Source organism: Vanellus vanellus (genome assembly GCF_965231255.1).
Source record: "Vanellus vanellus genome assembly, chromosome: 3".
In the NCBI taxonomy this organism is placed as follows: Eukaryota; Metazoa; Chordata; class Aves; order Charadriiformes; family Charadriidae; genus Vanellus; species Vanellus vanellus.
This window is the reverse complement of record NC_138907.1, coordinates 36,813,210-36,929,638: the sequence shown is the minus strand read 5'-3', so window position 1 is coordinate 36,929,638 and position 116,429 is coordinate 36,813,210. Positions and strand designations below refer to the sequence as shown.

Genomic DNA, 116,429 nt, shown 5'->3' with positions numbered 1-116,429 from the left:
TGGAATTGCCCTTAGGCATAAAGAAGAAAAGCTGTGGTCAAATAAGGAGGGGTCTTGTAGCCTCAAGATAGGTAGGAGGACAAAGAAGCAATACCTTGATGGGGTAGAAAGAAGCAATTCTTCACGAACAGACAGCTCAGTCAGTGGTTCTGCTATTAAAGACAGGTCAATCTATGAATTTAGGGGGAAATTATCCTCCTAAAGACTAAAAACTTAATGTGAAAGGAATAGTATGGGCATTTCTGGTTCGGCTTGGTTTGGTTTGGTTTGGTTTTTTTTTTATATTTGCTTCTAGTGGTTGGTAAAGAGTAGCCATAGGCTATTTCAAGTTTTTAAAAAACAAAACCAGATTAAGGCTCCTGGCAATCTGCCATATCACTTCTGGGCTAAACTTGGCTGTAAGAATTCCCTGCCTTGACTCAGTCCATTCACTTTGGATTTACTCACAGCATCTCAAATGTTCTGTCTGGGAGCCTTCCCTGGGTGCGTCATCTAAACTGGAGGTTTGGGGGATTGGATTTTTTCCTCCCAAATTCAACACTGCAGCTGAAGGCTTGTGACACTTTTTTTGATGCAATGGTTGCATTCAGCTTGCTTGCACAGCTGGAAGTGTACAAAGCAGGGCTGTATGTCTATAGTCTGACCCTGCTCTTCAGTTGCTGCTGCTTCTGGGCATAATGTTTAGCCTTTATTTCTGAACTATTTTTTTTCTTTCTTTTTTTCCCCATCTGCCTTTTATTTGTCTCTTTGATTCAGTTGTGGCAATACTGCAGGGTAGGGACAAGACGAAAGGCATCTTCTCCAGTCTGTATTGCTCAGATCCACACCTGCCTTATTTTCCTTTCTGTGCTGTGGGAACCAGCAGTTTCTTGAAAACCATATGGCTCTTGCGGATGGGGAGAAGAGCAGTCGGAAGGGAAGGGAAGCTAACCTGGAGTAGGCAGCTAAATTTTCCCCTGAGGGCAGGGAACACAGCATTGCTTTGTCATTCTGTGTCTTAACAGTGTGATTATTTTTTTTCCTATCTACACAGGGTTTTTCACCACCCAAATTTTGGAGGCATAGGAGGTGTGAATGGCAACTGTGCAATGTCCTGGATCCTCTAGAATAAATTCATTTAAACACTGTGCAGATAATTTGTGTTTCATGTACAACTGCTTCTTGAACAAACTAATCTTGTTTGCTGTCACGCAATGAGATTCATGGCTTTGCAGAATGGTTACTTCTGGGAATAGCAGCCACTCAGGCTGTCAGCTCGCACCAGGGCTTTAACTGGGGTAGCTGATTTCCATGGGCTACCAAAGGCTTTGCAGAAGACTTGTCAAGATGCAGAACTGAGCTCAGCTCTCCTCGTGTTTCTTCTCTCCCTGGTTGGGTTTGTTACAGCTCTTTCCTCCTCACCCTCACTCACAGGGAGCTGTAGCTCTGGGATTCCACGTGGTGCTCAGGCAGCTTCACCGCAGCATCCTGGATGGAGCCATACATGACTACCTATGCTTTGCTAGCACTGGAAAAGCTGTGTGATATCAATTTCCCCTATGTAAAGAACCAAACCAGCTGAGGCTGCTGCTGTCCTCTCCATTGGACCCCTGTAAACCCCTTCTGGCCCCCTTAGTCCTGGAGGAATGTGGATGTGTATGATGGGTCTTGGTCAGGTGCTCTCAGGATGTGCTATAAAGGTTAAGAAAGTTGGCAGCCTTTGCATGCCCTGAGGCGGTGCAGCAGCTAGAAATATTTAACTCGAGAGGTGTGAGGTGCTCCACTGCTCTCATGCCAGTTGTCACTTAACAATTAATTTCCTGTGTATTTGCCTTTTGTGATCGAGTTGTTTTGGTGTCCAGGATGATGTAAGCTCTGACTGAAGATAAAGGACTTCCTCCTGAGTGGATTCTCTCACATCTAATAAAGTGTGAACTGACACGGCAGCCCCTCCTTTAGCTTTGCACCAAAAGGACCTGGCAGCAGCGTGGAGGAGACTTGTTGAACTTGCCTGGAATGGGTCACTGAGTTTGAAGATACAGACCCTGATGATTTAAATCTAGCTTCCATAGAAATGTGGCCAAAGATGACAGCCTTAAGGTGGACATTATTTCATTACAGCCAAATTATTTTCACAGCGTTTATGCCACCCCACCCCATGTCTTGCCTGTTTGCTCTGTGGTTGTCAAAAAATCCTCATGACAGAGGCATTCTGAAATCTGCACTTGTGGAACAGCATGAAACACAGTTGAGTGTTACAAGGTGCAGAGCATGCACGTTAAAGTGCTGCTGATCACTTTTGTATCAAAATCAATTTTTTTACTAATTTCTCTGAGGATGCTGCAGCTTTTCCAGAATGCCCAGATGCAGGAGAATCCAGCCACTGTGTTGCAGACAAGAGCCCGCTGGCTGCCAGACATACAGCTGTATTTACCAGATATCAGCGAACATCAGTTCTGGCTCAGACCACGCTCTGGTTAGCCGAATAGTTTCTTGGTAGTATTAACTAAAATGAGGTACCATGGGAAGATCAAGAGCAGGACAAACACATATGACACTTCCCCTAATGCTCTTTCAGCCTCCAACTACTTTCAGCTCTCCAGACTTTCTTCAGTCCTTAACTGCTGTGCCATCAGGTTCTGCCTGAGAGGATTAGAGATGAGAGGGCACCAGGGCCAGCTACTGGGTGGACTGCCTAAGGCCAGTTACTGAAGAGATCCATAGTTTATGCATGCCTGTTTGTTGGTGCAAGCGGGTCTGAGTATCAGCAACCCTACTGGGGCAGTGGGCCTCGGCGGCTTGTATGACCAAGTGTCTGCAGCTGGAGAGAACAAGGAGCTGGGGCCAGCTGCTGGATAAATTGCGTATGTAAAGCCTTTTACTGGAGGGACCCATGTTGCATGTATGTCATTGTTCCATTAAGGACCTTCATCCCACAGAGGGAAACAGGATGATGCTGTTGGTCCTGTTTCCATTTGCACAAGTGCTGTTTTATGGTTTTATCTGTGTTGCTGGCCAAGTGTATACAAATACACATCCTTGTGTGCCGACCAGGAACACACACTCAGCCTTGCTACTGGCCGGACCTGGGGATACAGAGCTGCAGGCAGCTTCACTTCTATCAGACTACCAGTTTTAGCAACTCCAACCAACACTGCTCTCCTACTACAGGCAGGAGGTAATTTTTGCTAAAGAACAAGGTTAAAATGCAGCCTTCGTGTGGCAGTTAATTTTTTCACTAGCTACACTGTACCATGTTCCTGAATACCTTACCAGCAGAAATACAGGCTTATTTTATTTTCTAGGGTAGCTGGATCTCTGCTACTCTGCCACTGTGCTTACTGAAGAAAGGGATGAAAGTACAGGCAGTCTCTTCTAGACAGGGTGTTTGACCCATCCCTGTATTACATCTCTATTAGCCAAAGAATGTCAGTGCTACAGTAATTAGTTTACCAGTCAGCCTCTGCAGTAGCAAATGAAGGAAGGAGAAAGGGAAAGTTGATCTGTAACACAACAGCTAGCTGAGAGCTGACAATTTAATACTTAAGATTATACAGATGGGTAAGACACAGCAGGCACTGCTGCTAGGAAACACATTATCGTTGTGTGGAGCTTGTGCAAGGAAAATAAATATTTCTGAAGTGCTCTCCTTCCCTGAGCAGCAGCAACAAACTCATTTATGTTTTTTCATCACATATAAAACAGGATGAGCCTATCTACATACAGTAAAGCAAACTCTTACGCATTATTTTATACAATAATCAACACCTATGATAAATCTATGCAAAAAAGCAGGCTGCCTGATGTTTGTCTTTATTCTTTTACATGCTCGGTAGCTGCTGTCAGGACATTTTTGTTGGTGAAACACAGCACCATCTCCCTCAGGTGAAATAACTGCAAAAAGAGTTAGTCAAGGGACTTCCATGAACAGATGACAAAAAAGTTTGCATGAATAATTTAACATGGTAGCTGAGTTTAAAAATAGCTGGAAGATTCCAGATAAGGTATAGAGAACAGAAGTTTTAAAAAGACTTTCTCCCCACTTTCAACAGCTCTTCTGAGAGATACAGAAACTGCGTTACTGTAGGGCCATAAGGCCCTATGAATCAAGCAGCTTCAAAATCTAATGCCCTCTCTTGCCACTATTAATACTTTTAAGTAGCCTGCACTTTTTTAATCCTCTTTAGAGAATAATTTTTAAACAAACAGCACTCAGGATCCAGTGTTATTTCATGAAAGTTTAATGTTCATTTAAAAATAATACTGTTTAATCAAGAGAAAGGAAGCATCCACATATACACAGTCTTCTTGGATGCTGGCAACAGAACTTACATTACAGATCTATCCATGAACAAGCATGTTTAACCATTAAGGATATAGAAAAAGCCTCACTGATTAATCATATTAATAATAATAAAAAGAATGTGCCCTCATACCTCTTCGAGAAGGATACCATTCCAGTCATGCAAATCTACACCCACCTTCTCAGAACAGGATTCCCGAAGTCCAGCAGTTCCAGATAACATTTTCTTAGCTCCTGTGGAAATTAACCAAAAGCCAGCAAAGAGAATGGGCTTTTTACAGCAAACTCAATGCTCATCCTAAAATCTTGCTTGCTGAGCATCTGGTAGGTTTGACTGTTACATTCTCAAATCTGAGGCCCTTTTAATTGTTTTCCCCTCTGCATCAAAAGCTTTCAATACCAAAAACTTTTGATGTAGTCTGGGAGAAATCTGCCGAGCTTAATACAGAATGAAAACAGCCGTAGTTGAACATACTGTGAATGTAGGCAGTGCACTAGGAGAAGAGATTTGTAAGAACTAGGATACCTAAAAGCTATGTATTTGATGCTTTGGTCTAGGACGCTAACCCTATAAAGCAGAGGGTTTCATCCTACAAACCTGAAATAATCTTTCAACCTGTAAGCCTTTCTTGGGTTCTGAAACACAAATTCAACTCTCAGAGGAATAATTACAGGTCATTTAGTACCTTGGATGATCTCTCTTCTGTAGAAATTGTAGCCAGCTTGAAGCAAGCTGTTCACGCCTGTATCTTGTATCAAATGCCAGATAGATCAAATGTGAATTATAAAGTACTGTAGCAAATGCAGATATGGATTTTTTTCCCCCAGCCAGGCTGAATCCTTTGCATGAATTCATTGTACTGAATGCATGAAATACAAGTGTGAATTACTTTTGTAATCCTATCTTGGATGATATGGCTAGAGACACAATCAAGATATACTGGTTTTGAACCTCTCTCATCCACTTGGTAAAGCAATTTAATCTGAAACTAACTGGTAGAGTTTAAACAGTACCTGGAAAGCACCATATTAAATGGGTTTAATTGCATTAAGCCTTCAGTTCTCATGAGAAAAAGCAGTGACTGATACTCCTTTGCTAATGGACCTTGTTCTTCCCCCCCCCAGTAATCAAGCATTTCTAAATACCCATCTTTCAGGTGCATAGCTACATGAGTCCTTCTCTCATCTAATTATTTGGCATTTACCTTTAATTTCTGGTTTTTCATATCTGACAGGAGATGAATACAGCCTAATGTGAGTACTGATGTAAGGATTTCCCTACCATTTCTTTACCAGATAGCTATTACAGGGCTTTTCATATTCTTCACAGCTACCATCTCTCCTGAAGTGTTATTTTGTTTCTACATTCATCTGAAGTTTGTAAACAAATTAAAACAGGGTGGTATCCCAAATAATTGGTACTAATTTCAGTGTTGCTTTGGTTCTGGCTAAAATTCTGACAAAAGCAATTTCTTGAAGAAAAATTATATTCAATTAAGAATTGAAAACATTACCTTGTGTGCGTGCTTTCCTGTCTGTAAACTGAAGATTCTTCAGTCAGCCTACTGGAAAAGGGAACACTGTTTCCCTCGAAGCAGCTCTGATACAGGTTTTATTTCCTGCAGGTATTCGACAGTTCTCCACCACCCACCTGAGCAAATCTAATGGCTCTGCTCTCTGCAGCCCCCGTTGCCGTACAACTTCACGGGAATTATTACAGCAGCTTGATTCGTTTTACCAGAGCCTAGAACTGCTAACACACAGTAATCAGCCTTCTCACTGCAAGCAACAAGACAGCCCGAGAAGTGGGGGTGGGATTGCAAAACAAAACCCAGGAACTGATACTAAATATGGAGCCTTGGTTTTCTGCTCTAAGGCAGAATATAACAGTCTGCAGCTGTGTTATTTTGCTCAAGTTGGTTATAGTCAGGAACACATCCATATTGGCTGAAAATAGCTAACAGAAAGGATGGTCTAGCAATCATAACCTGCCTCTCTCTCCTTTATGCTAGATAGAGGCGGAGGAGTCAAGTAAAAATCAGTTTTATGGCTGCTCTATAGTCCCACAGCAGAGGCACGTAGGCTGTTTGCACTTACTCTGCACAGCAGGCAGAAGAGGACTGAATTCTCTCAGGGAATGATTTTATGCTCTTAACCTTTTTGTAATGCTCTGAGAGGCTAATAAACCCAACAGTATTTCATCAAGTGTCACATAAAAACCTGCCTCATGTGATTCCTATTGCCCTTTGCACTAAAAAACCAGTTTTATTGTGCTTTGGGATACACTAGTTTGGTGGCTGGTTGTGGGTTTGTTTTTTTAGAGACACTTCTGCTATCATCACTTACTTTCACTTGCTATTTCTGAAAACCGTTTGGAGTTTACCAAGCTAAAAAAATTATCTGTCTTTGCCCACTTGCCTACTATCTGTTTCCATAGGCAAAATTTAAGATCTTTGTGCAGCTACCCTTAGCTAAGAATTAGACTATTTCCACCTTTGGCAAGAATTAAGAAATTGCAGACACCTTATATTTTAATCTACTACTTGTACTTTCTACCACTAAGACACAAATGCATTTGGAAAAAATTAGTAACAGAACACTGGTTGATACATTTCTTCCCTGCTCATGTGCCATTTAAAAGTCTAAAACAAAGAAACAATCCCCCCCAAAAGCCCATCTGCTGCTTAATTAAAAGTTAGTCAAAGACAGGATTCCAGCAAGCTAGAAGCAAGATTTACCTGCCCAGAGACGACTCCAGGAAAAAAAATTTACTGTATTTTGTCTAAAACATTACTTTTGCTTTTAAAGTTTTCTGCCAATTGTAAACATTTGAAGGCTGCTTCTCCTTTTCAAATGCAACCACAGATGTTAAAAGAAACTGAAAGAAATATAAAAAAAAACACCTGGACTGACAACAGACTGGCAGAACACCAGCAGCTTTTACATGGCTCTTCTTCCACTGCCTCTTAATAAAGCTTGGTTTTGCAACAAACTTCATCTAGGAGAAAGGCCTTTCTGCCAGCCTCCACCATGGCAAACTAAAGGTTGCAGCAACAAATGAAGATTTAATCCATTGTCCTTTGAATTTACTAGGTATTTGTGCCTGGTTTGAAATAACGTAAAGAAAGAAACATTCAAACTAGGATTATTTCCTCGCTATCAGCAGCTTTCTAAAAATCAGGAGAAAGGTAACTTCTTATGCCTTATGCAGCTTTTAGAGAACTGGGTCTGGAAGGAAAGATAATGCTGTATTGCACCGTTCAAACACACAAGTAAATCCCCTCCATTAACTCACCCCTCCTCCTGAGGATCTGGAGTCAAGAGTCCAAGGCCAGCCTAGAACTTAAGGCTTTCCAGTCAGTGCACTATGCTACAGCTCTGCCAGGACAGGGGACCAGTACAGTGGATAAATCATTTACTGCATGCCTCTGGAAACCACAGCAAAAAAAAAAAAAAAAAAAAAAAAAAAGAAAAACAAAGAATACATAAATAAAAATATATGCCATTTCAGGATATTGCAAGACAGTGTTAAAGCCTCTGTCTGCCAGTCTGCCTAGATGTCATCACCTACACCATCCGTTTTGTTCTTGTCCATTCCAGCGGTTCCAGGAGTACCTTCTACTCCTGCCTCAAAAAAGACCCAATTAATCTTTCTTCCAGTGTGGAAGAGAGAGCCCTACTCCACTATGAGATAGAAGACCAATTATTTGATGAAAGGGCATGAAGAGAAGTACTATTTAATTTGTACCATAGGAAGGTTCAGCTTCCGGAAAGCTGAAGACAAACAGGGGGTAACAATTCTCAGTTTCTCGTTTGCAAAGCTCTTGCTTTCCCTTGGTGCTAGCTGCTTTCCATTTGTGGCCAGCCAGGTTCTGCACTGAACACCACCACTACTTATAGAAGCAGAGAGCAGATAACAAAGGTATTTGATTTATATTGATGTCCTTTCCCCCAAAATAAAGTTAATCAAGAGTATGTCCCACACAGGTAACACAGCATCGAATAAAGTTGTCTGAAGAAGATGATTGCACAAATGATTTTCTGCCATTGCATGCACCAAGATCTTCACGAAAACCAATCTGCAAAAGGAAACTAACCAGAAAGCATGTCTGTATTCCAAAACAGCACCATCGAAAACACAGAACTGTGCAAAAATTCAGCCTTCCCTTTAACATCTCCCTTCCCTGCACTGATATCCCTCAATATAAGGCAGGCAAGAAAACCAGTCCGCTCTTTCTCTGTGCATTTACAAGGGACCAGGCACTTCACTGAAGAAAATGGAGAGAAAACGGGGCGGGGGGGGGGGGGGGGGGGGGGGGGGGAATTTAGCTGTCAAATGTAAACAAACAAACTCATATATATAATCAAAAAACATTTACAAAAGAAAACTCAGAAACAACTACAAAGGACTTTTTTATAAACCAGGATTTAAGCAATCTCTACTCATTACCCAACTCCATTTTAAAAGTATCAAAGCATGTCAAACCTTTCTTTCTTCGGTTTTGACAGCAAATAGCTATTTGAAGAAAGTAGGGCAATGATACTAACAAAGTCTTCTTACATTCAATGCAGTAACTGCTTAACATCATAAAAACAGCTCAAAGAGCCTTTCTCAAAACCCTCTTCCCTTCTTAATTACCTTTTTTTGGGTGACTTGACCATTTATACTAGATTTCAAAATTCAGCTTAGATATTTCTTACATTTCTAATATGAAAACCACCATAATGACTCTGAAAAATGTTTCATACCTTCTTCACACACAGTCATGGAAATGGTAGAAAAATGGTGATTTTTTTTTTCCCCTCTGGAGGTCCATGTGCTGGTAAGGATTACAGAAATATGAACTCTGCTTGGGTTCCGCCCCCGACCCCCCACCTTGAGCTTTACATAGGGCTCAGGACTTCAAACAAACTTCCACTGATGATGTTGACCGTAGTTCTTCCATTGAGTTCAGATGGGAATAAATCAGTTTTTTACTGAGCAGGCTAACTGTTGAACATCATCATCACCTACAGTTTCTCAACTTTATCAGCTACCACAGGAGTTAGAAACTAATTGAAATAAAACACTTTCCTTGAGTTAAAAAAAAAAAGAAAATCAAAAAGAAAGTCTTGTTGACCACCATATGTTTATTTTTTAAACAATTTACAAATAAAAATGTTATATTTATCCAAGCAAACACATTTAATACTTTAGTCTTTAACAAGCTATACAAATGAGAACCATCATACTAGAGCTTTTGATAGCTCAAGGACCATTCAGGGTAGGCATGCATGTGTCTGTATCACATGAAGCGAGTCCAATTCCTGACACCAGGGTTCTGATCTTCTGCTTCTTCAGAGCTGGTCAGCTGCTAAACGATTTAACACAAATAGTTACTGGATCACAATACAATGAAAGAAAGCCCATTTCAAATCATGTAAGTGACCTCAATATGTCTGGTCCAGGTGTCAGGCCACAGAGCCTTACCGGTTAGTCTTCTTCTCCAAAATCCAGTCGGACAGATTTTCTCCCCTTGCTTAGTGATGTGGCATCCATACATGTGCTTATACAATACAATGAAACATCTTAAGTACAGATGTAGTACAACAGTAATTACAAATCACAGAGACAGATAAACAAACAAACAAAAAAATCAATTCTAATCACATTCTTGCATTTCAAACAATGAAAGTAAACAAAACCATGCATTACAGTTTAAAGAAGTTTTCAGTTTTAGCTCTTCTGCAAGTCTCCATTTCCTCAAGTTCTAAACTGCTCTTCTTGAGCTTGTCCCAACGGCTGTGCTATTCCCGGTGCTACTGACACAAACAGGGTGAGCTGGAAATCATCCAAAAATGGTCAAAGAATAAAAGCCCCCAAAATAAACAACAAAGACGCACGCATTATAAACGAGAGATTCCATTTTAATAGCAGAGTGTAGAAAAGAAATTGGCAAAAAAATTCACATGAAAAAACATTTTACACAATTAATTATGTACAGAATAAAGTATGCGTCTGGTTTCCGATGATGTAAGTTTCACTTTAGTCAAGTCCTACCACAGGATGCAAAATACACCCAAAACCTTCAACTGGAACAAAAAACCAAACAAAAAACATATACATAATCCCAGCTCTGGCTCCTCAAATATTGGGACTGGCTGGGTTCACTTCAACCCACTGGGCTTTCTGCTAAGCTTTCAGCAATTCCTGAATTTGTTGTAGTTTCCAAGCTACTGTTAGCGGTTTCTGTTTGCTCAGTCTTCTTGCTCTGGATGGTGCATGCTCCCTTGCCTCCTGAGCTACCCTCTTTTCCACGTGTTTCTTTGAGCCCAGGAAGGAAAGTTTCCACGCACCCAGAAGCTTGACTTTCTGTGCTGCCTCCGTCACAACTCAGTGATGGCATTTCAACAGTGCCACCTTTGCTCTCCTTCACTTGCAGAAGGATGTCAGAAATGGGAGAAATGTCCTGCATTTCTAGAACTGGCATGACCGTTTCTGTAGCATCACTATTTGAGGACTGCAATCCAAGCTGCGGCATAGCTGTTTGAGAAATCTGTGTGCAAAATTTATCTTCCTGACTACCGGAAGTAGCAAAATCAGTAATCTCTGTTTCATCCACTGTTTTTTCAATGCCCAGCTTCCCAAGTTTACTGGATTCCAACCTAATTGATGCAATAGTCTCTAGTTTTGAGACTTCTTCCATATTCTCATTTAAAAGTCCTGCTGTAAGGATGCTGAAGCATTCATGTTTTACCTTAGTATCTCCCAAACTGAAATCAATGCTTTTGAACTCAAGCTCTGCTTTCTGGGAGGGAGACTCATTGTGTTTCACATCTTCTGATGTCAAAGAAACTTTCTTGTTATCCACACAAACATTTGCAGAGAGACTTTCAGTTTGCTCAGCGTTCAATCCTGAGTGAAAGGTATTTGGATGAAAGTCATTGGCTGCTGAGGTTCTTACAACCTCATGCTTTGTTTCTCGGGGGTGGACAGCTTCTTCTGAAAGATGCTCCCTATGGAAATCTGCTGATAAAGCAACTATTGACTCTTGGAAAGTATCAGAGCGAGCCCTAGAAAAGCCTCTAGCCCCTACTTCTTTTGCATCTCTCTTGACAAAAACATTATCTAATGTTGCATCAGATCCACTGTGTCCTAATGATTTTTTTTCAACTTCAACTACTAATTCTACACTGGATCTGAGTTCAACAATGTTTGCAGAGCAGGCGTTGACTAACCATGCAACTTCCTGCCTTTGGGTTTGCTTATCTAATACTGCATGGCCTGAAGGTTCAGGTCGAACTTTTTCTTGAGCTTCTAATATGCTACTTCTAGTTTCTGTCTTGGCAAGACCTGTGTCTGGCCATACCTCTATCAATTCTGAAGTACTAACTTCATTAGAACTAGTTTTTATTTCTACATTTGGAGTATTTGATAGATCCCAACCACTTTCAGGATAGGAACGGGTTGTGATGACCTGTTCTTCTCCATTACTAGTTCTGGAAGTGTCCCACTCACCAGGACTTCTTGTCAATTCTGAAATCTTATTTTGGATTTCTGAAATTCGGGGAGCTTTGCCAAGGACTCCTGGCTGAGATATTTCCGAAGCTACACTTTTCAGTTTTAGATCTTTTAAGGAGGCATCAATAGAATTCTGCTCTGTCATTACTGCTACCAAAGCTTTTTCTTTTGAAGTGTTTCGAGAATCACAGTTTGGATTATCAGTTTCTGAGTGAGTTCTACAGTTATCACTTAACTTATCCTCTACCAAATGGGAATTTCCCAAATTTTGAATTTCATTCTGTGTTTCAGGTAACAAAGTCTTCAGCTGTAAGCTAAACTCAGGATTTACCGTTTTCACTTCCCAGTCTTTCATCTCCGCATCTTTCTCGAAGGTACCAGGAACATATGTGTTAGTAACTGCAGTGTTATTTGGATCTTCCTGTCCAACTTTCTCTTGGACCTCTGTTTTCTGTAGATCGCAGAATTCCTGATTGCCTACCTGCTCTCTGCTTCCTACATCCGCAAGTCCAATTTCTGCAGGCATCTGGATACCAGAAGCAGTTTTTCTTTCTGGCAATTCTGTGACCAACATTTCCGATAGCTGAGGCTGACGTGGTTTCTTGTTCATGTCAGCCTCATTCTCACCAAGAACCCAACTCCCCATTACTTGATTATTACACTGTGACAAATCTCCCTTCAATTTAGTCCGAACATCTGTTGAAAGAGGAGTCTGAAATTTTTGACCTACATCTTTCTGAATACCATTTTCAATGTCAGGACTTATCTCAGTATGAAGTATTAAAGTCTCCCGAACATCAGTTTTCTCCAGTTCTGAGCTTCTCTCAGCTGAGTGGACTTGGCTAACATCAGTAGCCATATTCTGAGAATCCTCTTTCAAGGAGGATGAGCTATTATTTGTTTTAGGGTTTGGAGGTAAGTCTGCAGGTTTTGTTAGGTTAGAGTTTTCTCCGTTTGAAAGTGCAGAGCTTGCAAGCTTGCTGTCAGCCGAACCCTTTCCCCCACTACTGTAGAAAATACCATAGAGATCTTTAGCATTGGCTGTGGCCAAGCAAGAGTTTCGTTTCTCTACTTTTTTTGCCTGTTCACTGAAAGCAGTTGAAGGTGGTGGTGGTGGAGTGGGTCTCACAGGCATTGCCAGCATTGCCTGTTCACTTTCAGACACACCTGGAGCTACTTCATCTGCAGGTATGACAGCTGCCTGCTGAATTGCTGGTGGAGGAGGGCGTGGAGGTGGTATATCAGAAGTCTGAGAAGACTCACTTTTCTCTGCTGCTTTCAAATCCTCCTCTGCCCCTTTTAAAATTACTTCTTCTCCTCCAAAAGCTTTTGAGATTATATCCGGAGGCAGTAGAAGATCTGCATTGGTTTCTTTGACAACAGGCAGCGGTTTGGTTGTAGCTCCAGAGGATTTTATGGATAAAAAGGTGTTCAAAGGTGCTGGTTTGCTAACTGTTGCAGTAGCAGACTTCCGAAAAATCATGGTGGGGACTGGTAGATTGGGTAGAGTTTTTGCTGGTGTTGATGTGGAAACAACTGGTGTCCATGGGCTAGTGTGCGGAATAACAGTTTTCCCAGACAGCTTGATTTCAATGGGCTTGACATGGGGTTTCCCAGGCTGACACTTGTTCTCCTCTTTGTTCCCTTCTGTACTCTCCTCCTTCAGAATAGCTCCTCCAGGGGTTTTATCCTCTCTCTCAGTCTTTTTCCAGCTGAACTTCCCAAAGGAAGTCTGGCTTGGTGATTCCTTTTTAGATTCCTCCTTCTTTTCTTCCTTTTTTTCCTCCTTCTCTTCCTTCTTCAGCTTAAGCTTGATACCCATTTTTCGCCCAGCAGAATCTATTTTGCCTTGAGTTTCACTGGTCCCTTCTCCAAGCTCCGGGATGCTCTTTGCTTCTTCTTTCTTTATTACTTTTGGTTTCTTCTCATCCTTGTCTTCTTTCTGTTTCTCAACTAGTTTTCGTTTCAGCTCACTCTGCCGCCGGCGCTCTGTTTCCAGAACTACAGCCAATCCAGCTTGACGGTCTAGATTTCTCCTCTCTTCATAGAGTGGGTTTTCATCTATGTATTTCTGTGGAAATAAATGGCACCATTTTAGCCACTGTTTGCATGAAAAATAAATAAATTCAACTCTGTAACAGTTCTGACTTGTTCAGCAAGTGCCATTTCAACACTAAGAGAGCAGAGAACTTCCTACCAGGAAACTGAGATGCTACAAACTCCACATTCTGCAATTTAATGTGAATTGAGTGGTGACTTGCAGCAGTTCTGTCACTTTACAGAAGAGTCTGAAAGTCAACAATGGGACTTAAATACCATTTCAACCTCATGCCGATGAAAGATTAGTTTCTATGTAGTGTGAAGTTCTGCTTATTTAGTTCAGAAGAATGTAGTGAAGATAACCAAATACACGTACTCCAAGGAGGCAAATGTCATTCTTCAGGAAAGGAGGACAGAACAAGTGGAAGCTAACACAAGGAATGACTTGTTCCTCGTACACCAGTTACCAACCTTGTATTTTTCATTGTGGGGATGACTTTTCACATGCTGCTCTGCTGAGATTTGATCTCCAAAAAATTCATGACAGAGCTGGCAATAATATCCAGTGATGGGAATCAGAAACTCAGAGCCTGAAAAGGCCGAAGAAAATGATCAGAGAAATAAAATTTAATAAATGCCAAGCTCTTAAAAAAGCCAGATAAACATAAGAAACAACAACAGCAAAACCTCCAGCAATGTTCCTTTAGGAACAGTTAAGGCTGCTCTCCTTACGCTTACAGTAAACAGCACTACCAAGAGCAAACATGTAAAGTGAAGAAGCTTGATTACTATGACTCAAAAAATTATTTTAGTGCTGTCCATCTTATTAAGGCTATCCCCTCTTCAAGTAGGTTAACATTTCCTACAGTCTTAATCTACTTTCCATTTTTGTGGTACAGTCTGCTCAAATACTAACTGCCTGGTTTATAAAAAGAACACAAGTATTTTCACTGAAGTTCAGCAAGACTTCACCCTTGTGCCTACAGAAGCAGCTGCAGTTATCTACCACAGTGCAGACCCTCCTTTAGCAGGCGCTACTGTATATGACAGATTAATAAACTGAGACTGAATACTGGCAGGCCTATTTACACATTCAGATTTTAAATCATATATTATGTACTCATCAGTGATTTTTCAGGGACACATCCACTAAAAGTGTATTGAATGGAAAAGTCTGTTGAAAGACTGTGTGGAGTACTGCACAAAATCTGCCCAAACACAGCAAGCTCTTGTGGTCATGTTCTAAATTCTAATATGTTAGCAAAAATTGCTTTGGAACTACACTGGAAAAAGTCACCTGGTATTCAAAACAAAAAACTAAAGAAGAGAAGGAACCATGCTACATTTTCCTACACTCTTGCTTCATGACTTTTTCCACAAGAACAACCAGGAAATTAAATCATTTGCCTTTTACCTAATAATACAGTATCTATATGAGCTCCTATAACAAGGTAAAGTTTTGAAATTCCTTTCTCTGAGAAACTGGAGCCTGCTGGATGGCAAAGGGACATGATACCCAAGTTAAAAAAAATTAACGTACCTTTGGCAGGAACAGTTATCTTATCGATGCGTTTTATGGAGTCTTGTTTGGTCTCACTCTGGGTCTTCAAAGCCCAAGGTCTGTTGTAAGGATCCAGGGTCTATTTGCACAGTGACAGAGGTATACAGGCTCATATATTACACTAGCAAGGCAAGTACACTTGTCTTTTTCCTTTTTAACATCCTTTCAGACACTGAACAATAAAACCAACGTGCAAATATTTACAGGAACTATATTTTCTCTTTCCCCTCCCATTTTGCAATTTATAATGAGAAAATAACCTGTGAAACGGGTAAAATGTAAATGATAGCAACATGTGAAACACAAATATCAAAAGCTCATTCCAGAGCAAACTGAACACTGGCCCCATTTACACTAGTCGCAACACACTGGTACCTGTACAAATTGCTCAAGTCCAACATTAGAGAAAAAGAATTTGATAAGCAACTTCTTGGGTTCATTATTATTTCAGGTCCTCCTGTAAAATGTAGTTCTGTGATGTATGTTTTAGTGTTAATATTTATAGCAATATGAAACGCACTTTGTGAAGGAAGCCTGCAACATACCTGTCTGTGTTTCTTATTATGCATGTGTGTGAAAAAGTCAAACATGGTCCCGCAGATGGTATTGCAGTCTTTGCACCAGTGGTTCCCTGCATCATAATATTCATAAATATTGGCCAACTGGAAAGGATGTTTGGAGGACTGTGAAGAGGATTCTGCTGGCTTCGGACTTCTACCTCTGGATTTTTCGTTAGTAGTTTTTGATTCCTAAATTGAACAAAAGGAAACACTTCTCTAAGACAAGGGAGGACAGACATAATGCTCTACAACTCAGAACCTGCCTCCAGCAGAAGCCACGCACACACCAAAAAAAAAAAATAAAAATATATCACCTGCTTTTCAGCTCCCAGGCTAATTCCACTGTTTCAGAGCTGGTATTGCCGACTAAGACGCTGCGTGGCCACAGTGAAGAGCTTCCAATAAGGCTCCCAGATGTAATGGCTGGATGGTTGTAGGTAACCAAGGAACCAAATGAACAAATTCCCTATGGCATGCACCCTTCCCGCTTTATGGGTTTCATGTAAAGATCTGAATAGTTCCAATTCACCATACTAACCAAACAGTGCCCAGAAGACTTAATATGGTTACCCTAGAAACATTCAGAAGTTACTGTAAAAGTAGCTTGGATAACAGCAGAATGAAAAAGGAAGTAAGAATTAGTTGACTAAAAGTACTTAACTCAATCAGCTTTATCAGATTATTTGAGACTTCCTGAATTCTCCAGAAGACTTGTTGCTTAGCAATAATAGAAATATGGGTTTTGTTAATTACCTAAGTATGTAAGGCAAAGCATCTTGTGATTCAAGCATGTGATATCTGCACTTACATTGATTTGTACAGAAAGACGCCATACAGTGACAGACAGACATTTCAGGACTCTAGCCAAAATTAATACTACACTAACACCGCAAGAGTTAACAAATGTTAGTTAACACATAATCCCTGAAATCCCATGAATGAGCCCTGCTAATTTAGACTATGATAGCACTAGATGTATTTTGAGTTTTGAGTTACATTTTCAATGCCTGAAAGCCCTTTATGTTATCATTTCTAATCTGCATGGCAGTCTGGAAAGAATAGCACGTTAACTTACCAGAGCCGAGTTGGCTGCATGATTTCCAAGTTATACACTATCGGTGTTGAACAAATTTACTTAAGCACATTCAAAATTGTTATATACCATCTGCCTTGCTTGAAATGCCTTTTGAGAGGCAGGAATAGATTCTGTCCTATTAACAGCACCCCACACAACATACATTGTATATCAAACAATGAAGAGACACCCAGGCCACTATGCACCCCACAGACACCCATATCCCAGTATGATCTAGTTCTTGGCAGCAGAGTAGGAAGTGACCCAGTGAATATTTGCACATATTCTGTCTGCAAGAACATTGCAAAGCTGACATTCTCTTAAACAATGAGAAGATCAACTTATGATCCACAGGAAGCGTATGGAAGGATGTTTGTGATGTTTGAGAAGTGTCATTATTTATATTATTTACAGACATACACCCACCCAATATATCCTTTAAAAATACTATCTCAATCAGAACTTTAAAAAGACAATGCTTCTCACATAGATAGGTGACAGCCAATGTTTAATCACAGTTTGCACTTAACCCCAGCTCAAAGATGCCTTTATAATGTGCTGCTATTTAGAGCCCAGAAGGGATAATCTGTCTTTTTAGTACAACAAGGCTAGCTTCACCTCTGCACTAAGAATGTAACTACAACACACAGACACAGGTTCAGCAGTAAGGGACCACAAGGTAGCTTGCAAATAAGCAGAAAGGCATGTGATTTTGCCCTTAGGTTGGCAGAGTCAACCAATCTCAGTGTCAAAAGGCCTGCACTGTCTTTCTTTGAGTTAAAAAAAGTTAACAATCAGAATTACAAGGTGAATCTTAGAGACTAAGGGCAGTGTCCTATGTGCCTACAGATATCTGAAAAGATTAAATGTTCCTGACCACAACTCAGAATTTTTCACATTAAAATAAGGAACTATGAAAAGAGGATCAAGTCGTTATGAGTTTGGACAACACAAACAATGAAACTTAAAATAATGAAAAATATGTTTACACATGCCATATCTCAAGAAAAGAAAGCAATATAACTTAATGTAATGTAGGATTTAACAGACATTGTTACCTACTTCAGTTTTACAATGTGGTGAATCAAGCAAATGATTTGTAAAAGTAAGTGGATACTCAACTTCAGCAACATTTTGAGAAAACAAAACACAAAAGCAAGTCCCTTAAAATAAGAGCCATCTAACAAGTTCTCTGAACCAGACCAGGATGAAGTATAAGGAAAATTTACAGGATACACAGAGCTGAGTGACCTTGTAGGAAATATCTCTTACTCTACTAACATTTTCCTCGCCGCAAAAAATACACAGTAAGGCCTACACAAGAAGCATCTCATCAGCTGTCTCAGTTACATATTTGCATAAACATCTGAAAAGCAGGATAATGGATCTCCTGAATACTTGCATAACCTTTCAGATGTTACTATCATACACTACTTCCAAAGTAAAAACTATCTTCTGGGATCTGATAAGCCTGTTTTGGTATATGCAGGACTCAGTAGTATAGACCATGTCAGAGAGACCATACCGATGCATGGTGACATTTCTTAAGAAAGAACACGTAGCATGTACATAATAATCGTGTTAAGCTGACAATCATATAGAAGTCTTGTGATTTGTTAATATCATCACCCACTGAGAAGAAACATGCTCCAAACTTGCAGAAAGCATTGCTGCTAGAAACATTCCTCCTTGACAGGCCATGCCAGAAATGTAAAAAAAAAGTCTGTCCTCCTGGTATGGCATTGAGACCCAAACAGCTACAAACACTCATGATACTATTCAATCCAACGAACACCTCAGCAAAACCAAGATTAAAAACAGTAAATGGTACTGAACTGCACAAACCCTGAGGGAAACTATAAACACTGACACATTGACTCTCACCTGCATGCACCATCAAAACCAGCATATGAGATGTGATAACAAATGACATCAAATGATCCTCTAGCAAATGTTCGAGAGCAGCTGTCTCCCTGGAGCCCTCTTCCATTAGTGGAAAAATTATTAGCATACAAGCCAGAAGACTTTACCTTGTTGGAGGAAGATGTTTTCTCCAGCCCTTTTGCATTTTCTGACTTGCTGTTCTTTTCTGAGGAATCTTTGGTTTCCACAGATGGTTTCCGGGGTTTTTCAAATATGTTAATCCCCAGGATTTGTGCTACTTTGTCAAGCTCAGACTGCTTCTTGTCAGCAGCATCAGATTCTTTATGCAGCTCTGAAATCTCCTTCATAATATTCTCTTGTAGTCTGTTCACCTCAACCAACAAGGGGTCTTTGTGTCCATCCTTCTCACGGCGTTTTTTTCTCAACAACTCTCCTGAGCCAATCAAAGAAGTAGAAGAGTTGGAAATGCAACAGGAAAATTGTCTTAAGATCTGTACAACTATTCCAGCAACAATTAAAATACTAATATAAAATATTACTGATATATCTTGACTAGTAAGTTGTAAAGATGGAACTGACTCTCAGGTACAGCATGACTAAATCTGCAGTCCACCTCCATAAAGACTGCCTTAATATACACCCCTAACAGAAGCACCATAATTCATAAGAGAGAGAATCAATTTAGTAATCACTATTTGCCCGTGTGACAAAACAAGAAAAAGTTAATCGTACATTCTAACCTGAAAGTATCATTTTCCAAAGGTGAGGGAAATTTGTACTCATTTGGATCAAACAAAACTTTTAAAAATAAAAAAGTTAGCTCTGTCTAGACAGGACATTTCCTTCTCCAAATAAAATTAATGAAAAATTGAAAGGCATGCTGATATGCCTTCAGTTACTATTTCTGACTTCTAAAGAAGCACTAAAATGCACTAAATGCAATTCATTTAACTTACCAAGCTGCCAAAGAATATGGAAGAGCAACTGTTTGCTTCAGTGTAATGGCCAAATTTTGACATAATTCATTTTAATATGGTAATTAGGTCACTGCTTCCTCAAGAGTTCTGCATTGCCCGGAGTACAAAAATACTAGTTTTAAATTACAAACTATTACTATTTTGGTCTTCACTTCTCCTAGCAGGTATTGGGAGTTGTGATATGTCCCAGTGGGAAAGAAAAAACTGGGGGGGGATGCACTGTACCTTGCTGTTTACGAAGCCTGTCCAATTCAGTCTTGAGATAGTAAAGCTTCTTCTGCCGTGCTTCTCGTTCATTCTTCAGTTTTTCTCTCTCTTCTATGACCTAAACAGATTGGAAGGGGACTGGGTTTTCTTCTCTTCCCAACACAAATTAATCGGTCTTGCAAGAATGACAAGTGTGCCAGTCATAGAACACTGTTCACTATTCTCAAAATGTTCTTGAATATTTTAACACAACAAATGCATCTCTTCCTCTGCATCTGCAGATAACTATATCGTGTGCTTACTCTTCAACCCTACACGAAGGCAATTGTTTTCTTCTGGGCAGTGTATTCCCCAAAACTGCTTGCTTTGTTGCACCATCTCCTAAGGCACTTAGGCTCATTTGACTATATTCTACAGGGGTTAGAAAGATCAATGCTAAATGGCTCTTCAGAACTCATGCAGTACCTCTACAGCTGGCATGTTCCACTAGTGACAAAAGACTTCACAGCCCTTCACCTTGCCTCCTGTTTTGACTCTGGCCAGTTTTAACTATTAATCAGGTTCTGCTACAATCTGATCATAACTGTACCACCAAGTACATTTTGCAGGCATAACTGTCCAAAATTAAACCCTGGATGAAGTTTGTTTCTTGCTCAATAAGGTAAACTCTGGCATGAGGAGCTCACAAATCCGCTTTTCACTGGTTTTCATTGATTCTCACAGAAGGAAACCAGGCTAAAATGAAATCAACTAAACTAACATGAAATCTGAAAAGTTCTTTCAATTTCCTTCCCAGCTTCATTTTTCAAGAGACAAATTCATTTTTTTTTTACCTCCACAATGCTCTTAAAGCTTACTACTGACTTCTCTCTTGAACAAACAACAACTGACCCAAGGCTTTGTCTTCCCTAGAGAATCACTACTACTATCACTACATCCCTAGATCCTGCCCAGAGTAGGCCCTGGAAGGGGTTCTACCAACACAGTCAAGCCATGTTTTAAATGCCACAAGTTTTGTTGGATTTTGGTTTGTTTTTTTTTTTTTTTTCTTAATCACCAAAACACCATTCTCTCATTCTGGGTTTTCTCTCAGCATAAGGGCATCAACTGGGGCATGCAAATTTTTATACTCCAAGCCATCCCAGCAAAAAAACAGTGGACTAATCTCAAGCCAAAGAAGTCTGTATTGCAGGCAAAGCCCTAGAAGTTCTGCCAAGATGCACAGGTGAGCTACCAGGGGTATCTCATGGCAGGAGAAAACTACACACCTTCAGCCAACAGAGCTCTTCCAGAAGCACCAAGTTTCATTAACAACAAAATTTCAACTGTGTCAGCTGAAGAAATTAATATGCCTACAAGCAGCGAACGGTCACTTATCTGCTGATGTAGCCCTTTGTGTAAGTAATCCTCTTTAAGTCGCTTCAACCAAAAATCAGAGAGGTTATCTCAGACCAAAGATTTAAAGTGACTTCTTTTGAGCCTCTCTTAGATTCAGTGGTCTATCTTTCCACAGCCTCATCTGTTCTGAGGAGTGTGATATAACTGAGTAGGCAAAAAGCTTCCAGCTTTTCTGCTCTTCTACTAGTAGATCTAGCAACACAATGCATCATTAGCACAGCTACATCTCTAATGCAGATATGTATACATAGATGAAAAATTAGATACAAGTAAGCAATGTGCGTTTGCAGCTCAGAAAGCTAACTGTATCCTGGGCTGCACAAAAACCATGGCCAGCAGGTGAAAGGAAGTGATGCTCCACTTCTACTCCATTCTTGTGAGACTCCACCTGGAGTACTGCATCCAGCTCTGGGGCCCCCAGTACAAGAAAGATATGGACCTGTTGGGACCATGAAAATTATTAGAGGGCTGGGACACCTCTCCTATGAAGAAAGGCTGAGAGAGTTGGGGTTGCTCAGCCTGGAGAAGAGAAGGCTTCAGGGAGACCTTATTGCTGCCCTTCAATACATAAAGGAGTCTTATAAGTAAGGTGGAGAAAGAATTTTTACCCAGGCCTGTAGTAACAGGACAAGGGGCAATGATTTTAAAATAAACAAGGGTAGATTTAAATTGGACATAAGGAAGAGATTTTTTACAACTAGGGTGGTGAGCCACTGCAACAAGTTGCACAGAGAAACTGTGGATGCCCCATCCCTGGAAGTGTTCAAGGCCAGGCTGGATGGGGCTTTGAGTAACCTGATCTAGTGAAAAATGTCCCTGCCCACAGCAGGGGGGTTCGAACTAGATGATCTTTATAGGTGCCTTCCAACACAAATCATTCTGTGGTTCTATGCCCTTATTTTAACAACCAAGACTGAGGGGACAACAGTTTGAAAACCCAAAGGAATCTTCCAGTCTTTTGACAGTTATATAAGTACAGTTTCCTATTTTAAAATATGTTATTCCCCACTACTCTCTAATTATCATACAAACCAATGTTAATAGAAGAGGAAAACATTAACACCTATAACCTAAACTGGTGTCAGATGCACCGAGTAAAGAACAGTTTCCCTTAACTTCTGATTTTGTGATTCTTATAAGAGATAATTAATACAAATGTAGAAGGAAAACTGTACTCAACTGTGAATGACATCTTTTAGTATGTATTTGAGTGTCTAATATAGGTATAACCATAGTATTATTGTACCATGTCCAGATGGAGCCTCCTGTGTTTCAGTCTGTGCTCATTGCCTCTTGTCCTCCCACTGGACACCACTGAAAAAAGCCCAGCTCCATCCTCTTTATACCACCCCTTCAGGCATTTATATATCTAGATATCTTCAGTTATTTCAATATCTAAAGCTCAGCAAAATAAAGGCATGCTGTGGCCACCATGTGTTTTTTCTGTAAGATTTTGGCTGGCCCCAAGCACTTCAGCTTCATGCTTGATTTCGTCTGTTCAGCCATAACCTAAGGGCATCCAACTTTGGGGTATTTTAAACACATTTTTTAGAATTGTCATAGAGTAATACAGACAGATATATATCTAAAAAATACATTTTTATATATATAAAAAATATAGCAGCCTTCCAGTATCTGAAGGGGGCCTACAAGAATGCAGGAGAGGGACTTTTTACAAGGGCATGTAGTGATAGGAAGAGGGCTTCAAATTGGAAGAGAGTAGATTTAGGATAGATATTAGGAAAAAAAAATTCACTCTGGAGGTGGTGAGGCACTGGAACAGGTTGCCCAGAGAAGCTGTGGATGCTCCATCCCCAGAAATGTTCAAGGCCAGGTTGGATGGGGCTTTGAGCAACTCGGTCTAGTGGAAGGTGTCCTTGCCCATGGCAGGGGGGTTGGAACTAGATGATCATTAAGGTCCCTTCCAACCTAAACCACTCTATGATTCTATGACAAATGCCTAGAAATCTTTAATGAAAGCAAATATAGTCCAACTGCTTTTAAACTGGAGCCGCTCAGGGAAAAAAAAAAAAGGGCACACCTGAAGAGAAAAAGCTGCTACACCAGCAGTCAAGCAGTCCAACATATTCTGATGTATTAGAATAGATAACATACCTTCTGTTTTTGAGCTGCCCGATTTTTTTCATCTGACATCTTTTCTGTGGTGTTTTTGAGAGGGTGTGAAGACAGACGAAGGGGCACTTTGGAATGAGCAGGAGTCGTAGGGACATGAACAAGCACAGAACCATCTCTTTTTAAATCAGGGACATCCTTTCCCATAGAGACAGTCTCAATTACCCGGAGGTTGGGACGCGTGGGGTTCGCTGACATGGCCATAGTAAGAAGACCATGAGCTTCTGGCAGTGTAGGATTAGGCTGCTGGGCAGGGGGGTACATGGTCCAGCCAGAGGCTGCATATGCCATATAGTGCCCATATGCATCGTATCCTGGAGGAGCCATTGTAGGAGGTGGATAGTTTTGGGGCATTTGAGTGGCAGTGAACTGGGAATAGTTGGGAATTTGGTATTGGGAAACAGAAGTAGGTGTAGGTGGCAAACTAGCAGGAGCTGGTGGAATTGAGGGAATGAGAGAGACAGAAGGAAGAGGCTGTTCTGGTGCACATGGAGGTATATCCTGTCCCACTGGCTTGTTCTTAGTATATTCGGATTTCTGAAGAGAGGATGCATCTTTAGACAGCTGGAAAGAGACTGGAGGTGATGCTGAGCGCTGCTGGCCTGACTCGGGAGAACGAGTGTCACTCCGGCTGCGACGCAAGTCCCAAGGGTCCAGTCTGCGAGGATCTGAAGAACGACGATCGGGAGAACGAGATGCCAGCTTTTTGCCATGAAGGCGTTCCTGGGTACGAACAGCCAGTTTTCCAATTTCAGCAACGCCAATGTCAAGTCCAATAGTTTTGAGTAAGTCATGGATCTTTGCATACTCAGCATTAGGCTCTTCTAAAGGATCTAGCTTGACAGCTGGAGCAGGAGAAGGAGGTGGGCTCACTTTCTGGCTTATTATCTCATTGCCACAACTCACTGGGGGCTTCTGAACAGGGAGAGATTCGGTTTTGGTGTCTTCATCCTCATCACCATAAAGAAATTTCTCTTCATCCTCAATGTCAGGAAAACTACGCCTCCTCTTCTCCTGAGCACTGACAGAATCAGCCATCATGCCCAGAATCCGGGAGAAACCACTGCCATCCTGACTGGCCCTCTCATGGGGCAGCAGGAAGTCAGTATGGCGGTCAGCAGGCTCTGACTTGGGTTCTACCTTTTCCTTGTGACTTAAGAAGCTTCCAAACTTCTCTTCAAACCTGAAAGCATCTTTGGAAGCCGCAGAAAGTGAGCTCCACTCATATAAACTGTCGTGCAACTCCTTGTTTGCAGATTCCACAACAGAATCTTTGTTAAACCGTTTGAGAAAGTTCTCCACTTCAGAGGCAAAAGGAGCCGGGTCATTACTCTGGGGCAAAGATGAATGACTAGAAAGAAGAGGAAGATCCTTGCTGGGAGCCAGACTGCTTGAAAATCCCTCAGGCTGAAAGAGAGAGAAGTTACTACAGCACCTTCTGAGGGGACTATGCACCTCACATAACAAACAAAGGAACATGTTAATTTCTCCTTGAGTTCACAGCTGAAGAAAAGAGTTAGAAAATACAATATACAGTTGAAAGAGAACACAGAAGATAACAAAACAAGTTACCTAATGATTCTGGAATGTGATGTCCAGCAATGAACACTTATCTCAGATTATACACAAAATCACAATTATATTTCATTAATTTTTTGTAAGCATTAGAACTGAAACTTTTAAATTGAAATCCCATAACATAAATTTGGCTATGCTTCAAGTTTAATCACAGATAATTAGAATTTCAACACGTTAAGACAGATAGAAACAACTGCATTGGACTTATTAGCAGTCACTTTTTCAGATATGCATAATTAATGCCATCTTAAATAGGAGTTCCAATAATAGGTATAGGATGGGATCCTCAGTATCGGAGCACCTCCTGAGATAAACATGTCACTGTCAAACCAACTCTGATCAGTACACCAGGCAGATCAAAAGTGATGGACTAAAACACGAGAAAAAAAAAGTAAATTTATCACAGGTCACAATTTCTTCTCTTTCCATTGCTCTAATTTTGAGACTCAATCGGTACAGCTTGGGTACAAATTAAGTAGGGTTGTTCCCCAGCCTACAGTCCAAAGGGAAAAAAATAAGGAAACTCAAAGATGTTTTCAGCAAGAGGTACTGAGGATGCATTAGTCAGTTCTCTAAGTCTATAAACAAACAAGAAAGAGGCACTGTGACAGGCAGAGAGCTTCGATCAATGTCCTGGCTGCCTGTGGTACAAAAAGACTCAGCTTTTCTATAAAAGCTGGCCCAGATCTCAGCATCCTGGCCTGAATTTCAACAAGGACATCTTATTCTGCCTCAGATTTTATATATATATATATATATATATATATATATATATAATTCCTGATTAAATATCTTCACCATTTAAAGTTGGTAATGTAATCCTAACTTGTACAGGCCTGCAAAAAGATACTGGTTCTCTCAAAGACAGGAAAGCATAAAGATTTGGCTTTTCTATTTTGGAAGTCAAACTAACATTCAATATCATGAAGCGACTGTTTTGGAAAGTAGAAACATATCGACAGACAGACAGAGATCAAACCTGAATAGAAGACTCTACTTCCACCTCCACTCGTTTCTTCAAAATAGATTTTTTGGGCATGGATGGGATTTCCTCAGGCCTATATGTATACCGAGGCTCTGAAGTCTGCAGTGTGTTAGTCAAGCCGGGAATCACATAGCCACTGCCTGAAACATCATGATTCAAGTTTCTACTACGCTCTTCTTCCTCTCTTTTCCTCCTTGCACGGTCAAGCTCTCGGAATTCTTCATTCAGGTACGATGGGCTTGGGCTTCTACTGCGGCTACGACTTCGTCTGCGATAGTTTCGTGTTCCTGATGAGAAACTCTGATGCTCTCCACTCACTCCATGCATCTTCTCGTCCTTTTCGTACCGTGGACGCTTTATTTCTCGTCCTCTCTCTTCTGGCCTTGATAGGTAGGAGGATTTCCTGAGTTTGTCACCATCTCTGTCAGATCCACGAGGCAGCTCTTCTCGACGACCATAATGTGGACTATAATCTGAACGGTGGAGGAAAACATCTCGGTTGCGGTAGTCTTCATCATGTCTCATGATGAAGGGACTTGAAGATTGATCTTCATGCGATGGGTATCTCTCAAGGCCTCGAGGGCATGAGAGGCCTCTTGTGAATATTGGACCATCAGCCATATCATCCCTGGGCAAGAGAAGCATGAAATAAACATAAGTACTTGAGTCAGAGTAAACTAAGTCTTACTCCTACTCAAGAGTAAGAAATTCCCAAATCAGTTTCAGAGTAACATCTGTATCACTAAACAGAAAAAACATTTTATGTACTTAAAGGGCAGGGCAGAGCCAGAAACTTATTTTTAATGGTACCATACATCCCTCCTAGGAAGTCACCTGCAAACACAGTGACACGAACAATTCAACTCATACTGCAGAAGAAGAGCCTTGAAAAATTGATAGAATGGATTTATTCCTGTGAAGGAGAAAGACTACACGTTTTAAAAAAAAGCATTACTATCCTATTTCAGAGCACAATCCCTTTCCTCAGCTCCCCCAGCAAGACGCCAAGGTCACATTTCATATGAATTATTCAAGGTATAATTCAGTTTCACAATGGCAAATGCAACCAGATCCTCTTTTTATCTTCAGCTGTGGACAAGGACCACAAATTCTAGCAACATTTTCTGTTGTAACAGATCTGTAGACTAATCACATGAACTACTATACATAAAAAGAAGCACAGTTTTTGATATCTATGAACCAGGGGTAGTAAATGTAACCGTATCATTCCTTTGTGCCAGCCTCTGCATTATTACATACAATGGATGTGCAACTGGCACAATACCAGAACAACTAGCTATATCTCTTGGAGTATCTTCTTTTGGACCAAATTCTACACACACCTCCAATTAGGAGTACCGTTTCAACTACGGCCCTTTTCCCCACTCCTACAAACTTTTAAGGGACTGTTCTTTTAGAACCAAACCAGTTGCTGGTTTTACTCACAGGAATTTCAAAAACATAGCAAGATCCTCCAAAAACTGGAAGCAAATGTGCTTCATAAGTGAAATCAATGGGACAGAAACTGACAACAGAGAACTGTCTTGTCTGAGTGATCAAGACATCAACTTGAGACAAACTATGCATGATTGCCTGAATCCTCAAAAATCACCTCCTCCTACTGACAAAAGTCCCTCCGTAGAACTGAAGGGGGAAAAAATCAAGTCCAGATAACATTTTCAAAATAATTTGCAGTTAAATTATAGCCCGTTTTTAAAGTCACCAGACTAAAGAATAACAGACATAAACAGACAAGGTCTTTCTATTGAGTATTTTCATAGTTTACACATGAATATTTAAGAACAAAACCAACACAAAACTTCACTTTATCTCTAACCTGCATCATTGCAAAAGATTTAATGTTATTAGATGCTCTATCAGTACAACACATCTTATAAGGCAAATATGGCATATACTAGTACCTGCAGTATTAGACGGTACCTTTTCCAGTTTCCAGCAAACTACACACTCCACCCCCTTCAAAAGCATCTAAATATCTAAAAAGTAGCTAGAATTAAATTTCATACATAAACGTTGCTTCTCACAGCCTACATAAAGGTATGTCTATCCCCAGTGCCACCTTCTCCAAGAGCCTGCTAAATCTATACAAACTGCATGAACACACCTGGTGGAGTAACAAATGTATTTCACCATAAAACTTCAGCTGATTTTTGTGCAAATAATTTGCATGCATGCTTGCCAGGTGTCACCTACAATTAAAATTCTGTGACTACAGTGACAAAGCAGAAGGAATATTTAATCATACTTTGGAAAGAAAGGAACAGCAAACCTACTATACTGACAACTAGAAAGATGTTCCAAATACACTCTGAACAGCTAAAATGGAGATTTAAAGCCCACAGATTAAATACAGGTGTCAGGAACAGGATTACTTGCCTTACAGAAACTGTGATTATTTGAAATATGTTTTCTGTAAATACAATCCAACAGAGATATGTCCCTCTTAACTGGTTTGGGTTCTTTTAGTCAGCAATGTCCACTACAGGCGACTGCAACCTGAGAGGGGATACAAGTGGTACCGCTGTGACCATCCCAATTCCTTCACCAACACAGAATCCGTGAATTACTGGAATTTGCAGTGTCAGAGAAGGAGGATAGACCATAGACTACATAGACATGATGCCTCAGAGAACTGCACCTAGTGGAAGCTAAGTTTACTTTTTGGCATATTTATTCACATATACAGAAACAGAAATAAGTAATGGTATTCTGCTGTCAGCAACCAACAGGACTCCACCTTAACAGACAGTCTTTGAATAGGAGATCAGCTGCTCATACTCAAACCAACTGTCAGTCTTGATATTATGCCAAAAAATACTATTTCAGAGCACACCTTAACACAGACCAAGTCTCTGCAGTGATATGATATAATCTTTTGGATTAACCTCAGATGAACGAATTGGTGGGATGCTCTGTATAGCTTATGCCAGCTCAGATAATAGTAGAATGTGTTAAAAATATTGACAGAGGGAGAGATGGAAGTCAGGGACAGGGTTAAGATATATTCTTCACTTTGATAGACTGAGATTCTGGAAGACAAAAAATACTAATCTGTTGAAGTAGAATACTGAAGCTTCTTAAGTGACGTTGAAGTCACAGACTAGAAACATTCTGTGTGCTTACTTAGACATGTGCAAGAGGCCAGCTGCCTTAGAAACTCAGGGCAAGCTCTTACAGATGTTTTAGGGTGGACCTGCACATGGATATACAACCCGAGAAATTCTCCTGGGGCATCCTGAAAATCCGCTGCTGCAGGAGAATCCAAAACCATCCCTGATTTCCATCCTTTGGTATTATATTTTATTTCCTTTATAGGCTAATGAACCTCTCTACCATTGCAAGGCCCTGCAGATTACAGAGAATAACTTGTAAAAGTGATTGCTTGAAATTTCCAAGTAGTTAGCAAAAATAACTGAGCATAACTAAATTCAAAATTATTTGCTTCGATTACTTCAAAATTTGAAGAGACATCTCTATTTTTTTGAAGAGACAACTCTATTTTTTTCTTTTTTTCTTTTAATTTAAATGAGAATGAGAACATACCACATGCCAAATAAGAATGTATTAAACCAAATGATGATTCACAGTAAGGGCTACTTTAAAGCCTAGCGACAGATATAAAGTCAGTGTCTTAGTACCAGGGCAGCCTCTTAGAGGGAAAAAAAACACATGACGAAAAAACCACATGATAAACAATGTCCATAACCGAATACAAACTGTCTTTTAAAAACAACCAAAGTGGCTAAACAGTAAGGAAACTTGGAAGTCAGAAGTAGTACCTAGAAGGCTTAAGAAAAGCTAAGGGATGACTAAGTTGTCACACACTTTAAGCTTCCAGACAGTGGGCACCTCTCAGACAAACGCAGCCAGCAAAAACAGATTGGACAAAAAAAAAACAACCGAAAAATTTAAATGTATCCACATGGAGTTCTTGCATACCTACACTACAAATATATGGGAATTCACTTAAAAACAAAGGTCTACACGGTCTCACTTCCTCTTATTCTCATTCTGATTTATCTGTTACTTTTATACCTTCTCAGGAGTCTATTCTGACCATTTTTTTACATCTATGGGTCCTGTAACAGAGATAAAGTGAAAGTTCTTTGTCATTTTCACTCTTATGTTAAAATAAAATCCACTGTACCCAATTGCTGTGGTTTGACAAACCTGTAACAATTTATTGTCATTTAGACAATTATTCTGTCACCTGATGACCCCTCCCCACCCAGGAAGGGGAATTGGGGAAAAAACAAGGAAAGTCATGGGTTGAAATATAAACAGATTTAATACAATAAGACTAAATGATTAACATTAATAATACGAAAGAACCAGTATTGATCCCAATACCAATATAAAATATATGAGGATTATACTCAGCCAATTCTATCAGTAGGAAGCTGTGCACTCCCAGCAGTGGACAGCAAACATCGGACACTGCAAGCGCTACGGCTTCGGGAGGAAGGGAAGGCCTCAGGAGTCTGGCACTGGGACAAGAAGTTCTCAAGATCACTGCCATCATAGAAGAGAAGAACTCCTCAGCAAACTTTCTAGTTTATATTGAATGTGACATTCATGGTATAAAATAATCCTGTTGGCCAGCTTGGGTCAAGTGCCCAAGCTCCTCCTCATCCCTACACCTGGCTAGCTCAAAAACACTGAGACCTTGAAAGCTGCACACCATAGGTGACTATAAAGTAAATATTTTCACAAATTCAGACACCAGGGTCTTCTAAAAATGTGTTTTTCCCTAGCACTAGAAGAGACCTTACTGAAAAGTAAAATTACTGACAGAGAAATTAATCCTGTGTTGCTCAAACCAGGACACTGATGTTACTTCCAACCATGCATCACAACCACAAAACAGATTAAATATAAAACCTCACTGGGAAAAATGAAGCAATGGGACAAACACCCCCCCCCACACACACACACATTCTTAATTTGCCAGAGCAGTGCCAGTTCTCCTACATACCATTTCCTGCTCCTTCCAACCACTGTACTCTCCCTGGGCATATGCACTCTCATTCAGAAGACTGCAGCCAGCACAGGGGATTTACAATCGAACACTCGTCCCAGGAGAACTGGGGTAAAGGCATAAAAGTGACAGTACTGAAAACTAAAGTCTCATTTGGTTTTCCACACCTGCTGAAACTTAACCTTACACTTGAGAAAGACAGGAAATTTACTTATTCTACTTACTTACTTACTTCCCTTTTTTTCTCTCTCTCTCTTTTTTTTTTTTTTTTTTAACAGTTGGGGATATTTGCAGCAATAATGGAAGTTATAGTGCATTTTTTGTGCTGGATGCTCATCCCTGACTTGAAACTGCAACTGTATGCTTTGGGGCATAAACTATGCCATCTTTAGCTTTGCAATTCAAGACAAAGAAAATTATTTTATTTGCATAAAGCCTTCTTATTTTACTTCTTTTGCCAGATTATATCTGTTCTACTGAAGGCAAAGATTTTCAAAAACTACCTACTAATATTTATATTTCACTGTTCACAGCAGTATTTTTAACATAAAAGACGTCTCTTCATTAACTATGTTTCTCTCCATTTCCAATCAAAGGACCCTAAGAATTCTAACACCTATCATGTATGAGACAGATTATGTTCACTTCTCTTGTGCAGGGTTTTTAAAGTCAAAATAATAAATTTTCTTAAAGCTACACTAGAGCTTTCTTCTGTACTATTCTCAAAAATTAGGAAAGTAGATTATTCCTCCCAATAAATGAGGAAGTTGAACCTTTATGCTATCCATAAACAACCTTCTTTTCGGTGAGGACTAGGTAGGTTCATAAGAAACAGAAGAAGGTGGTTGAAGCTGTGAAATGTCAAATGAAACAGCTCGCCCCTGCTCTAGGCACTTTTAGTTTATATGGGTTTTTGAAGCAGTTGACAATGATCAGAGAAGAAATATCAGTTTAGAGTTACTGAACACAGGCAGCGACTTCTGTTCAGGAATCCCCTGTGCCACAGCTTGCTGGAGGCTGGAGGAGTATTCCAGGGAAGCATCACTACATGCTTGCCCTCTTACCCTCGTTTCCTAGGACTAATTATATGTTCGGTCTCACCCCGTACAGCCATTCCCGCGTTCTTACTGTTTCACGCACTTGAATCCCCATCTGTGGAGGACCATACCTGTCACTCAGGTTATCAATTGGTGAGCCCAGTCTATCAGGCAGCCTCCTTCGCTCTGGTGTGCCAATGCAATACCGGTCATTACCAACAGTAATCCGCAAACTCTGTTCCAGTGAAGACTCAGAGCGGAGACTCGGTGAACGTCTCTGTAAATTGAAGAAAGAGTGCAAGCCCATCAATCAGGGAATTTTAATCTCAGCTACAGAAAGGCAAGTGACTCTGCTCTGCTTAACATATGAGACTTGGGGTGGATAGATCAATTAAAAAATCAGACTAGAAAAACAATTGTTCCAAATATTTCAATTGTCTTTAGTTACTAAAGAAAGGGGAGGGTATTGACTACATTTCATTTCTCATCCCAGCTGCCAATAACACGATCTATATTTACATTATCTAGAAGGGAAATTTTCAACTCAAAAAGACATTTCATAAAGCACCACTTTGGAAGGTGGAAAAACAGAGAAATTCAAGAAGTCCCAGATTTGCTGCTGTCCTCCTTTCTTTGTAGAGGAGAAGCAGCTAAACAAACATTGCATAAAAAACAGTGCCAGGAATTTCTTAATAAAAGTGTCTGGTTTTCTGTCTCTTTCCAGCTTTAGCAACAACATGAACCAAAGTATAAACCAGTGTAAACAAAGATTTTCCTAGCAGTCATGTTTTCAACAGTTTTCCTCACCTCATACTGCTTTCAGCAGATAAGCGCAACATAATAAACACTAGTGACTATAGAAACACCTTCTATAATAGAATTCCCATTATCATTATTTAGATAGAGCTAAACCAGAATTAAATAAAGTTGTGTTTGAAAAAACTACAGCAGAGAACGCCTGAACTCTAACTGCCTCTGCACAGACGTTCCTTTAGATGCAAACTCAATACAGAAGATGTCATTACTGGTAAGTTATGCTTAACTAGTTAAGCCTCACATCTTTCTAGAATATGGCACTAGAATACAGGAATGATCAAAGTAAGGGGAGTTCCATAAGAAACACTGAGACTGACTGAAGACAGAGATACTTGATTTACTTTTTTAAACCAATATGGTTTAGATTCTGCTTAACAGGAAGCAACGAACCAGCTTCAGCTCTGCCAAACCAGTCATACACTGCATATTGCTTTCATCACTGAAAACTGCAGTAGCAAGCAGCAGGTGCACTATGTTGTCTGCATCCATCCTGAGAAGATGCAGCAGATTCAGCTCAATCCTCCAAGAGACCAAAAGAACAGTACATAATCTCCAGTAAGAAAGCAAAATAATTCCCTCTCAAATTTGCCTGAACAAGTTACTTACGGTACAAATCTGCACTAGAATCCATTGTGCACATAACCTCATCCTAAGCTAACATATTAGTGATTTCTGGTTTGCTCCATTAAGCTGAATCCCTGCATTTTTCAGAACACATTTTAATTACTTTCCAACTGTGTTGTATAGCACAGTATCATCCTGCAACAGCCTGGCTGAGAGACAACATATACAAGGCGCATCTGTCTCATACAAACACACTCTAAAGGCTCGTATGTGCCCAGTATGACACTGAATTTTGAGAGCTGCCTCAAGAAGTGATTATCTTGAAGGGCATCTTCTTGCCATCGAGACTGTTGGCAAGCTTGGTACATACATGAGAACCATCTCCAGGAACTGGAGACAGAGAAGTGATGATTACATCTCAAAACAAACTTTTGAGCACAGGAAAGAAAGAGTTTACATTTAGAAAGTCTAGGATGTTAGGATTGTCAATAACTGCAACACAGATTGCCCAGACACAGCAGTTACACTGGAACATATTTGAACTTCACAATATTTTTTTTTTTTTCAGTTTGAGAAATTCCAGTTTTAACAGCTTTTTCATTGGGAGCACTGAACACCACTACTAGTCATTCCTACTTATGCACTGCACTGCATTTTCCTCCCTTCCTGTTCTGGTGCCTAAACTGCAGTTATCATTGCCATATTATTGCACAGGTTGCATACCAGCTCTTCATTTCTTCTTTCTCTGTTGACCCAACATGCTCTAGTCCTCTAACTTCAGCCAATTTTCTTACAAGAAAGCAAAGAAGCTGAGAGAAACTATAAAAGGAACAAGCATACAAGTCAGCAGTATGTCAGCCTTGCAAGAACAAATAGAAGTCTGCCAAAATCGCTCACTGTACAGCCCTGACCTTGCTTTCCTCTATTACATTTTTCAATACTCACCCCAAACCTTTGCTGTTACTCCATGCTCTTCCAATTCCCAGTTTTCCCCACCTACTAAGAAACTAACACTATCTGTACTTGCAACGGCCAATATACAGCTCCACCGGTACTTAGCATCCCAGTTACGCACAAGAAAATGGGCAATGATGCCGATAATCTGGGAATGCATGCACTCCACCTCAAAAAAACAAAACCAAAACCAACAACAACAAAAAAACAGCTCCCAGAATCAAAACCACTCCAATTCATGTGAAGAGTAGGGACAATAACTTAGAGCTTGTACTCAAAACCTTTCTGCATTTCAACCCTACGGCCTTACCCCATCAGTGTCTTCATTACACAACCTACATCTTCCAGCCTTATGCATATACGCCCCTCTTCCCAGTCCTCCTTCCTTGTTGCAGTTTAAATTCTTCTTCCTCTTTTCTGTCTGAACTCATCTCCTTTCAGTGACAGCTCTAAAACGCTACTTGCTAACACATATGAGTAACGCTACACATTTCCACACTGTATAATCAGACTTCCGAAGAGGGAGTCTTAAATCATATAAATCTGAAAACTTTATTGAAACTTTACCCAATTATCCTGACCCAACATATCTGCTGTCTGCTTTGTTTTGATCACACTTAGTTCCACTGAACTGTTTGGAAAACATCAGCATAATCCCAGCTTTTATCTTTCTCTAATTAGTGCTAATTTTGTAAACAGTACTAAGAAGTAAAATCAACCTGTATGTGGACTTTATGCTTTATAACATCACTTTTAAAGAAGTAGTGCTGGTCAGACACCTTTTGGTTGACAAAAACTTCCATGGAAAAAATGTGCCAAATATACACTTGCGAAATTACTTACACTAGGCTTTAGCATATGCAAGAGATGGTACAATACAGGTTAAAGAGTTGTATTAAATTGTCTCAAGATCCCTCTTATTGTGAGAGCTGCTTCATAGAGATAGGTTTTCCTTAAATGCAGTAATATTCTTGTAAATAAACAAATATTTGGCTCAGCAGTTCAGCACTAGCTAACTTGCTGAAGCCTAATTTCTAGGATTAATAATTCTTCAATCCTCCTTCTCTGAAATTAGAATAGGCAAGAAAAACCAAGAATCTGCAACAATTTGATGAGATGACTACTGTAACTTGAGCCAGAAGGGTGCAAAATAACACTGGAAGAATAGTGTTTGTCAAGAACAATGTTTGTGTAAAGTGGGGGGGTTGGTGGCTTTTTTTTTCCCTAAAGGGAGTGGGAGGTTTCCAATCAAAAACTCCTACGTCAAATTTCTCCAAGTCTGAATCACCAACACATTCAGCATTAGAAGTTTTCTTACAGCTGGCACAGGTTCAGAGCCTATCATGGATACAGTGAAACGGCAGGCTGAGTGATGGTGAAGTCAGTTTAAGAAAGTTCTGCTCCTCTATCCCAGTTTATCATCCCCCCAGTTGTGACTATGCAACTGTCGGTGGAGCCACAACACAAACTGACATGAATCAGATTAAAAATTACCTCCTTTTAAAAAATTATTTATTTTCAACCTTGGCTTACTAGCAATGCACTTTGCAGCGCTAAACCATAGACAACTTACAGGACTGAGATAACAGCCCAAAAACAAATGGCCAGAGGCAAGCTTCTCAGCCTGGCTTGGCTTAACTGTCAAATACATTATCTTTCTATACCTTCAGGACAGCTCACCTTTAAATAAAAAATAGCACCAATAGCTGAATTTTAATTCCACTACAATCACCTGTGATCTATGCCTACAGCTCCAAAGAAATACAGTAAGAACCTGTACCGTCATCAGAAAGGGCAATCCCCATTCTGTCTTGGGGTCCCGTCATTCAATGAATCATAACAGGCAATATATTTTTGTTGGATTGACTTTCAGCCACATCGTTTCCTCAAATCAGCTCACTCTGCAACTTCACAAGTATCAGTGTGAGCACAAGGGAAGGGGCAGAATATACTGCAGAGCAAGAGGAAAAAGTGAGTGTACAATTCTTTTTAATTGTGCATGTGCTGGACTGAGTGACCATGAAACCATAGCCTCAAATACCCCAGTATGAAAATCTCTTCTTTCAGTGAAATACAAACACACAATGAACCTATTACATACCACAGCTAACAGTTGTCAGACACGACAGTGATTGGACCAAGGAGTGACAAGAGAAAACCAAAGTGAGCGAATGCCAGTGGCTTAAAAAAAAGTATGACTATACAGTTTGGTTTAGTATGAAGGTGTCTGCATCCAAGATGGTATCACTTCAAGGTACCAAACCAGAGTTTCACATACCCAAATCAGCTTTTGCCAAGACTGACTGGGAAGATTGGAACACCTTGTGCACAGCTCCAACTACAAAGCACTGCCTATCAAAGAATACCTTTCAAAGATATAAATCTGTAACAGAGTCTCCTTTGTACACCCATGACAGCAGAAGAACTCAGACAAAATACTCATTCAACGCCCTACTAAAAGTTATCTTCCCATAAATTAACGATATTTATACAATAACACAAACCAGTGTTAAATGGAGGAAAGCGACTAGTTACATCCTTTGCTTAGCAAAAGATAGCATCATCTTTGACCTTTATCTAAAACAGCCCTAGCCGACAAGAGAGAAATAAAAATGTAACGGAAATTAAAGGAAAAACATTAGTTAAAATGGAAATCAATGATTTTTTTTTTCCTTATTTGGCTCTCTGAGGAACGGGGGGTGGGGTGGGAATCACGCTTCTCCCTCCTCCGCACAGGGAGAGCCCGGGCCCGCTGCAATTCTGCAAGGACCCCGCCGCACCAAGCCCGGGGCCCTCGCCCCGCTGCCCCCTGCTCCCGCCCTTCCGCCGGCGGCGACACGGGCTGACCCCAAGCCACAGCCGAGGTGGGGGGGCCGGTGACGGGAGAGACACCCCCCGCCAAGCCGCGGAGGCGGCGGGGACCCCCCGGCGGCCTGACAGCCCCCGACGGATGAGGCAAACCCCGCACCGAGACCCCTCAGCGCAACGGCAGTAGTTACCCGGCTGCTGCTGCCGTCTCCGTGCTCGCTCCCCCGGCGGCCCCGGGTCCCCCCGGGCCCCGGTCCTCCCGGCGGCGATGGCAACCTCCTGCTGCGGTGCGGCGACGGGGATCGGCGGGAGGCGCCGCGGTGGCCCGACGGGGAACGGTGGCGGCGCGGCGGGGGACGAGGCGAAGCGGAGCGCGGTGGCGAAGCGGAGGCGGCGGAGGCGGCGGCAGCGGCGGGCGGCGGCGGGGGAGGCCGGCCGCGGCCTGGTCCCGGCCCCGATGTGCTGGAGCGGGAGGCGCGGGACCCCGACGAGCTGCCCTCTTTCAGCCGGTGGGAGGAAGACGAGGACGAGGGGCCGGAGCGGCCGCTACTGGAGCGGTACATGATGGCGCCGGCGGTCTGGGGGTCCCGGCGGCCTGCGCGGGCGCCCCAGCTCCTCTGACCTGCCCCCCCCCCAGCCCGCGGCTGCCCCCCCCCCCCCCCCGCGCGTGCGCGCCGCCGGCCGCCCTGCGCGCGCTCCCGAGCCAGGCACCCCCGGGCCCGGCGCGGGGGGGAGGGGGGCGGGGCGGGGTGAGCCCGGGCCGGGGAGGGGGCGGGAGGCGTTGCTTGGGGACGCCCGCACAAAATGGCGGCCCCAGTCACGTGCGGTGGGGCGGGTGTTGTCGTTGTGCTCGGCGGCGCGAAACGCCGCTTCCTTCCTTCCTTCCCTCCCGGTTTCTGGTCCCCGGCGGCCGTGAGGGGGACGCGCTCGGCTGCGCCATCCTGTTTGCCTCTCCTCCGGGGCTTCCCGCTGCGCCGCCCCTCAGTCTTCACGGGCCGGGGGCGAAGGTGGCGGTGGGGAGGGAAGGGAAAGGAAAGAGGAAGCTTCGCCGGGGTACCCGTGGGGGGGGGCCTCCCGCTTGCGGAGGCTGATGGGAGATGCTGAGGCCTCGGGGCTGTGGGCCTAGACTGGGCCTTGCCAGAGCTTGGTGTGCCTGTGGTGGCAGCTTTAGTTGAAGTCAAACCCAAAAGGGCTTCGGTTTGTGGGTTTTTTTCTCCCCCCTGCACTGTGCTGTGGAGTTTGTCGGTATGGGTGTTGTCCTTAAGTAGAACTGTGTTCAAGAGCAATCTGTGGCTGCTTGGTGATGCTGAGCCTGAGCCTCCAGCTCAGAAAATTTCTGAACAAATTCCCTTGGTGTGACTGCCAGGAGCTGGGATGAAATGACAGGGGAGGAATTGCTTTCTGCCTCCTCCCTCTCCTCACCTGAGCACCTGCTTCCGACCATGCTTAGTGCAGGCAAGTGAGTATGATGGTTTTAAGTCTCGTTATGTGAAACATGAAACGTGTCTCCTCTTTCATGCTGGGTACTGTCTCCGGTGAGGAGGAGGAAGACCTTTTTCAATTAACTGAAATCAGCTAGCAGTAGAAAGAAATTAATGCGGAGAAAGGAAGGCTTTGAAATTCTGCTTTCCCAAATTCCTGAGCCTTTACATCTTGTTTAGAAACTGGGAGAAGTTGCATTAGATTTGTATTTTATTATTGGCTAGGTGCCATGTGAGGACCTGTATTTGAAGACCCAGTTAGTTTTTGCAGACAGATCAAATTTTGCCTGTGTGGTTTTGGTAATGTATTTGCTAGAACATAACAATTTGAAGCGTACTACTTATAGCAGTGGCAACAAAGAGCAGCAGGCTGACGAGTGGGGGTCTGTCTGATACTATTATAAGGTATTTCTGCTGGGAGTGGTTGGGTACAACTTTGTATTAAAACTAACTGCCCCACCTTGATGTTTTTTGAGCGAGTGCACCACTACACAGGCTCAGGAAATACATTCAGTTATGTCAATCATCAAAATAACCACTAGCTATATAAAGACTATCTTATTTTCCGTTACCACTGTCCACTCCTCCCCCATCTCTCTGAAGCTTGATAATGTTCATCAGTGACCTTAATTCAATTATAAGTATTCTGGGATAAGAATTTCATCTTTGAAGATGCTTGGCAGACTGTGGATCTGCTTCTGGTGGGAGCAAAACGCAATGATGGTAGAGGCAATGGATATTCAACCAGTTCCAACCCAAAGCAGCAGATTTGGTGACACTCAAAGAGGCACAGAGTTGTGCTTTATGGTAACTACAAAACTGATGTGGATGTAGGAATTTCCTCTCTAGTTTTGTGTTGTAGATCACACCCAAGTAGTTTATCACTATAAGGGTTATATTATTATCTCAGATGTGTTCTGTTTCTTCATTAAAAGCAAAAACATGTTTTCATGCATTAGTGTCAGGCGTCTGCATCAAGCGCTCCGTTTCACCAACTGAAATAAGTAAAAACAGCCTAGGAAGAGGGAGAAAATGGACTTGTCTGGTTTCGGACATCTCTTCCATGCTGTTGCTTTCTTTACTTCAGTTTTAAAAAATGGTTTTATGCCACAGTTTGGTTTCAAAAGTCAAGAGTAAAAAGCCCCAAACTCAAGAAACCCAGCAAACTATTTTTCTGTTAGTTTTATGTAGAGTTACGCATATAATATCTAAAATCTATGCAAAATACCAGAACACGAAAATATTTTCTAGCTTCTTTTTGCCTTGTATCCAAAGGAGGTCTGCAGGAGACGTCCTGGTGTTTCTGGTGCTAGATTTCAGTGGCATTTGGGAGGTAAAGGAATCCAGATATCAATAGCTAATCAGAAAGTTCATTAAAACTTCTATCAGCATGCCAGTAAGTACACTGCTGAAGGAAGGAATGGTGAAAAGAAAGTAAACAGCATATGTGTTGTGGTGTTAAAGGAGTTCAGAAGAGAAAAAAAAACATTTATTGGAGAAAGACTGACATGCTCATTAGCATCTTGTAGCACCCTGTCATCTTACTGACATGGCTTTACAATTACAATTTATACACTCATTCTGTACTAGTTGTAGTGTCATCTTTCAATCATATGCCTTGCTGAGTTAAGTTTTTAAAGGGAGTGCACACCCATAGTGGGATCCAGTTAAATTATTCTTAAAATCAGTACTGAAATTTGGGCCTGATGGTGCAGAGCAAATTGAGGGTTTTCACATCTTTGTAAGAGGAACTGCAGTTTGTCTTGGGGATTGAAAATGTCAGGCAAGGTACTTACCTGCTTTGCAGAGGTTTTTGTAATATTTCTGTGACTGGTGCTCCAGACTCTCACTGGACAAAGGAGGTGCCAGTCAGTCTGCTCTGCTACAAGTTCGGCTCCCAAACTCGTCTTTGGAATTCCAGAGCTCATCTTTGAACTTGCAATTAGCTGCTGCTTGGAGAGATTTTAGCTAATTGGATGCTGAGGGCAATGTTAGGGTAATAAGGTGTCTCTAAATTCTCATTAGGACTCAAATAAGAAAGTCATGGGAGCAAACAGCGTTGAGAAAGAAAAGAACAGTATGAGAAAAGTTAGCAGTAGCTCAGTATGAACAAGTAAACAGAAATCTGAATTGAAGCTAATTCAGGTTGGACCGTTAGGTTAAAAAGTAGTACTGTAACAGAGAAAAACATAAGACCTTAATTATTATTTTTTTACTTTCTTAAGTCTGAGTCAAGGCTAGATCCAGGGGCATGAGATGACCATGCAGCATTCCCTCTAATGTTAAATGGATAGACTACTAGTAAGAACACAGAATTTCTGTGTTTTTATGACAAAATGAGTGTTCTCGTGAGAAGGTGTGGTGGAAGATACTCCTCTGTCTTCTGAACTTTGTATTAATTTTTTTCCCCTGGAAAACAGAGAAAAACATGCATGTTGTGTCTTCAGGTCCAGGCAAAGCAGCCTGTTCATGAAAAATTTTGGACTTAGCCAAGTAATCAAGCCGTCCTCAGTCATGACATCATGGAATTTGAGGATGGTTCAGCTGATAGCAGAGCCCTGGCTGGGAGCACAGAAAATGCATCCAGACAATTGCTTTCAGAGATTTTTACGCCTATAATTACAAGGTTGATATTTCTGAATTTAAGGCTTGTCTAGGCTAGCTTCTGTTTCAGCTCAATATTTATTTTTATCTGGGAAGTGGAAAGGGCATGCAGCCTACACTCATTCCCTGACTCCAAGTCCTGGGATGAGTATTAAGTAATCTGCTACAAAATAAACTCATAAGAGAAGGGGTGGGCAGTCTCCCTTTGCCAGATAGTTTTTCCCCACTGTGGGTATATCAGTCTAGAGTATTCAAAAACACTGGATAATAGACAATGAATAAAATCTGGCCTGCGTTGGCCTATGGGGGTGGATTCAATTAAACCCGATTGTTGGTTTTGTTTTGGGTTGTTTTTTTTTTCCATTTTGAATGCTCTGATTTCTTTTGATCAATGTCAGGTGTATGATTATTTATAATGCCCAAGGTACTTTGTAAGCAATATACCCACAAGCCTGTACTCCACATGGCACGAATCTAATATCAGTCAAATACACTAGCAGTATATGTCACAGGCAGTAATATTCAGGAAGAGGGGAAACAGCCAAAAGGAAGCATGAAAAGGAGGAATGTCTATTTAGATTCTTGCCATGTCCCTGTTTAAACGTACTTAGGCGGAACAGGCACTAGTGATTTCAGATCAGTTAGGGTGGATTGGTATTCTCCTAGGGTTCCTTGGTTTTTAAACGCCCTTTATGTTTGTTCTCCCATATGAGTGTAGATAATGCTGTCTGAAGTTAAAAGGGTTCTGTGGCATCTGAAAGCTGTCTGTCTTTCAGTTGAAGTGGAAAAGTTAATGGTTTTGAACATGAAGAGGTTAGGAGAGATGAGCAAGCAGAATGCAGCATGTGAAAAAGGAGAACACTAGAATGCAATGGGGCTGAAAGGGAAAAGCTGAGAGTGATTAGCTGGAGAGGATAGTCTTTGTCCTGATACCAGAGAAGTTCTCAGGTATCTCATTAAGTCAGGGGAAGTGGTTGGTTGGGGATTTTTTTTTGTTTTGTTTGTTTCAATTGGAAATAATAAGGCATCAGAACCATGAGATCTGAAAGTTTCACTTGTGTGCAGCTCATCCTCACACATCCCCTATTTGCTGTCTTGAGAGTTTGCCGCTTTCACAGCATTAGTTTGGGGGTTTGTTTGTTGTTGGGTTTTTTTATGGGGAGCTTCCTTGAGCAGAGAGGACATAAAACTTACTATCAAGGCCTCTATAGGAAAGTTTATTCTAGAAAGCTTTGGACGACCTGTGAGGGAAAGAGCACCATGGCCAAATGCACACAGCATACAGTATCAATAGCTAGCTTGGTCATGAAAAGGCAGCCTTGTAACTCTGACACACAGGCAAAGATTACTTTCAGGGCTGTGAGAAATCTGACTCCTCAGAGACAACAATTAAACAAGAAGATACAGATAAAGGTTTTAGGAAAACTGTGCTGCCCTCCTGCTCCTTTCAAGGAAACTCTGATTAGAGGGTATTGTGGCCTCCGAGCTGAGCTCTTGCTCTTATCTCTGTCTGCTGTTTCACACTGTGGCAGCCAGATCGCTCTGTTTTCTCAGACAGGAATGTTACTGGTATTTTCTTTCCTCAGCACCCCACTGATAATGCTTCTAAGCACAGAGAATGCTTTATTGTATCTCTGATGAGCTGCGTGTTGAAAGTCAAGTTTGCTACCTGTGGTGAATTATTTACAGGGATACGCTAATTTTCTCTGGTAAGAGAGAACACTGAGGGAAGGTTTGGGAAAGCGAAGTATCCAGAGCATCTGTTAGAAAATCACCAGTAGCAGCTAAAATTGCCAGATGGTGTGGTGACGTTTGCTGCGCACTCCTCTTATTCTGTAACAGCCTGGAGGGGATGATGGCTGGATGTCCTCTCAGGTTTGTTTTCTCCCAGCTGGGAAGCTGAGCATTTCTTTGCCCCTCCAGTACAATGCGCTCTTGCAGTAAAGATCGAGCATCACGTTTGGGGATGCTGCTTGCATGTGTGTGTTTATGCTCTGGACAAACGTGGTCACTGAGCACAATATAAGTAAAAACAAGTGGATTTGTTTAGCTTGTGTTGTTCAGATGATTGTATCAGGCTAACATAATGATCTGGCTTTATATGGCATGACTGTGCTGGGAGAGCTCTGCCACTGCGGGTATACTGATCTGTCATTGGCAAAGTGCTTTCGTATTAGTGTCTAATATGACCAAAGAACGCTGTACATGTAAAAAAGCACATTTGTACCCATAAAAGTACCACCTGGGCTGTACCTGCCAGTGTTGACCTCTGGAAGCACAGCAGCGTATAAACGCCCCTGTGCTGGTCGCCACCGTTGCGCTGCAAGGCTGTCCCTTGTGCCTGCTGCGTGTCAGAAATGCTCACGGAGCGCCAGACAGGGTGGGCCAAATACGGTAGGAGATGTAGGGGAGGGATAAGTAAGATCTCCAGGAAGGAACTAGAGGAATTTCAGAGAAAATAACATTTGTTCATGACTGGGGACTCATTTTTAGTTTGTTTCTAACTAGAAGATAAACGTCTGAACGAGCTGTGTCTGTTTTTAATTCCTTTGCTTCTCCTCCTGATCTCGGCCTCGTGCTTTTGGCTGAATCCCTGACCTCCCTTGGCTCTGCCATCTACCCACCGGCGGCATGCCATGCCACGTTAAAGGCGGTTGAGCTGGAGCTGCTTGGGAAGGGATGACAACCGCTCCCAACCACAGGGCCCCGCAGAGCCTCCGCCTCTGCCGGGCAGCCTGTGGCCCTCCGGCCGGGCCTCGGGCCTGGGCCGCAACCAGGGCCTGACGCTCCCGTCTCCCAGCGGTCACCCTAGTCCAGATCGCCCGGTTTGACTCCCGCCCGAGTCTCGCTGCCCGCCGGGCGGTACTCGGCCCCGTGCCGGCCCTGCGATGCCTCCCCGATGCCCATGTCACCCCTCCCCGGGCCCCTCGGCACCCGCGCCGCCCGACCGGTGCCAGGGCTGCCGCGCGTCCTCCCGTCCGCCAGGGGGCGCTCGGGGCGACCCTGAGCCCTTTCCATCCCCCTGCGGTCAGCGTGGAGGCGGGAGGGCGGGGCGAGCCGAGGTACGGAGGGGGACAGGGGTCAAAGTTCGGCGGGCGGTGGCAGCGTAGGGAGGGGAGGTGGCGGTCGCTAGGCCGGGCCTTAGCCAGGGTTTCCCCGTTCCCAGGGCTGGACTGGCGCAGGCCGGGAGGGCCGCTATGACAGGGCCCGTTCCCCCGGCTGCGGTGTTGCAGCGCCACGTTCCTGCCTGCCGAGCTGGGCCCCGCGCCGAGCCTGTGGCTCCCAGCCGGCCCCAGGCTGGAGAGGGGACCGGCTGGTGCGAACAGAAATGGCTGTAAAGCCGAGGCCTTCCCAGGCAAGGACGGAGTCCTGCTGGTTCCTCTGTCCTGTGTACCCTGGAGGTACTGCCTGCTTTCCTGGATGGACACCGGCATGTTCCCCTCTGATCTGGAGGGTGTAATGTTACACGCCGTCTTAAGGAGTACCATTGTGGGAATTGTTTTGAGGATGGAAATATAATTGATTGTTGTTTAAGCAGCTGAAAACACTTTTCAGAGTGATCAATAGAAAGGCAAATGCTTTCTGATGTTAGTTTCAAAAGATAAACTGGCCATGGGAAAAATCACCCTGCGAATAAGCAAAAAGCTTCACATTCCCAGAGCACTGAGGTCCTAGGGTGACTTAAGGGGACAAACAACATAATTTATTTTAAGGTGGAGCTGAATCATTTTGTAAAGTAGATTATATGATAGCAAGTGCACAATAGGAGGGCCTGGACTGTGTGACCCAGGAAGTTGCTTCTAGCCCTATGTTCATTTCTTATCACAGTCCTCCTCAGACTGGGGCTGTACTTCTTGTCATTTTGTACCTCATGCTGTTTTTTTCTTTGCTACTCTAGGAGCTTCTGTCTCTCACATTCAATTCCCAGCAAAGGATGGAGAATATCCTGGCTAGTTTCTGTGGGACCAGCCCAGAAGATCCACTCCCTGTGTGGGTTCATGGCAGCGTTGGCCATTGCTTTAATCAGCTGACATTAAACGTGATTCCTCATGTGATCCTTGCAGTGGTCAGTGCCTGCTTCCTTGGCACTCCAAGGTATGACGACTAACTTGTCTAGCTCTTTATTATTATGCAGGACTGGAGGTGGGGTGGAAAGGCTGGAAATTAGATCTCCCTATAATGTGCTGAATATGTAATTAGAGAAGGACACAGTATTATAATGCTATTATATTTGTCAGCATCTGTCCTAATTCAGAGTACAGTGTACAGCTCTGCTCCCTCCATTGCAGAAAGGAATCCAGAAAGAATAGAGAAGGTAGTGAGCATAAAATCACTGAAAAAATTCAAAAGAATTTTCAGTGAATTTGGATTGGGAGAACTGGGAGTCTTCTGGGAGAGGATATAAATCCAAGGTGGCATGGAATATGTATATAAGGTAATAAGGGGTTCAGAGAAACCAATTTTTTTTTCTGTTCCTCTTCCAAAATTTTTAAACATGGTAACATTCACTGATACTGAAAGGCCACAAATGATAATGAATCAAGTGATAATGAAATAATTTGTTGGGCAGTAGATTATGAACTTTACATACACAGCATCACTGAAACCAACAGTGATAAAAATAATTTCTAGATGAATTTCTAGTTGGTTTCTAGATGAAATATCACAAAGACAAGAGAAATAAAGGATCAGAGATGCAATACACAGAATTTGACCATCCAGAAATTATGTTAAAGAGGCTAAATACCCTTTTTTTTTTTTTTTTTTTTGTTAATCCTCAAGAATTGGAGCCTGATTTGACCACAAAATATCATAGTTGGCAAAGAAATTTCTGTAGAGGAATGCTATTTTTTGGTAGCATCTGAATCTCTGGTATTGATCGGATACTCGGCTATACTGATCTAGTGTAGTTTAGCAGTGCCTACAGTCTGAAAAAAATACAAACCTAGGGAGATTAATCCAGGAGGTTATGTAAGAGTGAACAGATAAAGGGGGGAGAGGAAAGGAAGAAAGGAGGGTACTGACTGAGAGGTGATGGAATTTCAACTGTAATTTTTTTTTCTTCTCTTTCCTCCTCTAGATCTGGCTCCAGGGTGCCTTGCAGCCCAGGCTGGGGATGCAGAATCACCACCTCCTTCATACTTGCTGGCCTATTTCTTGCTGATACCATCCCAGCCACTATTTCTCAGCAGGAGCTGGGCCCTGTGTACCTGGAAGTCCTGGCCAATGGCACTGCCACCCTGACATGGCTCACCCATAGCCTCGCTCTTCTCATGCTCTGCAGGTCCGTTCATGGCTCTACCAGGGGCCCTGCAGTCCTGGCCCTCCTCACTCTCTTACCCCTACCTTCCTTCATCATCACGCTGGTGTGGTACTACCAGAGCAGGACAGCTTGGTCCCCTGCCCACCCTGCTGCCTCCTCCAGGTTTGCCGTTCTCTGTCTGCAGCTGGTCTCTCTGCTTGTGTATGTGATCGGCTACCTCTTACCCACCACTGGCAGGCAAGACTTCCTCTCCATCAATTGCTCCTGGCAACAAGACCAGGTCATCTCAGAGCCGGGGATCCCAGTGCCTGATCAGCAGAGAGTGGCAGAAGATGGTGAGAGCTGGCTCTCACGCTTCTTTTATGTTTGGATGAACCCTCTGATGAAACGTGGCTATCAGCGGAAGCTGAACCAGCCACAGGATGTCTATATGCTTCCTCGACAGCTCCAAGCTGCCAAAGTCTGTGATCGGTTCTACTCCTGCTGGCAGAAGAAGGCAGCTCTGCACCAAGTAGGGGAGGAGACAGTGTCTCTTACTAGCCCAATCATTGCTGGAAGCAATGGGAGTAGCGATGCCCTGGACAACTCGCACCATGCCCAGGAGGCTGTGCGACTCTTCTCAGTTCTTCATTCAGCCTTTGGGCTTCGTTTCTACTCCCTTGGACTGCTCAGGCTGGCTGGCAACCTGCTGGGTTTCTCAGGTCCTCTGCTTCTGAACCTGCTGGTGAACTTCATGGAGTCACAGCAGGAGCCCCTGAGCCATGGGGTGCTCTATGCCCTCGGGCTCTTTGCTGGCTCCTTCCTGGGTGCTCTTTTGCGGAACCAGTTCAGCTACGAGGTGAACAAGGTGACGCTAATGGTGCGGGCTGCCGTCATCTCTGCTATCTATCGCAAGGCTCTGCGTGTCAGCAGCAGTAGCCTTGCCCGCTTCACTGTGGGGGAAATTGTAAATTTCATGAGCACTGACACCAGTAGGTTGGTCAACTTCTGCCTCAGCTTCCATGAGGTGTGGAGCCTGCCTTTCCAGTTTGCCATTACCCTCTACCTCCTCTACCAGCAAGTGGGGGTTGCCTTTCTGGCAGGCCTGGCCTTGGCACTGCTGCTCGTGCCCATCAACAAGGTCATAGCCAACCGCATCATGATGAACAACAAGGGGATGCTGAAACACAAAGACACGCGGGTCAAGGTGAGGGGCAGCTGGTGGCGCTCTGAGTTTGTTATTTTCTTCCCATTTGTCTCTGGAACATTGGCTTTTTGGCCACTTGCTATGATCCCAAGCAGATTAATTGAATCACAACTGCTGGGAAAAATGCTAAAGGAGGCATGTGCCCATACACACACTTTGTTCAAAAGTGTTTCAAGGTGATGCAGTTTTGCCAGCCACAAGATAGTGAACCTCTAATGTTTGTCTTGCCCCCTGGGCTAATTCAGGTTCCCTTGCAGGTTTCTTTTCTGTGTGTGGAAGTTAAGGTAGGGGTCCTGATTGCTTCCTCTAGAGATGCTACCATCCTATTACTGCAGTAACACTATCAGCAGTGAGGTGGCTTGCAGTCTGGACAAAGGCAATGATCACGGACGTAGTGGTTTTATATCACTCCAGCTTAGTGCCCTCAGTCATCTTTTCCACCGATTTCTGCATTTTTGCAGTGCCATCTCTTTTCTCACCACGTGCCAAACATTTGATTCTCACCTTTTAGCATTAAATCTCTGAAGTGAGGGGACAGCACTTTCACTGGCCATTTCCATCATGCTTTGGAAGTATGAAACATAAGTCAGCCCCATATCAGAACTGTTGGGAGCTTTAAAAATATTTCTTTTCCCAACAGAAGATGCATCTAGTTGTATGGGGTATGCTGGACCTCCTCCAACTATTCTAAGACTGGTTTGCTGAGTGAACTCTCACTTTTTAGTTGTTTTTTTTTTAATGGCGGGTAAACAGACACATCTCAGCTTGTTCTTTGCATGCTGACCTGAGAGCAGAAATGAGAGGACAGCATGCTGCAGGGACACCTGAGACAGACAGGTTCTGGATAAAGACTAGCTGTGTCATAGCAGCACTGGCCCTGAGAGTCAGGTGTTAGTCTCTCAAGGTGCTGTGAGGCCAAAGTAGGTAAATGGTATCCAGCTAGTAATTCCACATGTCCCTTCGCCTGTGTTGCACATCCTTCAGTTGGAAAGTAGTGTAATATTTTGCCTTTTCCTGAGCTGTACACAGCACAGGTGGCTGAGGAAGGTGGTGGAATGAGTGAGAGCAAAGTTCCCAGTAGCTGCCACTCAAGTTTATGTCTTTGTTAGCAATAAATGGTTCCTGGTATCTCTAGCCTGGCCCTTAGCAGGAGGCAACTGCAAACCTGGCCCCAGCCCAGATGCCTAGCTGGCATTTGATGCATTAGGCAGGTACTGGTTGCTCTGTGTGCTTTTCCTTTTTGTCTGCAGCTAATGACAGAGTTCCTATGTGGCATTCGTGTGATCAAGTTTTACACCTGGGAGAAGCACTTCAGCACCAGAGTAAATGCCTGCCGGGCTAAAGAGCTGCAGAAGTTACGAGCCATCAAGTACTTGGATGCTGTGTGCGTGTATCTGTGGGCAGCACTGCCTGTTGTTGTTTCCATTGCCATCTTCATCACCTATGTCCTGTTGGGTCACCAGCTCACTGCCACAAAGGTGAGTAGGTAGTAGGGAGAACTCCAACCTTGTCTCGTGCAGAGGACAGTCTACAGTGGGGATGCAGTCCTGAGGCATCTTCTCTGGGAAATAAACCCAGCCCATGTCTCCCCACAGCTCTTCAGGCTCTCACTGGTGAAGCTATTTGGAGAATACAAAAGGCGAGGGAGGTACTGCCTCCAACTCATGGCTGTTTCCTTACCCATGCAGGTGTTCACAGCATTGGCCCTTGTTGGGATGCTTATTCTCCCTCTCAACAGCTTCCCATGGGTGTTGAATGGGACCTTGGAAGCCAAAGTTTCCCTGGATCGAATCCAGCGTTTCCTTGAACTCATGGACCAGGACCTGGAAGCTTATTATGCCCTCGGTAATGGTGAAGGCTGCTGCTGAGCTTGGGACCCTGGGCAGGGGGCATTCGGAGCAGAGAGCTGAGGTGTGAGGCCCAGAGGCAGTACTGGAGGGCAGCTGGCTGTCACCCTGTGATTCAAGACGTTCTGTTGTCAAAGGCAGAGTGAAGGCATTTAATTTCTGTGGAAAACAGGAGACAAGGCTATAACATTTATCTTTACTAGCTGTAGGCCATTGCTCATCCCCATGAAGCCCTGCCATTAGTGTCCCTTTAGAAGAAGCTGCTACCTTCTCTGTCCAAAGCTCCTCCAACACTGATGCCGTCAACAACCTTGTCTTTGCCTGGCAGAAAGGCTTGAGTGCGTGCTCCTCTCCTGAGCCATCTCAGCTCCCTTTCTCTCCTTCCTTGCCTTTTGCCAGCTCCCTGCTGTTCTTTTACCTTCAACAATAATAAACCCAGGTTATCCTTACAGTGTCTCCCTGACAGTCAGCAGGGCTATGGCACCCATGTGTGTCTAGTGGGAGCTGGAAACAAGAGGCTTGGAGGAAGGGAGGTATAAGTTTAAGGGCAAGTGAGTAGGCAGGTATCTCATTCTGTGGTTGGGTCAAGGGCATCATGGCAATGGCCTGTCGTCTCATCTGTTTGGGAGCAAAGTTGATAGTGTTTTTGATGCCAGGTGCCTTTAATTTTCTGGCCTTCTCATAGTAGTGCAATGCTGTTCTGCTTTTCTCTTGCAGATAGCCCTTCAGATACTGCTACTGCTGTGGAGATGCGATATGCAGCCTTCTCATGGGTGCCGGTTGAGGAGGAAAGCACCATGCAGCCCTTATCCACAGGCACTCTGCAACTGCATATTGAGAATCTTTCAGTGAGAAAGGTGAGCAAGGATGCAGGAAGTAACAGAGAAGAATGGCACTAGAGAAGACAAATAATGGAGCAGGGGTAGCATGTTTTAATGTTTTCCTGGTCTTAAAAGCCACATAACAAAATCTTCTCTTGGTCAAGAGGCACAGGACACATAGCGCATCTCTTGGAGCTGAAGGGTGCTGGAAGAGATCCAGACATGGCTTATAGACAAGAGATGAACCAGCTAGCTCTGCTTTCCACCGCTGCTGCAGGAGAGGACTGGGCAGGGTACAGAGCTAGTCTCCAGAGTTAACACTCCTTGCAGACCTGTGTGCTACCATATTAGGAGTCCGTTTTACCCAACGACTGTACCCAGCTCTGCTGCTGAACCTGTGAGATAGTCCTAGTTTAAGACAGCAGTCAGCTTTCTTACAGGCTATGTGTGGCTCAGGAAATCTGGACAAGCCACCCTATATTAGCATATTCATTTCCCTTTGCAGGGGATGCTCCTGGGGGTTGTTGGGAAGGTCGGCGCTGGCAAAAGCTCTCTGCTTGCAGCCATCACTGGAGAGCTCATTAAGTAAGTATCCTAAAGACTCCCCGTTGTCTGGTCCCTCTGTGGCACAGCAGGCGAAGAATATCTAGTGCTATCCCCATTTGTAGGCCATTTTGATCTGCCAGCAGTTCTCCTTTGTTGCCCTTTCCACCCGCTTCTGCTGTGCTTGCAGACAAGGTGGACGAGTGTATGTTTGTGACCTGGAGCAAGGATTTGGTCTGGCCACACAGGAGCCTTGGATACAGTTTACCACTGTCCGTGAGAACATTCTTTTTGGGCAGGAATATGATGCCAGGCTGTACGAGGAGGTGGTGGAGGCCTGTGCCCTCTCCGAGGACCTGAATGTGAGTACCTAAACTGTAAACCTGCCTGGGCCTTCTTGGCCAACTTTTGCATCCAGTCTGAGCCTCACTGGGAGCAGTTCTCATTCTTTCAGGCTATAGACTTCTTTTCCAATGTCCCAATCACACAGCGTTACTCTGATTACCAATCCCAGACCATACTTGGCCCCATGGTTCTCTAAGGTGTGACATCACTCTGGTAGCACTTTGGATGGTTTCTTCTGCCACTGAACCAAAAGCTCTTGATCCTGGGAAAAGGAGAAAGGAGATGTTCTTGCATCTGATGACTGCCAGGATTTCAGGCAGAACCTATCAGCAGGTGATGCTTTTTTGGATCAGAGGAAACTCTGCATGGAAGGGCTGAGTCTGCAGTCCTCCTGTCAGTACTACACATATTCTAGGTTTGAGGTTTATGGCTGTACTAGCCAGTAAACGTGGCTGTTAGATATGGTAGGAATCTTGACCTTTTTCTCCCAGTTTATAACCTGATGCCTGATTTTCTGCAGTGCCAAGCATGAGGACCTCCTGTTTGCTTTGGCAGGAGCTATAAACACTCTGTAAAGCTGAATACTTATTTGAGAAGTAATGGACTATGTGTATGCTCCCAAATCAAAAGGAAACTGTTTCCAGCTGTTGAAACTGTAGTTTTTACTGCTAAACTGTTTGGATGGGCCCTGGCATGATTTTGGTGCAGGCACAGCTCTTGCTCTCCCAGAAAGTTCCCAGGTGCAATTTCAGAGTTAGACCAGACCAGAAGTTGCTCTCAGTGGGTAGTTCAGATGTGGCCACCCTATTCTGGAGTGTAAGAGAGTTTAGTTGCATAAATAAAGGGGAGGAATAACCCCACGCATCAGTACAGGTTGGGGGCTGACCTCCTGGAGAGCAGCTCTGTGGAAAGGGACCTGGGAGTCCTGGTGGGCAACAGGATGACCATGAGCCAGCAATGTGCCCTGGTGGCCAAGAGGGCCAATGGCATCCTGGGGTGCATCAGAAAGAGTGGGGCCAGCAGGTCGAGGGAGGTCATCCTCCCCCTCTACTCTGCCCTGGTGAGGCCGCATCTGGAGTACTGTGTCCAGTTCTGGGCTCCCCAGTTCAAGAAAGACGGGGATCTGCTGGAGAGGGTCCAGCAAAGGGCTACAAAGATGATTAGGGGATTAGAACATCTTTCATATGAGAAAAGGCTGAGGAACTTGTGTCTCTTTAGTCTAGAGAAAAGAAGAATGAGGGGGGATCTTATTAATGCTTTCAAATACTTAAAGGGAGGATACCAGAGGGATGGGAGGAGTCTTTTTTCAGTGGTGCCCATTGATAGGACGAGGGATAATGGGCACAAGCTTGAACATAGAAAGTTCCATCTTAACATGAGGAACTTCTTCACTTTGAGGGTAGTGGAGCACTGGAACAGGCTGCCCAGAGAGTTTGTGGAGTCTCCCACTCTGGAGACATTCAAAACCCACCTGGACGCTGTCCTGTGCAACCTGTTGTAGGTGACCCTGCTCTGTCTGACAGGGGGGTTGGACTAGATGATCTCCAGAGGTCCCTTCCAACCCTGACTATTCTGTGAGTCTATGAAATGCCAAGCTTGCCACTTGTCTGCAGTATAGACTGTTGCATTGTTTAATTTTTTGTAAGGTGTCACCCTAAGGAATTACTGCCAGAGGCAGGAGAGGGATTCCAGTGTTCTGGTTTTGGGTCCCCAGTAGTTTTCTTTCCCTTTTTAATGGATTTTCTTGAATGTTTCAGATTTTACCAGCAGGTGACCAGACAGAGGTTGGTGAAAATGGTGTGACACTCAGTGGGGGGCAGAAGGCTCGAATAGCCCTTGCCAGAGCTGTTTACCAGGTAAATAGCAAAGCGCTCATGCTGTGGCAGATTGTACCCAGTGACAGGTCATATGTAAAGAAGCTGGAAGCACCCAGGTGTACAATCTGCTCTGGCAGCACGTCTTAAACCGCATCATGCTGGCCTAAAGGTGCTGGCGGTGTGCCACACAGAGGCACTTTTTTCTACAGGACTGCCTGCTCTGGCAGGGCCAGCAGCTGTATCCTTGTCTTTTGTCTCCCTCTTAGGATAAAGAGCTTTACCTCCTTGATGATCCCCTGGCTGCTGTTGATGCAGACGTAGCCAACCATCTTGTGCGGAAATGCATTCTCGGAGTTCTCAAACACAAGACCAGGATCCTTTGCACCCACAGGACGGAGTTTTTGGAGAAGGCCGATGCCTTGTTGTTGATAGACAATGGCAGGATAGTTAAGACAGGTATACTGGCTGTCTTCTCAGACATTCATTTGTGCCTGTGTGTCTGTCTTGGAATGGCTTGAGCAAAGATAGACATAAGGGATAGGATTAACTAGTGGGCAACCCAGTGATAAAGAGCTTGAGGACACTACATGTGGTCAAAGATGGGGTAGAAGGAAATGTGCAGATGCACAGATAAAACAGGACAATCCTAGAGGTGGGGAGCTGATAAGGTAGAAGGCCATAGCAGGTTGTATGGAGCAGGGCCTTCAAGGGTGCATCTGCTGTGAGAGAGAATAGGGAATGTTATGAGAGAACAAAACTGGGCCATTTCATAGCAAGAGGCAGTGAGCAGCTGGCATCTGTTCTTCGAGAATCTGAAGCATTTGCATGTCTCTCTTCTCAGGCACACCAGCTGATATCTTGCCGCTCGTGGAAGCCTTCCCCAAGTTCAAGGATATGGACAAGAGGCGGAAGGATAAAGGTCTGTACCTGGTGAGCTTGAGGGTGGCTGGAGCAGCACAGCTCAGCTGAGCACTCAGAACCTGTACGTGATGGCTTCTGGCCTTAGAGCAGAGCTCCCACCACCTTGCCGTGCTGTGGCAGTGCTGATCTGTGGGTAGTGTGTGTATAGAGGGAGAGGAGACCCACATATTGTTGGGTGTTGGTCTGGAGCAGTGTTTAAATCTGTTGTTCCACTTGTGGTCCAGCTTCAGATGGTCTTCCAGGATTGGTGCACCTGTCTTGAAAGGAGAGAGAAGAGGGAAGAAAAGTCTCCCTCATAGCCTAGACTTGCTCTGTTCACAGGAAGGAGCAGCTGCAGGAGGAACTTAAGTCGCACTGACTTTTGCTTTTGCCTCCTTCCAACAGCCCCTGATGAACAGGGCCAAGAAGAGGCCGTAGAGACAGAGGCAGAAGAATCAACCCAAACCAATCATCTCATCCACAAGGAGGAAGAGAAGAAAGAAGGGGCAGTGGCTTTTCATGTGTACAAGGCATATTGGCTGGCAGTGGGCAGCTGCTTGGCATTATCTATCCTCTTCTCTCTCCTCCTGATGCAAGGTGAGGCAGTGACCAGCAGCACACCTCTCTTTAGACATTCCTTTCCTCTCACTCCCTGGTTATGTGGAATCCAGGGAAGGAAAGAGGCCAGGGGTTTAATCACTCTCCCTGCAGCAGGAAGACCCCTTTTCCCCAAACTAAAGTACCACAGTTGGGAGGGGGCATGTGTGGGAATGGCATCTGGTGCCTCGCTGCTGCAGTTGCATGTCTGCTCCTCTAGCAGTGCCTTGTCACTGCTACAGTTCAGAATTCTCCCAGTAGAGAATGAAGGCAGGGCAAGACTAAACTAGGCAGTGAGACAATAACAAAAGTTGTCCAGGAGCTTCCCCTCCAGCTTTTCTGCTTGATTTTTGCTGAATCCCCCTTTATGCAGTCTGTCTTTCTCTGTAGCATCCAGAAATATCTCAGATTGGTGGCTGTCACACTGGATCTCCAGCATATCCCAGACAGCAAATGCCACTGTGATGGTCTGCTCAGCTTCCCCGCCTTCCCCAGAGCTGCTTCTCTTCTCCATTGTTGGGCTTGTGTAAGTGAATGCTGGTCAAGAAATGCCAAAGGAAACTGGAAACACACTCTCATTTTGCCCTTTGCATTTCCTATGAAGATCCTTGTTGAGAGCAGGGATAAACTGACCACCCCACTGCAGGGGATCTGCGTGGCTGCTTTGACAAAGAAATAGAATCAAGATTTCAGACCTGATGAGATGCTCAAAGGGCGTCTGCCTGGGGCTGATGGAAGACCCCTAGCTGCATAGTTATAAGAGTGTTTGTCCCAGCATCCCAAAAGGGTGGTCTTTCACAGGAATATCAGGTTGAATTATCCTGGTTTCCCCTTGAGTCTGCTCCTGGGTTCTCGTGCCCTATCTGTGAGTTTACTGCCATGGGGACCTTGGCAGATTCATAATATTCCTCCTTCTGTGTTCTAGCTCCCCCATTCAATCTCTGGACACCACCCCAGTCCCTTCCAATGGTTCACTGGATGTGAGTTTCTACCTGATAGTTTATGGGAGCATTGCAGGGGCCAACTCCCTCTTCACCATTCTTCGGGCCTTCCTTTTTGCTTATGGCACCATCCGTGCTGCCACTGTCATTCACAACCGACTGCTCCAGAGGGCTCTAAAGGTAATAGTCAGAAAGTCCCAGGCAGGCTGGGGATCCTGCAAGTCGCTCTGCCTAGATGTTCTTATCATAGTTGGGAGTAAGGGGTTGGGAGGTGGATTAGGGTTTCTGCTCGTATTAGCTGATGAGCTTGCTGTAGGACTATATTCAAAAAGGGCTGCACCACAGCCAGCACAAGGGGCCAATGAGCTGGGGTTCAGAATGTGTCCTGTAAGGCTTGTTCCATTCCATGGAGGGGTGTTTTATGGCTGCCACCTGCATCTATTCACTCATTAGACTTAGATACATAGCCTAGATGTGGGCAAACTGAATCAAAGTAGCTTTTGTGGGATGATGAGCGCAGATTCAGATGAGATTGGAAGGAGTCATTAAGCTAGACTTAGAGCTGATGCTGGCATGTGCCAGTTAACTTTCTTTAGAATTTGGGATTCCTTGGGTCCTCAAGCTAGAGTTAGGATTAGATGATTGGAAGATAGGATTAGAGAGGATTGTCTCACTGGTGGGACAGTATGGGATCTGAGTGACAGCTACCAAGATAGCTGTGCCATTTGCCACAGAAGGGCTCTTTCCTTTTCCCATGCAAACGGCATGAGTTGTTTGGCTGTGAGTGGATGCTGGCTTTGGAGTCTGACATTTCTTTTCCAGCTGAGAAAAGGATGGGGGCTGTGGTAGCCACCCCTGTCACCTTATCTGCTGCCCTCAGTGCTGCTCTCCTGGGCACTGTTCTGTGGCTGGATCTCACTACAGCTGACTGATGCTTACTTTCTGGTTCCCTTGTTGCCAGGCCACAGTCACCTTCTTTGACACCACACCAACAGGCCGGATCCTGAACCGCTTCTCCTCAGACTTGTACTGCGTGGATGACAGCCTGCCATTTATCCTCAACATCTTCCTGGCCAACATGTACGGGCTTCTGGGCATGCTGGTGATAATCACCTATGGCCTCCCTTGGATTGGTCTGGTCTTACTCCCCCTGGCTGCCCTCTATTTCTCCATCCAGCGCTATTACCGGCGCACATCCCGGGAGCTCAAGCGCCTTTACAGTGTCACCCTGTCTCCCATTTACACTCACTTCTCGGAGACCCTCTCAGGACTGAGCAGCATTAGAGCCATGCGGGCGACACAGAGGTGAGTGGAAAGAAAAAGCACCCAGAGAGCCAGAGCTTTGGCCTTATAGACCAGGGCCTTCCTGATGTGGGACTGGTTATGGGTGGCACGAATGCCCCTGGTCTGGGGCAGCAGGAATGGAGGCTAAATGGTGCGAACCTCTGTTGTGCGCCTGCCAGGTTTGAGTTGGAGAATCAGCTGTGTCTGGAGCAGAACCAGCGCTGCCTCTTTGCCAGCAACACAGCAATGCAGTGGCTGGACATCCGCTTGCAGATGATTGGGGTCGCTGTGGTTACCGCTATTGCAGGAATTGCCATCATCCAGCACCAGAAGCAACTGGGAAATCCAGGTAGACTGCCAGGGATTGTTCTATGCCCACCCCTAAGCTGTGGCCCAGGGGTTCCTCTTCTCCTAACCCAGAGCTGCACATCTTCCTACAGCGGAGTAAGATCCATAGCTCCTGCTCCCTGTCCCTCTACAAGTCACCCACAGCGTAGTGCTTCAGCTCCTGTCCCTCCTCCTGTGTCCCCCCATCCTGGTGTGGGATCCCAGACTCCCTTGATTCTTTGTCTTGCCACCAACATCCCGGCTCCTTGCCTGCCGGTAACATTCTTGCTTATGCTTTTTTCCTCGCAGGACTTGTGGGCCTAGCACTCTCATATGCCCTGTCTGTCACAAACCTGCTCTCAGGCCTCATTTCCAGCTTCACTCTGACAGAGACCATGATGGTGAGTGTGGAGCGCACAGAGGAATACACCACAGACATCCCCATGGAGCCCCAGGATAAACTGGTCCAGGTAAAAGCTCAGATATGTTCAGGGACTGGCCCATCTTCTGGCTTTGTGCCCTGCACTTGTGTCCTGGGGAGATCACAGGGTTCAGTGAATGAGTGGAGGGCCCTCACTTACAGAAACCACCTTGATTGCTCATCTTTTACCAATACGTGCCCTGTGGGGAATGAATCTCTGGCAAGAGTTGTTGAAGGCTGGAATGATGGGAAGGGGTAGGAAAGCAGAATGGGTGCTAGGTCCAAGTTAGAGAGAAAAACGAGCCTAGGAGGGGGCTGGAGCTGGGCTGTGCATTACATCTGGTCAGAAGCCAAGCAAACATCCAAAGAGATGGATGGGGCTTGGCCTGTGAGGATGTGAGGCTAAAAATGACAGCAAGTCATAGTCATACTCTGTCTCACCCATGTATCCTTCTTAGGTTGCTGCTGACTGGCCGAGCCAGGGGCTTGTGGAGTTCCAGCAAGCAGTCCTGGCCTACCGAACAGGCTTGCCCAATGCACTTGATGGTGTGAGCTTCACTGTTTACCCCGGAGAGAAGGTGGGGATTGTGGGTCGCACAGGATCTGGAAAATCCACCCTTTTCTTGGCCCTTTTCCGGATGCTGGAGCTGAAATCAGGCCGGATTCTCCTGGATGGTGTTGACAGCCAGCTGGTGGGCTTGGAGGAGCTGAGGTACGGAGGGCTGAGCAGAGTGGAGGGCAGCCAAGGGAACCCAGAAGCTGAGAGCTGTCAGTGGTTGGATAGCAAAAGGACTTACTGTCTTGGCACCCTCTTGTCTGATTGTGGCAGCTTCCTATGAGTTGCTTTGCTGTTTCTGAACAGCTGTGCTAAGGAAACCAGGCTGAATATGTGACCCGTGTCTCTGTGCCTCTAAGATATGCAGCAAGCCAAGACACCCCACTCCAGTAAAAAAAAATAATAAAAGGCCTTTGCTTTTCTGCAGAACCCACCCCATAAGCCCTCAGGTCTTGTTTGCTTGCAGATCTAGGCTGGCCATCATCCCCCAGGATCCATTTTTGTTCAGTGGCTCAATCCGAGAGAACCTGGACCCCCAGAGAAAACGGACGGATGCTGAGCTCCACGAGGTGCTAGAGCAGTGCCACCTGAAGGATGCCATTGCTCAGATGGGTGAGTCTGAACCCAGCAAAAAGCAGCTGGTGAGCCCTGGTACTGGGAGACAGGAGAAGGCCTCAGCTCAGTCAGGGAGCTGAGAAGAAGGGGCCAGGTGGATGCAGTAGGGAATTGGTTAGGTGAGGCCACACTAGGACCAGGGTGGGAACAGGTCAGTCTGACCCAGTGGCAAGGGACTGGCAGGTGATGGATTGGGTGGTGGGATATTGCTGATGAGACCAGGTCTCAGTGGATGTTAGAGCAGAGCCTGAGAGAGAAGCCAGCCCCTAGTTCTAAGGGACCGTGGCATCTCTGTGCCAGATGTTGCTTGCGTCCAAGTGTAAAGACTCTGGTTCCCAAGGCCTGGGCCTGAGCAGGATCTGGATTTTGAGTGCTACTGGGAAAACCCCAGACTGGGAGAGTCATTTGGGGCCCCGCGCAGAGCCTGGTGGGTTGACTGCTGAGCTTGACCCCTGCAGGTGGATTGGACAGTGAGCTGGGAGAGAGAGGAAAGAGTCTGTCTGTGGGACAGAGACAGCTGGTGTGTCTGGCAAGAGCCCTCCTGACGCAGGCCAAGGTGAGTGCGCTGCTTCCATCAGAGTGAGGGGGAGGGTGAGCTGCTGATGGCTGTTAGAGGACAGCAGAGCGGAGCGCTCCAGAGTTGCGGGTGTGATGGGAATAGACGTCCTGTGCTACCTGCTCGGGCTGTCCCTAGGCAGGGATTGGGGTCTCCCCTGCGGGGCTTGGGAGGTCCCTTCACTGTCTGTCCCTGGCAGGTGCTGTGCATTGATGAGGCCACAGCCAGTGTGGATCAGAAGACAGACCAGCTGCTGCAGCAGACCATCCGCCAGCGCTTTGCTGACAAAACTGTTTTGACGATTGCTCACAGGTATGGAGGAAGCAACACTCTGCACCTAAACTCATCCTACCACTCGCAGGGAGTGGTGGCTGCACCTGCCATGTCTGGGCCTTAAGCTGAGCAGGGAGGTCTCCATGATGAAGTTTTTAAGGGCAAAAAGCTGGACCCTGCCTATTTGCCTTTTCTGCTTTATTAGTGCCTGGGTGCTGGAAACAACTGGATGCAAAAACGCTGTCCCCAGAAATTGAGGGAAAGCAAAGGGCAAAAGACCGCATCGTATGGCAGATGGCTCTTCCTGGGCACTGCTTACTGGGACCGGGGGAGTGAATTGGACCTTGTGGATCTGCCAAATTAGAGCAAGGAGCAACGGAGACCTATCCTACAGAAAGAAGCAGTGTGGAGACTGGGGAAGAGCAGGTGTCTCTGGCTCAGTAGAGGGCACTGCAGGACAGCCGGCGGCGACGGGCTGTAGCCAGCTCTTGGCCGCGGGAGGCAGAACGCTGGCTAGCTCTGTTTTCCACACCTCTGAGTTTCGGTTGCAGCTTGCACCCGGTGCCGGCAGGCTAGGCACTGCCCAGGCAGGACAGGGCAGGAGTGCTTGTCCCACCCCTGAGAGATTTAGTGTAAGAGTAGGGGCAGTAGATGGTTACAGGCGGAGGGAGGAGAGCAAAACATGAATACCATGGATACTGAGAAGGGGTGGGTTAGCATTAGGCAGTGCTCCCACACTTGCCAAACAGAGGATAATTTGGAAGCGGGTTATGCAGTTGTATGGAGGCTGTTTTCAAAACATAGCGGTTACCACAAAAATAAAAATCAAATGAGCAGGTGGCAGGGGCTGCTGTCGTGCTGCACAGAAGTGGGAGTGATGGATGACAGGCGGGGTGGGCTGGGCCTGTCAAGTGAATCGAGTGGGTCTTGTTAAATAGATCAGATAGGAGGGGTGTGAAGGAAACGTGGTTCCTACACTAGGGATATTATGTATAAATAGATTAGAAAGGTAAGGGCACTGTGGGCTGAGGTGTGTATTTGGGTTGGGTGGGGGGAGACCACCTTTGATGGAGGAGTAATTAGAGAGGAGAACCAGCAGAGGAAGGAGTGGCATTAGGCAAGGCAGCAAGACTGGGTTGAAGATGGCCACAGCCCCTCTTCCACTGCGATGAAGGGAGATGGGGGAAAGCAGTAAGGAGGTGGTGGTGGGGATTGTTTTGTACCCATGGTTCTTCCATGCCATTCAGCTTTGGGTGAACCATTAATTGGATGGGTGAAATCTAGGACTGGAAGTGACTCAGTACTTGTCCCTTGTCCCTCCAGGTCACTTCCAGTGCTACAGCCCGGTACTTTTTGGGGGATGAATGTGTAACCAGAGTCCTGAACTCCATAACGCCTTTTACCTGCTCAAATCTTGTGTAGTGTCTTCCCTGTGACTTGCAGCTTTGTAGGGCTGTAGTTTTGCACTGAACAGCGCATGACTGTACAAAGGCATTCCTGCTGCCTTGTCTTTCCTCCCCAGGGCTAGAGGTTACTGCCCTGCTAGCAATCTGGGCAGAACTGGGCACATACATATGCTGTGGGTGCTGTGGTTGGCAGTCTGGCAACTACAAATTCGCTGGTGGTGGCAGCATAAGCAAAGATGGGGAATGGCAGCTGATGCACAGGTCCATTTCTGCTGCCCTCAGGAGGTGGCAGGTGAGGAAATGTGGGGGCAAACAGAAGCAACTCGATAACTCTCCTGTGGGAATGGAGACATCTTGTGCAACCCCAGAATCAGGCATGCCCTGAGCTTTCCCTTCCCAGAGCTTCCCTCTGTGCTCCTGGTGCCCTGCCATGCCCAGCAACTGGAAGGCATCACTGTGCTCTTTTAAGAGGTGGTACATTTCAGCAGTGTGCAGGGGCTCTCTGGGGAGCTGGACTGCAGTGTGTCCCTGAGTGCACAGGGAGAAGGTCTGCAGATCCTGGTGCTGGGCATGTCTTGGGCCACCCCTTGACAGCAGGGGAAGCAGTATCTAGGGTTTCTCCTCAGATCCACCAATGTGTGTCCTGGCATTTGCTGTCCACAGGCTGAACACCATCTTGGACTCAGACCGCGTGCTGGTGATGCAAGCTGGGAGAGTGGCAGAGCTGGATTCACCCGCCCGCCTAAGTAAGAAGGATGGCTCCTTGTTCCAGCGCCTCCTGCACAGCGGGCAGCAGTGACCTCCCTCCTAGGCTGAGCCCAGGCAGCCCTCCTGGCTCTGTGCCTGGCTTTCCTCTCACCTCAGCCACTAGCCCTGTCCCTGCAGGGCCAGGAGCTGCTGAGGTGAGGGAAGGGTTTATTCCTGCTTGCAGACAGCAATTTTGTGTCCTCAGGAACAATTGCATGGCACTGCAGCCTTTCCTTTAGTAGGGAAGATGGGAACTGCTGTTTAGGACCATGCAAGCCTGGCTGGTGGGATACTGCTCCCCTCTAGGGCTCGCCTTTGAGATTACAGAGGGATTTTCTGCTCATTGAAGAATCAGTGACTCCTAGTCTGAGACTTAGTCTCACATGTGCAATTTAAAATAAAATGGAAACTTCCTTGTGAAGCTCTGTTATTCAGGTCCCTGTCTCCTTTTCCCCTCAGACACAGACTTCCTTGTGGGTGGTTCCCTCTCTGCACAGACAACTCTACCTACTCCCTACTTTTATCAGGGGGCACTGACCTCTCCAAACAGTCCAGAATGTTGCACCCAGGGCCTTGCTGCTCTTCCTGCAGCTTACAGTGGAGAAGGCCTTCCCCTGAAGGGCCAGAATGTGATTACATTAAAGGCATCTAAGGCTAGTTTATTTCAAGACTGCTTTTCCAAGAACTCCCTATCCTTCCTGCCCTGCTCCCAGCTGTACAAACCCATAGCTGCTTTCAGTTTAGGGATCAGCTTGCTCTTCCCATGGGCACCCTTGGGTTTTCCCCTTCTCCCCAGCACTGAGACAACACCTAGCAGATACACACCTTGGCTAGACTGTCCTGAGGCAGGTCCCTTTCCTTTCCCTGAGGTTGTGGGAGCCAATTCCACCCCTGCAGCATGGGGTGTGAGGGCATGGGGCAAGACAACTTTGCTGCCACAACCTGGATTTGCATTCTTGAGGGAAGTGATGGAGATACTCATCCAGAACAAGTAGCTAAGCCACATGATCTAAGTGAATCTGCTGAGAGCAGGAGGTTGGTGTCCAGAGGTCCCTTCCAACCTAAATTATTTTATGATTCTCTGATACACTGCTTCTGGGCTTGTATTTATTTTATTTGATAAAGGTACATCATCCATCATGTATTAAAAAAATAATCTTTCTGATGAAGCCCCAGTCCCCTCTCCCAGGTCTTCCTTCTGGCTAAGTGCTTGCTTCTCTGTCTGCTCTCTTCACACCATCTTGAACCCAGCTCTGCAACTCTACAGGCCAGTAGTAGGGTTTGGGTTGTGGGTTTTTTTACCCTACTGCTTAGCCCTCCATGCCCATGAGAAGGCACGGAAAACCCTGGTCCTGGCAGATAGACGCTGATTGCTGCACACCCAACCAGCACTGGCAGGAGCAGACCTATTGCAAAGGCTAAGTGACCTGGCTACCTACTGCCTCTTAGCTATGCTTTAGCAATGGCGGAGAAGGCAGTATTGTATCTGCTTCCTATGGTCATCCCAGGCTCGGTAGCCTGTCCTCACATCCACTGCGGGGAGCTTAGCCTTTGTTGTATCAAGAAATGCTACAATGGCTGACTTGAGGTTAGTGCCAGCTGCCTGCCTCAGAGTGACTGGGAGAGGAAAGGAGGATCTGGATCTTGTTTTGCTCCTGAACCAGCCACAACGCATCTCCAGCCTTGGCCATCTCTAGTTTCACCTGCGAGGGCATATGAGAAGGACCAGCTCAGGCCCAGAGGACGCCAGAGGGGAGAAGGCCGTGCTCCTCCTTGTCAGCAAATGGTGAGGCAGGAGTGTATGCTGGAGAGGGGAAGGAGCTTGGTCATTTGTGGCCAGACCAGAAAGGATGACTTGGTAAGCCTGGGGAGAAGACCCCTGGATCATCAGGAGGAAAGTACAGAACGTGTTTGTAACCCCAAGTCTGACAGCAAGAGGAGGGGGCATTACTCAGAGCAGAAGAAGGGTATAAGGAGACCCCAAATGATCGCCAGAGTCTCTTTGAACTGGCTCACAGAACCACAAGGCCAGGGAGCAAGGGTGCTTGCTCGGTCCCTAGGGACATGGCATCTGGAACAACAGCCTACAGAAATAGCCAGGAGCCACCCCATCCAGTACTGGGGCAGGGAGGCCTGTGCAGCCACAACAATCCCAAAGGCCCCAGAAGAAACATCCCAACACCAGCGCAAACAAGGACACAGCCCCTTCTGGTAGTCACAGAGAGGAGTTACAAAGGGCCTGGCAGAATCTGGGCTTCCAAGAAGGCTGTGCCCTCCTCAGCACTACCTGTCCTGTTTCTGAGAGCTCACATCAGATGATAACGGCACTGCATGGTGTGACCTGCCACAAGCAGCATGTCGCCACTCCCCTGCAGGGCTGGCCCAACACAGCCCTGCTTTCAGATGCCCGTGGGTGCCAGCTGTGCCAGCCAGGCAGGAGACAACTCAGACCCAGGCAGGGCCATCACACCAATGCTCAACGCCCAGGGGTTTCGTTGACGCGTTCTCTGCCCTGGGAGCCCTTCCCCACTTCCCAGCTTGTGCCAGCATGCTCCCCAGGGTGCAGTTCGAGGGGTTTGCCAGCACAATGACCTGCCAGGGCCCGGCTCAGAGTCCTCGCAGCTCACAGCTCTGTCGTCTTCCTGGGCTCGATCAGGACGCTGTTGAGCATGCCCACCTGACACTCCTGGTCTTGGAGCTTCCTTGCAGCCTGTGAAGGGCTTTGGCACCAGTTCGACCTCTGCCGGCCCCTCTGCCAGTTCCTCAGCATTAGCAGGACGGTGACGAGGACCAGAACGGCCGTCAGCACCCCGAACACCAGCACTGTCACCAGCTGGGCTTCGGTCAGCCCTGAGTCCCTTTGGGTCACCACTTCCTTCACAGAAATTTTCAACAACCCTCCCCCCGGCTCTTTCTCGCTGTGGTTGGCCACACGCCGCCCCGTGACCACGGTCCTGACAGGCTCCGGCTGCGTCACCCCTGGCATCTCACTGGTGGTGCTTTTCACACCCCCGCCGTTCTCATGGTTCACAGGGTGGTAGGGGGGAGCCCAGGTGGGCTCGGGGATGGAGATCTCACAGGTTTTGCCAGTGAAATGGTCAGGACACAAGCAGTCATAGTCGTTGATTCGGTCATAGCACTTTGCCCCATTTTTGCATGGCTGGCTGGCACAGTCATTGATGTTGATGGTGCAGAAACGCCCTTCGAAGCCCACCTGGCACTGGCAGGAGAAGCGGTTGATCCCATCGTGGCAGGTGGCACCGTTGGCACAGGGACGCATCAGGCAGTCGTCCACATCATTCTCACAGAGATCACCCACAAAGCCAGCGAGGCACCGGCAGGTGAAGTTGCTGGCAAAGCCATTTTCGTCTTGACACTGTCCCCCGTTTTTGCATGGAGACCTGTGTAGAGAGAGCAAGGATGGGTCACGGCCTTGGAAAGCAAGCAGCTTCCTCACCCCAGAGAGGAAAACACACAGCCACTCGCATGGCCAATGGATCCAGTGCTGTCTCTCTCCCTGGGGGTAGCTATTCTCAAGGAGAAGACCGGGCAGGAGTTTCTACGAGGTTGTGGGACCTCCCCAAAGGCTGTGGCTATGCATGGGCCTACCACGCACCAGGGATGGTCTTCAGCCAAACAATCGGAAGGGAAAACATGCCCTCCTGATGCTCCTCAAAGGCATGACGCTTGTCAGCTCATCACACCCACCGTAGTGAGGGACAAGAATCTGTTCAGATCACAATACAGCAGGACTATGTGCTGCACATAGCTAAACCAAAGCCAAAGACGTTTTGGCTTAACTCTACTAGCACATGGGAATCTAGTGATAACAAGCCAAGCTGGGCCGCAGCTCGGCAGTGCGTGACCTGAAGCTAATGCTGTCTGTAATCTCGCTGCCCCTGCTGCCGTGTCTCACCCTGCCTTCTCACATGGCCCTGTCTTCATCTCACAGTCCTTCCCATGGAAGCCTTCTGAACACAGGCAGGAATATTCCCCGTCTCGGTCGTAGATGCACTGAGCCCCGTTCTGGCACGGGGACTGGTGTTCACAGATGTGGATGTCTGAGGAGAAAGAAAAAGGTGGGAATTAGCAAAAAAAGAGGGGGGGGTGGCCAATGCAGTTCCAATGCAGCACATCAAAAAGAAGGGGGATGGAGAAATGGCACAAGCCTCTCCCACATCTCCTCCAACAGGCACCTGCAGCAACAGAAGTGCAGTGCCTACATGGTGCCTCCCAGCTATGGTCTGCAAAATGCACAGACTCGGGGGTGCAGAGGAAGCAAATCGTCCTGCAAATCTGCATGACATGAACAGGCTGTGCACGCCATCTGGCCAACCAGTGCAGACCTCTCTATAGCACAGAGGAGCCCCCCAGGGCCAGAGGAGGGGAGTCCAGCAGCCACCTGCCGAAGGCACGAAGCCCCAGTGGAAGCAGGAGGTGCTGCCCGGAGCCCAGGCGTGGTCTGAGAAAGGCAATGAGTTCATCTGCTCCATTTCCTGAGGCCAGCCGGTGTCACGGCAGCTCTTGCCATGCAGCCAGGGAGTGGGTGCCGGCAGCCTGACCTCTTCTGCAGGAAGGGGATTTTGCCAGCTGTGGCAGCCAAGCAACATCTCATCTCCTGAGCAGCCCAGGTGGCATCACCTGGGTGGCTTCTGGCTATGTCAGCTCACCCAGCCATGCAGGGTGTGCTGGGCTTCTGCCCTCAGCACCGAAGGCTGTGATGTCCAACCTATGACTCACCTTTGTCACAGAACTTGCCGGCCCAACCGGTGTGACAGATACACTGCCAAGGCTGGTGGCATGTCCCGTGGAGACAGCCCGGCATACGCACACACTCCTCGCAGTACTCTCCCTCCCAGCCTGGGTCGCACCTGCAGGAGGACAGGGCATGGCAGCATGATAAAACCCAAGCAGGGTCTGCGGAAAAAGCTCGCTGCTTGCTCTGCAGGCTTGCCACAGATACAGCGGCACTGGAAAACCCTCCCAAAGCCCACCATGAACCTGCTGGCTCCCTCCTCCAGAGGAGGTCAGTACTGGCATCTCATCTTTCCAAGGAAGCGAGCAGACAGAGCAGGACAGACTCATCCTCTGCAGCCAGGGAGGGTGAGGGGGCAGAAACAGAGCTCGGCAGCTTCGCTTTTACTGCCCACGTCCCAATGCTGTCCTCCAGCCAACCACTCTGTACACACCACTGTGTTAGCTCAGCAACTCCTGCGCCTCCCCCATTGCTCAGCCACTGATAGGCAGAGAAAAGCCTCATCCCTAACCCTGAACTCCCTGAGGGAAAGGGACAAGAGGCCCCTGAGGCCCGCGTGTTTCATTGCACCCCTTTGCATTATAACATGTGTCACTTTCCATCTGAAGTGCACCATAATCCAGCTGCGAAACCTTGCTTGCTGAGGCTGGCGTATGGAATGGACTTCTCAACCAGCTCACAAGGGCAGCGTGATGGGAAAACCCACAGCACACATCAAGCCTTCTGGCCTCAGAAGAGCGGGGCAGTGCTGATGGCTGAGTAAACCCAAGCTGCATTGCTCCTGCGGCTTCCCTCACACCTGCCAGCTCCAAGGGGGAAAGTGAGCGATAACAGGACAAGAACTGAATGGAGGTGGCACCAGCCACAAAAGCTGTACTCAAAACGAAATTAAACCTAACAAAAACAACACTGCATCTAGAGTAAGCAAGGGGGTTCACTTTCATGTCTGGGACTCATTTCAGCGTGATATACGGTGACTGCAGCTTTGCCAGGCTGGTCCAAGGCTGCACTTTCACACCTGGACTGGCTATTGTCATTACAGGTAGTTCCAAACAGATGAGGAAAATGGTTACAAAAAGAAATATATATGTTAATTAGAGACTTTTTGATGGGAATGGAGGCGATACCACGTACCTGATAGTCTGGAGAAATGCATTCATATGCAGACAGCTACGAGCTGTGGCTGTGGGCACCCCTTACCCCCTAGCACCCACAGCCTGTGGTATGGCAGTAGGCACCATCAACTCTTCCCCTTCTCTAAAAGGGAGGTGGCCAACCTAAAAATTGCCAGGAAGAGGGCCAGGTAAGCAGCCAAGTCTCCCTGAATTGGGGGCGATTTCAACGGGGTACTGCCAAGCTTGCTGAAGGCCTGAAATCTGGAGCAGCAACTCATGCATGCCTCCACCGGAAAAACCTGCAGCTGGGCCACCTGCCTCATGGAGAAGTCCAGCATCTCCAGGCAGTGTTTCACAGCACCGAGCCCCCCTGACCAGCCACAGCCACCAAACGGGCGCAGGGAGGAGTGAGCTCTTTGCAGCTGCAACTGAGGACCCAGCAAAAAACAGAGCTGGACTCCCTGGTGCAGCAGTCAGCACAGTTATGATCACCGCTGGGCGACATCTGCTCCATTAGACAAGAAGGAATGGCCCAGGCATGGTGTGATGCTGGGGGCCGTGCTGCGAAAGGAGGCTGAGCGTGCCCCAGTGAGGAGGATGGGCAGTTCATCCCCTTGCGGCGTCCAGGCAGCCCATAACAGCCTGCTCCTCCTGGGGCCACCCTGTAGGATGGGGGCTCTGGGCGGCCCTACAGTGGGACGAGAGGCAGTGTCCAGGCCTGTGGCAGCCCGGGGCAGCCATGTGGCTGCTTCTTGGGCTGAAGTGCAGCGGCAGGCTTTGAGCTTTGCCCCTATGGGATCTGGGCACCAGCTGGAGCCGGGATGCCAGGGATCATGCACACACTTCTGCTGTGGGACAGAGGTGTCTCCAACCTGCTGACGAGCCCTTTATAAAAACACCCAGAGACCCTCACCACAGCCCAGGCTTCAGAGGTGGGACCCCGGATGCCCTCAGACATCTACATGCACATCAGCAGCTCTTCTTTTCCATGCCCCAGGGAGAGCATCCCCATCTCAAACAGCAAGGAGGCCAAGGAAGCTGGCTGCTCCCCAAGCCTGCACCGCTGCCTGATGACTGTCCTCATCATATGTGAGCCTGATGGCTCCCTCCCATCGCTCAAACATGGCCGGGCTGTCCCATGCTCCCATCTAGACAAAAAGTGCTCAGCACAACTATGTCAGTCAGTGCGCAGTGGGGGGTGGGGAGGAAGCACTGACTGGAAGCACTGAAGCAAAAGCTGGAGGAGACCAGCAAGGGGATGAGGGATCAAAATCTCCCACTCCAGAGGGTGTCAGGTAAAAAGAGAGCAGAGTCGCCAATTCCAGGCGCCTCAGCTTGGGTTAGGGGTGCAGGCACCAGGGATGCAGCATCAAGGGAAGGAGGGAGAGCAGTTATGGCAGCAGGAGTGGGGAGCCAAGGACAAGCCATACCTGCACTTCCCATCCTGGTCACAGCAGCCGTGGGCGAGATTACAGCGCTCGCTGCAGTCATCACCTACAAGGCAGGAGGCAGGGGGAGTTAGGTTAAGCAGAGACCGTAGATGACTCCAGATCTGTTGGTGACCCTGCTGGCTCACAGCTTTTTTTTTTCTTTCCTAACTACTCAGCCTGTCCTTTCCCAGAACTGTAAGGTGGGGGACCTTCCTTTCAATGGCTGGATACCCCATGACAGATGAGAATTTTGCAGTCACTCAAGCAGCAATAACACTGCCTTTATTGAGAAACGGGACCCTGCTTCAAAACTACCTGGTTTCTGATCATCCCCCCCATCCCCCCGTCTCTGTTGGCTCCCTGAGATTTCAGGCCCTTCTGGGCAAAAGCTGGGGTTGCCTGTGCATTAAGGCAACCTGTGTAATACGGCCTGACCCACCCGGGACCTTGGTCCCACAGTCGCGTGACAAGCATGGTGAGAAAGCTCAGAGGGCCGGGTACTGCGAGGGGCACAAAGGGACCGAGGATGGATCCTCTTTATCTCCCAGGATGTCCCCATCCCCAGGGACAGCTACTGGCATGGAGCAGTCTGGTCAGGGCTCCTGCTCTCTGCCAGGACCCAGCTGCTAGCACTACCCCTCTGTCATGGGGAGGCAGAACTGAGCATCACAAGGGGCCAGGTATCCAATTCTGTTTATTTATTTAAAGGCCACAGAAACTGTAACTGAGCCATGGCCTCACCATGCCACTTCTCATCCGCTGCTCTGCACTGGCTTGCTTTCCCCAGCCCGGTGTCCCCTTTCATCTCCACCTTTCCCTCTCCCCCATCACCTGCTTATATCTCAGCCCCACGGGGAGCTGGCTTGCTCCGGATTCACAGGCAGTAGAGCAACAGCAAATGTCAGGGGGCAGGAGGTTTCTCCAGCAGCCCAGCATGATCCCAGGCCAGGCTCAGGAGATGAACACCCTTACCTGACTGATTTCCTCTGTGTGCTCAGGCTTTCCTCAAGCTATGCAATGTGCTGCCTAGGAAGCAAGCAGGGGGAGAAATCCCCCGTCCACATACATGTATTTTTGCTGCAGTGAGGGAGCAGGTCCCACTGCTCAGTATAAGAGCCTCCCAAAACACGCCACCGCAGAGCTAGAGCAGCGTCCTGGGACTGCTCAGCCCAAGCCTGGGTATTGTCGCCTTTCCTATTTGTAACCATCCTTCCTGGCAGACGGCTTTGGGAATTTATCTCTTATCTGAAAAAGGGGGAGACCAGACTAATCTCTGGGAAGGGATTTTGTCTCATGGGATCCAGGATTAGCCATTCAGTTTTGGGATCTTCTTTCCCACTTGCCCTGCCTCTCCAAATAGGCTCATCCGTTCAGGGACCCATTCACCCTAACTGTAAGAGACTGTGAGAGCAGTGGGACCTCTCACTGGTGGTCTACTCAGGCACTGCCAGCCCTGTGGGCACCAGAGTGGGGGTCTCTACAGTTGCCACCAGTCACCCCCCAGGTGCCGGATGACTGCAGCATTTTCTGGTCTTCCAGGTCAGGCCAACTCTATTTTGCATGGAGAACTGTGGAGACTTCAGCAATGCCAAGGACAGGTTTGGAAAGATGGATCTAAGAAAGAAGGTCCCATGCCTCCAGAGACTCACCTTGGGCAAGCTGGTGATGGGCCAAGAGGATCCAAACCAAGGACATGAGCTGGAGACAGAAGCTCCTGAGCATGGTCAGTGTGGCCCCACCGAGATGAACACCTACAGAGAGAAAAAGAGCAAGCTCAGAAAAATCCCCTGGCTGCCACCACAGCTTCATTTCACGCATCCCTTCCTTTCCGCTACCTGGCAGTTTTGAGTTGAAACATCCAGTTTTGTACAGACTTGTCACTGCACTCCTCTCTGTCCTTCCAGGCTCCTTCCTCTAAGGCAACGTTGGAGCACTAAGAATCAAAAAGCCTTTTAAAATGCATGTATGGGAGAACTGAGTGCACACACTCAATCCTGACCATGTAGTAGCTCGGGCTGTTACTTTGCTCCTTGGAGCACTTGCCCCTGCTAGCTGCTGTCAAGAGAGCAGAAACCTCTAGAAATACCAGCCCAGCTGTGGAGATCTTCATCTTCCCCCCCTAGGTCTGGGTGGGCTTCAGCTTCAATGCTGTGCAAGGTCCCTGCAGTGCATGTTCAAATAAATAGCTGGGCTGAGTCTTTTCGCAGCCCCCAGGTTGCTTTTCAAGCCCTTCAGGAGGGCAAGGAGTCGAGTAGATCTAGCAGACAAGCAGGCAGCCAACGACAGCTCTGCTTCATTTTCCAAGCAAGGGAGTGAAGCGATAGGTGCTAGACCCGGTCTGCAGCCCCAGGTAGGAAAGGCAAACATGCACCTCTTGCTAGGTGCGGTCCTTTTCCTCGGCTGTCCTGCAGAGAGCCCCGTCCACCCAGGGTTCCTGCACCCATCTATTTTCCGACTGCCTCCTGCCCTCTTGAAGTAACATTAAATACTTTCCAAAAGTGCTTCAATCCCTCCCAGCCTTCTGGGGTTGTTAAGGACAGGAAATTCGAGGGTGATATCATAAATATATTACTATAATGAGATGGGAGGGGTTAAACAGTTCTGCTAGGAGAATGGTGAAGGTATGGAGCAGACTCCATCCAGCTGTGTGGGTGTGATGGACAGGGGCCATTCCGCTTTCAGCTCAACTTGAGCTCAGGAAGGTTGTGTTGGGTCCAGAGTTGCATGAAAGACTTCTCAGATGGGGACAGAAGTCCTCCCACCCATCCACAGGTACACATGCATTGCAGGAAGAGGTTTTGGGGTCCCTGCTAAGGTCTTCACCTGCCTGGACCAGACAAAATAGCCCACAAAAAGCAATGATGTTGCTCGAAGCATCTCGCCAGCAAACAAACCATCACCTACAAAGGATGCAGCATTTTCAGAGTGGTTACAGGATGTTATAGTCACTGTCCCAGACAAATCCCAGCACAGACCACTGCATCCTCCCTCCCCACAGTCCCCTTGTCACCATGCTCGCAGGACCCTCCTTCGCCTCCTGCCCCAAAATGCTGGGCAGTGGCAAACAGCTGCTGCATTTCAGGGAGGGCGAAGCAATTGCTACAAAACTTACAAAATAATTTAGGGCTGAATGGTTGGTATCCTGTTCCCTCAGGGCTGAGAGGAGGACAACCTCCAACCGCATGTCATTGCAAAGGTCGTTTCCCCCACAGGTCTCCACAGCCTCCTCAATGACGCAGCCGCCCCACAGGCGCTGCTCCCTGCACCCACCCAGGGGTCACCCGGGACCCCAGTAAGGCACTGGGGGCATCCTGTGGGGCAGCTGGTGCCTGAGGGAGGTGTAAGCAGCACCAGGGCAGGCCTGGCTTTGGGTCACAGGGACACAGGGTGGAGGGAGCTTCCTCCATCCCGCTCCTCCACTATGGCCTGGCCAGGTTGGGGGCTACCAGCCCCCCCCAGGGGTTGCGGGCTATTAGGGATGCCCCTGGAAGCTATTAACCTGCCCCTCGGGGGTATTAGGGACCTTCGTACGGTTGCAGGCTACCAGGGACAACCCCAGGAGGGGGGCTACCAGGCTCTGCCCCCTAGACTGGGGGCTATCAGGGACTCCTCCGAGCTGGGGGTCCGGCAGCAGCGGTGGGAACTCAGAGGATGCCGCGCCGCTGCAGCTCGCTCCTCCTGCCCACCCCTCCCACCCCCCCCCCCCCGCGGCTTTGGGACCACCCCGAGCCCCCAGTGCCCCCCGGAGGGGTATGGCCAGGGGGGTGCCCGCTTTCCCCCTCACCACCACCCCCCGGCCGGCCGGAGGGGACGCTCCGCGGACCCTCGCACCGCCCCGGCCCCGCCGGTCCCGGGGCGGCGGCGGCGGCGGCGGAGGGAGGCGAGGGGGGTGGTGGTGTGTGTCTGCCGGCCCCCGCCGCGCGCTGCCCCCCTTTCCCGCCGCCCCCCTGCTCACCTCGGCGACGCGGCGGGTCGTGGGGGCTACTGCGGGGCGCGGCGGCGGGGGGCGGCCATGCCCGGCGCGGCGCGGCGGCGGCGGGGCTGGGGAGGCGCGGGGCTGCGGAGGGAGCTGCCGCCGCGTGTGCCGTGCCGCGCCGCGCCGCTCCGCTCCGCTCCGCCCGTTCGCCGCCGCCGCCGCCGCCGCTGCAGCCCCGGCCGCCTGCCAGCGGCTGCGTGTGCCTGCACATCCCCGCTCCCTCCCCGGGACATCCCGCCTCCCGCCGCCCCAAACCGCAGGCAGCCCCCGGCCCGGCCCGCCCTGCCCGCTCACCCCTGCCCTGCTCCCGCCGCCGGGGGAGGGGGGGCCCGGCACGGCTCCACACGGGCCCGCCCGCCCCGCAACACCCCCGGGGTGGCGGGGCGGGGGCTGTGTCTGCGCGGGGTCACCGGTCCCGTCCCCCCAGGACCGGCCCGCAGAGGATGGAGGGGTGCCCCGGGCTGGGGTTGCCCTCCCTTTCGGGTCGCGGCCCTGCCAGGGAGACACACACACCCCCCTCGGGGGGCTGCAGCGCTCTCCCCCCTCCCGGTTGCACACACACGCTTGGGCAGGGGGATGCGGCCCGCTGCTGCCGGCCGCCCGCCGGGCACTGCCGCCTCGCTGCCTGCTCCCTCTCTCAGAAATAGGTGCGGGATGACCCGAGCACTCATTTTGTTCAGGTTATCCAAAATAAGCGAAAACGCCTCCTGCAGCCCCTCCCCGCTGGCTTCAGGGACCACTAACACACCTCGGCTGGCAAACCATACAGTTAAAAAGCCCCATCCTTAACGTAGAGGTGCAACATGGAGTGGTCACTCCACAGAAAAGATCTGGCCAAGCTGTGGTCCTCAGCAATTCTCTTGCTGCTGCTCACAAGCCGTGGACACCAGCACCTCGGTGAATAATAAGACAACCCTGGGAGAGGGGCTGGGCCATCACATTTTCAGGAGGAACATCTGCCCATTCTCCTGCTCACTTTGCATGGCCTTTCTGCTACTTGACAAGGTCGTATCTGTCACCTTCAAAGGTCCTAGCAACCCTTAATTAGATTACAAGTTCACCTCAGCCAGCCCTCTTCTACCCATTTGCCCTACAAGGTTTGCTGTTTTCCACCAGGAAGAAGAACCACATGCTCCTGGCACTTAGGTGGATGCTTCCACATGCCATCCCCTCACATCACCAGGCAAAGCTCACCCCATCCGTGCTCTCACCTTCCCCAGTGTCCCCAGCCCTCTGCAGTTCCTGACAGCCCTGTCAGCACCACACCCCCTGTGGCAGCCATGGGTGCCATTGTGGGCTCCAGAACCCCAGGACAGCCCAACAGCCAGCAGCCCCATCAAAGCCCAGCTCTCTGCTAGCTCTGACTGCAGACCCCTGCTCGCTCCATCTTTGGCAGGTCTGGACAACACAACCCTACTGAGCAATAACATGGGACCCTCCCACCCTGCCCACTGCCGCAGAAGATGCCTCCTTCCTCTTTCCTAATCTCCTGTCAGTCAGGAACACTATTCCTTCCCTCGCCTGCCTCCTCCTGCCTCCATCACCCCACCTAAGTGCTCCAAGGTCCCCAAGGGCCAGAGAGGTCCAAACGTCCTGCTACTCAGGCTGCTCCATCAGCTCCTCAGGTATTTATGGGACAGGTATGCACCAGCTCTGTTCTGAGATGCTTCCTGTGGTTCTCCATCCATTCTCATCCCCTGATCCTTTACACCCAGCTCAGCCTGCTTCTGAGTCCTGGTTCACACCGTACCTGGGGCTTACAACAAAAGGGAGAGGTGGGAGGCTGAGGGCAAAGCACAGCTCCTGGTACTCAGTTAAAAAACAGACAGTCTTTCCTTCAGTCACTGCTGCTCTAGGGCCTGGGAGGGTCCACCTTTCTCCTCTGACCCCCACAACACCCTGCCTTTCACTTTTTGCTCTGCCAGTCATGGTTGGAGGCCAAGTTTTTACTGGTGGCACCTCCAACATCGAGTGTAGGCTGCTCAGCCTCACCTTCACCTCCTCCTTGAAATGCTACTGCCTACACCGACTGTCTCAGATACAACACCACCTCCCATAACATCCTCACCTGCTCTTGCACTCCTCTGCTGGGATCTGCCCCAATCCTGACCACGCTGCACTGCAACACCATTGCACAACCGTGCCCGGATGCTCTTAAACCTCACTTGTTTAAATGCACCTAAGAAAACCCCCTGGATGCTGTGTGTGCATTTGAACGGGCAGGTAGGAGGGTGCTGTGGAGGGGTCCCCGTACACCTTGATATCCGTAAGTATCTGTATCCACAATGCGAATGCTGAGGGAGATGGAGATGGGATTAGGTTGCAGTCAGTGGTGTGGGACACGTGGGTCTCCCCATGCCGCTCTTCTCAGAGGTGAGAGCTGTGGCACGGAGCGAGGGCTGTCCAGGCTGAGGAGGTAAAGTTGGTTGCAGGAGATCTGAATGCTGAGGGAGATGGAGATGGGATTAGGTTGCAGTCAGTGGTGTGGGACACGTGGGTCTCCCCATGCCGCTCTTCTCAGAGGTGAGAGCTGTGGCACGGAGCGAGGGCTGTCCAGGCTGAGGAGGTAAAGTTGGTTGCAGGAGATCTGAATGCTGAGGCAGGGGAACAGGGAACAGAAACCAGGGTGGGATTTCACAGGGGGTGAAATGGGCATATTTGAGGAAATGAGGTTTGGGGTTTGAGGTTTGGTTTTGTGTGCGAGTATCACAGATGGAAGCAGGCAGGGATGGGTGGGAGTAAAAAAGGTGGGTACAGAGGAGAGGGAAGGGAAGGACTAGAAGGGAACCCCAAGCACCGTGGACCCTGGGTGCATTCCTTCCTCAGCACTGAAGGGCTTCTGTCCCTTCTCCCAGGCTTGCGCTGGTGGTCCCTGCGCTGCCCAGGGTGATTCAAGCAGAGCAGTTCTATTTGCAAACCCAAGAAATGAGGATTGAGGAGGGGTTAGACCCTGCTCTACTGGGCTCTGATCACTGCCAAGCCATCCCTAGAGGCGTCTCGGATGGAACAGCTGCTGGGTCAGAATTAGGAAAGATTTTTCCTAGCCATAAGAGTCCCTGCACTGCTTTTCCCTCCAGTGAAGGAAATCCCACAAAGCAGGAACCTGGAGTGGGAATGGGAACGACCTGTCGCCACAGACTCCCCCCGATGTGCAGCAGCTGCAGGCTCCCTCCCTTGCCATCCTTCCAACACACCATCACCAATCCCAGCCGGAGGGAGGAATTACCTGTCAAAACCAGCTGGAGCTGCTTCCCTTTCTTCCGGCGTCTGGAACCTGCACCTCGGAGGCAGCTGGACATCAGGGGTGAGGAGCAGATGCCGGGCTGAGGGAACAGGTGATGTTGTCTCTTTTCTTGCACTGAGGAGCCTTCCCCGGAGTAAGGAGAGAAAGAAAGTCTTCCTTGCGCAGAAGCCCAGAGAAACTCAGCCCTTCTTGCCTACTCTAATCCCTTGAGGGAGGCAGAGAAGTGGCACAAACCAGCCGGAGGAAGACCGCAAACACCTCCGAGCTGCCAACTCAAATGATCATCTTCTCCTGCAGCTCTTGCTCTGGGTCACCCTCTCTGTCTTACGCACGGCACCAGCCCAGGGTCTCTGGGTTAAAACAAATGTTCTCCCCCATCCCACCCCCCTTGCTTTTCCCATTCCACCCCAGCCCACAACAAACATCAGCAGCTCGCTGGCCCTGCAGCCATGTAACCCAACCCCAGCCATTGTTCCCCCTTCCCCAAGGTCTATATTTGACTCTGCAGCAGCACCGTGGCTCTGTGCGTATATGTGTATGTGTGTGTGTGTGCACTCACTGCACACGCACGCTCCGATATTTGTTCAGAGCCTCATTCCCCAGATGCTCGGGATTGCTTAGAAATAGCTTCCATGGGCAGTAGGTGTTTGTGCCTGCAGTGGGGAAGTGGAGGGGGTGGACGAAAGAGAAGCAGGGAGAGGGTGAAGGTCGAAGGTGGAAAACCTCCTGGCTGTTCTCTCCCAATCGCACCATCTTGATGATCTGCCACCCTGCGGAGCATGGCTGGGTTGACAGACAACAGTGCATACACTCAACAGCAGGGCTGGCAGCAGGGCTGGGGAACGATTGGAGAAAAGGCTAAGCTGTGGTCTTGGTGAATCCATCCTGTGTCCCCCTGCCCTAAGTTTTGCTCTCTGGCAGAAAAAAATGCAGTTCAGCCTCCAAAAGCCCTTCAAACCTTCCTAAGTCTGGTGGCTGAGGACACCAGAAATGGCACAGGGGAGGGAAGCATCTAATTCTCTCAGCCTGGTGGCTCTACAAGAGGTGCCTCAGTGTATGGGAGCTGCCCTGGGATTCACCCTCCCCGTTTCAGTACTGTATTAAGGGTACCCACCCTGGGCTACCCTGGGATGTATTTTGTGTTTTCCCAAAGCCTCCAGGAATGCTGCCCAAGCCCAGTGTCACATTCCCTGCAACCCTGGAGTCCCTGGGAACACTGCCTAGGCTCGGCATGAGCCTCTTTTATTTGCATCCTTTGCAGCCTGACAAGAGACAAGGCAAAATCAGAAGTGCAGTCAAAGTGAATGACAGGAAGGATTGCCTTTATCCTAAACACTGATAATACGTGGAACTCGTTGCCACTGGGTAACAAGAAAAGGCATCAATTTAAAAAATGACTAGACATTTGTATAGCGAGCGAGAATAAAGAGGAATGAACTCCAAAGAGCTGTAAGCCCTCTTGCTCCAGGGCACTGAAGATGAGTTCTAGGCCATGGAGTAAGGAGCAGCTTTCCACGAGGGTGAGTTCTTCAATAATTTTGTGCTGAGCAATGCTTGCACCTTCCCCTGAGCTGTGCACTCCCGGCCCTGGGAGAGGCAGGATGCTGGGCGTGAGGAGGCACCATCCATAAATACCCTCTGGACAGAGGGCTAGCTCGGTATACATTTCTCATCACCAACACCAAGGGGGGATGGACTGTATGGATGCTCCAGTGGTGCCTGTGAGGTGTCCAGTAGAGGTGATTCCTGGGTGTTCAGAGCCAAGTGTCAGCCTCCCTCCAAGCCTCTGACTGCCAGCTCACCTCTCCTCCACTCCGAGCCAGCTGTGGGGAGTCCCTCATCATCAGGGCTGCTGCTTCCTGAGGGGGATCTGAACCCTGCAATGGCCTCCAGGCAGCTGCTCTGTTGGGACTAGCTAACATCTGTCTGCTGGGCTGCTCCACTAAAACAGATCCTCCAAGTCAAGGAGAGCCCATGTGATGTCGTAATGGACTTGAGCTCAGTACCCGGCAGCCTCCAAACCTGCTGTGAGGACCTGGAAAAGTAAGCTTAAGTACCACGTTATTTTGAGATACAGATTCCCTGAGTCCACCCTCAGTACTTCTATCCAAGACATGACAAAGCCACCGGGGGGAAAAAAAAATCAACAACCAAAACCAAACCATGAAATCCTGGAGGCAAAAGGAGTTAGACTTGAAGAGGGAGGGAAAGAGACGGAGGTATATATTGAGGGCAGCTAGAGAAAAGATGTCGTACCTTGAGCCCCCACAACTCAAAAGACTGAGTCACCCCCCTTCAAAAAAACCTCATGAGTTCATTGAGAAGGTGTAGGATCTTGTTTTGCCCTGTGATTTCTGGCTTCCCTCTGCACGTGTGTGTGACAGCTCGTGTCAGGGCTCTCCCAAGGGCACAGACTTCAGGGGGTGTACCCATTCCCCCCACCTGCCTCCTGCTGCCAGGAGGAGGTCGGGAAGGACCAAAGTGGGAAGGAGATGTCTTCCAGGCTTTCCCTTTGCTGGCACACACCCGTGGGTGCCTCGAAGCCCACCTCCAGCCAAGCCCTCTCCCTTTCCTCTTCCAGCTGGCAGCCCTAGCAATGAAACCTCTTAATCTCACCGGGAGCGTGCAAGCATTTAATGGGAGTCTCTTGAAGCAAATATTTTGAGCTTCCTCAGTGCTTGCCTCTGTGCTTGCTCCTGGGCATTTACAGAGGTTGGCATATCTTGGCGTTTGCAGCAAAACCTGGCAGGAGGACCTGTTGCAGTGAATTTCAAGGTCATTTCACAAAACTTCAGCCCATGCTTAGAAAGGCTTGAACCCTGGGTGCAGAGGAGGGGAGTCCGTAATTAGCAGCCCCAGGGGATGTGGATGAGTGTTGGAGGGGAGGCTAATTGCAGACTGACTGTCTCCTTGGCCTTCAGCAGCTCCCGTGAAGCAGGGAAGCAGTGCGCTCAGCCAAGCACCAAGCGTGTCCTAGGGAAAGGTAATTCCTCCCTGGCCTGCCTGGACCCGTCCCTATAAACAACGAGAGCTGCGTGGGGAGAGCAGTGCTGCAGATTTCACCAAAAAAAAGATCTCTGTGAGCTGCAGACGCACGCTAGGCACACAGAAGGGCTCCTCGGGAGACGACACACAGCCATGTGCCTCTGCCTGAAAGAGCCTGCAGAGTCCCTGTTCTGCCCTCAGAGAGTTTGGGGGACCAGCTCCTTCCCCCCCATTTGTGCACCCTGGTGAAGTACCACCCCTGACACCTGGCGTGCAGCAACCCCCCCTTGCAGGCAGGCAAGCGCTCAGCCCCACAGCCGGATGAAGCCCTGTCTGCCTGTGCACGCTGGGGAGAAGCCAGCATCACACCTAACCCCTCCGCCACCTCCCTGCTAGCTCCGGTGGGAGAGACGCCCCCCCCCCACCCTTCCTCTCCACATACTTTTAACTCAGTTCATTTCAAATGCTTTATTAGCATGACAAGCTAAACAAGTTTTGACGAAGGGGAAGGGAGGCAGAGCCCCTCGAGTCTCGGCCTGTGGCTGACACTGTGACTCCAGCCTTTGCTTCCCGTGGGGTTTTGCCTTGTGTTGGTGCAGCCGTCTGGTCTCTCGGCCACACGTGCTGTTTCCCTTCACTCCTTCATCGGGCTAAATCACTGGCGTGGGAGGATGGCTGTCCTTCAGTCTCTGCTGCACGGCAGCACCCGTGCTGGATTTAGCACCCCTTGGGGCAAAGGCTTTACAGGGAGCATTGGTGGGGCTCGGGCGAGGCTGCGGGAGGAGAAACTGCGGTGGTGGAGCAGCTCCTCCCATGGGGACCTCACCCCAGGGAGCAGTGGTAACCATGGCGTGGGTCCCAGCTGGGAACAGGGGTTTTCTGGTAGAACATCCTGTACAAGGTCACAGCCTAGTACCTGGTCCCTTGCAGAGCCCTGGATAAAAGTTAGAGGCACCTGTGCAGGGCTCAGTGCAAGAGTTGGGACTGGCTCTCCATGTGAACTGGTGTGGAGCTGGTTCTGAGCAGAGGCATGAGGGGGATGCCACACCCAACTACTTGAGACCAGAAGACCCCGATTTCTGCTTTCTGCCCCCGGGATTGAAGCAACTGGCACAAGGCGAGTGCAGAGAGTACAAATCCACCGCTGCCAGGCTCTGCGCTCCCTGTCCCGTGATGACAGACTGCACTAGGGAGAGGGCAAGAGGTGAGAGCCAGCTCTTGCTGCACTATTTTAGGACTAGTTAGAAATGGCCAGTAGGGGTCACTGATATCTATTTTATTTATTTTATTTTTATACATATGCATTTATAAATATACAAAACACATATAGGCAGCAATTGTAATGGGGAAGTGTTGATGTGCAATGTATTCATCAGGTATACAGGTTGGGGGAAAGTGCCCCTACGTACATTTGAAATACCAGTGGGAGCTGGGGTTCCCTTTCCGCTCAAACTCCATGATGGCATGAAACCACTGAGCCACGCCAAGTGCCCAGGTACCATGACGGTGGTTTTGTCATTGTTCCCCGGTTTTGCCTTTGTCCGTAATCCTTTGTTGGCAGAGATGATTTGAGAGAGATTCAAGAGATTCAGAGATTCAAGCCTCAGGGGCAGGATTGTCTGCTTGTTTTTCTGTGCAGTGCCCAGCACAATTATATCCCAATCGCAATGGGTCCGTTTAGACAGCCTCATAAGACAAACAGCACTTTGGGTTGGGATGGGTCAGCACAGTTCTGTTCTTCAGCTGCTGTTGCTGGGGATCCTGACAGCAAAGTGTTTGCCTGTGAAAAAAAAAATGGAGTTTTTTGAGGGTTGCGTCTTCATGTTAAAATTGAGCCCCAGCTCTCACTCTTACAGAGAGGGATGGACTGAATTATACACATGGCTGTTGATAGCAACTGTTTTACTGGTGGGTTGTATTTTTCTGATAGATGTGTGCTCCAGGTGTACAGGCAGGATGTGTTTGGCCGTCCAATTCTGTATCTACAGACTTGTTTGGCTGTCCCAGGCTGGCCATGCTTTGCTGTTCTTATTGTTCCCAAGATGCTGTTTGGTTTGGGTGCTGGGCTTCTCTTGTACTGGCATATCCCAGAGTGCAAGCTCTGCTCAAAATATGTCTTGAGGTTTTTTGGTTTTGGTTGGGTCAATCCATCCATGAAACCTCTTCTGCCTCTGAGAGTTTCTTATCTGAGGTCTAGTGGGGAATCCTCTGGGCAGCCTCTTCAGACAGCTGGAGTCAGAGAAGTAGCGGACATGGTGAGTGTTTCCTAAGAGTCCCTTCAGGACTGCAGCATCCAAGCAGGAGGAAATGTGACCTCACGCAACTCACAGGTAGGTGATAGCCTCCAAACCAGCCACCAAAGGGTGGTCTGGCACCCGCCATCTTTCCAGCTTGACCTGGGTTGGTGGGGAACTTGAGAGGACCAAGCCTGCGCTGCCTTCTTCTGGTGGGGAGACATTACCAGCCAAGACAGTAGGCACTTCAGAGGGATTTGTCCCTCTGTGAGGTGGCACCTGCCCCTCCAGGGGTTCCTTTTATACAGTTACAGGGGTCTATATAAAGTGCTGCCAGCTGGAAAGTATGTTGAAGGGATTCCTTCCTGCTCTTCACTAAGGGTCATAAATTCAGCTGGTATTTGAGAGAATCTCAAATGTACTTCCAGGACTGTTTGCTGAGGGCTTTACATCCGCCAGAGGCCCCTTAAAATAAAAGGATTATTGGGAGTCAAGTGTTAGATTACCTGGTCCTTGTTAATTGAACTTCAGAGGCTTTAGCAAGCAACTGGCTCTAGCAGGGAGCAGCACTTTGGTATTAATGGTGTTATATAAATGAATATAATGTAACCTAACGTCATGCTTCCGCACTATGTCACATCTCTGGGCTCAGGGCAGTGGTGAGTCCAGCTCACAAGCTCACTGGATATGGGAAAAGGCAGGGTGGATATGTGTGGAGAGAGAAGGAGAGGGCTTGGGAATCAAAGTCTTCGGGATCTTCGGTGCTCAGAGCAGCTGACTGAACTCAGGCATCCTGAGTTCAGTTCCTGTCTCCCTTTGGCTGTCTGACCTTGGGATCTGATTTTGAGAAGAGTTAAATTTAATGGAAGCAGTGAATGCTGAGACCATCTGAGAATCAAGCGCTCCCCTTCCTGCAGGGCTTATTTCACCTAGACTTGCAAAAAGCTTGGAGACCCTACTCTGTAAGGTCACCAAAAGAAAGCAAAGAACTCTAATCATTGCTGCCATCATTGTGCACCCACGGAAACCTGAACAGACCACAACTGTGAAGGCTCCAAGGCAGCAAGGCCCGGTGGAAATGAGAAACCCCATCAGCTATGAAAATTTCATCAGCTGGCGCTGTGGAAGCAAGAATCTGGAAGTGCAGAGCAGATGGGCAGCCTGGATTCTTGGAGCCATTGTCCTTCTGCTTGTTATCTGACTCCTGCACAGGGAGGATTTGGAGAATTTATGGGGGCACAAGTACTGAAGGGTTTCTTGAAATATCCCTGTCTGACGTGTGGCATGGTGCAGACGGCACTTGCTGGGTGTGCAGCAGACGCTTTTGCACAATATTCCCAAGGTCATGGAAGCGAGGTCCTGCTGAGCACCTGTCTTTTATTGTGTAAGAGAAGGGACCATTTGGGCAGAGTTTGCAGTGCTGTGAGCCTGGTACTACCTGAAAGCAAATCTGAAGGCTTCGTAAATGTCGTACATTGGGGAACATCCTCCAAATATTATCAGGATTTTTCTCGACCATGCAAATTTCCTTCATTATGTACCATGTGAATATCAACTCAGGAGATGTTTGTAAAAGAAACAATAATAGGGAAGAGGGGCCAGAGGGTGAGTAAGGCTATGCACCAGGCATGAGAGGCAATGGACAAAGCTCCATGTGTAAGATCAGGGGGGAATAAATGGGGTGATTTGGGTAAAAATTAAAAGATCTTGACTTCTTGAATTCCCAAGGCTAGAACAATAGAGTGGATGATTTTGCAATTAAAGACCAAAGCGCATTATGTAAGTTGTGTCCAGGTTTGACTGGTCCACCTTTGACTGATACACACTGTCCTCAGTTCCTCTCCTTTAAGAAGCAGGCAGTTGTCCTTGGGGGGTTTAGGTGGATTTTTGCCATTCACTGCTCTCCCCTTCTCTCTTCTTCTCCACCTGGCCCCACGGATGGGGTTATACTTCCCTACTGACAGGCTGTGATATGCCTGTGAGTGTCAGGGTGTTTCTCAGGGGCTGAGGAACATAACAAGGGGAAGGAGCTGATCCTGGATGCAGCATCCTGGTGAACTGTCCTGGCTGGCAAAGACCTGAAGAGGGCAGATCACCTGCAGTTACTATGAGCCCACTTTGGAGTCCTGAGGTTCTAATTGCTGTAACCGGCCTATACTATAGCTCTTCTGTCATCTTCATCAGCTCAAAAGTTGAGCTGCCTCTTTTCAGGATCTGCTCTGATATGGAACAATGGTGTAACCTCGGAAGTAGGCTGTGAGGTGACCCAGGGCTGCAGCCCAGCTGCTCTGTTGGAGCCTCCACAAGCAAATGCAGGGGCAGGAGCAGGGGCTGGTTCTGCATCCTTCCCCAGCCAGGCGAGAGGTCTTTGCCAGAGCCGTGCAGCGAAAGGCAGCTAGCAGCCTGTCAGCCCATCCTGTGTCCCTAAATACATGTCATAGAATCATAGAATAGTTTGTGTTGTGTCATGGTTTTGGCTGGGATGAAGTTAACTTTCTTACTAGCAGCTGGTACAGTGTTATGTTTTGGGTTTGGGATGAAAATAGTGTTGTTAAAACACTGATGTTTTGGGTTGTTGCTAGGCAGTCAAGGCCTTTTCTGCTGCTCACACTGCCCTGCCAGCAAGGGGGAGGCACAAGAAGTTGGGAGGAGACACAGCCAACCCCAACTGACCAAAGGAATATCCCATGCCATGTGATGTCATGCTCAGTATATAAAGCTGGGGTAAGAAGAAGGAAGGGGGGATGTTTGGAGTTACTGCATTTTGTCTTCTCAAGTAGCTGTTACACACAATGGAGGCCAGCTTGCCTGGGGATGGCTGAACACCCACCTGCCGGTGGGAAGCAGTGAATGAATTTCTTGTTTTGCTTCGCTTGTGTGCACTGCTTTTGCTCTAACCTTTTAAACTTTTTAAACTTTATCTCAACCCAACAACTTTTTTTCTCACTTTTACTCTTCTGATTCTCTCCCCCATCTGAACTGGGGAGGAGTAAGTGAGCAGCTGTGTGGTTCTCGCTGCTGGCTGGGGTTAAACCACGACAGGTTGGAAGAGACCTTTAAAGGTCACCTACTCCAACCCCCTGCAATGAGCAGAGACATCTTCAACCAAGTCAGGTTGGTCAGAGCCCTGTCCACCCTGGCCTTGAATGTTTCCAGGGACGGGGCATTTACCACCTCTCTGGGCAACCTGTTCCAGTGTTTCACCACCCTCATTGTACAAAATTTCTTCCTTATATCTCATCTAAATCTACCCTCTTTTAGTTTAAACCCATTACCCCTTGTCCTATCACAACAGGCCCTGCTAAAAAGTTTGTCCCCATCTTTCCTGTAGGCCCTTTTTAGGTACTGGAAGGCGCTATAAGGTCTCCCTGAAGCCTTCTCTTCTCCAGGCAGAACAACCCCAACTCTCTCAGCCTGTCCTCACAGCAGAGGTGCTCCAGCCCTCTGATCATCTTCGTGCCCCTCCTCTGGACGCAATCCAACAAGTCCATGTCCTTCTTACGTTGGGGGCCCCAGAGTTGGACGCAGTACTCCAGGTGAGGTCTCACCAGAGCGGAGGAGAAGGCCCCCCCCTCGCCCCCCCGCCTGCGGGGAGGGCACCGTCCCCGTCCGCCCCCCCCCCCCCCCCTCGCTGGCACTTGGGTCCGCTCGTCCTGCCCCCCGCGGTCCTCTTGGTTTCGTCCCACGGCCCCTCTCCCCCGCCGCCCGCCCCACCCCGCCACTCGCGTTACCGCGGTGACGCGAGAGACGCACCGCCCGCCAGCGGCCCGCGCCTGGCCACGCCCCCTCCCGTGCTGCCCGATGACGCAGCTGCGCTGCGGCGTGGGGATTCCGCCGGATTACCCGGCGTGCCCCGCGGCAAAATGGCGGCCTGAAGCGAGAGCGTGGGGCCGGGCCGAGCGGGGGCAAAGTTTGGGGCGGGCCCGAGGCGGGGCTGAACCGGGGCAGAACCGGCCGCAAAGTCGCTGGGACCCCGGGCGGAGCCGTGCCCGACCGGGTCAGAGCCGGGCTGGGGTCCCGGGGGTGGGGAGAGGGGAACGCGACCGACTGGGGACCGAGCCCGAGCCCGGGCGGGGCCCCCCGCGCCCCTGGGCCTCTCCGGCTTTCCCGGGCGGGCTTCGGGCCGGCGCCCTGCGAGCGGGGGGCTCTCCCTGTCCCCGTGTGTGGCCCGGGGCCGGGAGGAGGTGTCGGAGTCCCCCGGTGACAGCGGGTCCTGGCGGGTCGCACCGTGGGCAGCGGGAGCCAGCCGGGCGGGACGGGCGGCAGGTGGGGGCCGGGTGCGGGAAGGGTGGTAGCGCCACAGCCCCGGGGAAGGGGCCGTTCCCGTGGGGGAGGGTGGAGGTGCCACTGCCTCGGCCATCAGGGCATTAGGGAGCGCTCCCTCCCTGGGCGAGACCTGTGGCAGGGAGCAGACAGGCATGGAAGTGGCAGGCCGTACCGGGTCCACGGAGGGTGGTGTAGCCTTGTCTGGGTGATGGAGAGGTAGGTGGTGTGGGGGGTGAGAAAGCAGTATTTGTGCAGGGAGCGTTGCTGGAGTAGGAGCTGCAAAGTGGAACAAGTCTGGGCCAGTGTGTGTGTGTTAAAAGAATGAGAATGAGAGGCAGAGTTGGAAGGGAGGGAGCAGCACTCCCCTGGTGCCAAACCTGGCAGTGGGGAATGGGAAATTCTCTACCAGCCTGGACGCCCTCTCTAATACAAGGGATGCTTCCTGCTGTGGAATTAGTGAGCAGGCCCTGGGAACATAGGAAGACTTTAAAGAAAAACAGGTGAACAATAGATAGTGAAGTGCATCTGTCTCTGGGCTTGGGCACACAGCATGGAACAGAGTAAAAGATTGCTAATATACAGATTTTCAGATGGGTAAGAGATTGCATTGGTAGGCATCAGGGTGTGCAAACAATACATAAGTCTGGCAAGGCTGGGAATGACCTAGATCTGAGAGATGCCAGGTAGACGTTCTCCACTGAAAAGAATCATCCATCAAATGTAGGTAGTTCTGTGCCAGAGAAAGCTTTTCAGAGGTTTGCATCTCTGTTTTACAGATTAAGAGAAGGAACTGGGATAAAGGGCCTACGTAAGAGGAAGCAATGAATCCTTGTTGAAGCATCAGACAGCAGGTAAGAAAGCCAGGAATGAGCTGATGCTGAGTCAGACTGTGTTCTTTTGCTTCCACTGCTTGAATTTTTTGAGAATATGTGAACAACATACCTGAAAAACTATCCCTCTCTGTGGTGTTCCCTGCATCATAGTAGGCCTACATTGCATGAATTGAGAGGCCAGGGATTTCAGTGAAATGGGAGTTACCCTGAAGAATTCAGTAAGAGCCCCTGGGAAGAAAAGCTCAATTAAAGATGTAAGCCAGTGCTCTTTACATGCCATCCAGAGGCGGTCTAAAGTCTGTTCTGTCAGTGCTGCAATAGCTGTGTTCTCTGTGTAATCACGAGAGGTCTACCCTGTCAGTATCCCAATAAAATCCTTTCCAATTATCCTGCTCCTCCAATAATTGTGATGCCAAACTTAGGTAGTTCTAGTGATCCTCTGTTTTGTTACATTATGTCTTCCACCACGTTGTTTTTTCCCCCTGTATTTTAACTGATCCACTGATGAGTGGTGCAAGTGTAGTGCTGGCCTTTCTGTCCTCTCCTGACTTAGCTGTTGAGATCCAGTTTAGAGGGGCAGCTATTTGGTACCCAGCAACTTGGTCCTTTGAGTTGCTTATAACTTTCAGTTACTTCTCAAATTGCTTTTAGTACAACTCCTTTGTCTTTTCTTCACTTCTTAGTGAATCACTGCAGAAAGCATATATATCCCAATAGTGCTTTGCATATGGTATGTTTCAGCTTCGGGATGTTAAATCGGCATTTAAACTGCCAGGTCTTAGCTGTGGTATCAGAAGCTTTTGGCTTTTCTTTCCTTCCCAGGCACCCAGTGCTCATGAAATCATGGGAATGCATTTCAGCAGGGCCAGCAGAGTTCCAAAGTACAGCCCATGCCTTGTTAATATTAAAGATGAAGATAGCCATGGGGTCAGGAGGGATGAGTTTCATGCCAAGACCTGTTGCCTCCTCAAATCAGCTTTCTGAACCAAAGATGACCTTGCATTCTTTTCCAGTCTGGTTATAGTAGTTTGTTAGCTGATGCTAAGTCACTTGCTTTGCAGCTTTCAAACCCTGAATTCTCATCTCTGCCATCCAAGTAAAAGCATGTGGCGTAGTATGTAGGAGAAGTAGACTATAGCTTTGAAAGTGGTATCATCTGTTGCAGGTCTGCCCCCTTTTTGTCCCAGGGCAGGATAAATAAAGGCAGATGGGACAACGAGTGATTTTTTGTCAATGTGCTGATGTGAATGGTACCAGAGCTGGCTTGGAGAAAAGATTTGTGTCAGCTGGTGTGGCATATAAAATGCTTTTAAAAAGGTGAAGAAAGGCAAGCTGTTTGATCAATGGCAAAATAAACAAGTTTCAGTAAAATGTGCCTGTATTTTACGATAGTTGTTTGAAGTAGACTTGATTCTTGTGAGTCCTGGAGGCTGGGGATTTTTCTGAAGTTGAGCTCCCTAACCTGTTAAAATGTCAGCAGAGGACCACTGAAAACTGGACTCTGAGATTTCCATGTGTCACCATATCTACAGCATAGTTCCAAGAAATAATTCTGGAGGTTAGATCACAATGAATAATACATGTTGTGTCCTTGTTAGCAAGGGCCTAGCTTTTATAGCACAGTGTGACAAGAATAATATAGTAGTGGCTAATAACCTGCTGACTTTCATGTTGCTGGGAGAAATATAACATGTAAGGGTCTCAAATGAGTCTGCACGTGATAGAGTTTGAGGGCAGGATTCCTCCACTAAGAAATTAATATATGGCTTGACACCTTTTTTTACTCATCTCTGCTCTTTTGACTGGGGTTGTCAAGAACTGAAATTGTCATAATAGAGCAGATTTTCTTGACTGTTCAACTTGATTGATGCTTTGTGAGTAAATTTAAGGTCCTGAAGCTGGGTACGTTCATCTCCTTGCTTGAAGGCTTTGGTTGGGAAGATTATAGAATTATAGAATTGTTATGGCTGGAAAAGACCTTTAAGATCATCAAGTCCAACCAACTGTGCCGGGCCCAGTTCTAAACCATGTCCCTGAGCACCATATCTGGACAGCTTTTAAATACATCCAAGGATGGCGATTCAACTCCTTCCCTGGGTGGCCTGTTCCAGTCTTTGATAACCCTTTCAGTGTAGAAGTTTTTCCTAATGTCTAACCTAAATCTTCCCTGGCGCAACTTGAGGCCACTTCCTCTTGTCCTGTCGGTTGTAACTTGTGAGAAGAGACCAATGCCCACCTCTCTACAACCTCACTTCAGGTAGTTGTAGAGAGCAATAAGGTCTCCTCTCAGCCTTCTTTTCTTGAGACTAAACAACCCCAAGTCCCACAGCTGCTCCTCATAAGACTTAATCTCAAGACCCTTCACCAGCTTAGTTGCCCTTCTCTGGACCCTGTTCAGCACCTCAATGTCCTTCTTATACTGTGGCACCCAAAATTGAACACAGTACTCAAGATGTGGCCTCACCAGTGTTGAGTACAGTGGGACAATCACTTCTCTAGCCCCACTGGCTACACTATTCCTGATGCAGGCCAGGATGTGGTTTGCCTTCTTGGCCACCTGGACACACTACTGGCTCATGTTCAGCCTGCTGTCAATCAACACTCCCAGGTCCTTTTCTGCCAGGCAGCTTTTCAGCCACTCCTCCCCAAGCCTGTAGCATTGCATGGGGTGGTTGTGGCCCAAGTGCAGGACTCAGCACTTGGCCTTGTTGAAGCTCATACTATTGGCCTCAGCCCATCGATCCAGCCTATCCAGGTTCCTCTGAGGAGCCCTCCTACCCTCAAGCAGATCAACACTCCCGCCTAACTTGGTGTCGTCTGCAAACTTACTGAGGGTGCTCTCAATTTCCTCGTTGAGATCATTAATAAAGATATTAAAACAGGATATCCCCTTTTTGTATGACACCTTGACCTATGGAGAGAGTTAGTGCTTGTGACATTTGTGTTAGCAGTGTGTATTTCAAGTCACTAGTAACTGGGTAAATATTCTCATTAATTTTACATAGGACTGCAAAGGAATTGGTGCGTAATCTGTGCAAACAGGGCTAATGCCTTAGGGCATGAAATCGTCCATCCTGTTTCCCTGCCAGTTGCCTACCTGAGGGCTTTTCCTCAAATCTAGATTGGCTGGATCTGTAACTGTAGTAGGAAGACTATTACTTTTTGAAATTGAAGTGTTTATACAGCTGGTTGAAGGGGAAGAATGACCCTGCGGTCAGAATTCTGAACTGCAATGTAGCATACCTAGTTTCTGCCACAGATTTGTTGTGTGAATGTGTTCAACTCACTACTGTTTCTTGCTCTTCATTCTTCTGTTGCAAAATAAAATTAATGCCCATCTTATTGGCAATTTGAGAAAGAATCCATAAGTGTCTATAAGATGCTTAGATACTGTGCTGTTGAATGCTTTAGTGAAGCTCAGTGGAGGAGAGATGACAAGGGTATTCCAAGCCATGACTTCAAAATGAAGTACACCTCCTGTGTGATCCACTGTCCTGCATATTCTGTAGTTTGGTGAAGTTGCTATAGAGTGCAAGTCAGGCCCTGCTTTGCTTAAGGCAAGTGGGCACCCTGAGACCCCCCTTTCTGCCCTTCACAGGAGGTGTTTGCTTGTTTCCATGGCTTGTAATGCTTGATCTGGCTGAATCTTTTTGACTTAAATTAACCTTTTCTCTTTTTTGCCCCCTTGTTTGTTCCAGACTTGGAAATTGTTCTCTTCATTGTCAGGATGTTCATGTATGGTCTTACTGCTAATTTGCTTAGACAGGGGGCCAAGAGCAGCAGCTTGCAGGCTGTCTCATATTTGGAATTACATGAGCCACCCTCTCAGGAGTGTCCTCCTGAGAGTTGTGCTTAGGAAGGAAATGGCGTGGAAGGCCGTGTAGGAGTGTGAGAATAGCATTGCAATGGTTGGAATGCAGGATAAGCATCACTTGGGTGGGCTCAGTTTTCCTCTGCTTTTCAACAATGCTGGGTGCCAAGTCTGAGGAAGACTGCTGTGCAGAGGTGAAGGAGCTGGAATGTATTCTTCAGTTGAGGTGAACGCAATTCAGTGAAACTGATAGGCATCAAACTGAATAATGATTTTAAAGTATTTTCACATGATGTCTAATCTGTGGAAATTCACTACCACATAATAGCACTGAGGCTAAGAGCTGAGCAGGATTCAGAAAAGATCAAGCAGTTATGAGTGGAAGTGTTCAGACTTGCTTTAGCTAAAGAACTTGTTTAGAAGGTGTATTTTTCAGACATAACCCAATCTCTTACAGGTAAAGGTTTGAAGAAAGGACAGTTTGTTCACTGGGGCTTCTTGCTCCATCTTCTAAACCACCTTGTTAGAGGCAAGGTATTGAATCACACTTATTTGCTATGTTAGGTTGCACACTAGCCTTTCTTTTTTGTGATATCTGCATTAGGGGAAAAAAACCACAAACAACCAAAACAAGCCCACAAAGCACTCCAGTTGCTCTGATTAGGCTTGGTAGTTGAGGATTTTAAGCTGATGGAGAGCAGGGTACTTGGAAAAATAGTGCAGCCTATAGATGAGGACTGTCTTATTCATGAATGTGAAGACATGTAAGTATTGTTTCTTCACGATGAATGGTCAGGCAAAACGCTTTGGGCTTCTTGCCTTTGCTTGTAAGAGGGGAAAAAAATGTGTGGAGTTTGGCCTCTCCACATTGCAGTCTTGTAGTGGACTTTGGTCCGGAAGGCAGCTGAAAGGAAGGGCTTTCAGGTTGTTCAGGTGAGATCCAGTATGTTGTAGCAGAAGCCCCGACATACTAGCGTCTGGGAAGACACAGTCTGTGTCCTGTGCTCATGTCCAATCTGTGTTGAGGATCAAGAGAATCGTCAGTGCTGCTTGGTCAATTAGACATAAATTCGGTTTGATGGATAGGCTAATAAAGGTAAGTGGCAGTGGTATGGAGATATGTGTAAAAAGGTGTTTGTAGTGTCTGCCTAAATGCAAGGGGAACTCCCGAAGGAAAGAATGTGCGGAGGGATTTTCAGAGCTAGGAGCAGGTCATGCAAACCTTGAGATCCCTGGGCTGTTCTGGGAACAACATATGCTTTAGGGCACAACGCAACCCTTTTGTGGCTGGTGTAATGGCTGTCAATAAAGGGTTACTGACTTTCACAGAAGTTTTGTGATGCTGAGAAAATGAAATGGGTCAGGACTGGGAAGTAAGGTTTCCTGCAAGGGTTAGGTTGGTTTTTAGGCACAGAGGATCTGACCTGCTGCTAGTGGCAAGAGAGAACTGGTTTAAATTTCTGATTTCTGGGGGTCAGCAAATTCAGAACTGAGAGTCCCACAGTGACTACTGTGTCTTTGATTGAGTTCTATATTTGTATTTTGGCTCTGCGATAAAGCTGGCTTTGGCAATGTTGTAGGAGTCCTAACTGGATTTTCTTATCTGTGTTTAAAGTCTCAGTTGTCCAGCTGCATTAATGTAATACTCATGCATGAATGGTTCCAAAATCAAAAGGGACAGATGAGATAATTTTTCTAACTAGTGGGGAATTATACTTAGGCTCATGAAAAGCCTTAGGCAAGTTTTACTTTGTAGCATTTCTTTCAAAAGAATATAAGTTATTTTCCCAAGATAATATTTAGATAATCGTTGTGGCAGTAAAGTTTTTGACCATTATTTTAGCATATGCTACTCAGGGTAACTGCATTTAGACCTGGGTATGTCTTGCTGCACAAGCTCTATACAAGTTCCAAAGATGCCTTGCTTCATTGTCTCCTAAACCAGATGTTATCATGCAGCTTTGCTGTTTGTTAGTGAGGACTCTGCTGCTTCCCAGTGGGAAGGTTAAAAGTATTCTAGGGAGATGACTTGAAATCTGGTCTATCTCACACAACCAAAAAGTGATTGCAGTTAATTCTACTGTTCTGTTTTTTCTTGTGTGTTTTTATTTATCGTTTTTTCCTTATTGAGAACTTTTCCCCCTTCCCATTTACCTGTGGGAGATCCATACCCACTGTATTATGTGCACAGCCCTTCCAAGTAGGGGAAAAGAAAAGAATGGAAAATGGCAGGATATTTGCTTTAAATTAGAGTTGTTTTGAGTAAGGTAACCTTTCTTGAGAATGGACTTCAAGTTCCCATCCTACCTTTAAGTGGTTTCATTTTTCTGAGCAGAAAGTGTCTCATGCACTAAAGTATGCCAAATATATTTCTTGAATTTTTCAAATTGAATTTCTAAGCATTGTTTGCACTACGTTTACGTAAATACTAGGAAATGAGAACTTTGCTCAGAAGGATTTTCTCAGGTAACTGCGTTTTGCTAGTGATACACTCTGTTAGTAGACGTCTGTGTAGGCACTCAAACCAATTTCTTCCAAGGCTGGTATGGAGTGTCATTTTGGGGAAGCTTCTCGTACCAGGTTGGATTGATTCATGAAGGTAAATCACCCCTGCTGGGCTGCAGATTTTCTGTAGAATCTACTTATAAATGTATCCATTTTTTCTTGATTAGATGATGCTTTTGTAAATAGGTTCCCGGGTGTATCTGAAATGGCTATAACAGGATTCAGTGTCGTCAAGGCTCTGGCTGGATGGGGAGAGCTGTATTACTATGCAGCTCCAGAGATGATTTACTACCCGACTGACAACTTGCAATATAAACATTAGTCCAAGCATGATCTTGTCCCAAAACCCCGCCTACGCAGGGAGCCAGGAGTCTTCCTGCCACGCGCCATAAATCGTTTACGGTTTGCTCATGCCCGTGCATTTGAAAAACAGCTGTGTATTGGGGATTAGCAGTTTGCAGAAGGCCCGTGCGGGGCTAAATTAGGGTCTCTTGCCTTGGTGGTGAATACCGGTATCAGAATAGCTGGAGTGCTTCTCTGCAGTGGAAGGCAACTTACTCTGGTAATGGTGCATGGTAGCTGTGAGGGTACAGCAGACTGGGGAGGGCACTTGATTGCAGTGCTTTAATTTGAGCTCAGATGCCTGATAGCTGCCAGGCATGGTGGGGGATTGAGTAATTCATTGTTAGTTATGTAGGGGTTTTAAATTTTATTTATATATTTATTATTTTTATATATTTTACATATATATATAAACACACACAAAATGTAAGGAGACTACTTCTGTCTTCTAGGAGCGGAAGGATGATCAAGTTTTTGGATCTTTTTTTTAGAGTGTGAAGAGTGGTTCCCTTTTGCTAGCCCATGGTAGCAGAATCAAATTATATACAAGGCCATCTGGGACTTCATAACTAATTTTCAGCTTTTTTAAAAATTTTATTGTGTCACTTGGATTTATTACAGCTTTACAACTTCAGCTCCCAAAGTAAAACTATTTTTGTGCTGGCTGGGATAATTTAAATTACCTGCAGGATCTTCTAATGACTACCTTGTGTTTATGGTGAAACCTCCCATTTGTCCAAACCCTGGAAGCACAATCTGTTTGATAACTCTAAATGTATTGATGCTTTTACATCAATGCCGAGTACATCAGAGCCTAAAGTCAGTTGGTGCCTTCAGGTCTTTCTGTAATAAAGAGAATACGCAGATTTTGCTGTACAAATAAGACTAGACAGTACAGTTCAGATACCTCTTATGTGCTGGCTGAAGGATCAGCTGCTGAATAGAGCAGATACAAGTAGATAATTTTTAGCTGGGTTGGTGTCTCCATCAACAAATCCTTTCTTGGGTGAGTTGGGTAAGAATCTGGGTGGAATGTGTCAGCAAGATGCCTGCTTCTAGATGCATCAGCTGAACACAAGTGCTTCCAGACTCTACCATGAGCATCCATGGGGCCATGGGCAAAGCCAGTGGGCTCTGGGTAAAGTGGGAGACTTGTTTCCAAAATGACACGGTTAGAAAGGTTCTTACTCTTTTGTTTAAGCTGCTGCACAGGTGTCCCTCTAAAATAAGACCATTTTCTTGGAGCTTCCTGCTCTGCTCTCTTCTGTCATAGGTTTGGGGAGAGTAAGGGAGAAGAGCTCATCCTAGGCTTGTTAGAGCCTAGGAGTTGCCTCCATTTTTCTTATTCCTTTTGGTGAAAGGCTGTACAGTCTGTTTGATTCTTTGTGCTTTGCTGAGATGGAGGCCAGATAGCACCAAATAATGTTTGTGGCTGTTTGTGTGGGCATTTGAGATTTGGAAGGCACCTGCTAATGAGTTGTAGGTCATTTCATGTCAGATTGGCTAAGTTTCCATCAGGCTGGTTCTTTGTTGTGGCAGTGCATATGGACTGTGTATGTTTGGGGATCCCTATTATCTATCTCGGATGGTGAGGGCTTTCCTCCTGTTTGCTGCCTCCTCTCACCCGCAAGAAAAAAATCACCTGATTCTGGAGAGCTTTTAACCCCAAGATTGAATTAGATGCTTTGCTCTTACTTATATAGGCTTTCCAGATACATACAAAGGTTAGAGAGGGGTGTGGGTATGTATCATATTTCGAGCTTTCCCTGCTTTTCCTTGTTTTTGATACTGCTGTTGGAATTCACCCTTCCCTCTTCCTAGGAACTGGTGTGAAGGAATTGCTGTCGCCCAGAGCAAAGCTCAATCTGCTTGCCTCAAGGCTTTACCTCTCCAGGTTAGGACTTTGCCCGATTTCCACAAGCAGCAGTTTGTTTATGAGCTGATGTTACCTGAATCTTCTGGGGTATGTGTAAAGGGAACAGTTCAGGGCAGTGGAAATCTCAGCTCAGAGGCGCTGGGATAGGGGAGGGAAGGAAAGAATAGAGTTAGCAGTACAGTTAACTCTTCCCCACCACCACCCCCCCCGCACCCTCCTTTTTTACCTGTTTCCTCACCTGCCCAGCTGTGTAGTAGGTTAGCAGTACGTGTCTGTTCTTATTCTTATGAAAGTAGACTTTGTTCTCTGAAGACTGCTAATCATGCCCTATGGGGGTGTAATCAGTTATAAGGTATTTAATACAGTGCAGGCGGGAACAGGCCGCCTGGCCGGGCTGGCAGATTGCAACACTACAATTATAAAGGGCCCCTTTCCCCCACTCACCCACCCACTGGTGGCAGGATGAGGGTTGTGCCTTGAAACAGTATTAAGTCTATGAAAAATAAAGATGTAGTGGGGGAAGGGAGAGGAGAGCCTGAAGAGACAGCTCCTATTCTGGGAAACGAGCAGACCTACATTCTGAGAGAGCTGCAGCCATTGCAGGTTGCACTGTTGAGACTTGTGGGAGTTTTGGTGCCGTCACCGTTGAAGTGGATTGCACAGGGATGGCCCTTGGCAACCTGCAGAGCAACAGGGGCTTCCGTCCTCTCTAAAATGGGTTTTCTTGTGGTGGCTGGGGTTGGAGAGGTATGGAGTGGTTAGAATTGGAGAAGCCCTTTCTCCTGCATGTGGTGATTTAGACACCTAATCTGTTTGGGTGCTTTTGTAAATCCTGCCAGGCTTCTATTTATATCTTTGGATATAAATCTATTGGTAAATCTGGCCTTCCATGCCTCTTTCTTCCAAGTACTGGAGCTACTGCAGCAGCATACCTTACTGGCTTAGAAGGGAATAGGTAGCTTGAGGCCTTGAATTTTAATGGACATGGGAAAGTCTACTGGACTTCATCAGGTCTGTTCTTGTTACCTAATACCAGACCTTTCCCCTCGCTGAGGGCCTTGAAATGCACATGTCGAGTGTGCAGCAGCTGGGCCACAGGCTTATAAACCATCCCTGTTTGGCAGCTAGCTAGATGCATCGACGTGTTTCTGGAGCTTGTGGCTACATTGACCTTTCCCCTTCCAGGTTGCCCAGAGGTTACGGTGTTTCAACCCTTCAGGTCTTTGACTTTGCTGACACTGTTTTGTGCAGTGACAGCACAGGGCTCCCTCCGTGTGTGTGCTCGTTGCTTCTTGGAAGTTAGAAGGGAATATATATTCTGCCATATCCACTTGTGTTAAATAGTTTCTGTCATTTTTGCCTTATGAAATCCTGCTTCTTTCTGACATCCCTGTGCTTTGCTGAAGTTCAGAACCTACTGTGTGAAGCACAGCAGATAGAAGCTCTTTTTAGCAGCCTTTGGGATATTGGTGTAGATTCAAGTGGGATATATTCTTGCTGGGGTGCTCATTAGAGTGGTTGCTTTCCTGCTTGGCACTGAGAACATGGGCTATTAAGTCTCACGGTTGGCCCTTAGCACTGGGCAATGGGTTTTTAAGAGTGGGTTGATGTTTAATTGTATTACACAAAGTAAGTCTAGATTCAGAACATGAGGATCAGAATACAGCCTTCCTTTTGCCTCTTCATCTTTTTCCCTTTAGAGTAACTTTGTGTTTGGGAACCATGAATTCTTTGGAAAGCTGTGGGATTTGCAGCAGCGCTTCATGAGGGAGGAGCAGCACTTTTTTTTCTGACTAGAGCAAAGGGTCTACTTATGACTCTAAAATAGTGAGGTCCCAAGACAAGGGGTTACCTGATGACTTGGGGTTTTGTGCATCGGGTGTCTCTTCTCTTGATCATGTAAGTGACCAGGTGTCAGTGCTGTTGGGGGAGAATAATGTACAATGAAGACCAGATCTGTTTCTGCGGGCAGTGAGGACAGTGTTTAAAAAAGGATTTTTGGGTCGTCAGGAAGTGTCTGCATCTCAGAGAAGCTGCTTGACTTAAAGTAGAGTGGTTTCCTGGGGGTGAAAGAAGGCCTGGATCCTTCCAAGCACCCTTGATGCCCAAAGCCAGCTTCCTATTCAGCTCTGCCCTCTTGGCTCAACAAGGCTTGGTATTATGTTCACCCCTTGTCTTACAGGAAAAAAACAGGGAAATTCCCTTCCCAGGCTACTGCACAGATGTCTCTGTCGCTGCCCTGGAACTGGGCTACTTCCCTGCCCTGGTGGTAGCTCTTCTCTTCCTGGTGGCTTGTGTGCCCAGCTGATAACTCTCCTGCCTTGCTCGGTTTCTCTTGCACCATGACTCGAGAAGTTGCCCAGAGAACTCGAGGACTCTCCCACAGACTAGTTTGAGGCTGAAGCTGTTGTTGGGGTCCTGGCAGTGACAGGGCTGGCATGCGTGGGGAGTGTGGCGGGTGTCAGCATGGTGGGTGTGTGGGCTTGCTGCTTGTTTTCCTTCCCTACCTGGTGAGGAATGCGATGTGTTTGCCTTCCTTGGCCTGTGGTTGCAGCCACATTCCTGCACTGGGAGTCAGCACGGCGGCGGGCGGCGTGCTGTTCATGCCCTCTGGCTACATGCTTTCAGCTCCACATCAAAGGTGTGTTTAGCTTGTAGCTTGTGCCATTCCTGGCCACACCTGGTGGCCTGCAGGCATGCAGGAGGTGGAGTCTGGCTGTGTTTGCAGATGGCATTCAGGGTTCAGACTTCTTGCTTGTGGCTGGAGCTGAGTCCATGCTAAACAACCCCAGGAATGCAGCGGGAGAGCTGAGCGGCACAGTCACTCCAGGGGCATGTCCTAGCAGCAATGTTTCCTTTATAGCTGCAGCAAAATAACTCATGCCTGCTTCTCCAAAGGAACTGGCTGTTTGCTTGGGTGTGTTGTAGGGTTTAATTTACACTGATAAGGCCAATTAAGGTTGGCTCGTCCCCCCTGCAGCCTCTATGCTCTTGGCAGTCAGTAGATGATTGAGTAGCTTGAGCCATCAAGCTCTGCTCAGTACAAACTGTGTGTGCATGAGATGTCTGCCTGGAGATGGAATGACTCTGGGATTTAACCTGGATAGGAGTGCTTCCCCCAGTCAGTGGGTAAATGTTCTTAAAAGTATGCGCTGCAGCTGAACTGCTCCAGCTTCTGGAAAAGCTTCCTTTTCCTGGCTGGTGCCTTAAGAGATGAGGACTGGAAGCTTGTGAGGGATGGCAGATCAGGATGCAGGTGCATCATTTGAGATCATTTACATGATCTGTGAGAAATGGTCACTAGTTTTCTATGCCCCTATCACGCAAGCCATCCTTGTCCTCTTATGGAAGTATTTAATTTGCTTGGCATAGGGAAACGTGGTCCCTTTTGGCAGTGTCAGTATGGGAAGCCCATGGGCAAGGCTTGTGGAAAGGACAGCAAATCATCTTCTGTGTCTTGGGTAAGCCCTGGGCTGTTCACTTCATTACCCAGTTTGCTTTGATCTTTGGGACTTGCAGCTTCCCTTCTGGCAACTTCTAGTTGCCTGAAATTCTGTGACCTGCCGGTCTTTTCCACATTAAATTTAGTCTTCTGCAAAAGACCTCCCTACTATCATCCTTATACAGTAGCAGGCATGAAAGAATGGGCTATCCAAAGCGCCCTGGCTTTATAGCAGAGTTTCTGCTTTTTAGTTGTTGCCAGAGTCTCCAGGTCAGTTGTTGCAGAGCTAGTGTTACCAGACTGGTCCATGCCACCCTCTTTTCAGAAGGATGTATCACTTTTCGAAGCAGGATCTCAATGATAGGTGATTATAGGTATGTTACTTGTTGCAAAAGACTCTTGCCATTGTGAAACAGTTGGAAATGATTCATGTTGGGCTCTCTTCTCTCTTGATTTCATGTAAATTGTGCATTTTATTTCAAACTTGTTGCCACTGGCTCCGTACCTGATTTTTAGGACTTGTGTGTTCACAAGAAAGTATGTAGCCTGAATCTTCATTTTCCATCCTCTGTTCTGCAGTGCCAAACTGAACAACATGCCGTGTGGCAACATGAGATGTAGTAAAATATAAGTAAGTCTAAAAATGAATTATGTGGTATGTTATTGATAGAACATTTATGTGTGTAGAATTGGGCATTTCAGCTTTGTCATGCGATATAGGCTATGGCTGCAAAAATTGAGGTCTTGTTTAGGATTAAATACTGCTGCTGCTGTCACTTTCCGATTGTCAGGAAGGGAGTCGGAATGAAATGGGTGTAACATTGGCTAAGGAGGAAGGTGGGCTGGTTCTTGGCCTTTTTCTTTCCTGTCATTGAGTTTTAATATATTGTGGAGAGAAAGTGACTAGTTCCTTGTTTTAGCTTCCCTGCTGACCTTCAGGACTGTGTAGGAATCCAGATCTCTGTGCTTCAGTGTCCGGTTCCAAACACCTCTGCCGGGGAGATGTGCTCCTCTGGCTAGAGCAGTAACCCTCACCAAGTAACTAGATCTCCCCCTGGTGGGACAGGGAGAAGAAAGCAGGGCTATGACTGGACGATAAAATTGGGAACTGGTCTGATCCTGGGGCACCTTGAGCTGGCAGCAGATGTAGTGTTTCTCCAGTTGAGACATTCCTTAGTCCAGAGTCACAGACTCTACAGAGCAGAGCCTGTGCAGCTGCATGAAGCTGAAGGTGTGAGTGAACAGCTTGCAGTCGGCGCTGGACAAACATCTTATCTTTGTAACATCTGCCTGACAATACGCTGGCGTTTTTCCATGGTCTTTGCCCTTAAATGAGCAGTGAGCTGCTAGCTCTTTGAGCAGTTTAGTCTGACACTTGACCAAAAAAAAAAAGGTACTGGAACACGATGGCTTGCTTTCTTTAGGATATGCTTTCTTTAGGATGAAATAGCAAGGCTTTTGACACTGTCTCCCATGACATCCTCATTAGGAAGCTGAGAAAGTATGGGCTAGATGAGGTGACAGTGAGGTGGATTGAGAGTTGGCTGCGGGACAGGACTCAGAGGGTTGTGATCAGCGGCACAGAGTCTAGTTGGAGGCCTGTAACCAGTGGTGTCCCCCAGGGGTCAATACTTGGTCCTATTTTGTTTAATATATTCATTAATGACCTGGATGAGGGGACAGAGTGTATCCTCAGCAAGTTTGCTGATGATACCAAACTGGGTGGGGTGGCTGACACCCCAGAGGGCTGTGCTGCCATCCAGCGTGACCTGGACAGGCTGGAGAGCTGGGCAGAGAAGAACCTAATGAGGTTCAACAAAACCAAGTGCAAGGTCCTGCACCTGGGGAGGAAGAATGCTAGGCACCAGTACAGGTTAGGGGCTGACCTGCTGGGAGATAGCTTGGAGGAGAAGGATCTGGGGGTTGTGGTAGACAGTAAATTATCCATGGCCCAGCAATGTGCCCTTGTCGCCAAAAAGGCCAATGGAATCCTGGGCTGCATAGGGAAGAGTGTGGCCAGTAGGTCGAGGGAGGTCATTCTCCCCCTCTACTCGGCACTGGTGAGGCCACAACTGGAATACTGTGTCCAGTTTTGGGCTCCCCAGTTCAAGAGGGACAGGGAACTGCTGGAGCGAGTCCAGCGAAGGGCAACTAAGATGATTAAGGGCTTGGAGCACCTCCCTTATGAGGAAAGGCTGAGAGAGCTGGGACTCTTTAGCCTGGAGAAGAGAAGGCTGAGGGGAGACCTTATTATGGCATACAAGTATCTAAAGGGTGGGTTGAAGGAGGATGGAGCCAGGCTCTTTTCATTGGTTCCAAGTGACAGGACGAGGGGCAATGGGCACAAGTTAGAACACAGGAAGTTCCGTTCAAATACACGGAAACAGTTCTTTACGGTGAGGGTGACAGAGCACTGGCACAGGCTGCCCAGGGAGGTTGTGGAGTCCCCTTCCCTGGAGATTTTCAAGACCCGCCTGGATGCAGTCCTGAGTAATGTGCTCTAGGCAATCCTGCTTTAGCACGAGAGTTGGACTAGATGATCTCTAGAGGTCCCTTCCAACTCTGATAATTCTGTGATTCTGTGATTCTGTGATTCTGTGATATTTGGGGACAATCATCCTCTGCTCTCAGTAAGAGCCCCTTTGAGGATAAGTGTCATCACTTGCAGCCTGGCTATCTCTCATTCCCACCTTGCTCTCTGAAGAGCTGCATAGAGGTTACTTACACAGGGGTCTACAGGGAGGAGCCCTGTGGAGGTGAAAAGGTGTCTTCACAGCTAAAAAAGGAGATGTTTTTCCTTAAGCTCAGAATAATTAATGGGCTTACGCTATCCCGAAGGATAATGGTGGTAAAGACTAAGCATTTCGGTTTTACAAGAGCAATGGTGGGCAGGGTATGTAGCGCTAGTCTGGACAAGCTGACCTTGTGGTAAGACTAAAGTTTTGGGCCTTCACTGCAATTGCCCCTTGGGGCAATTTATGCTCATTATTAGCTCTGGCTGAAGAACAACAGTGGTGCTAGCAATGATGACAAAAGTGGAAGGAGATGGTTGATGAGAGCTCTGATTGTGCCCAGAGGAGGAGTTGTGTCTGAGGAAAGAGCTGAACCAACCCTGCTTGGTCTCAGGTGGGGCATCTGTGGGTATCCCCCCACAGGGAGAAAGGTGAACCCAGGAGGTACAATGCAGCATATACAGGACAAGCAATGCAGCCTGTCACTGCTGGTGACAGGCAGCCTCCTCACGTACAGCCTGTAGGGCAGGGGTGGAGGTATGCATCCCCTCTGCTTTAGTTAGGATCCTGCTGCTAAAGGGACTACCTGGAGCCCAGGTGGATGGGGAGAGAAGAGCCATAGCCAGTTGCATGCTTTATACAGGTCACCAATGAAAGATGGATGGGTGGATCTGTTTGTTTTTCCTAAGGTGGATTAAACCTTGTTGTATTTCTATGACTGAACTCTCAGAATAAAATCTCTCAGCAGTTCAGTGGTGCTGAAGACTAAGAGAATCATAATAAAAAAAAAAGCTTAAAAAAACAACCCCCCAAAAAACAACAAATGAGGCAAACTGAGGCAGATTAACTACAGGCCCACACCACAAAAAAGAGAGAAGATGCTCCAGGGTTACATTCTGCTTCAGGAGCCATGCTGCTCTATTGTTTACAGAGTTGAGACAAGTTTTGTGCCTGTTCCTGCTCTTGGCTCAGGCTCTGAATCTGCTAGGCCCAAAGCATGTTTTGAAAGCGGTCTCCTTTCCTTGTTCTGCCTTTGCGGCCTGTTGAGACGACTACTGCTGGTGTGTAGGTGTGGGTGCTCTAACACTCCACATCACGCCTCAGTGCAGAGGCTGAGTGGAAGTCGATGGGGAATACTTGATGTGGTCTCCAGAGTAGGTGATGGCTGTGACTTGGGTTAAGTGGGAGGCATCTGTGCCTGGTAGGAATCCTGCTTTGCAGAGGAGTCAGTAGCAACATCACTTATAACCCCTGGGAAGGGAAAGTGGCAGGGTGTGATCAGCTTTGAGAAAAGGCTGTGAACCCCTTTCTCCCTTTGGCTGGATAGGTTTATTCCTCTAACACCACTTTGGTTTCTCTCAGTGCTATGCTGCTTTTCCGTGCCAGCTTATAACAAGCTATTGCTCGTTGAAGGTAAAGTGAGAATCAGGTGGCTTGGTTGAAGAATGACCCACTGCTATCCTCACACAATGGCAGAGTCTGTAATTTTACTTTATTATACTGTCTGCTGTCTGTATTCAGTACTGTAGAGATCATAAAATATTTCTGTGCTAGATCTTATCTGATGAATAGCACAGAGGATGGCTCAAGTTTCCATGGCAATGCTTCTGAATGTGCTTCTGTCACCAAAGAAAGAGGGACTTTCAGTTGATTAAGGTTTGAGGGTTTTGTCTAAGAAAGGGGATGGTGGTGAGACTGCATGTTAGTTGTTCGCCTGCATTTGGGTTGTGCCTCTGGCTGATAAATAATCTGGAGAAAGAAGAAGCTGACATTTGGCTAATGGCAGAGATGGACTGTGTCGTGCGAACTACAGCTGGACTCCTGGACATATTTAACTGTTCAGCTACAGATGCAGCTGCACAATCACCCAACAGTTAAGCCTGTACCATTCTCTGCCTCTCACATCTGACCATCTGCTAGGGAAAAGCTAATTAAACCAAAACGATTCTTTCTGCGATTAAACCCCAGCAGCAGAGAGTTGAGTATAGTACAAATATTGTTCTCCTACTACTGGTTCAGGGTTGCTGCTTTATTTGTACTTATAAAGAATTGCAGGCTATTCAACCCAATTGCTGTCAGGTAGGTGTTTAGCTCATGCGCATTTTCCTTCTCTTTTCTATCCCAGAACACTCCTAGTATAAGTGCAAGAAGTAAGGCTGTGTCTTGCTGAATTTTCCTACAGTTCCTTTCTTATAACAGCTGAGGCTATTTTTTGTTTACAAGGAATTTAATGCAAAAACCAATGCACAGAGCTGGTTTTTCTCTTAGTACCTCAATTTATTTACTTATGGAATGGAAATTGTTCCTGCCTTCCTCATTGCGTGTATGTATGGTGAGCATGAATCCTAGAGTTGTTGTGGGGCCACATAACCTTATAATTGCTAGAAGCTACCAGTGTGAATCTGAGACTTAGAACAAACAGTTTATTGCGAAAATTTGCCTGAGGCCTGTTGAGAGTTGAAATTTAAATCTTGTAAAATAGAAAATGTGGAAGTGTGGTTCCCGTAGCAACTGAACTCTTGTGTGTACCTATAGTCCATGTTAGCATGTGATCAGGGTTTCAAAATAGCTCTTTGAAAAAATAATAATTAAATGAACTTACAACTCTGGCTGATTAGGCAGCTGCTGCTGGTATTCAGCAGAAGTGACAGCTCACCATGTTGTTCAGACTTGTGGCACAATTTAGTTTCTGGAGGCCAGTGAGGAATTTAGTTCTCTGCAAGTGGCTCTGAGGGTATTCTCGCTATTGTCTTCCTGTATGGAACATGGAAAACTTGTTGCACTGGAGAGGAAGTTAGTTCTGTATGACGGTAGCTCAGAGATGGCAGTAGAAGGCAGCAATGATGAGAAGGTGATGGTTGAGTTGCTGGAGTAGATGTAAGGAAGGTTGGAGTGAGCTTGAAGAGACCCAATTGAAGAAGTAGGCAGAGATGAGAGTACCAAAAGAATTAAGATAAATTAAGTCTTGATAGTCAGGAGGGACAATACTTATTGTTGTTTTTTTTTTTTTTCTCCATTCCTCATTCAAAATGATAAGTTTGGAATTGCTGGAATTTAATTTTGACAAATATATTTCAAGGGGAAAATGCTGTGGGAACTGGAGAGGTGAGAGGTGATTTTTAGAGTGTGGATTTTGTAGTACATTAGGTCTTTGACCTCAGACTTGTTTTGTGTATGTGCTTACCCCACAGTTAGCAAGAGAACTTCATACTTTGGTGGAAGAGGGACAGTAGTAAGACCATGCCTAGGGGCAGTTAGATAACGTGCTCTAACTCCACACTGCAGTTTGCTCAGGTAAGCTGTTGGTGAGCCATACCCTTAGGAATGAGAGAGTGGGGAACATTGCCTTCCCAGTGTCTGAACTGCTCCAGGTATGTTGGACATCGGCAAGCAAAAGCTGAGTGGGTGTATAGAAAGCAGGGTACAGTGCAAGTATTTGTGATCACCCTTCCTCTCTTGCTTGGTGAGAGTAAAGAAAATGTTATGCCATGCTGGTCTGAGCATTATTATTATGTTTAGTTGGCATATGAGTAGTGAAACTTTCAAGTCACATAAATGTCAGCACCTTTAGTACCTTAATATACCTTGTGTAGTGTGGCTAGCTTATATTGATTCAAAAAGGGATGTACCACTCTGTTTTTGGTTTGTTTTTTTTTTTAAGAAAAAAATCAAACACAAAAACCAGCAAAACCTTCTTTGGAAGCAGAAAAGGACAAAAAAAGGGTTAACTTCAATATTGGTAAGGATTTTGCTATTGCAGGGAAGTTGTACTGATTTAACTTAATCAGATTAGAAACAGCTGTGATTATATTAGTGCAGCATTCTTGTATAGGCATCCTTAATTTAGTTTGTGTCTTGTATCTATCTATTTAACTTTAGTTGATTCAACGCAAAGTGCTCTTAAACTGAATTAAGAACATTTACCCAGGAGGGTTATACCGCTTTACATTATTTTCTAAGTCAATTTAATTTAGTACAGTGTATATGTAGACAAGACCTTGGGGAAAAAGCTGATCCTTTTTATTACTTGCTGAACAGTATGTCGTGTTTGGCTGCAGCCATGTGATAGTAGAATGAAAGAGCCTGTTGTGGTGCATGTTCTTGGAGGATGGGCAAACTGATCACTGCAAATATTTGTACAAGTTGGTCATTTTTTTAGCCATAGTGTTCGATTAAAGTAGATTACTCCTTATAAATCAGGCTTTTTCTTGTCTAATACAGGTGTGAGACCCCTGAAATGTTATCTTAAGGTTCCTCCTCAGCCTGCCAATAAAAGCTCCTGCAGACCTGGTTAGCGTGCTGTGTATGCAGCAAAAGCAGCATCTCAAAACCTTCACAAGTGTTTAATGTTTCAAAAGATTCAGATGGCTGAGCAGGTTTGAGCTGGGCTTTTCCACAGCTAGGCAGCACTTGAGAGAAATTTCACCCGATTTTGATGCTGTTTCCCAGTCACTATCTCTCCCCAGTATGTGCCTCAGTATGTGTGGTGACTTCCACACATTCAAAACTCATGGCCAAGGAAGAAGTTACTCGGTAATTACCGCAGATGCCAGTTCTTTTTCTTGTTGAAAAGGGTAACTCTAATCAATACGTCATGTGTTTTCGGCTTGTGGGTGAAGGCTCTATGGGAACAAAACCAGTACAGGAATTACTCCGCAAGCATGGTTGTAGTGATAGCATTTTGGAATAAAACTGGGTGCTGTAAACAGCCATTTCAGTTCTTGAAATTTGCTTTTGCCAGCACCTGCAAGCATCAAGGCTGGACATAACACCTCTTCAACATTGCAGATGCTCTGTGGGCTGGGTCACTGCAACAACTTGTCCATCTGTCCTCTGTAAATAATGCAAATAATGTGCTCTGCTCCATTGTCCGGCTGTGTAGATACTGCATAGTATGTTATAGCCATCTGTACATCACTGCAACTCACAGAGGGGATGTTTTTGAGGGCATATTGATGCAAGTATGTAGGTTGCAGTAATAGAACGTTCTCTAGCATTGCTATATTCTCTGCTGGAGGGACAGCGTGATATTCAGTCCCTGGCACTGAGGACCTGGAGACTGTCATTTTCCCAGAACTTCTGAAATGAAAGGCTGAAACAAGAGGACTGCTGATATTAATTGCTAGGGGTTGTGTGAGACTTAGGGAATACTTACAGGGACTGAGTCCACTTTGCAATGATTGAAGAATTTAAGCTGTTCATAGCTTGTCCTTATTAAATGCCTTTTTATTTTATGCTCTGGGAAGCTAATAGGTGATTCTTTTTTTTCTCCTTTTCTTCCCCTCCTACACAGCACAGGAGCTGACAGAGGTCTGGGAAGGGAATTCTTATGTGTTGATTTTCTACAGAAACGTTCACCTGCTCCCTCTTTCACTTATCTTCAAATGTTTGCTTGTTACAGCTGTTTCCTAGCTTGTGTTTCAGAAAGTTTAAGACCTTGGTTCCCAAATTTCTTTCATGTGATCTACCAGCTTTTTGCCAGATACATGTTGTTAGAGTATCGAGACTTGATTTTTCTAGCAGGGCCTAGACAGTTATTTTCAGGAACTTTTGAGAGTTCTCCTAATCTTGGTGTTTTGTTTTCTAATGGCCTGGTATACATCTCTTTAAATATCTGAGAAATATGCTCCAAAAGTTTTCCCATGGAAGATCTTGAAAGAACACAGGTGAGAAGTGGGGAAGGACATGAAACCCAAGGTGCAAAGATGAAGAGGCTCTGGAAGTTTGCAACCTATACCACCTTGTGAGAGTTGAAAGGATCACTGAACAAACTAAACAGGCTTCTGGTGTGTCAGTGTTTCTGCGTGAGAAGCTGTTATTAGCCCCTGATGTAGCTGTTAGTGCTAAAGGTAACTTGGCAAATGACCTTTTGCCAAGGTGGTTCTTGTGCAATTTCAGATGTAGCCATTAAAGGTGGTTCTGTGCTTTTATATGCATTAGAAAGCTAGTGTTCATTTCCTGGTCAAAATCTCCCCTGGGTATTTTTATTCTCCATTAACATTCCTTCTGGGGATTGGATTCGGATCCTTTGCTTCCTGTCCTGTTCCTGTTCAGATGTTAATCAGCTGTTGCGTTCTATTCCAGTTATATGTTAGCGATGTTGGTGTTTCCTGGGCACTGCTGATTTGTCCTGGCTTTTATGAAAGGGTTAGGGAAGCTAAGCTACTCTTTACACAGCAAAGAGTAGATAATAATATACATATGTAAGGATATGGAGTGCAACTGAATTAGAGGGACCGGGGTCTTTCTATTGTGAAAGAAAGGAGCAGGGCTGTAAAGAAAGTCCAATTCTGATTGCTTTTAAGAGGCTTCTACGTGTTGCAGTGGTATGACAGACACATGATATGTCCGGTGGCATTTACATTCAACAAGAACTATGTAAGAGTGTAGAGTCTAGGGATTTTGTTTTCTTTGGAAATGTGTTAGGTGTTAAGTAGGGCTTGTTACATGGCCTGTTGTCCAACAGTTAGCCTGATCCCTTTTTCTTGATAGGTCTTGGAAATGTTCCCATGCAGGGAACAGAGGTTTCTGTCTAACAGTCAAGGTTAATTGGTATGGAAAAGCAGGAATGAGCAATAATCCTCCTGAAACTCAATTTTAATCCAAGAGTCACTATAATGCTATTACTCAGATGTGAATCGTGAGCATTAATGTACAAGCAGAACTGAGATGCAAGTTTCTGCACTGGAAGCTGTCATCCTTTTATTTTAAAATGAGCCTCAAAGTAGCCAGCAGCAGAATGGATTGGAATGTATTTTTAATTGAGATGCCTCTCTGAATGAAAAGATCTCTCTCATTAAATGTTAAAGCATCCTTTAATAACCTTGCAGTCCTTTTTCATTGTACTTGGTACCAGCAGTCTAGAGGTGCCGCTTTTAACTTCACACAACTTGTTCTTCTGTCCTGGACAAGACCCCTTAATGCAGTTATTGCATCATCCATCTTGCTGATTAGTAGTTTTGATCAGGCTTACTGCAGCAGCTTCTCACGTAGTCCATCTTCAGACATGTGAAGGCTAAGGTTGCCTCTATCCATAAGCACAAGAAGGCAACTGGACAAGTCTGTCTTGGTTTTGCTTCTCATGATGCTAGTGAAGAGACATTGTTGTCTCCTAAAGCAGAATGTGCCAATGTCCTGTTTTGGGTATGCATTTGGAGTATCGGTTGGCCCAAACAATGTGAAAATTCTCGATTAGCTGTGGTGCCATATCAGATAAGTGGCACAGGACAGTAGCAGCAGGGGTTTTTTTTACACGTGAGTATTGTGTTTGGAGGTTTTTTGGAGTACTCTGACTCAGTGACAGCCAAGAATGTTTCTGCAGTGTTGCACTAGAAACAAATGTGTCTGTGACTGTGTTATGGAATGTATTTTCCTGTCATACGAGTTTATCTTTTGGAATAAAGAGCAAGCTTAAAGAAATGCTGCTTTTAAAAGGAAAAGGCTGGAAAGATGACAATGCCTGAAATAAATTTTCTCTGCAACATAATCACCATGTTTCTGTTGAGGAAGGGAAACTGCTGAGGCTGAACACTGGTAAGCTGTCTGTTTTGTAGGGTCAGAAAAGGCAACACAAGAGAAGGTGATGATGAGGAAAACCCTGCAAGTCCTCTGCCCCTTTGCAGGGAATGTTCAGCTGCAGCAAGCAGGTAGAAACTGTGGGCATCCTAGAACCAAAGCGAAGTACTAGCTACCTCAGGCCTCAAGGGACTTGACAAGTATCAGGAAGACAGTGTCTACAGATGTCACTTTCTTCCTTCAGTGCTTTCCTCTTTTGTCCAAGGGGTTCCTTCTTGGATCTTTTTTTGTACATTATGGACTTCTTTCTTGTTACTGGAGACAAAGTAATGCTAACAGAATGGGTGGTGGTGTGGTTTTGCATGCATGCCAAGTGGCTGTTAATTCTGTGGGCCCTGCACAGAATAGTTTAAGCAGTTCTGTGCTAGACCAAATCTGTTCCTCGTGTGTGGTAAATGTGTTGCTTTTCTCGGACCACACAGAGAACATGGCTACACTGCAAGCGGAGAAGGTGGATTTTACACTGAGGGATGCTGTCTGGTAAAAACAGCTAGAGTCAAGCTTGTATACTGCCTGTGCAGCTGCACTAAGTCCCTGTCACTGCGCTCCCTCACTGTGAAGAGTAAAGAAGCTGTGTGTGTTTTGTCTTTGTAGGATGTGGAGGAATCCTCAGCTTTTTACATTAACAAAGAAAATTGTTAGGTTTCCACTGCAGTTTTCTTACCCTTTGTGTGTTCGTCTGTTTGCCTGGAAGAGGTGACTATAGCTGATGCTAATCAATGTGAGCCCAAGCCTCATAGCCCTCAATGAGCCATTCCGGTGAAGCTGTAACTGTCAGTGAGCTTAGAAATGATACTGGAACTACAGTGGATAGTAGCTAGAAGACAGTAGAACTGGAGCTACTGCAGACAATAGCCTGCTAGGAAGAGGACTGTAAATGTTAAGGAACGTTACTGATGAGAGATGGAAAGGGCAGATAAAAGGGACCAGGAGGTTAAGTTTCCTCTTGTATTACAGTGCTAATTAGAATAGCTGAAGAGCTGCCTCCTGCTGTAGCTCCAGGCTAAAGCTGAGTTTCTACAGGGTAGTCAGAATGTGGACTTGACAGCAAGCTTCTTCAGAGAGATGCTTGTGAATAGAGTGGTGAGCAGAATTAGTGCTGTCTTCTATTTCTGGGTATTACCTGTATGCGTTTCAGCTTTGGAGTGCAAGGTCCATCTATTCTGCAGAGAGTATCTGCTCCTCTCTGAACAGAGGTGTGGTGAATTGAGATTCTTTCTCTGTGGTAGCAAAGGATACCCAGGTATTGTAGCCAAGGAGGGCTTAACTGTGCTGTTCGGTACAGGAAAGTCTGCAAAACAAAATTAGGTTGGTGTGACAGGGTGGCTGGAGCAGAATGACAGGGACTGGATTCCTTGTGTTGGACAGGAATGCAGGTGGGGGAGCGATGACCCCTGGAGCCATTTAGAAAAAACATCGGCCTTTCAGAGGTCAGTTACTGGTCTGCACAGGCATCCTGCTCAGTGGAGAGACGGTTAAAAGACCTTCCTTTTCTGGGACACAGTGAAGGCAAGGAGCTTATTTCACTTCACTGGAGGGTCCTGGCAGTAGATAGTAGCCTGATGGTGCAGCAGTTTGCTGCTGACTCCTGCCCTGGCACCTGGCCGTGGGTCGCTCTGCGTGTGCCTGGCTGTTTCCATGTTGTGCTAATAGGTGACTGACACCAAGTTTCCTTTCTCATATTTCAGGAGCTGTTGGCCAGATGCTGCTGGAAGCTGACAGGGGAAAGCTGATTCGGAGACAAGCGGCCAGAAATGTTTGAACACGTCGTCACTTTGGATCTGTAAGTCCTTGTTTGAGGGGAAGTTGCCTGGAGGCACTGTGAGTATTTGTCTCTGTTAATTCTCAGATTGTGAGAGTAGGTTTCAAATCTCGGTATCTTTTCCAGGTAGGTGGGGATGAGATGGCCGGTAGCATAGTTGCTGGCTCTGGGGTAGGAAGCAGGACAGTCCTGTTTGAGCCTGAGGAACTGTGTGCTGAGACAGGGAGGCCTTGGCGTGTTCTTTCTGAGTACCTCTGCAGTGGAAACATGTGAGGACCCATGGGTGCAGCTGTTCCTGGAAGCCTCTGCTTGTCTGCCAGCTCATGTGGCGGATAGTTTTGCCTTGATGCTGAACCAGCTCGTGCTGGGAGTTGGTGGAAAATCAGATTCGAACTGTGCTGGCCTGGTCCTTCCTGGAGGTGCATATTCTCCCTCTCTCTCTCTTTCTCCCCCTGTACTTTACAGCTTTGCCCTGTTATGCAGTTGTGAAGCTGATTTTTCCTGTGCTAGTTGAGACCCGACTATAGTGTTGTAGTAAGGAAAGGGGCCAGACATGTTATTGGAGCAGGGCCAGCACTAGGGCACTTCTTCAGTTTGTTTTGGCAAAGCTTGAGTTTGCGTGGTCCTGGTTGCCTGCCTGTTCCATTCACCTTCAATCTGGCTCTCCCTGTGTATGTACAACTACTCCACACCCTGCGCTCCTGTCCTGCCTCCCAGGGCTTGGTGCCATTGACGGGGAAAAAGCAGCACAACAGCAGAAGCGCATCAGGAAAGGGACTGCTCCACTGCACTCTCTCTTGTGCCACTGGCAAAGTGATGGCCACAGAGCAACGCTTTTACAACTGGCTCCCAGATCAACCCAATTCTTTTCTTGTAGTGATGGATGCCTGGGGCTTTGAACAGACAGGAAGGTAGTTTCTGAATTTTTGTTGTATCCCTGGTTGGCTGGACACTATTTTACAGAACCCTGTTAGAAGCAAGGTAGAGCATGGCACGCTGCTTGCTGGAAGTCAGAGTAGCTTTCCTTCCTCTATTGTGGACGTGTGGATTATCACAGCTGTAGGCACAAGGATGTAATGTTTTGGTTCAAACAAGACTCTGATAAATGTGAGCTCATTTGTAGGTGAGAAGCACTGACTTAAAAGGACGAGTGAGGTAATTGTTAGCATTACCAAGCTTCTGTACTGAAGGCTTCACAGTTAGCATCCCACTGCAGTAGCAGGGAAGATTAGCTGGGAGGGTCCTGTTTCACAGGAGGTTTGTGTAGTCCTTCCTGAAACCAAGGTTCTTTGAAGCTATTGCTTCATGAATTTTGAGTTTGTGTGGTCCCAGTTGCCTGAGTGCCTTTCCAGCTCTTGCTGGGCTATGTGGCCAAACTAACCTAAGCTAATTTAATTTACTTTCAGAAGATCTGATGTGGATTGGGGCAGGTACTTGGAGTGAGGTGACCATCCAGTTGTCCTTGGTTATAAACATTCCCTATTCCTTACATAATTATGGGATGAGCTTTCAAACTAGCTGCTTTGATAGATGCTAAGCTATTTCTTTCTCTTCTGCAGGGCATCTGAGTGAGTATCCTTGCTTCATGAGGCTTCAAATTTGAGCCCAGGCTGGTAAGTGGTTAGGTCCTTGTGGGCTAGAGAAATGATTGTGATTTCAACTTGGGATATCTCCATGTGCATCTCCTGTCTGTAGCCTGGCAGGAATTGAGAGAAGAGTGCCCTAGACCACCTGTTTGTTGGTGGGGTGTTGACAAACCTGTTTCTGGTCAGGATTTCAGCATTCCTCTTTGAAAAGAAATGTCTTCCCAGCAAGTCAGACCCATCTGTTTTGCTTGGGGATGCAAATGTGCATTTGGTATGCCGGATGTGATTTCTCTAAAGTATTGGAGATCTCTTCACCTACTTGAGCCTTTTTAAGAGAAGGGACTTTGAGGAAATGACTGCAGCAAGGGAGAGTTCCCAGCATTCTGATGGTGTAGATTTACAGGTTAGTCCTAAGAAGTTGTTCATGTCTGTAGAAAGGCATGAAAAACTTTTGTGAGCTTATGTTCTTAGCAGAGTGGAGGACAGCTTGCAAATGTTCCTGTGAAGTGTGAGGCCTGTTGTGGCTTGGAGCCACTCTGTGCTTCATGCAGACACTTCACACTTGCACATTCTCCCAGGGGACTCAGTCTAAGTGTCAAGATGATACAGCTAGGCAAGAGTCAGTAAGAACTGAAGAGAATTCTTGGGGCTCCATTTAGATGCTTAACATGTAAAACTCCGCTGGCCAAAACGCAAAGCAGGTGATGTCTGCTGGGTCACTGGCCCAGTCTGTCCATTGACTGCCTTGAAGGTATGTGAGTGGGAGTCAAATGACCCTGCCTGTAGAAGAGGGGAGAGGGTGATCTGCATTGAGGCAGGTCCTGCACTTTGAAGTGCTGCAGGTCAGGTGCTGATAATTGCAGAGATGCTAGGCTTGATGAGTGTTAGGATCCAACAAGGGAAAGGGGAATGAGAAGTGGGTGCCTGAGAAGTCTTCCTGCCCTCCACTGCAGTCCCAAAGTGGTGGAAAGAAAGGAGATTATTCCATGTGTACAAGATAGCTGCTTTCCTTCTACCCCATTTTTTGCTCTTGTACTGCTACTGTTCCTGCAGCAGGAAGAATCCTGCCCAGCATGGCTGGGGTAAAGGGACTAATCTAGTCTTTCCACTAGTGGTACTGCTGCATGTTGCAAAATCTGGCCTTAGGTACCAACATCAATGGCATTGCTCCCTAATTTGATGCTACCTGTGACTTAGGGTTGGTCTTTGCCTTTTCTAACAGAGTAAGCAGTTATAATGGTATGGTACCTCCTTCTGACAAGCCTCTTGTTGTCAGCTCCATTGGGGTTCCAGTGTAAGCCAAAAACTTCTGGGTTTGGGCTCTTTAATGATTGGAGTCTCCTCCCACATAGTCTCTGCTGACAGTGACAGCACATGATCAATAACTCCGGCTCCAGCTGTCACTGCTGCCTGTAAAGCTTGCAGTTTCCATATTGGAAAAGGCCTTTCCTAAAGAGCCTAATCAATATGCTGCTGTGAGGCCCGTTCTCGTTTGCTATATATAATCTGGACACACACAAACTACGTGAGTGTGTGTAGAGGGGCGGAGAGGATGTGCCAGCCCTCTGCTCTCACTGGCTGGGAGAAGGACACAGCTACCTCTTACTTTGCTCCCTCTCCTGCAGCTGCTGCTCAAAGCTTGTGGCTATATCCTTTCCCTGCTCTATTAGCACTCTGCATGGGGACCTGCTCTGGGACTCTAGGGGAGCCGAATTCCTACTGGGTCACTTCTAGGGTTCGATGGAGCGTCTGTGACTCACTCTTCTGTGCACTTTCTGCTGTTGGTAGGTAACCCGCTTTCGGAGCCACGCAGGTGGGAGGATGTCGAGCACAGCTCCATCAAAGAAGCCTTACCGCAAGGCGCCCCCACAGCATCGTGAGGTCCGCCATGAAGTACCCATCATTCGTGACGACCAGGATGGAGTGATCTTGGCTGAGCAGAGTCAGGTAACGGCTTGCTGGGTGGCAAAGGGCTTAACACCATTGCACCAGCAAACAGGGTTTAGTTACACTGAGGCAGGCCAGCTCAAACAGGCAGAGGGGTTTGAGGTTTGCAACCGGAACTTCTCCTCATCATGGTCCTTGGAGTCCAGCAGTGAGAAGGAAGTGACAGGGTGCAGAGCAGAGTTGAACATCAAGAGCCAGACTGTCTCGCCAGCACTTCCACGTGGTGGGAAGATGGGGCAGCGCAGTGGGAAGCGGTGCCCAAGCCGCAGTCATGGGCACCTCAGCAAATTTGTGAGCCGTAGCATGGAGACAGTTGTGGTGTCTGGAGATGGAAGACGCCGTCCCACTTGTTCTTTCAAGAGCAGAAGCCTGGAACGCTCACTTATGTTTAAAGAGCCTCCTGAAGTCCTGACACCAAGGAAGTTTCGGGTCTCCTCTACACACCTGCCTCTCAAAGGGATTCTGAAGCAGACCAACATGACAGGCCCATGCCCTGAGAACTTACGCAAGTCCCGCTCGGTAGAGATGCTTTCCCGTGGCCGTGGCTCACGCAAGTACAGTGATCCTCAGCTATGCCTCGGCCATAGGGAGAAGTGTTCACTGGAGCACAGTAGCAGCAGTGCTGCTGACTTTGTCAAGCGCAGGGAGAAGATCACAGAGGAAAAACTGCAGTTCTCCAAATTCCTGGATGAGATTACCCAGCGGGTGCTGAGTCCCATCCGCTTGCGCTCACTGGGAGAGACCAGGGGAGCAGAACAAGACCAGAACTCTCCCCTTTTCCCCAGAAGCTCTGTGCAGGAAGGCCAAGGGGAAGGTCACCAGCAAGGGGTCAAAATCAAGCGTGCAACTGAACGATCCTCCTGCCCAAGCAGAAGAAAAGCAGAAAAGAAATGTGAGGGCCTGGGCGTGGTTTCGTGCCAGAGAAAGTGTGCTGAGGAGTCTGAGAGAGCTTCCAGACTAAGAAAGAAACCGGTCCTTGCGAGGAAGGACAGTAAGGAAAAACTCCTTTCCTTGGAGAGAAGGGTAGTGGATCTATGTCAGGATGAGCTGCAGCAGCTGACAGGGACATCCTCTGGGCAGCAGCACTCACTGTCTTCATGGAAAAGCAGTGCAGAGGGCAGAAGGGATGAAAGCAGTCCTTGTTCACAGCTATTACAGCCACACCATCTGTGTGCTAAACTTGGGCAGAAGCGTGCAGTGGAGCCGAACTACCCAGAGAAAGGATCCTTCTCCACTCCAACACGCTGGAGTCAGGAGGAGGGACATAATCCATCTACATGCTCCCCTTCCTTCAGCCTGGCACTAAACAAGGTAGGTGCCAGGGCCACCAGCTCACAGACAGGGCTCTCAGAAAGGCCAAAGCCCCCACCTGGATCTCATCTAGTCTGTAATACCAGTGGGGAGAGTGAGAGCAGAGCCCCAGACCTCATGTTGTTGGTGCTTAATCACCAGAAGCTGCTCTCTTGTGGGTGCCACTCATGGCTGTGCTCCAAGTTGGGTATATCTTCCTGGGAGGAACCAGCTTCCCTTTGGGCCCAGGAGTTGGGAAGGCAGGAGCTGGTGCTGTTCTCCCCACTGCAGACTTCCCAGGTGTTTGCAGGTTGGAGGCCCTCCAGGCTGCAGGGCAGCAGGGGTGTGCAGGAGGCCGGCAGCTCTGTTGTTACGAGGTGTTGGGATGCTCCTGGTGCTTTGTGTGTGCCCTGTGCCTTGCTGTCTTGGGGTACTGGATCTTTGTATGATTGCTGTTTCAGGTCGTTGTAAGCCTTCTCTTTTCTCCAGCCTGTTTTAGGGCCATTGCCTCATTTTAACAGGAACTGCATTATCCCCTTTGCCTGGTCACTAGCATCTGCTGTGTGTGTATTTGTGGGGGTAGGGGAGGCAGTTGCTAGATAACTCTGCATGAATTAACTGATTGCCATGTGAAGTCAGGATGTAAGAAAAGAATGGACTGATGCCGCCTTTGCCTTTAGGGACAGGAGGATGTATGCAGGTGGTAAGGACCATTCTTTTGAAGTGTGAATTGATGAAGGCAGTAGCCCCATGATGTCTTAGGGCCAGGACTGGCGTGGTTTGCCCTCTGTAATATTGTTAGCAGCTCAGCAACCTCATCTGCAACTGTCTGT

The 116,429-nt window shown here is 46.9% G+C and overlaps 4 protein-coding genes across 5 annotated transcripts in view; 2 read left to right on the top strand and 2 right to left on the bottom strand.

Moving 5' to 3' along the window:
- Window positions 1-10,168: 10,168 nt before the first annotated feature.
- On the bottom strand, window positions 10,169-37,922 carry ZNF318 (zinc finger protein 318; the record flags this gene model as incomplete). 2 transcript variants are annotated; one of them, XM_082480364.1, is made up of 10 exons in its annotated part: window positions 10,169-13,854; window positions 14,295-14,413; window positions 15,364-15,463; window positions 15,930-16,133; window positions 19,050-19,336; window positions 20,106-20,205; window positions 23,601-25,025; window positions 26,176-26,809; window positions 32,349-32,494; window positions 37,551-37,922. In XM_082480364.1, 10 exons carry the CDS (start codon window positions 37,920-37,922, stop codon window positions 10,435-10,437), a joined length of 6,807 nt encoding a protein of 2,268 aa, XP_082336490.1. In that variant the 3' UTR covers window positions 10,169-10,434. The 2 variants fall into 2 exon arrangements, with proteins under 2 accessions (XP_082336490.1, XP_082336489.1); XM_082480363.1 differs by lacking the exon at window positions 32,349-32,494 and having other exon boundaries at window positions 37,551-37,597.
- An 879-nt stretch (window positions 37,923-38,801) lies between these two features.
- On the top strand, window positions 38,802-62,304 carry ABCC10 (ATP binding cassette subfamily C member 10; the record flags this gene model as incomplete). The annotated part of the gene is made up of 21 exons (XM_082480694.1): window positions 38,802-38,818; window positions 46,525-47,893; window positions 49,144-49,371; window positions 49,582-49,738; window positions 50,458-50,597; window positions 51,067-51,146; window positions 51,295-51,466; window positions 53,207-53,305; window positions 53,533-53,722; window positions 54,108-54,185; window positions 54,572-54,763; window positions 55,154-55,289; window positions 55,689-55,884; window positions 56,666-57,009; window positions 57,168-57,337; window positions 57,625-57,785; window positions 58,195-58,448; window positions 58,759-58,904; window positions 59,366-59,463; window positions 59,663-59,775; window positions 61,806-62,304. 21 exons carry the CDS (start codon window positions 38,802-38,804, stop codon window positions 61,939-61,941), a joined length of 4,476 nt encoding a protein of 1,491 aa, XP_082336820.1. The 3' UTR covers window positions 61,942-62,304.
- A 2,208-nt stretch (window positions 62,305-64,512) lies between these two features.
- Window positions 64,513-76,465, bottom strand: DLK2 (delta like non-canonical Notch ligand 2; the record flags this gene model as incomplete). The annotated part of the gene is made up of 6 exons (XM_082480489.1): window positions 64,513-65,290; window positions 65,806-65,950; window positions 66,630-66,760; window positions 69,191-69,254; window positions 70,840-70,941; window positions 76,393-76,465. 6 exons carry the CDS (start codon window positions 76,463-76,465, stop codon window positions 64,513-64,515), a joined length of 1,293 nt encoding a protein of 430 aa, XP_082336615.1.
- A 37,715-nt stretch (window positions 76,466-114,180) lies between these two features.
- The window catches only part of TJAP1 (tight junction associated protein 1), a gene marked incomplete at both ends in the record, with an annotated part of 11,767 nt that continues 9,518 nt past the window's right edge, over window positions 114,181-116,429 (top strand). Inside the window, one exon of the mRNA XM_082480952.1 lies at window positions 114,181-114,306. Within this exon, the coding sequence (XP_082337078.1) occupies window positions 114,181-114,306 (126 nt within the window). The remainder of the gene's footprint in view (window positions 114,307-116,429) is intronic.